A 144,179-nucleotide genomic window follows, 5' to 3' on the forward strand; every position below is an offset into this window, starting at 1 on the left:
CAGTGAATGTGTTGAGTATACTAGTGGCAGCAGTCCTATAGGCCCTCATTCTATTGTCATTGGTAACAAAATTACCTTTCATCTGTTGTATGATTAAATCAGAGTCACCTAAAATGGATACTTTTGCAGCTCCCAGAGCTTTGAGCAGTTTAAGGCCTAAGAGGAGAGCCTCATACTCTGCCATGTTATTAGTGCATTTGAAATTTAGTCTATAGGCATGGCCTTCTGCATGATTGTTATATGTATTGTGAATCCAGACACCTGCCCCTGCTCCTAACTTGTTGATAGAACCATAAAACTCTAAATACCATATGATTTCTTGCTTGTGGTTAGTGTCAAGAGTTTCAGTCATTCTTGCAGCGGACAGATTCAAATTTTCTGTTTGGGGAGGTTCTTCTCGTAAGCTGGTTGCCTTGATTGTTTTGACAGTTTTATCAGTATGGGCAATCGATTCTTCATTGATGTGTGTGTTCATTTCTAAAGCCAACGGCTTGTCATCAATGGGAGGACTTATTTCATCATTAAATAATATAAAAGAATCCATATCATAATGGATTGAGTAAATGGGAAAATTTTCAGGCTTACTCTCACTAGTTACCACATATTTCATCAGTGTTTCTCTATACAGTCTCTTTGGTTTCCCACAGACAGATATAGTGGCATAAGAGAGGTCTAATTGGAGGGATCCTTGGAGTTTTTCTCCCCAAGATCTTGACAATAACATTCCATACTTTGGTGGAATGTCAGCAACTACCACATCCATGAGGATTGTCTTGTTAGGAAATTGGACTAAGGAGACACTGGTGAGCTCCAGTATTGTAGCAATAATGCTACAACTCCTGGGGCTTCCTGTCTCTCATTTTATCAACCCGGTAGTTCGTACAAACTTGGAAGCGACGGTGCTATATGCACAAGTACTAGCTCTTGCCGCAGCTGTCACTTGGTCAGCTGGCACAAGTCCGCTAGGGCTCAAGCCAACTTCTATAGGCTCTCAGAAGAAGCTTGCTAATTGATGGACGAAAGCTATTCTCGAAGGAAAACTACTCTACTTGACAAAATGGACTAAAAGCAAATCAAAGCATGTAAACCTAGGAAACCCTAATTTAACTAGTCTAACCTCTATAATGCAAAGAATGTGAATGAAACCTCTACCAATGCTGCTGTTAATGGATCTAAGCTGCTTGCATCATAAAAGACATGTTTTTGTATTTTTCCTTTAAGTGAATGGAATGATTGTGATTTTGTGCTAACTAGGGTTTGGTTGTGCAGATGGGATGGAGAAGGAAGGAAAGCATGGGACAGGTTGGGGAGGCTAGGAGAGGTCCCTAGGGATCCTTAGCATCCATTCACAGAGGTCCCTCACGTTCAGAATCTCGGCAACCGAGTGAGTGGCCTCCTACAGGATGTCTGCAGGGGATCCTACAGGATACTCTAGTTTCTACAGGATGTCTACAAATGGCTACAGGATGACCTACCGTGAGTGTTTGGCGTGATGGAGGAGTGATGAAATGGTAGGGGGAGATGTGTAAGGTAGGAATGAGGCTGGTGATGGCTGTAGAGGTCGAGGAATGGGGATAGGGAGTGAATGTAGGTAGTAGGTTGGAAGATAGAGGGCTAGGTCAACGAAAGGGCTAGAGAATGGAAGTACGTGAGGAGTGAAAGACTTTGGGAGATAACAGAGTGGAGCAGGGGTCAAAGATGTTTTTGCATGCGTGATCAAGATGGAGGAGAAAGTAATGGAATGAGAGAGAGCAGTGTAAGTGAAACAAATGCTTATGATTGTCACCAAACCAAAAATGCATTAACCTAAACTACCTGTGCTTGTAAATTCAATGAACAGCAATCCAAAACGCGAAGGAGAATGTGCATGAAGCTGTGATGAAGGAGTGTGGTGCAGGTGTGAATCATGTGGAAGCATCTAACGTAACGTGACTGTGTTTGCAGCAATCATGAAATAAAGAAATGCGTATTTTTGTGGCTGGTATAGGCTGCACTCCAATCTCCAAACGGAGATGGCAGTGGAGACCTCCTCAACCTTTTTTGTTGGAGCTCCAATGTATTATCAACCTGCTAATCTAACTAAACAACCGAAAGCAATTCAACCATAAACCAATCCTATCTATGCTCATGAAAAAGACTAATTCAACAACCTGTAATTCAATTTGCATGTGAAAATGAAAACTCAGAGTGCTGAAACGAAATGCAAACAACACTACAGCAGAGGGGATCTATGGCTCTCAGGTTGGGCCCTAACCTGAGAGCTATAGTCTCCTTAAGAAAACTCAGAGCTAGATCAAAAGCTGCCTTCTTTATTCATAATCTGAGGTTATGCCAAAACTGGCTTACAACAAGAACTAACACCGAGTTGTGCTCCAAAATTACAATAGTAATGCGAAATTTTCAACAACCTATCAAAGGCTACGGCCTCTATACTTATGCAAAACAGTGATCCAACAAGTGTCCTTGATTTTAGGAGCTCGGCTGTCCAACTAGAGTTTAACTGCTGATCTTGTAGGATAGTCATAAGTGCTGTTCCTGTAGAACAGTTGTAACTGTTGTTCCTGTAGAACAGCTGGCTGCTTCTAAGCTCGGAGGGGAGATGGATTGGAGCTCGGAGCTCTTGGTGAGAATCACGAGGAATGTCCCCAAGACCGTGGACATCCTCTCCTAAAAACCAGCAATGCCACCTCGTTGTCTCCTTGTCTCCTTTTTCGTTGTCTTTTGCTCCCTTTTAATGCCAAAACCTGGAATCATAATGCATTAGTCATGTAGATAGAGTGCCTACCCTTCTTCCTACAAAAAACATGAACAAACTAAGAAATGCATGCATAAGCAATAAAAAAATGAATGGTTTGAGCAAGTATAATAGGCCAAAATGAGCCCAATTTGTACCAAAATTGGGGCTCATCAGACACACAGGTCTTTGATGAGGCCTAAACACTTGACTTGACTTGAGTCAAAGGAGAATAGATCTTTGTAGGCTCTTGTAACATCGAGTTCAACTTTTCCATTACAGCTTTGGGCATAAGGTTATGTGAGGCACCTGAGTCAAACATGGCGTTGTGCAGGACTTTGTCATGTGTATGTAAACTGACATAAAAGGGCAAGACAGATCCATATGTTGATTTTCCATTAACTTCTGGACCAAACAGCAGCTCAGGTTGATCATCAAGAACATTCACGTCATCCTTTACTTCCGGCATCTGAAGTGACCTTTGAATTTGTTGCCTATACACATCATGTTTGGCCAGTTCGGATAAGGGGATGGATATCTTCAATTTACCTATTTCTGCCTCTAAGTCAAATGATTTTTCACATTGGTTTTTAGTAATGTGAGAGGCAAGTTTCCCTTTTTCCATTGGAGTATCAGCAACTTGGTCTTGTTTATCAGTGTTATGGGAAGTGTTTGATTGCAGTTTTTCTGTTTTAGGAGGGCTTTTTGGAATGTTGTTCAAATTTTATTTCGAGGAAGAAGGTGGCAGAGGCTGGTCAATAGAAGGTTGCATTTGTGTTATGTCCTCTACAGTCACTTGACGCGGGCTTGGGATAGGTATATCAGCTGGTTCTGTTATGACAGCCTTACCTTTAATCTTGTTGGGCTGTTTGCCATCCTTTGGTTTGTTAGGTTCAGGAATGTCAATGGTCCTAGTTCTCAGCTTATATTGTTTGTGGACCTCATACACAGCAGTATCATAGCCTTGTTTAAAATCAAAAGACTCTCTAGACTTAGTCTAAAATTGATTAAAGTCATGCTCATCTTGGTCTTGTTGAGTTAGGAAAATTTGTTTCTCAGCCCTCGAATCCACCAGGTTCATGTGAGTGTCCTCTGGGGGTTCACTAGATGTAGATGCTTCCGCATAATTTTCATGAAAAGGTGGTCTTATATCATGGTCTGGACTAGACCTACCAGCATTTGTGTTCTTCATTTTTCTGAAATTTGGGTTCCTTATGGTATTGGACTGTTGTCCTTCCCATGATCATTTCCTCTCAACACTTTCTACTCTATTTCCCAACCTTTGCATGCCATTGATAATAGCATCAAGTTTTTGATCTAAGGCAGTGGGTTCTTCTTTGAAAATGGTTCTTCTCTCCATTATAGCTCTATTTCTTTTGGCAATTAGGTTGGCCTCTACGCTAACAGCAACATTTTGGATGTCTGCAAGGGTTTGAGGGGCTCTTTATTTTAACTGGTAGGCCATATCTAGGTCGAATCCATCAGGGAATTTATACAAGGCAAGGTCAGGTGGAGGTCTTAGGTTCTGTGGTATTGCATTATAGACATTATTGAATCTTGCACAGTAACCTAGGACAGACTCTTGAGGGCCTCTTTTTATTGTATCATACTCAGCAAGTATGTTCAAGGGGTCTTTCTTTTTCTCCCATCTCTTGGTAAAGGATTGGTAAAGCTCATCCGGAGTGGTTATGGAATTTGCAGCAAGTGATCTAAACCAAGTTCTTACATCACCTGTTAAACTTTGAACAAAAATTTTCATTCTCACACTATCATCATCTATTTCGTAGTTCTCAAAGTAGTCTTGCATCTTCTTTGTATGGGGAAGGGCTGTGCAAGTGCCAGTTCCATCAAAATATGTGATTTTAGTTTGATAATCCTGAGGCATAGCCCCTGGGTTTGCAGGTAATTGCAGGGGTGCATATCTATTGGCCATGTTTACAGGGATGACCGGAACAACAGGGATAAGTGGAACAACTGGGACAATTGGAACAACAGTAGTGGTAATGGTAGTATGTGCAGTGAATGGAGGTGTGGAAGGGGTGCTTTGGGAATTAGATGATGAAAAAGGGGAAGTAGGGGTTGAACGAAATAAGATTTGACAGGGGTTGGAACACTGCTTGGGTGAACTGCTTTCAGGACTGTTATCAGCACAATCTTCTCTTTGTTCTTGCTTCGTAAGGATTTCTGGAATTAAGTTCGGATTTTCAAAAGTAGTTGGTGGATTTGGGTCTGGATTTGACCTAGTATAACGAGAATTCTTTTTGGGAGCCAGATTCTGAATTTTTTTTGGTATTTTCTGCAAATGTTTTTAGAATTAGCAAGGAACTAATCAAATTTCTGGGACAGCTATCTGTAGTTTAAAACTAGCATGAAGATTGACTGAAGTAGAATTTATTTACTCCTGTAACTACAAAGCAAGAATAGTTTCGAAGGCTTCCTGGCCGACATTCAGACTTCATCTATAGTTTTAAGGAATAGACAGCACTGATTTTTGTTCCTATGGAGTTTTCCAACTTGATTTGTGAAAATAACTGAGGATGTCCCTAGTGGAATCGCCATTATGTTATCACTCAGGTTGTCCTTCTGGTCGACTCAAAAGGATACGGCCGAGGTAACCACAGACCAATCTTTGGACTGCAGGTTTTAGCCCACCTGCAATCAGAGAGGGCTCTCTCTTTCTGATTTAGCTTTGTTGATAAGGTTTTTAGGCTAGTTATTGAGTTCAAGGGGTTTTGTTTTGTTTTTTGGTGGGAAGGATGATGCTTTCAAGTAAAGAGGCAGGGATAGCATGAAAGTTTTAGAACCATTGGGCGTGGAGTCAAGGAGTAGGACTGCTGGTGCATTTTCTTGGTCACAAGAAGGAATATGGAGCAAGCTAGCTGCATAGGAAACAATCATTCAAGATAAAAGAGATGGATTAAAAGCTAAGGAATGAGGGGCAATTAAGAATCTCTCATTCAGGTTAGCAGAAAGAAGATAAATGAGCCCTATCTAGGAGCAGTTAAGAATTCCTAGATAACAGTCATCCATATGTGAAATAGGTCAAACATGAGCCATAACAGAATTCATATTTATGCCTAAATCAAGAAGAAAACATTAAGAAGCCACAGAAACTGAGCATAGAGTGTAGCTAAGCAAATTCTAAACCAATCCTTCGTTCTGCAACTTGAGCATAAATGAAATTGAAATAACAAAGGTAAGGAAAACTTATTGATTCATATAGCAGCACAATAATTCCGCATTCAATTCTTCAAACCATTAGACACAGAGCAGAAAATAATTCCTCCAAAGCTTTTTAGCAATCTTTGATTAAGTAAAACATCTCAGATATCCAGTGCGAGTCTCTAATGAGGATTATCAACCAACCAACCCTTTAAACAATACAGAGGGTCGGTATAAATAGGGAAAATTATCCAAAAATTAATCTATTACAGCCGACCTAAACAGGTCTGAAAGAAAATGATTACTTTAACCTAATCTTATCCAGAAATAAATGCATGAAAATATCTTTGAGCTACGCTGAGGGCAGCTGTATCAAAGCTGAGTTAATGTCTGTCCTAGGTGGCTCGGTGCAGTCCTCCCGTAATAACTGTGATTTGTCCTTTATCTCCACATCTAACTTGGTTTTGCTGCTGTTTGCTGGCATTAATGTGCACTAATCCCGACCAGATAGGCTTTTAAATGGCCTTAACTGCTTTGCTGACTTTGATGAAGGTTTTTTTTAATTTTCACCTACTTTGGTGTTGCTGAACTGATACTCTTTGCCGCTTCATCTTCCCTGTGATACTCTTTGGCGCTGATCCTGGAGTCTTTAATAGCTTTTGAGTGGTTTAGACTATCCCATCGATCTTTCATGGCAGTTGTTCGGCCCCTGTTGCTTTAAAAACTGTGTTTGCCTCTTTCTGAATGCTTCGAGAAGAAAATCGAGTCATTCTGCGCCTTTTGGGCTTGCTGGGGGCCGCGCAGTGAGGGGCTTTCCACTTTGGCCTATTTCCCATATCCATGCACGATTAACGCTAGGTGCTAATCGCGCATGAAAAACTGCCTCAAAATCTGATTCCGGGCTTTCTAGGCTGCGATTTACGCCTTTCGCACTTTTTAACGATGACGTCAGCAGTGGGTCCCAGTACGGCGGTGACGTGGCAGGATGACGTCAGCAGATGATGTCAGTAGTACGGCTGGGTGACGTGGCAGTACGGCAGAGGAGGTGACTTGGCAGTACGGTGGCAGCTACGTGGCAAGGACACGGCGGCAGGAGGCCGATGCGGGATGGTGATGTGGCAAGGTGACGTGGTGCTGACGCAGGAGGGGGGAAAGGCGGTTTACGGTTTTAGGCGCACCGCCTATCTGCATAGGTGGTTTCGGCAGAGGGGGCTCCGCCACAGCTGGGAGGGTGACGCGTGGCGGGAGTACGACGGTAAAATCGTCGATCTCCCAGGCATTAACCCTCGGCGGCTTCGGAGATGAGAAGACCTACCCACCGTAGATCTGGGGCGCGGGCGATCGGACAGCTGGCGGAATGGATGAGGCGCCAGAGGGATAAGTGACGGGGTGCGAGAATATTCGAATATTAATATAATGTCGTGGGGGTTCAAAACTTTAGGTAATGTGGGTTTTATGGATTTATGAGCAGGCGGGGATTAAATGTTTACATTTGAGATTTTAGAATAAGGGCGAAACATGGGTTTTGTAGGGTTAGGGTTTAGGGGAAAAGGTTGTTAAATTGATCAGATATTAGACTGACACCAGCTAGGACACGGATGGGCTAAAAACAGCCCCAGATGGACTGTTATTTCCCGGACTTAGGAAAATATGGCTATAATGCCGGGAAGGGGGTACTATTATTTTTTGGGATTTTTTATATATTTTTATGTATTAGGGGATAGGGAAATGATTTAGGGAGCTAAATAATACAATTAGGAGTTAATATGAAAATGACAAGAAAGCACTAAGGTGAGGGACCTTAGGCTATTTGAAGGGGAACATGACTCACAAAGGAAGAATGGAAATCTTTGAGTGAAGCAGATCTTCACCAGACAAATGGTATGGAAAATGATGAAACTAAGAGGAATGAAGCAGATCTTGACCTCTTCAGGGAAATTAGTGAGTGATTTGGGGGAAGAGGAAGAAGGGGAGGTTAGAGATGTCCAGTTTTAGCCCCTCCAAATGAAAACTGCCTTGTAGCTGTGATCTGAAGTACAATATCACTTTAAAACACAAAACTGATCACATATCAACATTCTGCAACCTCAAAAACTACCTACCCAGCCTACTTACCTAGCATTTTTTCTTCTTTTGGTTTGGGTGCACTTAGACTTGCAGACCCTGCTTTACAATTTTTCTTTTGACTGCCCTCCTATCTAAATCTACACTTATTTCTGCCAAGGGCCCCGATTAAGCAGTTGGGCTCCTTTGATTCTCTACCTATCTACAAATCTACCAAGGTTAAGCTGTTTGGACAGATATCATTCTCTATATTCTAAAACAAGAAATTGAAACCTAGGGAAGCCAAGATTAAGCTGTTTGGACTTCCCTTTTACAGAACATTCTTCAAAAATGGTTAAGTCATCAAAATTGGAATACAGCAGTGGCATTTGGACTGGCACATTTTCATGGCCTCTTCTTTGGCCTCTTCTGGAAATATGGAGCATTGCAGGATGCAAAGTATGACATATTCGGCATGTAAAATTGTCAATCATGAAAGATGAACACTTGTTGCAACAGGAGGCTAATAGGACCAATAGAACAATGCCACTGAGCCTGAGAATATTCCAAAGAATATGCTGAGGGAATATATCATAAGAATATACCAAGAATATTCCTTTTGTTGACTGGGTTGTGTGGATGCCCGGTCAGCATCCCTATCACCACTTGTAAAAATTTAACTTGTTTGACAAAGTGAACAGATCGTGTTTCTGTGAACATACGGTGTTCGTTTCACATGGAACAAGTTGCACCAGATTCAAGATGACAAGCACTACGCGGTCATTCAAGTTCCACACCATTCTAACGAATTTTATTTTTTAACATAATTTTGAGCACCTGATCATTCGGGGTGGCTGCATCTTTACAAGAGCGATCAAGAATTGGGCAGCACATACTAGACACTCCTATAAGCTAAGCAAGTTCCAAATTTTCACCTCCAGGATGCACTATTATGCCACCTACGACACATTTGTGTTCCCTCAAGTGAGCACGCCGATATGATTTAGGAGGCACACTACATTCAGGTCGTTGGACATTTTGGAGTAGAGAAAACAGTGGCAATATTGCAGAAGTATTTTTATTGTCCGAACCTTCGTCAAGGTGTTGGGAAGTACATTCGATCATGCACTACCTACACTATTTCCAAACCAACCATCAAGAAGCAAGGCTTATATACTCCTATGCTTTCTCCTAGGTGATCTTTGGAATCCATCTCTATGGATTACATGTCGGGTCTTCCTTCTACTAAGCACATCAATGACTATGTTTTTGTGGTCGTCGATAGATTCTCTAAGATGGCCATTATGGCGACCTACAAGAAGAGTATCACAACAGAGGCCACTGATAAGCTCTTCTTTGAGAAAGTGTGGGTACACTTTGGGATCCCACAATCACAACAAAGGCCACTGATAAGCTCTTCTTTGAGAAAGTGTGGGTACACTTTGGGATCCCACAATCCATTATCTCATATCAGGACAGCAAATTCTTAAGTGCAATTTGATCAAGTCTCTGGTCAATGCTGGATACCAAACTTACTAAGTCCATGGCTTTCCACCCCCAACAGATGGCCAAACAGAGGTCATCAACAGGATGATTGTACACATTCTACACATGTACAACTCAAAGCATCCACGTACATGAGATGAAAATCTCCCCTATGTCTAGCACAACTATAACAGAGCTCTCCATATCTCAACAGGCCACAACCCCTTTCAGGTAGGGCTTGCATTTCAACCATTATGTCCCATTGATGTGGCCATACCATTTACAGCCACTTAGGAAGATTCAGCTCACGTCCAGTCTGAAGCTAACAGGGCTAATAGTTTCATTGAGTGCATTCAACACATCCACCATCATGTCCATGATATATTGTACAAAGCCAATGCTAAGTACAAACAGTGCCATGACCAACATCGGGTGTCACACAAGTTCCAAGTGGGCAAGAAAGTTTGGCTACATTTTCAGAATGCTGCCTCGTTGGACCCCGCCGCAACCTTTGCCTGCTCTGATATGGGCCATCAACATCACCAAGGTTATAGGGGACAATTCCTTTGAACTCAGCATTCTATCTTTCCTTGGTTTTCACCCAATGTTCAATGTAGACCCTCTTCGACCATACTTTCCACCATTGTTGGACACATCCGACATTGCAGAACAACTCACACCAACAGAGCTAAACCCAAACTGCATTGAAAAAGCCAAAAATAATCGGATCATGGACACAGATCAAGAACACTTGCCAGTAGAAGATCCAACTACATCGGGTTGTCAAAGCTGGCTAACTCCTACACCAAGGCAAGTGGCTCACCAAGGACCAAATTCAGCAGAAGTTTCCCCATCTCATGGAGGCACTAGCACAAGGGGACCATTGCTTCCTAAGGGGGGAGGACTAATCCAAGTGGATATTGGTGGCCACCCTCCTATTCCAAATGGACCCCCACCACTGTCTCTTTCATTTTTCAGGTCCTGAACTTCCAGAGCTATTTTGAGGCCCTAAATGACGTTTTTTTCAGAAAACCAGGGAAAACATGAATTATGAGTCTTCAACTCATGTTTTCCATTTGAAAGTTGTATTTCTTGGATAGATATTTCTAATGAGGTATAGTGTGCATCAAACGAAGATCATATGTCAAGTTACGACACCGGGAAGTTGATGTACCAATTTACCCAAACGGGGCCCATAGTTTTGACGCTTCATCTCCCAGGGTTAGGTTTTTCGATTTTTAGGGTTTTCCATTTTTTCTCAATAATAAATAGATCTTCGAGCCTAATTGCAACACATTTCAGAGGCATGTAGCATATTTCATTGTTTAACATTAATGAATGAAGTGTTACTTCTACTACATCTCTATATTTATGGTTATATCCGTAATTTGTTGTGTTCATGTTTAAGTATGGATCAGTGGTATTAGAGAGGTCTGTTATTTCTCTATCTTTTTTCATGTCCCCAACAAAGTCAGGATATAAGGATTTAGGGCTCGAACTGGTCGAACATTTGCAAGACCAACCTCACAAATCCCGACAGCCTCCCATGGCGGAAGAGAAGAAAGACGAGGGGGCAAGATATCCTTTCAAAATTTTGCTCGAAGAAGCCCTCGAGTGATAGAGGAACACGATGATGGATAATTTTGCCCAGATCCTTCAGCAGCAACCCAAAGGTGATGCATCTCCTTCCAACAACTACTCTAGAAGCGCCACACCCTTTAAGGTACAAGTTAACTTTGACATCCCCATATGTGAAGGTCAGGTAGATGCGAACATCGTAGATAAATGGTTAAATATGCTAGCAGGATATTTTTCTGCTCATCACTTTTCAATCCGAGAAAATATTACTCTTGCACTTCTCAAAGCCTCCCCCCACGTCAAGGACTGGTGGGAAACCTACTATGAGAAGAAGGACGAAAGTACACCCTCACTATTTTCAGTTTCACCCACTTGGATTTCATTCTGGGATGTCATCAAGGAGAAGTACTACCATGTCAGGAGCTATGAGGATAAATACATAAAGTGGACCATGTTGCAGCATGGAATGGACCAAGACATCTCAGAGTTTATCAATGTTTTTCATACCCTTCATACCAAGTTGGGTATCAAGGACTCTTAGCAACATTTGGTACTAAAAAACCATGGTTTCCTACACAGGTAGATCCATGATGAGATCGAGTTCCTGGAAATCTCATTGCTTGGCACGGGGTACCGATACGCTGTTTAGAATGACTAGAAGTTTAAACAGAAGAAGTGAGACTTTGGATCTATGAATCAGAAGCAAGGGAAAGGAGCCCCAAAACCACAGAGAAAAGGACAAAGCCAAGGCAAAGCGACCTAGGACAAACCATCAAAGCCAAAAAAAGAAAAACACCATGAATACAAAGAAGGACATGGGAAAATGGTGTTAGTTCCATAAGATCTCCACTCACAACACGAGTGAGTGTCGAGCCAAGCAGTCACTGATGGTAGAGCTGAAGATTTCTGAATCATATGCAAGTTCTGACTATAATTCAGAACCCGAAAAGGGAATGACAAAGGGAAGTAGATCATTGATGCAGAGCCCAGTGCCACCATTGCCACCACCAAGATCTAGAAGAATGAGCCTGACAATCTAGAGGAGGGCAAATGCCTCTCCCACTCACAGATGTTGGTGAAGAGTTCTCCTTTGCAGTTAATTGTCGAAAACGGGAGCCAAAACAACCTCATTTCAGCAAAGGTCGTAAAGCATATGGGCCTACCAATGATAGCACATCCAAACCCATTCACCATCAGGTGGCTTCACCAAGGACGAGATCTCTGCGTCAGCCAGCAACGTCCCTACAGCATCAAGCCTTTCACAGATGAGGTACTGTGTGATGTTGCCCCTCTTTAAGTTTTTTATGTATTACTAGGACAACCATACTTGTGGAAGCGGAATGTTGTATATGAGTCTAGACCTCACTCTGTGATTATTATTTTGGGAAATAAGTTGTAAAGAATATCGGAGGTAGCCCCACCTACCACCATCTCTTTGATTACTGCAAAGAAATGCAGTAAGATCATTTCACATACCAAGAAATTTGTTTTCCTTATGATTCACCCTCAGGGAAAGAACAAGAATGTGGCCACAGATTCCAGATAGGGCTACTCCGCATAGTAAAAGTAGATGGACGAGGTCATGGAGGAGTACAGGGACATTTTCTCCTCACCTACGGGGGTGCCTCTGCACTGTCAGGTAAATCACTCCATCGATATGACCCCGGGCGCATTGCTACCCAATGGATTGATCTATCGATGCTCTGTTCTAGATAACGATGAGATCAAGAGGTATATTCAGGAATTTTTGCATGAATTGTTGATGAGATTCAGAAAGGGCACATCAGGAAAATATCATCACCCTATGGGAGCCCAATTGTATTGGTGCAGATGATCCGGATTTAAACAGGAACGCAACAAATTACAGAGATAACCATATACACAAAGATGCAGCGGAAATAATACTTCATTTCATTAATGGAAAATACTGAAATATGCTTACAACCAGAAATGGAAATAAACCAGCTAGGGCGATGGTAGCTTATCTCTGAGAAGAGATGTGATGGCTACATGCCTCTGAACTGTGTTACAATGAGGCTCGAAGGCCTATTTATTGTTGAGAAACAATGGAAAAACCCTTAACATTCCAAAACCTAACCCTAGGAGATGAAACGCCAAACTGTGGGCCCCTTTTGGGGTAAATTGGTACATCAACTTCCCGGGGTCGTAACTTTGGCATATGATCTCCGTTTGACGCGTACAATAGCTCATTAGAAAGATCTATCCGAGCACTATCATTGCTGGAACAGGCAACATCGGTCCATGGAATGGACCGATGTTGCCCCGGATTCCCCAAAAAACGTCGTTTAGGGCCTCAAAACGGCTCCGGAAGTTCAGGACCCGAAAAACTGCTAAAAATAGTAAGTTGTGCTACAATTAAGGAAACTGAAAATGCTGAGAAAGAAAATGGTGGGGGTCCAGGTGGACTTGGCAGGTGGCCACCAATATCCACCTGGATCATTCCTCCCCCCTTAGGAAGCAATGGTCCCCATTGCGTTGAGCTCCTCCATGAGATGAGGAAACTTCTGCTGAACTTGTTCCCTGGTGAGCCACTTGCCCTGCTGAAGGAGTTGGCCTGCTTTGACAACTCGATACAATTGGATATTCTGTTGGCAAGTGTTCTTGATCTGTGTGTCCATGATTCGATCAGTTGCAGCTTGTTCCATGCAATCTGGATTTAATTCTGTGGGTTTGAGCTGTTCTGCAATGTCGGATGTGTCTAGCAATGGTGGAAAGTATGGCCGAAGGCGGTCCACATTGAACACTGGGTGCAGGCCAAGGAATGGGGGAATGCTGAGCTCAAATGCATTGTCTCCCATAGCCTTAGTAATGGTGTAAGGACCATATCGGAGTGGTCTCAATTTCCGATAGGCTCCAGTAAGGCGTTCCTTTTGCAAATGCAACCAAACTTTGTCGCCCACCTGAAACTTGTGTGGCACCCGATGTTGATCATGTCGCTGCTTGTACTTGGCATTTGATTTCTCAAGAATGTCATGGACCTGCTAGCGAATATGTTGGATGCGCTCAATGAAGCTGGTGGCCTTATCTGTTTCGGACTGGACATGAGTTGAATTCATGTGAGTAGCTGCAAGTGGCATGGCCACATCAATGGGGCATAGTGGCTGGAATCCCAAACCCACCTGAAAAGGGCTATGGCCAGTGGAGCTGTGAAGAGCTCGGTTGTAGCTGTGCTGAACATAGGGGAGGCTCTCGTCCCATGTGCATGGATTCTTTGAGTTATACATGCGCAGAATGTGCACAATCATCCTATTGACAACCTCTGTCTGGCCATCAGTTTGAGGATGGAAGGCTGTGGACTTCGTGAGTTTGGTGTCCAGCATTGACCAGAGACTGGGCCAAAATGTGCTGAAAAACCGACTGTCCCGATCTGAGATGATAGACTGTGGGATCCCAAAGTGCACCCACACTCGTTCAAAGAAGAGTTTAGCAGTGGCTTCTGCTGTGATATTCTTCTTGCAGGCCACCATAATGGCCATCTTCGAGAACCTATCGACGACCACAAAAACACAGTCATTTCCATGCTTAGTGGAAGGAAGGCCTGACATGTAATCCATGGAGATGGATTCCCAAGGCCAACTAGGGGTAGGCAACGGGGTATAGAGGCCTTGCTTCTTAATGGTCGGTTTGGCAATGGCACAGGCAGTACATGATCGGATGTACTTCCCAACATCCTGTCGAAGATTCGGCCAATAGAAATAATTTTGCAGTACTGCCACTGTTTTCTTGACCCAGAAATTCCCAGTAGCCCGACTGTAGTGTGTTTCCCAAATCATCTTGGCACGCTCGCTTGAAGGAACACAAAGGTGACCGAGGTGGCATAATAGGGCACCCTGGAGGTGAAAATATGCAACATGCCGACCCTCCAAGAGTGTCTGGTATGTGTGGCCGAATTCTGGGTCGCTTTTGTAGAGAAGTGGCCAATCAGAAGTCTCGTGCCCACAAGAGTTGAGCACGGTGGTCAGCGCCATGATCGGTGGTCGACTGAGGCAATCTGCAACATTATTGGTGCTGCCCTTTTTATACTTGATATTCAAGTGAAACTGTTGCAGGTATGTAGACCACTTCTGATGGCGATCATTCTGCAATTTCCCTTGGGTCTGTATGAACTGCAGGGGTCAGTGGTCTGTGTGGATGACCGTTTCCTTCCCCAAAATGTAATGCTTCCATTGTCGGCAGGCCTGTACAATGGAATACATCTCTTTATCATAAGTGGGGTACTTTCGGACTGTGTCTGAAAGCGTTTCACTGTGATATGCCACTGGATGTCCATGTTGAGTAAGGACTGCCCCAATAGCATAGTCAGAGGCATCTGTCTCGACCTCAAATGGTTGTTGTAAATCTGGTAACGCGAGCACTGGTGCCATGCAGAGGCGATCCTTCAATTCCCTGAATGCCTCCTGTTGAGATTCAGACCAAAAGAATTTTGCTTTCGCCCCTCCCTTGGTGACTTGACTCAAGGGCCAAGAAATATGAGAAAACCCCAGCACAAACCTGCGGTAGAAGTTGGCAAGACCTAGAAAGCTGCGGAGCTCTGTTAGAGTGGTTGGAGAGGGCCAATCTCGAATGACTTGGACCTTGGCTGGATCGACATGCACCCCCTGTTCATCAATGATGTATCCCAGATACTGAACCTCGGTCATGCCAAAAGTGCATTTCTCCAAATTGGCATATATCTTGTGTTGCCGCACTGTTTGGAGAACCTGTCGAATGTGGTGGAGGTGCTCTTCCCAACTCTGGCTGAAGATCAGAATGTCATCCAAGTATACTACTACGAAGGAGTTGGTGAATGGCCGCAAGATGTCATCCATTAGCCTCATAAAGGTTGCAGGAGCATTCGTCAATCCGAAAGGCATGACCAACCATTCGAAGAGGCCCTCCTTGGATTTGAAGGTAGTCTTCCACACATCTGAGGGTTCGATTGGTACCTGGTGATATCCTGACTTCAGATCGATCTTGCTGAAATATTTCGCCCCCTTTAGTTGGTCTAGGAGGTCATCAATCCGCGGGATTGGGTACCTATTACGGACAATGATCTTGTTCAGTGCCCGATAGTCAATACAGAGTCTCCACGTCCCATCATTCTTCTGTACCAACACGATCGGGCTCCCACAGGGCGATGAACTCGGATGGATGTGACCTTTCTGCAGGAGCTCCTGAATCTGCCTCTTGATTTCATTGTTCTCCAGAACGGAGCGCCGATAAATTGGTCCATTGGGTAGCGGCGCCCCTGGGGTCAGATCGATGGAGTGCTTGACTTGACAATGCAGAGGAACCCCTGCCAGGGAGGTGAAGATGTCTTCGTACTCCTCCACAATCTTTTCCATCTGTAGCTGTCGTGTAGAGGGACCCCGTTTGGAGGTCGCGGCCACTGTCTTCTTCTTCCCTTGAGGGCGTATCATCAGGAAACCAAATTTCCTGGTTTTGGAAATGATCTTACTGCATTGTTTTGCAGTAATCAAAGAGATGGCGGCAGGTGGTGCTACCTCTGGGATCCTGAACAACTTATTTCCCAATGTAATAATAACAGCACGGGGCCTTGATTCATACACAGCATGTCGCTTCCACAAGTGTGGTTGTCCTAGTAATACATCACAAACTTCAAGGGGAGCAATGTCACACAATACCTCATCAGTGAAGGGCTTGATGTTGTATGGAAGGCGATACTGCTGGCTCACGCGAAGATCTCGCCCTTGGTGAAGCCACCCAATGGTGTATGGTTGTGGATGTGTTGTGGTCGGTGGTGGGCTCCAGTATTGTAGCAATAATGCTACAACTCCTGGAGCTTCCTATCTCTAATTTTATCAACCCGGTAGTTCGTACAAACTTGGAAGCGACGGTGTTGTATGCACAAGTACTAGCTCTTGTCGCAGCTGTCACTTGGTCAGCTGGCACAAGTCCGCTAGGGCTCAAGCCAACTTCTATATGTTCTCAGAAGAAGCTTTCTAAATGATGGACGAAGGCTATCTCAGAGGCAATTAATCTACTTTGCAAAAACAAACTGAAAGCCAACCAAAACATGGAAACCCTAGTAAACCCTAATCTGACTAGTTTAACCTCTATGATGCAATAGTGAGAGTGCAAATGTCTAAAAATGATGCCATTCCTTCTAGTGATGTAAAATGCATGAACTCAAACTACTTCCATTGAAAAGAACATTGTTTTTGTATTTTTGCTTAAGTGGATGGAGTGATTATGATTTTGTTTCTTATTAGGGTTTGGCTGTGCAGAGGTGGTGCGAAGGGAGAGAAAGCTTGGGAAAGGTCAGGAGGGCTAGGAGAGGTCCCAGAGGATCCCTAGAATCAGTCCACAGAATTCCACAATGTTCAGGTGCTCGGCAATCGAGTTTGCAGGCTTCTACAGGATGTCTGCAGGGGATTCTACAGGAAACTCAGGAATTCTACAGGATGTTTCGAAATGGGATGTTTGAGGATGGATGGTTGATGGAAGATGCATGGATGGTTATGGAGGTAGGATGGGGGTCTGAAGTGACCCAGGAACTGATGGATGGAGTGGTGAGATGATGTGGAAGGCTGACTTGCATCAACGAAGGTGTAGGCAATGGAAAAGCAAGAAGGTAGGGTTACGTGGCAAAAGAGCAGATGGGAGATGAGGAAATAGACTTGGTGATGGAGGAGCTGATCTGGACGAGGCTCGGATGAACGAGGAGGTGATGAAGGTGATATAGATGCCCTGCACAATGCTCATTCAAACGAATCAATGAATCCTTGCAAACAAACCAAGTCCTAGCTAACTTAATCCAACTGTCAATGAAATGAATAAACAGCAGCTTTGTTTGGAAAGAGAACCATGTACATCACGTGAGTAAGAACATTCAAAAATATCTAAATGCATGACAAACTCCTACCAATCGATTCTAACCATAAAAAGCTACTTTAACCATCAAAAACAACCAAAATAACAAAGCAAGATCTAAAGAGAAGATTTCATTTTGAGAACGCAGCAAACACATAAAGATAAACAAGGGAGGTACTGAGCGCTTGAGATGGGCCCAACCCCAAGAGCTACAGCCTCCCAAGAGAGATTTAGAGCTGGTGCAAAGCTGGATTCATCTTTATTAATCAAGAATGAAGAGTTACATCAAAACTGTCCACAAGGAGAACTTGAAAATGAGCTGACAGCAAAACTAATCTATGGCCTAAAAATTGAACTACAAAATGACTACAACAAGACTATGAAATGACTAACTATTGGCTACAAAAATTACTAACCACTAGCTAACCAAAATGAGGCCCTAAGCCTTCTTATTTATACAATTTGAGGACCCAACAGTCCTCCTAAAATTTAGGGACTTGGCTGCCCAAGACTTGTAGTTAATAGCAGTCCTACTTGACTTGCTTGGCTGCCCTTGTGCTCATTGATTTGGTGGCCTTTGAACTCCGAGCTGATGGTGGAGAATTCGAGGTAAGGGCCCATAAATGAGGGGGACACCTTCCTACAAATCCTCTAGCTTGTTCTCCCACGAATTTGGCTGCCAAGTGCTCATTAAGACCTTCATTTTTGTCTCCAAGTTGACCAAAAAGGCTACACAAAGCACCCATTAGACTTGTTGGCATAATGACTAACCAAATTCACTCTATTAACATAAATATAATCAAAAACATGCAATAAACCGATGAGAATGGTGGATTAAGTCAAATTAGGAGGTTGAATGAGCCCAAATAATTGTACATTTTTGGGGCTCATCATCACCCCCCTACTGAAAGTGTTGCTCATCCTCTGAGCAACCAATCTCTCTCCTCATCTTTGATGGCCCTGGTGGCCTCCTTGGCTAAAACCTCGGCCAATTTCTCCTTCTGCTGCCCTTTCTCCAAACTTCCTGTAGAAACAGTTCGCTGGCTTCTTGTAGAAACAGTCTGCTAGCTTCCTGTAGAAACAGTCTGCTAACTTCCTGTAGAAACAATCTGCTAGCTTCCTGTAGAAACAGTCTACTAACTGTTCTCTGTCTTCCTGTAGAAACAGTCGGCACTGTCTTAGCCTGCTCGGATGAGGGTGCTTTCTCCTTGAACTGCTGCTCATCAGATGTTTCCTTGTCTGCTGGAGGCCCTTCTTTCTGTTGTTGTTCTCCCAAAATGGAGGGCCTATCTTCGTTATGACTTCCCTATAGCTGTAACTACTGTTTCAGCAGCTCATTCTCCTCCTGTACTTTGTCTCTGTCTCTATCTCTGATCCTATCCCTAAAGTGATTTTCTCGAGCAAATGTGGCCCTTGATGACTTACTCTTTACTTCATTCACTCTTACAGTCCTCCCACCAATTGCCTTTCCATCCATGTCATTGATTGCATTAACTGCAGCTCTGGGATTAGTAAAAGTGACAAATCCATAGCATTTACCCCCAAATTCTCGGTCATTCACAATCATCAGGCTCTCCGCATAGAATTTATCACAATCCAAACAGTAATGAGCATAAACAATAAAGCTTGACAATTAGGTCTGCTGCCCAAGTTTTCCTGAAACATTGGCACCTTGATAATTTCTTATAATGCAGTGTATGATGCCTCTGATATTAGGTCTGGCACCAGGGACCACCAGTGGACCTGACCAATATCTAATTAGGTCCAACAATAACACCACTGCACTCTTCAAGCCGAGAATAGAGTCCCAATAATGCACAATTACAACAGTAATGAAGTATACATATATCGATGAAAGCCCAGAAGTACCACGTTTCAAATAAAGATAAGCCATATGTTGCCGGACTAAAAGCGATATTAGAGCAAAAAAACTCTCGTTGATAAGCAATAATCGTTTTGAGAAGAGATGTGTATTGATGTCAAATTCACATGTGTAGAAGCCCAACTATCTTGGATAAGGATGCATGATGAGGCAAATCTGGAATATGAACATCTGGATAGAGCCTTTAATGCAATAATAGTGCCATAAATCTCAAAGGCCCTTTGAATGGAATCTTCAGTAGAATCATATGGAAGGCCACCAACATATACTGAATTTTCATCATCAACCGTCATCTTTCTAATACTTTGGATGCTTGATAACCGGTTTTTCACTTCAAACTTGAAACATCGAAGAACTTAAAGAAGACCAAACACTGGACATCCTTGAATTTTCAGCATCAAAGGTGCAAGAATGCCTTCTTATGAAATAGGAAGTAAAGGAATTGAACTTGTGATATTTTTCTTGAAAAGGAAGTGATAAAGTTCCCAAAATGTTAATAGGCCATTTGTATTTGTTGGTCCTGCTGAAATTAGTCACAACATCTAAAACAAGCCAACAATATGGTGATAGACCCCTTTCTCAAGGTCATCCTCCAATTGATATCAAGGTTCTGCAACCCAAGCTTTCATGCAGACAATCACAGTATCTCGTCTGGAGCTCCAAATTCAACGAAAATTCTGGGTTTTCCTTCCGCAGAGCTGTTCTCTGCCTTTCCTGTAGACGACTTCCTGTAGAAACGCCTGTAGAGTGCGACAGGCGGGAATTTTTTAAGGAACTGAAGAGATCTCGAGAATAAAAGGCAGAAATCGGTAGAGCACCATTGTTTAACTGATCTGGAAATGGTGGACATGCGCTTCAGTTGACCGCAGTTGAACAAAGAGTGGTGAGAGTTTCAGCCGAGCGTCCCTTGAATTACTGCGTGATTTGTGGTGAGGTGGCAAAAAAACATGCGCGCTGGCTTTTTTCGAACTGAAGTGATGTTATGAACTGCATGTCTTCTATTTGTTAATCAACTGATGCCCTGTTCACTGGAGTTCAACACATCTACCATTGCTTGTGTTTCTCAACTTCCACGTGAATGGCTATCCACGCATGCTACGTGATTTTTCATGAGTGCTAGAGGACTGGATGTCGGGTTAAACTTATTCTATTCGTGGCTTAATTCCACCATCCCATCAATTCATGCAGTTTTCAAATTAAATCTATGCAATAGAAGAATGAGATCAGTCACATACCTCGAAGTTGAATGGCTGCCGTGAGCTGTTGTGGGTTGTCATTGCTGCATGCATTTGATTTTATGGTTGCATGATGGCTTGGTTGCTGATTCATGGCCGGTTTCCCTGTGCAGGTGTCCTCTGGCCAGATGCATGCAACAAGAGTTCATTTCCACGTTCAGATCTGCACCCTCAAACTGCTCCCATTGAATTTTCACAGGACCAGAACTTGTTTCCGCCATTTCTCCCAAACGGTGAAGCGGATTGATCTGAAACTCGGTGAGAATGTTCCTATCATCATTATGCATCTCCCATAGCAAAATCGTGATCAATGGATGCACGGATTTCGAGAAAAATGGAAAATGGCTGAATATTTCAGAGCTTGATTTCTCGGAAACCGTGCATCGGAATCGGCTGAAACTGCTTGGGTAGGTTACTATCACCCATGTGCATCTCCCCATGAAACAGATTTTGAAACGGATGCACGGTTACGGAGAAAATGCAAAAATGGCTGATGGTGATGGAGGTTGATTTCTTGGAAACCGTGCACCGGAATTGCATGAAACTGCTCAGGAATGTTGTCATCACCCTTGTACAATTCCCCATAAAACGGTTTTTCAAATGGATGCATGGTTTTCAAGTTATGGCAAAAACAAATTCTGTTCTAGGTATTTTTGCTTCAAGGCCTTTTTGCATTTTGGTTGCATGGGATGACAAAATGAATTTTGGTTGTGATGCAGGTATAGAGATGATGGAGGAGAAGTTGGAAGACTGCAAGAGGACTTCTGAACCCTTGAGGAAGCTACCATGTTCGCCAAACCACTTTTTGAAATGCATGCCTAGTTTCCCACAATTTCTACAGGAAGTTCCTGTAGAAGCACAATGAGAAGCACAAGGAGGTGAAAAAATGATGGATGAAGGCAAGGGATGGACATACAAGTGCTTGTAGGCCTAATAAACAGATTCCCACCATCAGATTCACTTTTGAAATTGGATTTGGCTCGTCCAAAGGTTCTACAGGATGTTTCCTGTAGAAATACAGAGCTTCCTGTAGAAGGCACAAGAAAGAGTCCTTTGACCTTGATTTGAGTGCTCCTCCTGTCATGAAACGTCCTTCTTGCAACCTGCAATGTCATTGCTGCAACATGAAATTATTCAATGGAGATTAGCTTTATTTTTCTTTTCCTTTTTCTTTTTTTCTTTTTTGAAAAAAAAAAAAACAACTAGGGCGCCTCATGGAGGTTTTCACCCTAATTGCCTGCCTTGGGCGCCTCCAAGGGAGGTTTTCACCCAAAGATCTTATTCTCTTTTCTCTTTTTTTTTTTTCTCTTTTTTTTTTCAACCCATTGACCGCCTCATGGAGGTTTTCAATCAATGAGCCAATCTAAGGCGCCTCCGAGGAGGTTTTCACCTTAGATTTCTATTTTCCTCTTTTTTCATTTTTTTTCTTTTTCTTTTTCTTTTCTCTTTTTTTTTCTTTTTTTTCTACCCTACCCTACTTGAAAAACAAAATCATTTTCAAGTATAAGAATACTTCCAATGGAGCCATGTGCACATCGAGATTAGAGAAAAAATGATGTGAAGGCTCGAAATGCATGCTTTGACAGGTATCCGGATCTCAGAGACCAAATGATCTGGCTTTGAAGGGATCAAACATAACTGAGGAAGAAAGTACCGCTGCAACTTAGTGACCTTCTGAAACCATATCTCAATTTAGCTTTGATATCCTTGGTTCCTTTGCTGATCTGGATCATTCTTCATGTCACCTTCTATCATGACCTTCTGATCTTCCTCTTTTTGTTGATCTTTCTCTTGAATACATGGAAGATTTGATGGTAACCATGAGGGAACTCTCTCGATCTCTGATTCTGATCCCTTCTCTTCATCAAGTGCAGCCCATGGTTCTTTGATCTCTTCTTTTGAATCTTCTTTTACTGGATGTGATCCTTCAATGCTTTCAAGATGATCTCTTTTTTGCAATGCTTTTCCTGAGCTATGGTGAAGACCATTGAGATCAAGAGGAGTCATTTGCATATGTTGTGCCTTAGCTTTGCAATTGGGCTGAGCTACTCCATTGCATGGTTTTGGAAATGGTGGCATGGGTGGTTGAGTGGAGGTGTGTAATTGAGATGGAGGTGGATGGCATTGTGATTTGGTAGGCATTTGGGGTTGCCTTGGTGGAGGAGGAGGCGATGGTTGTGGATGAGCAGGTGGTGGAGGAAAATGAGCGGGATGAGAGTTGTACTGGGGCCTCCACTCCTGATAAGGTGCATTCCACTGAGGCTGTGGCTGAGCATAAGAGTGAAATGAATGAGCAACTGGTTGGGCATAATATGGATCTGTGAAGGAACAAGGAGGAGGTGTGAACCAAGAAGGATGAGCAGGGGGACCCCAAGAAGGCATGAAAGTGGCTTGATAGGGGTCATAATAGGTCTCGGATGTCCCTTGCAGTTCCCACTGATGAGATCTAGGTCTATGCGGCCAACTTTGGTTCATGTAATAGAGTGATTCAGTGGCTCCTTTAGCTCTCTGATATGCAGCTTTGAATCTGGGTAAGGAAGGGCACTGATCTGTAGGATGGTATTCTTCACAGACAAAACACACTTCTATGGAGTACAATGGACATTCGTTCCTAGGATGCTTTCTAGTGCACCTAGGACAAAAAATGACCAAAGCCCTCTTGGCTTCTTCTTGCTTCTTTTGGATCCGCAAGGTATCTAGTTGCATGGCAAGAAACTGCCTCATATCACTCTTGAAATCTTCCAGCTGATTTTCAAATTCATCTTTGGACAAGATGTTGCTCCCAACATTTCTACTTGTAGCCATTTGCTCCAGAGGAATGTTTTCTTCTTCTTCTCCCCTAGAGGTTCTTCAGATATGTCTTGATGTCCACCCAGGGGTTCTTCAATCACAGCCATCGAAGAAGAGAGAATCTTGGCTGTGTGAAGTAGTGGGGGTGTTGTGCAATCATTTTTCTAACTTATCTCTACTCCTACAAGACATGAAATGAAATCTTTTTGGTTGATTTTTTTCTTTTTTCTACTTCTACATGCAAAACTGAAATAGATTGAACTGCAACTAACTATCTTGCTAAAATGAAAATGCGGAATTGAAATGAAAGCAGGAAAGGACTAATCTATTTTGCTCAAATGAAATTGCAGGAATGAAAATGCTAGTCTACGCTTGCAGAATTGAAACACTAATCTACGCTTGCAGAAATGAAATGGCAGAATTGAAATGCTAATCTATGAAAGCAGGAAATGCTAATCTATGAAAGTAGGAAATGCTAATCTATGAAAGCAGGAAATGTCTATGCTACTTTTGCAGAATGGAAATGAAATAAACTACTTAGCAGAAGGCAAGAGTAAGAAAGTAGAAGAAAAGCAACAATTACTAATACTCTGACGCTTCCCCGGCAACGGCGCCAAAAAGATGGTGGGCTCCAGTATTGTAGCAATAATGCTACAACTCCTGGAGCTTCCTATCTCTAATTTTATCAACCCGGTAGTTCGTACAAACTTGGAAGCGACGGTGCTGTATGCACAAGTACTAGCTCTTGTCGCAGCTGGCACAAGTCTGCTAGGGCTCAAGCCAACTTCTATATGTTCTCAGAAGAAGCTTTCTAAATGATGGACGAAGGCTATCTCAGAGGCAATTAATCTACTTTGAAAAAACGAACTGAAAGCCAACCAAAACATGGAAACCCTAGTAAACCCTAATCTGACTAGTTTAACCTCTATGATGCAATAGTGAGAGTGCAAATGTCTAAAAATGATGCCATTACTTCTAGTGATGTGAAATGCATGAACTCAAACTACTTCCATTGAAAAGAACATTGTTTTTGTATTTTTGCTTAAGTGGATGGAGTGATTATGATTTTGTTTCTTATTAGGGTTTGGCTGTGCAGAGGTGGTGCGAAGGGAGAGAAAGCTTGGGAAAGGTCAGGAGGGCTAGGAGAGGTCCCAGAGGATCCCTAGCATCAGTCCACAGAAGTCCACAACGTTCAGGTGCTCGGCAACCGAGTTTGCAGGCTTCTACAGGATGTCTGCAGGGGATTCTACAGGAAACTCAGGAATTCTACAGGATGTTTCGAAATGGGATGTTTGAGGATGGATGGTTGATGGAAGATGCATGGATGGTTATGGAGGTAGGATGGGGGTCTGAAGTGACCCAGGAACTGATGGATGGAGTGGTGAGATGATGTGGAAGGCTGACTTGCATCAACGAAGGTGTAGGCAATGGAAAAGCAAGAAGGTAGGGTTACGTGGCAAAAGAGCAGATGGGAGATGAGGAAACAGACTTGGTGATGGAGGAGCTGATCTGGACGAGGCTCAGATGAACGAGGAGGTGATGAAGGTGATAGAGATGCCCTGCACAATGCTCATTCAAACGAATCAATGAATCCTTGCAAACAAACCAAGTCCTAGCTAACTTAATCCAACTGTCAATGAAATGAATAAACAGCAGCTTTGTTTGGAAAGAGAACCATGTACATCACGTGAGTAAGAACATTCAAAAAGATCTAAATGCATGACAAACTCCTACCAATCGATTCTAACCATAAAAAGCTACTTTAACCATCAAAAACAACCAAAATAACAAAGCAAGATATAAAGAGAAGATTTCATTTTGAGAACGCAGCAAACACGTAAAGATAAACAAGGGAGGTACTGAGCGCTTGAGATGGGCCCAACCCCAAGAGCTATAGCCTCCCAAGAGAGATTTAGAGCTGGTGCAAAGCTGGATTCATCTTTATTAATCAAGAATGAAGAGTTACATCAAAACTGTCCACAAGGAGAACTTGAAAATGAGCTAACAGCAAAACTAATCTATGGCCTAAAAATCGAACTACAAAATGACTACAACAAGACTATGAAATGACTAACTATTGGCTACAAAAATTACTAACCACTAGCTAACCAAAATGAGGCCCTAAGCCTTCTTATTTATACAATTTGAGGACCCAACAGTCCTCCTAAAATTTAGGGACTTGGCTGCCCAAGACTTGTAGTTAATAGCAGTCCTACTTGACTTGCTTGGCTGCCCTTGTGCTCATTGATTTGGTGGCCTTTGAACTCCGAGATGATGGTGGAGAATTCGAGGTAAGGGCCCATAAATGAGGGGGACACCTTCCTACAAATCCTCTAGCTTGTTCTCCCACGAATTTGGTTGCCAAGTGCTCATTAAGACCTTCATTTTTGCCTCCAAGTTGACCAAAAAGGCTACACAAAGCACCCATTAGACTTGTTGGCATAATGACTAACCAAATTCACTCTATTAACATAAATATAATCAAAAACATGCAATAAACCGATGAGAATGGTGGATTAAGTCAAATTAGGAGGTTGAATGAGCCCAAATAATTGTACCTCAGACCAACTGTACTAAAGTCACATAATTAGGAGGTAAGTTTCGATAAACACTGATGGGAATGCTTCCCGTGTAGGGAAAACACTCCGGAGGAAACTGATCTTCTTCCTCTTCCAAAGTGTGTGGAGTGGAAACCTCCGAGTGACCCGGAGAGGAGACTGGAAATTCACCTTCAGGTTCCATGGGTGGAAACAAGTGACAACAAACGACCAAAGATGTTCGAGGTGATAATTCCAAAGGAATACCTGGCTAATCATACAGGTTGTACGGACGCTGCGATGATATCACAACAAGGTCGAACAAAGGATTCGAAGGATAAAAAACCAATCCAAGCTGACCATCAGGGGTTGGCTGGCTCTCGGGAGTCTAGATGGGATTATCCGGAGATTCCGGGCCAATATCAAAAAGTGACCTAGTATCTAAGAGAGGTGGAGGATGAGATGAAAAAGGTTGAATGCTCAGAACGATTCACATTTCAACCCATTGGTCCTCAAGTGACTAAGGTAATTCAGGAAATGGCTCCTCAGAAAATCTTTCAAACGGAGGAGAGGAAGAGGAACTAGGTGAACCAAACGGTTCAGCCACGATGGCTTTGCCTCAAATAATAGGAACAAAGAGATAAATTCCAAGGCTTTAAATGTACTTTAAAAAGAATACTCACGATTGGGTCTATAAAAGACTAACAGGGATGTTATGAGATCGTGGGCAACAATTTTTTAAGACTGATAAACAAACTGGTGCTCTTTCATGTTTTAAGAGTCGAGAAAGAAGCAAATGTGACTCTATCACTTTCGATTTGAAGCAAGCTCGAAAGGACAAGCGCTCGAATGATATTTTAAGCTTAAAGATTCAAAAATATCAAATGACTACTCAGGATGATCTACGTAAAAAGGATTACCAAGTAACGGTGAACTACAGAATACCTCCCTACGAACCGAGGAGTATGGGCAGGCAATCTCCCCAAATGTTGTGTTCGGTTATCACATTTACAAGGCAGCAAACTCAGCTTCCTATGGATAAAGGATTGCAGCCTAGTGGGGTCCCCCTTTATATACTTGACGGTACGAGGAGCACATGTCTGTACTAGCGATGTCTAGTGCCGAAGCAAACGACAACTACTAGGTTTAAAGACATTGAAACACATCTCTAGCCTAGACCTTCTAGATGTGATCGTTAGGTTTCAAATGTGCCTTAGGTTAATTGAGTTCATTTTAAGGTTTATCTTGAATTATGTCTCGGTTTTCGGGTCTTAGCAATGTGACTCGAAAAATCATGTATGCAGCGAAATGAGACAAGACTCTTTCAATTTGATGAATTGTTTACACTAGAGAGGGTAGAAAACATAATCAAATGCAAACAACCAAGCAACTGAAAGCAAAATGATTTGTTTCACCGCCTTATCTTTGAAAACAAAATAATGAAAAAACTCTTCCCAATTCCTAGTTTCCTAACAAGTGCGCTTCAAGCAGTCCTTTCAAAGGTAAAGAGAATTCTTTTTCTTTTCAAATGTAATGAAACTCTAGTCTTCAATCATGCTAACTAACGTAACACATTGATGCAGCAAACTAGAATTGTGTACTTTTCATGAAATGACAAAATGAATTTTTTGTAAAAAAATTCAATGAAAAAGTTTTCAAGACAATCAATCCTGAGACAGATGAAAAGACACAAAAAAACTTCTTCCAAACCAATGAGGCAATGACTCTACCAAGAACAAGACAAGCAAACTAATCTATGCCGTAAAAGAGACGTTTAAACAATCAAATGAAACTTTTCAAACTTGAATGATGCATATCAAAGCAATAAGAGAATGACAAATGAAATGTAAGGAGTAAATTCACCAACAACTTGACTCACTGAATTCACAATCAGTGGGATGGATGACAACCTAGATGTCCTAGAGCCACTAACCATCCGACGACTCAAGAAATCAATTAAAAGAAGGAAAACCAACAAGCACATAAACCAAGCCAAATCAAGCTTTCCAGTTAGGGAGAAATAGTCTAAAACAAGCTAAGAGGCACAAAATTAGGAGAGCAAGACACACTGGTTGAGATCTGGGGTAAACCCTAATCTCCATCTATAGGCATCAGCCCGACTGCTTAACTGACAACAAGCGCTAGAAGGGAGTCAACACGGCTTTTTGTGAGAAACTCGATCTGATCGGCGCGACGTTTTAGAAAAAATCACGCCGGCCAAGGATTCAAAGGAAAAAATAAAAATTTCCTCAAGTAAAAACCAGACTTGCTACTGTAAATTTCAGACTCAGAGCAGTAAACCAGGCAAAGTAGAGAACACTAGAGGGAAATGGTGATACTAGAAAATTTCACACAAAACCATGAAATTACAATCAATCAAATAGAAGGATTGGATCCCCAGTGGAGTCGCCAATTTGTGATGCAGGTAAATTCTAAGTGCGGACACAAACAATTCCTCTAGCCTAAGAGAGCAGGTCTAGTCACAAATAGACAATCTATGGAAGATTTCCTTAAGCTAGAATCAATTAATAGGGCCTATCTCTTAGAACGTTATTTCGCTTGATGATGATCCTACTTCCTTGCTCCAGCTATCTTTCGTTTCCTTCTTTCGCACACCTGAAACAAGAAAACAATAGCAAACAACAAACATAATAGCATACAATATTGTATTCGGCCTACTTAACAGGTCAAGAAACATTAAGCCATAAATATGTGAGATGAAATTTCATGTAGGAAATCAATCGATAGTTGCATCTATATTAGTTCAAGAAGAGATTACAATCGATGTCTTGATGTTGTTATTCTCCTCTGACATATCTAAGTTCCCACACTTCTGATATCACTTCATGGACAGCCCCAAAAATAGATACTTTAAGGCCTCTTTCCCTCTAGTCTCAAATCACACCCAAGCACACTATTCTCCCTCAAACATACACTAGAAAACTTCAAACTATAGATGTCTTACTGATTATTCTAACTCCAAACTAAAAACTCAATTAGGACTAGCTTTCGCTTGGGAAAAAGAGAGGTTTATATAGCTTGGATGGATGGGAGATGGTTCATCTTCTCATGGGAGAAGGCCTTATCTCTTGGATTAGTTCCATCCTAATATGGGAAAGGAGCCCAAACTAATCTCCTCGACTCCATCCAGCCTAACCATTTACCAGACTTCCATTACGAAGCTTCTAGGAGCTAGAAGCTTCGGCTCCATATTTAAAAAACTTTCCAAAAGAGGATCGGCGCGACTAAGAAAGGGCCCAGTCGATCCAATCGACACTAGGGACAGTTGTAAACCCTGCATATCGGTGTGAGAAGGACATGGGTCATTAGCACCAGTCTTGTAAATTGGGATAAATAGAATATTTTGCGAAATGATGCAAAAGGGAATTGTTTTGTTCATGAAGAGGGACACAATGGGAGTTTCTTCATGATAGGAAAGCATGTTGGGTACACTGTAAAGGTCCTTCAGGATCATGGAACGTGGAGTACAGGGACAGTGACAAAATTTTGTGTAACACCAATGGACCGATCTATCGACGCTATGTTCTGGAGAACGATGCGATCAAGAGGCAGATTCAGGAGTTGTTACAGAAAGGGCACATCAAGCCAAGCTCATCACCCTGTGGGAGCTCGATTGAATTGGTACAGAAGAAGGATGGGACCTAGAGACTCTGTATTGAATATTAGGCGTTGAACAAGCTCACTGTACGGAATAGGTACCAAATCCCACATATTGATGACCTTCTGGACCAGCTCAAGGGGGCCAAATATTTCAGCAAGATCGATTTGAGACCGGTTATCACCATTTTCCTATCAAACCCCCTAATGTATGGAAGACTACTTTCAAATCCAAAGAGGGTCTTTTAAAATGGTTGGTCATACATTTCAGCTTGACGAATGCCCCCGCAACCTTCATGAGATTGATGGATGACATCTTGCACCCCTTCACCAATGCATTCGCGGTGATGTATCTAGACATATTGATCTTCAACTAGAGTTGGGAAGAGCACCTCCACCATATTCGACAGGTCCTCCAAACACTATGACAACACAAATTGTGTGCCAATTTCAAGAAATTCACTTTTGGCATGACCTAGGTTCAATATCTGAGGTACATCATTGATGAGCAGGGCATGCATGTGGGCCCATCCAAGATACAAGTCATTTGGGATTGGCCAGCCCAAACCACTCTAACAAAGCTCTGCATCTTTCTGGGTCTTGCCAATTTCTACCGTGGGTTCGTGTTGGGGTTCTCTCATATCACTTGGCCTTTAAGTCAAGTCAGCAAGGGTGAAGCAAAAGAAAAGTTCTTTTGGTCTGAAACCCAACATAAGATGTTTGTTGAGTTGAATCATCGCCTCTTCTCTGCACTAGTGCTCACATTACCAGACCTACAACAACCATTTGAGATTGAGACTGATGCCTCTGACTATGTTATTGTTGCAGTTCTTACTCAGCAGGGGCATCCACTGGCTTACCACAGTGAGACACTTTTAGACATAGTCTGAAAGTATCTTACCTATGACAAAAAAATGTATTCCATTATGCAGGTCTGCCTTCAATGGAAGCATTACATTATGGGGAAGCAAAAGGTCATCCACACATAACACCAACCCTTGCAATTCATAAAGACACAATCGAAGTTGCATAACGATCACCATCAGAAATGGTGCACATACCTGCAACAGTTCCATTTGAACATTAAGTACAATAAGGGCAACACAAATAATGTTGCAGACTACCTCAGTCGACCACTAGTCATGGTGCTGATCACTGTGCTCGACTCCTATGGGAATGAGACTTCAGGGTGGCTACATCTTTACAAGAGAAATCTAGAATTCGACAGCACACACCAGACACTCCTACAAGATATAAAAAAAAAAAAAAAAAATTACAAATTTTCACCTCCAGGATCCACTATTATTCCACCTAGGACACATTTGTGTTCCTTCAAGTGAGCGTGCCAAGATGATTTGGGAGGCGCACTACAGTTGGGTCATTGGACATTTCAGAGTAGAGAAAACAATGGCAGTACTGCAGAAATATTTTTATTGGCTGAACCTTCGTCAAAGTGTTGGGAAGTACATTCGATCATGCACTGCCTGTGCATTGCCAAGCCAACCATCAAGAAGAAAGTCTTATATGCTCCTTTACCTAATCCTAGTTGAACTTATGAATCTATCTCCATGGACTACATGTCGAGCCTTCCTTCTACTAAGAATGACAACCACTGCATTTTCATGGTCATTAATAGATTCTCTAATATGGCCATTATGGCGGCCTGCAAGAAGAGTATCATAGTAAATGCCATTGCTAAGATCTTCGTTGAGCGAGTGTGGGTACACTTTGGGATCCCACACTTCCATCATCTTAGATTGGGATAGCAGATTCCTAAGTGTAATTTGGTCAAGTCTCTAGTCGATGCTGGATACCAAACTTACTAAGTCCACGACTTTCCATCCCCAAATTGATGGTCAAACAGAAGTCATCAACACGATGATTGTACACATTCTACGCATTTACAACTCGAAGCATCCACGGACATGAGATGAAATCCTCCCCTATGTCTAGCACAACTACAACAGAGCTCTCTATAGCTCGATAGGTCACAACCCCTTTCAGGTAGGGTTGGGATTTCAGCCATTATGTCTCATTGATCTGGCCATACCATTTGTAGCCACTCAGGCAGATTCGACTCACGTCCAGTGCGAAGTTGACAGGGATAACAGCTTCATTGAGCACATTCAAAAAATCTGCCAGCAATTCCACGATATATTGGACAAATCTAATACTAAGTAAAAATAGTGCCATGATCACCATCGGGGGTTGCACAAGTTCCAGGGGGGCGACAAAGTTTGGCTACATTTGCAGAAGGAGCGCCTCGTTGAACCCCACCGCAAGCTTCACCCGCTCCAATATGGGTCATACACCATCACCAAGGTTGTAGGAGACAATGCCTTCATGCTCATCATTCCACCTTTCCTTGGTTTGCACCCAGTGTTCAATGTAGACCATCTTTGGCCATACTTTCCACTATTGTTGGACACATCCAACATTACAGAACAAGTCACACCAACAAATCTAAACCCATACTGTATGGAACAAGACACAACTGATTAGATCATGGACATACATATCAATAACACTCACCAACAGAAGTTCCAACTATATCGGTTTGTCAAAGCTGGCCAACTCCTGCACTAAGGCAAATGGCTCACCAAGGACCAAGTTCAGTAGAAGTTTCCCCATCTCATAGAGGCACTCAATGCAATGGGGACCATTGCTTCCTAAGGGGGGAGGGCTAATCAAGGTGGATAATGGTGGCCATGCGCCTATTACACTTGGACCCCCACCACTGTCTCTTTCAGTTTTTCAGTTTCCTTAATTGTAGCACAATTTACTCTTTTTGGCAGTTTTTCGGGTCGTGAACTTTTGGATCCGTTTTGAGGCCCTAAGTGATTTATTTTTGGAAAACTGGGGCATTCATAATTGTGATTCAAAATTTTTAGTCCGTGGATAGTTATTTCTAATGAGGTATTGTGCACTTCAAATGGAGATCATATGCCAAAGTTACGACCTTGGGAAGTTGATGTACCAATTTACCCAAAAGGGGCCCATAGTTTTTGCGCTTCATCTCCTAGGGTTAGGGTTTTGGATGTTTAGGGTTTTCCATTATTTCTCAACAATAAATAAGCCTTCGAGCCTCATTGCAACACATTTTAGAGGCATGTAGCTGCCATGACTATCCTCAGAGATAAGCTACCATCGCCCGAGCTAGTTTTATTTCCTTTTTGTTTGTAAGCATATTTCAGTATTTGACAGTAATGAAATGAAGTGTTATTTTTACTGAATCTCTGTATTTATGGTTAGATCTATAATTTTTTGTGCTCCTGTTTAAGTTAAGATCACATTCCCCCATAATGATTAATGTTTCAAGGCAACCCTTTGTTATTCCTTTAAGAAAAAGGATACGCAGGGTTTCTCGATCTAGAGTATTTCGTTTTTTTATTGTAGATCATAAAAAAGCTTTTCCACATTATCCTCTAGACTTTCGTCACCTTCTTGGGAAATTTTGAAGATTTCTTCTTTAATATCCCATATTTTATAATAGTCCTAATATTTCTTCAAAAATGTTTTCTTCATTTCATCCCAAGTTTAGATGGATTTTCCCTCGAGTCCCATTAAATAATGAAGGGTTGCATCCTTCAAATTTGTAGGAAATGATTTCAATTTTTTAGCATCCATTGAATAATCATAGCTATGGCAAAGGACATCAAACTCAAACTAAAAAGTTTTCAAGTCCTCCTGAGACAGGCCATGAAAATTTGGAAGGGAAGAAAGATGAATGTTCTTCATTTGGGGAATCCAAAAGTAATAGGTCCATGTTGTCTAATTCCATTTACTTTTTATCCCCCATATTTTCTTTTCTTAGAGTTTCGGTGATCTGAATTTTATTGGACCCTTCAAAACTTTCTAGTTCCTTGCCCAATGTAATTCCTACCCTCCTTGGTGTTTCTCCCTTCAATGGCTACCACACTCTAGTATTTTGAGCTAAAGTGACCTTTAAAGAATTCCCCTTTTCACTTGCCATAATGTTAGTTCGGGTGGCTCCTACCACACCACATGTCGGGGTATTAGCAAACCATTTCTTCTTTCTACCTATGGTGTTCTAATGCAACTATCATTCTCTAAATGTATGGTTTTTAGGATGTATGTTACTAAAAGGAAATTATTGAAATTTTTCCTTTGGTCACTTCTACTCCTAGTATCATTTTTATTTGACCTAAAGTAGGGAACCTAATACTCTTGAGTTCCTTTGTTAGGTCCCTATACTACTAGTGTAACCCCTTATTGTTATTAGTTCAACCCCCTTATTATATTGTTGTGCCCATGTAGTCCCCATATTGTTATTATTGTGCCCCATAGAAGCTCACTATTGTTATTGTTGTGCCTTTACATTAAAAAAATTATGTCGGCTCTGATTACATTATGACCCCTTAAACTCCTATATATAGAAAGGAGGTCTTGTCATTTGTATGATCCAAGAATTTTTCATTTGTGTAAATGTAAAGAAGGTTGCCCCTCGAAGAGACTGAATTCTAAGGCATTGATCTTTCTTTTCTATCTTTTTGTGAGTTGGTTTCATAACATTTGGTATCAGAGCTTTGGATTTTAGGGTTTCTTTGCTCCAAACAGGTCATCGTGGAATTTTCACTATAACATTTTTTCTATGATGTTTTTGAAGCTAAAAAAAAAACCATTTGAGCTGAAATAGTTCTGAACCTTGGGTCCAAATTCCAAATCTTGTCTTGCTATATTTTCGGAGATATGATCTGAGGAAGTTAGGGTTTTTGCAAGCTCCATAATTCCATCTCAAACAGGTCATCGTGGCATTATCGCTGTAATTTGTTTTCTACGACGGCTCAGACTCTGAAATTAAAACCCATTTGAGTCGAAATCATGGTGAAGCGCGGGTCCAAATTTCAAATCTTGTTTCACTATATTTTCGGAGATACAGTCCAAGAAATTTAGGGTTTTGGCATGCTCCCGAATTACATCCCAAACAAGTGACCTGAGGAAAATCATCATAACTTTCTCTCTGATCATCAGATTGAAATTTCGTAAGAAGCTACAGAACGAGGATGGACTGGACTTTTCTGTGTATTGTTTTCAATTCTGAAGGTTGAAATAGTAACACGTGGAACTTCATACAAGTTCGCTCTACTGAAAACGTATATAAGAAGGTCATCTTGGGAGATTGGGCATAACTCTTTCTTGGAGAATCCAATTTCAATCAGACTGGTGGCATTGGAAAGAGGACGCAAAGGGCTACTACAGCGCGCAATTTCAAACCTTGGAGATCTGAAATTGCATAGTTACAGTCGTTTCAAGATCAAACTCATAAAATCAATAAAAGACAATATGAGGAAGTTTGATGGCAAGGATCTGGTAAATTAGATACTACATATGGAACAATATTTTGATCTACATGATGTACAATTGTTACAAAAGGTACATATTGCATCTTCATATTTAGAACCAAATCACTTGTTATGGTATAAAGGGCTTTGTTCTCGTAAACCACTTGTGACTTGGTCAATTCTCACGGAGGAAATGATAGCACATTATGAGGATATAAAGAGCAACACCTTCTTTAGCCAATTGATAAATCTCAAACAAAAGGGTTCAATGGCAGAGCACATTGAGGACTTCCAAAAATTGAATATAAAGATAAATGATATTCTAGAGAAGCAAAGGATTGATATCTTCATAGGGACTTTAAAGGATAACATTCAACATGAGGTTTGTCTTTGGGAACCTGATTCATTGGAGAAGGCATTCAAGTTGGCAAGAAAAATTGAAAGTGGAATTATGGAAACAAGGAATCCTACCACTCACAACTATAAATATGGAAATGTTTTTTCTCCTATCCTTCCACAACCTACAAGGTTTACACCGCAACAATTGGAAGAAAAAAGAGAAAAAGGGCTTTGTTACATTTGTGACAGGAAATACACTAAAGGTCATAAGTGTGCTCAGAAGAAATTATTTTACATAGATTGTGAAGAGGAAGAAGAAAAGGATCAAGAAACATCAAAAGATATAAGGATGTATCAAGAAGAAAAAGGTTCAAGAAGTGAAAGATCACATCGAGCATCAAGAAATGAATCTGACCATATATTATAATGCATTGGCAAGAATTACCACTCCTCAAACTATCAAGATAGAAGGACATATCAAGAAGAAAAATCTAATAGTGTTGATTGATTAGGGAAATACCCATAATTTTATTCATTGTAAGATATTGAAGGAATTGAATTGCTTCATATATCCAGCACGAGAGTATCAAGTGATGGTTGCAAATGGAAGAACCATAAATTTCTCTAGAAAGTGCCATAATATCAAGCTATCCATTGGAGAATATGTTTTGAATAGTCCAATGCTTTCCATTCCAATGGGTGGTGTTGATGTTGTACTAGGAGTCCAATGGCTACAATCTTTGGGTACAACAACTTTTAATTTTCAAGAACTCTTCTTGAAATTTTTTTCAGAAGGAAAGGAAGTTGAATTAAGGGGTATCGCAGGAAAACTGGGAAAGATAATCATCTCTAACAGCGTGACAAAGCTTCTAAAGGAAGAAAAACGTGGCATAATTACACAGTTGTGTTCGCTAGAGTTTCCCATGTCGAAATCATCTATTTCTCCAGATCTCAAAAAAGTATTGGACGATCATTCCAAGATATTTGAGACTGCCAAAGGCCTCCCACCTATTTGTGATCATGATCATTCTATTCATTTTCCAGGAAGTGTTCCTCCAAACATCAAGCCTTAGAGATATCCCTTTGCACAAAAGAGTGAAATTGAATGTATGGTTACAGAAATGCTAGAGGCTGGTATAATTCAACCTAGTCAAAGTTCTTTCTCTGCTCCAGTAGTATTGGTGCACAAGAAGGATGGATCATGGCGCATGTGTCTGGATTATAGAGAGCTCAACAAGCTCACTATTAAAGATAAATTTCCCATTCCTCTCATTGATGAATTATTGGAGAAATTTACTTTAGCAAGTTGGACCTCCATGCAAGATATCATCAAATCATAATGAAGACTGAAGACATTCTAAAAACAACATTTAGAACTCATGAGGGTCATTATGAATTTTTGGTCATGCCTTTTGGCCTTACCAATGCACCTTCTACATTCCAAGGTTTGATAAATTCCATTTTCAAACCCTTTCTTAGAAAAGTTGTGTTAGTATTTTTTGATGATATTACTAATCTACAGCAAGTCTTGGAAGGATCATTTTCAACATGTTGATAGAGTGCTCAGACTATTGGATGAGAAACAATTATATGCAAAAACCTCCAAATGTTTCTTTGTAGTACAAGAGGTGGAATACTTGGGTCATATTGTATCTCATGAAGGTGTTAAGGAAGACCCTCAACAACAAAAAGTTCTCCGACTCTTAAAGGATAACCTCACTTTGGCACAGAATCGAATGAAACAATAGGAAGATCAACACCGCAGCGAAAGAAGTTTTGATATAGGCAACTGGGTGTTTTTACAAATACAACCATACAAACAAATGTCCCTCAAGCAAGCTAAGAAGGATAATAAATTATCACCAAAGTACTATGGTCCTTACAAGGCGCTGCGAAATATTGGTACTATGGCATACAAATTGGAGCTTCCTGCATCTTCTCGAGTGCCCCCAGTTTTGCATGTTTCATGCTTAAAGAAGTTTATAAGTGACAATCTCCCAATTCAAACAATATTGTCGAAACTTGACAAGGAAGGAAAAATCAATTGGAACCTGAAGAAGTCACGGAAACAAGAACCCGACAGCTACTAAATCAATCAATTTCATAGTATCTCATAAAGTGGAAGAACTTACCCGCTGAAGATTCCACATGGGAGGACAAGAATTTTATACAGGAGCATCCAGAACTACTCAAGTGTTGAGGACAACACTTTTTGAATGAGAGGGGCAGGTTAGGTCCCTATACTACTAGTGTAACCCCTTATTGTTATTAGTGCAACCCTCTTATTATATTGTTGTGCCCATGTAGTCCCCATATTGTTATTATTGTGCCCCATAGAAGCCCATTATTTTTATTGTTGTTCCCTTACATTTTTATTGTTATGTCAGCTCTGATTACATTATGACCCCTTAGACTCCTATATATAGAAAGGAGTTATTGTCATTTGTATGATCCAAGAATTGTTATTTGTGTAATGTAAAGGAGGTTGCCCCCTCGAAGAGGTTGAATTCTAAGGCGTTGATATTTCTTTTCTATCTTTTTGTGAGCTAGTTTCATAACATCCTCCCAACTATGGCACCAAAATTGACAGTGTGAATACTTGATTCCTATACAAGGAAGTATTGATATTCACTTATCATTTAATTTTTCAACCTAGGGTCTAGTGACTTTCAAGGCTCTCAGTACCTATATACTCGAGTGTCAAGGTTCTTACCACTTCTATATGTGGAAAACTGAACTCAAGGAAAACCTATTGGCAATATAGAACCTAAGTCCTAACAGAGCCTAACTCAATACATTTGTTCAGCTATGTGTCACCTCACATATTAAGATCATAGATCAATATTGAGCTCAATGTCATTGTTCCTATTTATGTTAAGCAGTTTTGCAGGGCTACAGTTTCGTAGTAGCTTCCACTGATTTCATAGCAACTAGATTTCGCAGCACAACTATGAAATCACCACCTTACACACTTAAAATTATAACATGGCCCAAATAAATGCATAAAACTAAATTCAAAAAACTGTTTAGAATGAAATTCAACACACCATAAGAAATTAAATCAACACTCTCACACCCAACTAGATAAATTAAACATGATCAATGCTATATACTTTTAAGTAAATAAAATTAAAACTACATTATACAAGAAAAAAACAGGAAATAAATGCAACACAAGGCTTTGCCTCGAGGGAGCCCAACTTAGGGTTTAGCTTCTGCGTGAAGACTGATAAATTCACCAGCACAAATTTAACAAGTAATCTAAAACATCCATGGGCGGGAGATTTATATTATAGAAATCAAAATTACATAGCAAGTCCACATGTTTTCTACCATCTATATCATATTTTTCAGAGTACATATTTATAGAATAAAAATGGAATCTCAATCCTGACAACAGTTTGAGAGATCGTTCACAATATGGTGATGTTAACTTAAAACAACTTGTATAGTTTTTCACGTGATACATCTAACATCTAAATAAAAAGGAGGCTTAACAGATAGATTTCAATTAGAGAAAACTATTATGCTTTTGGCATCGTAACCACTATTACACATTAAAGCATCTTAGACATGCATCAATTAACAATGTAATAGATTATCATACCATCTACTGCCTTCCTCGGACTCAAACTGAATCTACCAAACAAACCAGCTAGAAATGGACCTGTATGCAGCATTCTCACAATGATGTGCAAGTGGTCGTGACCATATGTACCATATTCCTCAAATGCTAAATTCGACATTTTTTCTCCTTATGTGGCATGCATATGAACTTCCTAAATGCCACCTATTCCTTCCTTAAGATACCACCATGTTGTTGATCACATGACACCTAGTAATAAATGGTTGTACTTCTACAATCAATTGAGTTAGCACCCATCTTTTTTTGTAAGCAAACATTTTATTACAGGAATTTTACATAGATTACATCACTGGGGCCTTTAGTTTAGGCATTCACTGGTGTGAGCCAAAATACCAAGAAAACTAAGAGTTGCAAAGCCTAGTACATCATTGAGACTATATAGTGGCTGGTGTGACCCAACAAACCAAAAAACCTAACAATTGTGAGGCCATTAGATCCAGGTAGCTTGGGATTAGCAAAAGGATGGAGCCTTCCTCCTAAATAGGGTTGAAAACAAAGAGAGTTGACATAAGCATTAGAAAAACAAAGAGTATGAAGCAACAAAGGAGTTAAGTTGACTTGGAAAGCCTATTTGGATCAAGGTTCAGCCTGTCATCTTGTTGCTCAAGATCCTCTTCCTGAACAATCGATGTGGGACCATAATAATCATCAGCCTCTAACTCAAGGTGAATCATCGGCGTTGGATGGACAACTGGTAAGGGATGAGTGTTCACATCTTGGTCATTAGTTGGAGTTGTTGAAGTGGTAGCCATGCCTAGAGTTGCTGGAGGGTAGTCCACAATGTCTTGTTGCGGGCGTCCCAGGAGGCTAGGTTGGCCACTTCTGCTGCCATTAGACCTCCTAGTGTTTTGCACAATTGAGTTTGTTGGGCTCTGAGAGGAAGAGTTTTGTGCAGACGTAGTGGGATAGCTATTAATTCCTCCCATGGCCACTTGGTCTTGAAGGTTTTCTCTGACACCTGCATCTAGGGGAGTTAGCACCCATATTATTTCATGCATATATAATATATTAAATTGACTCTTAAAACATTCTTAGTTATAGTCTAAAAACGATATTAAGATAACTAGTTAATAAGCAATTCATACCTTGTGTTTCCTCGAATGCATGTACAACGTTTTATGGTAATTTAAGGTGGAAAAGGGGTGGTTTGATAAAAAATGAAGTAGGGTATTTTCGTAGCAAAACGTACAATTCCATAGCCAATCAAACTCTCATGGACTTTATTTTACAGTAGATATATGGAGAAGGTACCAATAACTAGGATACATGGAATGCCCTTGTTGCAATGTTGAGGTTAGTAATGCAAAAGAACATCTCGAAAATTAAGGCTTTTGGTTATTCTAAATTAGTAATTTATTTGAGTAAAGAGGACTATAGTTATGTGGAATATGATTATATGTCATATATATGATCAGTTAATAAATGCATGCATGTTAATGTTTTATACAAGTGGGTAGTGGAAATGGAAATATGAACTATGGAGTTGATTGAGGAGAAAGATGGAATCACTATGCCAATAACTATCTAATCCATATACGAATGAACTTTGTGTAGTTGAATATTCTATGTTAGAATCAAATACATATGCTACTTAATTCTATGATGTTGCTATACATGTTTTTATTTACGAATATGATATATTTGAGACTATTTGTGATTCTCAAGTTGGGGATTTTTATTTTCTAAAAGCATAAAAATGGATCTAATGTCCATGGACTAAAATTTATTGTATTATATTTTTCTAAGGAAATCCCTCAACAAATTACTATCAAATGACTTTCATGTGTGCCAATGAATATTTTTGGAATGTCATATGTGTGTGTATGTGTGTGTATGTGTGTGCGCGCGTGCTAGGTTATGATTTTTACCTTGGAAAACAAAAATGTGTATCAACCCCAAATACATCAAGATATATATCTATATGAAATCAGAACATATATCACCCTATGAAATTCCTTATTGATTCAAATGTTATCTCAACAAAATGGACATAATCCTCACATAAATACAATGAGCCTATGCTTCACTATGTGACTATCCTTTTCTATTTTAATGTTATAACATAAATTGAAACTCACCATTTATAAATTTAACTATTGTAACATATGAAACGGAGTGCAATAGAAAACCCACAAAATAAAACACAAATATTTACCTTAGAAACCCTAATGCTAAAAACAACATTCAATGAAGGTTTATGCCTTCTATCTTCTTGATATAGATTACAAATTTGGCCAAACTTATTGTGAAGATATGACACACTATGGTATTCTATATTATTTACAATATGATTCTATTTCTTTGTTTTATTATTGTCTCATCCACGCTCCTCCTCTTACCATGGAACAACCTATGGCTAGTGAAAAAGTTAACCCTTTTCCCCCATTTTTCTAGCCTTTTGATAACTAGAAATAGGGTTAGGTTTAGAGTTTTAAAATCCTCTTGGAACTTCCATGATGATTCTAGAAATATTTAGTGAATTCCCATTGTTTCTAACTCCCCATATTCAAATTATATTGTGCTAACATGGCTACCACTTGGACATGTGAGGAATATTTGATGTAACATCCCCATCACTCTTTGTAGCCCTATGGGGCAGGAATGGGCGTGTTTTTATCCTTTTCTTCTTCTTTTCCATTACATATAATCATTTAAAATCACTTATCACATTTTCTCATTTGAATGGCATTAGCTTATTCAAGAGAATGTTTATATATCGAGTCATTATCCCTTGACTCACCCTTTAAAAGTCATACTCATTGGACCACTTTGAAAGATCCAATGGACATATTTCAATATGCCCCAATAAGAAAGCAAGTCTCTTTGAAAGATCAAAGGAACACATCTTTCAATATGTCACAATCAACCATCCAAGCTCTTTGAAATATTGAAAGGAGCACATCTTTGCGATATGCCTAGATGAACCATTTAGACTCTTTGAAAGATTAAAAGGAACACATTTTTTTGCTACAACTTAATTACCCATTCAATATATTCAAAGATTGAAGGAGCACATCTTTCAAGATGCCCCAATAAACCATCTAGGATTTTCAAAATATCTAAGAAACACATCTTTATACAGTCCCTAATGAACCACCAGCAACGCTCTAAAGAATTAAAGGAAAGTATCATCTGATATGCCCCAATGAATCTTTGAGGCTCATAGAAATATCAATAGGAACACATCTTTAATATGACTTGATGATACATCAAGGCTCTTCAAAATATGAAATTTTTTGAAAGGCAATGTCAATACACCTCTTTGAAATTACTTCTTCGAGACTTAAACATCAAATACTAAGTTGGCCACCATTCAAAATTATCACTTCAAATTAAAATAGGTTTACACACAATGTTGGACCCACAAGCTTTGGATGCCCTTCATAGATTTGAATGCCCTACTTCATATTGGCACTTAAAATGTAGCCATGCCAATATGAATAACGATTCAAACTAGCATATGGCCATCACCATCTAGTGTTAAATGCAAAACATAAAGTTGTAATCATAACATAGATTCATATATGAATGCATCATGTTCATAATTAGGAAAGAGTAACCTTTTCATGATGATTAACTTGAGCATTCGATTTGAAGCATCTTTAATATGGAAAATCTACATATAGGTAATCCTAAGTAAATATGTTCAAACAATTACAAAATTACACACACACACATCCATGGTATAATAATAGTCCCTATAAATTTTGTGGCATATTCATTCATGCTTTCTTATCCAATCATGAGTGGAAACACATGCCCATGTTTATTTGTAAGAAAAGTAATACGCATAATGTATGGCACAATTTGTCATCATAACACAATAAATAGTCAAAATACAAATATATAAAATATATAATGAGAATTTATCTTTTAACAGAATATGGTTTAGGAAATAAGAATGATTCACCACCTAGCCACAGAGATCCAATGTAGATTCCAACACTAAATGATCTAAATTGGATAATTATATTATTTTTCATCCATCTTGATGTTTTCATAGTGGAACAAGTGGAGGAATCAACTCACAGGGCCATTTTTGTCGATGGAACTCAATTCGGAAAATTGGGCTCTGAAACCTTTCGAGAGTGGTTCGAAGCATTAAATGGTGTTTTTTAGGGGGTAAAATTTTTCCACTTAAGCTCCATATCTTTTTGCTCTATTATACATATAGATAGCTATCTAAGAGCACAAGAATATCAAAGTATGTATCCAAAGTTATGCCGCTCAAAATTTTATCTTCATGTTTGACCACCATAATTCGAGAGGATGCCATGTCAACCCCCATTACTCATGTAAAATGGGTTAGCCACATGACCATGATGAAGAAGAATCTAGAGGAGTCCATATTGTAGCTTTAACTAAGAGTTGAAGGAGTCAAACTTAACCACTAATACGATATCGAGTTGTGTCACAACTAGGCTACTAGGAAAAAAAGGAGTTTTATTTTATTTGAGTGCATTTTGTTCCATAGGTGAGTAAAGTACCTAAGAGTGGATAGGGAGAAAGAAAAAAGAGAGGATTTGTGCACTGTAGCAACCCATAGGCCACAAGCCTCACTTCTTTGTATTTGCATCCACTTTCCATTTAGAAAAAGAGAGCATAGCAACATCACCTTCCAACCAGGTTTACCCCCAAAAGGTTTTCTCTGGTTATATCATGTGCTAATTTGTGGTTTGTGAGTTTATTTTGTTGTTCTCTACTTTTTTGTATAATTATAATTTACATGCATATGCAATGAATAGTGATTAACAGATATATAAATCTAAGGATAAATAAACCCTCATAGTGTAGATTTCATATTTTCTGATATATTTTAGTAGATATATTGTGAATAATTAACCAATGGAATATCCATGGCAGTTTCAGATCATCAAGGTGAAGAAACTAGCTATAAAGTTACAATGCAATCAATTCGATACATTGCTGTCATATAACATGACCAATCATCTCACTACATGCACTTGATCCATTGATCAAATAATCATGAAACTCTCTTCCCACTACCATGCACAAAACAAGGAAAGGTCTTTCCTTCATGAATCTTTTCTAACTAGTGCTCTAGTGCAAGGAAAAAGAGTTTAATGGTTGATGACCTTCTAGGAGAGCTTCGTAGAGTAATACCTTGGCTTGAAAATAGTTTAGGCACAACAATATCAAGTGGGTAAAGGTTCCCTAATCTTCCCAACAACTATTCTCATCTACAACCCATTTCCCCTTCAAAGGTTGCCAATCACTCTAATTCTCAATTTAGATAGTTTTTTATATCTAATAATATAGATATACTACGGAGAATGTATGACAGTTATAAGAATGACGGATAAACAATAATGAAAGCCATTAGTAAATTCCTATGAGGTAGAAGAATTGAATGAAGGACTTTCACATTTCCACAACATGATTATACTTTCCCTTACAAATTTCTCAAACTTCTCATTAACGAGAGTTGATTTTCCTTCATCCACTTCTTCGTGCATTTATATTAGGATTTTTTTAAGTCAAAGGTGGTGTAAATTCCATTGAAGGTGCACGATGGAAGATATGTAAGTTTATGTAATGATAGTTAGCAATAGATGGTTTCATTCCCATGTACCCCGTTTCATCTTCCCTTGTGAATTCATAGCCTCGCAGTGCTAGTTATGCAAACATATTAGACCATTATATTATATTTCAAATATTATCAATTTTCAACATAACATAGAGTGCACTATGGTGATGCTCTGACATAGCGCATTGAAAGTACATTGGCAACATCAATATGCATAGTCATTCTCTTGTTAATCAGTGGTCTTAAACTCCATACTATGAATTAATACAAATCATATTTATGACTTTACATTACAAGGTCATTTACATAAGCTTGCATAGCTCGAGAACTATCATTAAAACCACACATTTACAATTTATAGATAATCTAATATAATCATCTTCTAAAACTAGAATTAGCACCCTTCAAATCTCTCCAACCATCCCCTATCTATAATTAGTCATGAGCTCTAGACGTTTAAAGTATACGAGAGATTTTTCGGCGTAAATCGCATGATATATCATTTGTCGACGCGTTTCAAACCAACCAATGTGGTTCATCGTCGGGACAAGTTGAAGAATCAGATCCAGCTTTGCATGTTAAATAGTTTGAGCAAAGCCTCCAACGGCTAACCTGACCAACGGCTAAATTTGACTAAGGACCAAGGTCAAAAAATAATTTAATAAATTAAATGGAAGTTGGTTATATTAAGTGATCTAACCTTTATATATATATATATATATATAAATTAGTTGTTAAGTTGATAGTTAGTTAAAAAGGTAATAACTATTTAATAAATATATATATATATATATATATATATATATATATATATATATATATATATAAATAAATATATATATATATATATTAGAATGAGAAAATAATATTAAGTTAATTGAATATCTAATTGCTATTAAAAAAAATTAAATTAAATTATTCAAATTTAAATTAATTGAATATATGAATATACCTAAAGAATTAAACAGCCTTATAAAAATTATATATATATATATATATTAATTTAATTAAGATAATAGTTAGTTATAAAAGGTACTAACAGTATAAACATATAAAAATAAGCCAAGGGGAAGAATAAAAATATTTTAAATAATCAGAAAAACTAATTAAATTAACTTAATATTATAATTACTAACATATCACAAAAACCAAACAAAAAAAAATGAGGGGGGGGGCGAAGAATAAAAATATTTTAAATAATCAGAAAAACTAATTAAATTAACTTAATATTATAATTATCTAACGGATCACAAAAACCAAACAAAAAAAACAATGAGGGGACGGGAGGGGAGCAGAGGGGAGGGAGAGGGGTGCGGAAAGAAAGAAAGCGACTAGGAAGAGAGTACAGGGACCCAACACCTACTGAATTTCCAGCCATCCTCTCTATTGAGATTGCTCGGCCTCTTTTCAATCTCAAGAGCTTCCCTAAATTTCCGATGATGGAACTGCGAAACTCTAGCAATAACACTAGCCTCTTCAATACAAACATGATGCTTGGTTTTTTCCGCATGCTCAGCTAAAGCGGAAGACTTTGTTCTCCTATGCTTGAGGTCAGCTGCGTGCTCACTAATCCTTTGATTAATGGAGCGACCAGTCTCACCAACATAGGGGGTCCCACAGGAACAAGAGATAATATATACCCCTTTCATATCTTTAGGGTCGATAGGATCCTTCGCTGATCTGAGGGACATACGAATGGTGTTAAGGGATCTAAAGGTCACGGGGACACTATGCATCTTGAGAATCCTTGCAATCTTCTCAGTGGTCCCCTGATCAAATGGAAGATGGACACCTAGAATCCGTTCCTTCGCTTCCCTTTTAGCAAGAGAATTCTTGGCAGGAACTGAAGGAACGGATTCCAGGTGTCCATCTTCCGTTTGTTCAAGGGACCACTGATATGGTTGCAAGGATTCTCAAGAGGCATAGTGTCCCCGTGACCTTTAGACCCCTTAACACCATTCGTATGTCCCTCAGATCAGCGAAGGATCCTATCGACCCTAAAGATATGAAAGGGGTATATATTATCCCTTGTTCCTGTGGGACCCCCTATGTTGGTGAGACTGGTCGCTCCATTAATCAAAGGATTAGTGAGCACGCAGCTGACCTCAAGCATAGGAGAACAAAGTCTTCCGCTTTAGCTCAGCATGCAGAAAAAACCAAGCATCATGTTTGTGTTGAAGAGGCTAGTGTTATTGCTAGAGTTTCGCAGTTCCATCATCAGGAATTTAGGGAAGCTCTTGAGATTGAAAAGAGGCCGAGCAATCTCAATAGAGAGGATGGCTGGAAAGTCAGTAGGTGTTGGGTCCCTGTACTCTCTTCCTAGTCGCTTTCTTTCTTTCCGCCCCGCCTCGCCTCTCCCCTCCACCCCCGTCCCCTCCCCTCCCCTCATTTTTTTTTTTGTGATCTGTTAGATAATTATAATATTAAGTAGTTTTTCTGACTATTAAAAATATTTTTATTTTTCCTCCTTGGCTTATTTTTATATGTTTATACTATTAGTACCTTTTATAACTAACTACTATCTTAATTAAATTTATTTATTTTATTTTATATATATATATAGATATAGAAATTTAATTTTTATAAGGTTATTTAATCCTTTAGGTATATTCATATATTCAATTAATTTAAATTTAGATCATTTAAAAAATTTAATTTTTTTTTTTATTTTTTATTTTTTTTAGCAATTAGATATTCAATTAACTTAATATATTTTCTCATTCTAATATATATATATTTTTATGTATTTATTAAATAGTTATTACCTTTTTAACTAACTATCAGCTTAACAACTAATTTAAATTACTTTATATATATATATATAAAGGTTAGGTCACTTAATATAACCAACTTCCATTTAATTTATTAAATTATTTTTTGACCCTAGTCCTTAGTCAAATTTAGCCATTGGTTAGATTAGCCATTGGAGACTCTGCTCAAACTATTTAACATGCAAAGCTGGATCTAATTCTTCAACTTGTCCTGACGATGAACCACACTGGTTGGTTCGAAACACATCGACAAATGATATATCATGTGATTTACGCCGAAAAATCTCTCGTAAACTTGATATGGATCACAGAAGCCTCAATTCAACGTTTAAAGTAGTTAGCTAATTCGGCCTACCCTACCAACATTCTTAATTGAAGGAAATTATATTACAAAATTATGATTTTAAGCTTATTAACTTAATCCAAATTAAATAGTTATTTTTATGTATTTATTAAATAGTTATTACCTTTTCAACTAACTATCAACTTAACAACTAATTTAAATTATATATATATATATATATATATATTTAAAGGTTAGGTCACTTAATATAACCAATTTCCATTTAATTTATTAAATTATTTTTGACCCTGGTCCTTAGTCAAATTTAGCCGTTGGAGGCTCTGCTCAAACTATTTAACATGCAAAGCTGGATCTAATTCTTTAACTTGTCCTAACGATGAACCACACTAGTTGGTTCGAAAGATATATCATGTGATTTATGCCAAAAAATCTCTCGTAAACTTGATATGAAACACAAAAGCCTCAATTCAACGTTTAAAGTAGTTAGCTAGTTCAACTACCCTACCAATCATTCTCCATTCAAAGGAATTATATTACAAAATTATGATTTTAAGCTTATTAACTTAATCCAAATTAAATGTTAGACATTCAAAAAAATAATAACTAACCAAAATCACTAATTATGCTTTCACATGTTTTTCAAAACTAATTATCAACCCAATATAACTTTAATCTATTTAATATCACTTATTTTTTTAAACATTTTATCATAAAACTAACAAATTCCTTATAAAAAAAATTAAAGACATCTGTATTTTCTTATAAATAGATAGGAAATAAAAAGCAAAAACATTTACATGGTTTAAAAAAACGGTGTAACACATCTAAATAAATTCATCCTTGAATGTGAAAATTTAATTAATGTTAGTTAACATGGTTGTGGGAGTGATCCTATCTAGCAGCCCATTTTTTTCCAATAGATTTTTTTTAAATAAATTTATTGTAATATTGTAAATACTTGTACAAAATTGTATTTTTTATTTTCGAAAATATGTTGTAATATATTCTTTTCGCAGTTGTCTATAACGCGACTTTTTGAAAGTCTTTCTGACGGGTTTTTTCGGTCGAAATCCGGTAGGAATTTATTGGAATCGCAAGTTTGATAGCTAGTTTCTGCACAATGAAAGCGTCCCAGGGGTTTTTCAGGGTGCTGAATCCAAATATGCAGTTAAAAAACCATTTTAACTGCAACAAATCAAGATTTAACCTCAATTTCTTCCGCTGGATTCCGTCACCGGAATCTCCAAAAAGTCGCATTATAGACAACTCCATTCTTTTCACATTAATTAATTAATATATATATGAATTTAAAAGTTTGTTTTTTAATTATGTTTTATATGTGAAATTAAAGTTTTACATTAAAATGAAAAAACGGGCGGGAGGAAAAACCAGGCCTGGTATCGATTACAGAGGCTGTCAGCCATGAAAGGACGTACAGGGGGGAGCGCCACTCCCTCCTTTAAGCAGGCGGTGGTTGGCAGGGGAAAAAACCCATGGAAAATGAAAGAGAGTTTTCAAAAGGGAAAGAGAGAAGAAACGAAGAAGAGCAAGAGGAAACCAAAGCAAGGGAGCATGATGAAGCAGTGGAAAACGTGGAAGACATTAGGGAGTAAAGTACTAAAGATAAAGCACACATGGGACCCTACAAACCCAACGCGGCGGTTATTCCCAGAATTATTTTAACTAACCCAGGGCTGCAGGAGCACAGGGAGCACATGCAAACATATGCAATCATTTGTAAATTCATGGGGCTATGGCCCACTGAAAAAGCTTTACAAATGTGGATCAAATACCACTGGAAACCAAAAGGCAGCATTGACCTACATCTTGGATCCAAGGGTTTTTTCACTGCAGTTTTTGCTAACATTGAAGACAAAGACAGAGTGTTTGAAGGAGGCCCATACTTCTTTGCGGCTGCAGGGCTCTATATGAGGCCGTGGATCATGAACTTTGTTCCGGAACACGAAATGTTCACCTCAGTCCCAGTCTGGGTTAGATTCTATTCCTTACCCCTCAATCACTGGTAAATGGAATCACTATCAGCAATAGGAAACAAGTTAGGCCGCTTTGTCAAAGTTTCAGAGGCCACAAGAAAGGGAAAGTATACCTCCTTTGCAAGAATATGTGTCGAGATGGATCTCTCTGGAGCGTTGTCCAATGAGGTTATTCTGGAAGTGTTTGATGAGGAATGGATACAAACGGTAGATTACGAACATATTCCTTTCAGATGCCGCAAATGTCACGAGCATGGACATCTGGTTAGAGAATGCCCCCTCAATAAGGTAGAGGAGAAAAGTAAAGCTAATGCAACGAAGGATCCAGAGAGCTTCTTCAAGGTAGTAAACAAAAGCAAAGGGAACAAAAGAGGACTAAGAACAAGCAAAGCTAAAGGGCAGCCTGATAACCAGAACAGATTCCAAACCCTTGAAACAAAAGAAGATCCTACAGATACTGATAAAACAGAAGCGGGAAACACAGTGGAGGAGGAGAAAGAAAAAGAAAAGGAGCAAATACAAGAGAATGACAATATGAAAGAACTTATTATGAGTAATGTTGAACAGGCGATGGATTTTGACATGACCCAAAGTGAGACAGAAATGGAGGACCATTATCTGCAGGAAATCCTTGAGAAAGAAACCCTAGATTTGGAAAGTTTTTTGAATCAAGGAACCAAAGAAGGGCTAGACTCATTACCTGCAGAGGAGTTCAACAGAGTTCAGCAGCTGCTTTTATGGAGGACCCAAACGAAAGGGGTGAACAGACTCAATCACAAAGAAAGACAAGGCAATGAAGGAGTCAAGACGATGAAAAATATGGCAGTACTAGCACCCAAAACCCCTAGCAAGAAAAGGGGTAGGAAGAAGCAGAATGAACTGTTGATGGAATGCAGGAAGCTGATGATAAATTCAGGTAAGATGAAAGACCTATCCAGTTACTCCTTTACTAATCTTTAATTATGAAGTTCACTTCTTGGAATATCAAAGGTCTAGGTAGCAGAAGAAAACAAAGGTTGTTGAGTAATAGAATGAAACAAGCATCTCTAGATGTGATTTTCATACAGGAGACCAAATGTTCCATTCAGAAGATAAGAGATATGCATATTAAATGGCTCAATAAATTTGAGTTTCTGGAAGTCAAGGCAGAGAATATGGCAGGAGGGATTCTTACTCTATGGAATCCACAAAAGATTGACCTAATAAATGCGGAGGCATCAAGAGATTACCTATCTGCAATCTTTCAACCAGTGGGAGTTAAGGAACCCTATCTAGTCACTAATTTCTATGGCCCACAGAGAATGGAGGCTAAACTAAATCTTCTTAATTCTCTGGAGACTCTCAGAAATAGACATGCAGGTATACCCTGGATCTTAGGGGGAGACTTCAACATGATTAGATCAATCATGGACAAAAAAGGGGGAACCAGAGTTCTAGGCAAAGACTCTGTGGCTTTTCAGACCTTTATTGATGAAATGAAACTAGGGGACATTGAAATGCACAATGGCATCTTTACTTGGAACAACAAAAGAGGAGGAGAGTCTCAAGTAGCCTCCAAATTAGACAGATTCATAATCTCAGAAGATCTTATGCTTAATGACAAGGAAATAATGGCTGGAGTGCTACCCTATGGGGGTTCTGATCATTGGCTGATACAAATGGAGTTGCAGGGTTTTGGTAAACCCAGAAACAGACCTTTTAGATTCGAAAAAATTTGGCTTTCCCACCCAGATTTCATCAGCAATGTAACCAAGTGGTGGGAAGAAGATTTAAATATTCAAGGTTCCAAAATGTTCATCCTTCAGAAAAGATTAAAACATATCAAGCTAAAGCTCAAGGACTGGAACAAAACTGTATTCGGCAACATCTTTGAGGAAAAAATGATGATTGAGAGTAAACCGCAGGAACTTAACCAAGGCCTTATTAAAGAAGGCCATGACAAAGCTAGACAGGATCAAGCTACCAAATATCAGCAACAATGGGAGCAATTATGTTGTCAAGAGGAAATTTTTTGGAAACAAAAATCTAGAATTCAGTGGCTAAAGGAAGGATAACGCAATACACGATTTTTTCACAAATCCAGCATGGCCAATCGAGCACATAATAGAATTGCTCTGCTTAAGGATGAAAGAGGAAACAATCTCAACTCTCATGAAGAAATAGAGGCAGTGTTTCTCCAACCCTTCAGAAACATAGCTCAGGAAACCTGTTATGACAGAGATCAATATATCCAGAAAATCACCAAGAACATTCCCACGATAGTCTCTAGAGAGGACAATGTTAACCTTTACAGGCCTGTGACAGAAGAGGAGGTTAGTGGGGTTCTCAAAGAAATGCAAATGGGTAAAGCACCGGGCCCGGACGGTTTCAATGTCGATTTCTTTAAAGCGTGCTGGGATATTGTCAAACTGGATATTCTGCAGGTAGTTGAAGACTCAAGGCAACATAGAACCATTTTGAAAGCTATAAATGCCTCCTTCATAACCCTGATCCCTAAACAGGAGCAGGCTCAAACCCCAGATAGGTTCAGGCCAATAGCCCTATGCAATGTAATTTACAAGATAATATCAAAGGTGGGAGCAAACAGGGTCAAACCCCTCCTACCTGCTTTAGTTTGGGGGGAGCAAGCAGGATATGTGGAAGGTAGGCAAATTCTTAATAATATTATCCAGGCTCATGAAGTGGTGCACTCACTAACTAGTAAGAAAAAAGCAGGTATGATCATGCAACTTGACATCACCAAAGCTTATGATAAACTGAACTGGAACTATATCAGGAAGGTTCTTATCGCTTTGGGTTTGATCACAATTGGGTAAGATGGATCCTGGCTTTGATTGTTGGCATTACGGCACAGGGGTGACGCTATGGTACAGGTGTTGTCCTTGATGGCAACTCTCTCTGATGACAGATCTTAGTTCAGACTACAAGAATGAAGAGAAAATTCACATACGCGGGTTCATTAAGATCAAGTCGTGTATACACGCAGGTTGGACTTTATAAAAGTGCGTATGTGTATACACGCACTTTCTTGCAAGGAAAAGCACGTATATGCTGGAAAACTTACCTTTGGTCCATGGCAGTTAGTCCTTGGAATTTGAACCTATGGTTTTGGACCATGGTATCTCGACAGACGTGTTGATCCCTAGTATTGAGTTGATGGTATTGTGTTACTATGGTTTTGGACCGTGGTATTGTGAAGGGTCTAAGGCTATAAAAGGAGAAGAAGATCATTAGGCAAGAGCATTGAAAAAGTCTTGAATATCTGATGAAGAAAGAGATCTAGTATTGGGTTTCTGGGTTGATGATGCATTGCTTGATCTGAGCTAAGAAGGGATCTCACCGGTCGATGGAAGACAAGATCTAAGGATAGATCGAGATCAAATGGTTTGAAATGAACTATCTTTATATGGTTGATTATGCTTATTCTAGATCTGCATACTGACGCATGTTATGTTCTGAGTATCACTGATGTCTGATACAGCTGCAAAGTTATAAGAAAATATTTTTAGATCTGTACGCAGGTTGGCCTTGGAAAAAGTGCGTATGTACGCGGGTTTGATTCATTGTAGTAGCGTATACCTTTTGAAGTTGCAGTTGGGTCTGATTGTTATTGCAGAGTTCTGTTGTCTGCTCAGTGTTCTGGTGACTGGGTTGTTGACTGGGTTTCAGTGTTTCAGAGATTCAAAGATTGATGATGCTAGTATTGATTGTTTTTTTGCTTCAATGATCTTTATGGGTCCAGTATGAAAATTGGATGAATCGTGGTCTTCAGATTGTAGTGTTGTGCTTCAGGAGTATCCAGTCTGAAAATGTATGAAACGTGGTACCTGGAGGAGAAAAGATTGTAGGCCGGCGCCTACGTACTAGTATCTTAGCTAGTACAAGAGCAAAGGGGGTTGGAGCTCCCTTCCAGGAGAGTCTGGAAAACGAGAGAAGGTTGTAGCCTTCTGCAGGTTGTAGCCTGCGTACTGGTATAAGGCTGCACCAGTACAAAAGATTGTAAACTGAAGTTTCTTATTAAGGAAAGATAGAGACGACTTGCAGCAGGTGGTTTTCACCCACATTGGGTTTCCACCTTATATCATGGTGTTCATGTGTGCTTCTTGTGTGTGATGATCTATTCTGTTTACTGCACTTGCTTACTGTTCATATGGTTAATGAAGATCTGATGCCTAACTAAAGACTCACATTTAATGGATTAACTGAATCATAATTATTCTGGATATACGCTAGTTTCTTTAGACACAGTAGCGTATACACGCGGGTTCACTTAATTTAAGTAGCGTATATGTATCTAAGTATGGAAATGAAAAGTTTTATTGATTAACATTGATTCACCCCCCCCCCTCTCAGTATTATTTCCAACACACCTCTTCTAGTTTTTCAATTCTTGTCAATGGCTCTCCCTCGGAGACTTTCACCCCGTCCAGAGGACTCAGGCAGGGCGATCCCCTTTCTCCCTTTCTTTTCATTCTAATGATGGAAGGTCTAGGCAGAGCCATAAAGGAAGCAAAGGATGCGGGTAAGGTCAGGGGCTTACAACTCTCTGACAATGGTCAAGCCTTAACCCATCAACAATTTGTCGATGATACCATGCTGCAAGGAATACCTACTGTTAAAGAAGCTCTCGCCTACAAACAAATCCTCAAGGACTTTGCCAAGGCTTCTGGCTTGGAAGTTAATCTTTCCAAATCTAAAATCTTTTTCTTCAATACTCATATTGCTATTCAGAGGAACATTTCCAGAATTTTGGGCTTCCAAAGAGATTCTCTCCCCTCGAAATACCTGGGGGTGCCTTTAACTGCTAAACCACTTCATAAAAGTATTTGGGAACCGGTCATCAGCAAGCTGCATGACAAAACCAAGAAATGGACCATAAGATCTTTAAATTTGGCCGGCAAATTAATCCTCGCAAAGGTTGTGCTTCAATCAATCCCAGTCTTTATGCTTTCGGCCATCCCTGCTCCCAAAGGTATTCTGGATCAAATGAGAAATATACAAAGAGACTTCATTTGGGGCAAAGGGGAGGACAAGAAGAAATGGGCCTTGGTTGCTTGGGACAAAATTTGCAAACCCAAAAACCACGGGGGCCTTGGATTAGATGATCCCGAGATTCTTGGTAAGGTTCTAGGGGCTAAACTTTGATGGAGATGGATAAAGGAACCAGAAGCACAATGGGCCGTCACATGGAAAGAAAAATATGCAAGCACTTGGACTATCAATGAACGCATACGGATGGATGGGAACATAAGAGGATCTCATATGTGGAACAAAGCTTGGGATAACAGAAGATTGATTCAAGACCACAGCGTCTGGGAAATTAGAGAGGGAGACTTGGCCTTATTCTGGGAGGACAGGTGGCAACAAGAACCCATTCTCTTACAGGAGGACTTGAAAGACCTCAAGGCAGACACTGATGCTAAGGGGCTCACCCAAGTCAGGGATTTTTGGGATCCAATCAACAATGCAGGGAAGTGGAGAAATTGGCGAAATTTAAACCTCCAAGAGGACAAGCATCTTTCTACCAACGCTGAAACACTGAGGAAAATGTTGGAGCAAAGGAAAATCTTGGTTTCTAGTGGGCATGACCAACTGAGGTGGGGCAGCAACAATGAAGGGAACTTCAATCTTAAAGAGGCTAAACTCATTCTCCTTGAGCTCAATCCCCATGCTCCTAATAGGCTCTGGAAAAACCTTTGGAAGCATCTGGGCTAGATGAAAACTAAACTCCTTTTATGGCTGGTTCTTCAAAGGAAAATCCTAACCTGGGATAATATTAGGAAAAGGGGATTTCTAGGGCCTTCCAGATGCCAACTCTGTGAAGCCCAACAGGAGACCATTGAGAATCTTCTCAACAATTGCTCTTTCACCTCTGGATTATGGGATTCTTTTGCAGCCATCTTCCAACACTCTGACAGAGATATGGGAAGCCTTTTCAATACCCTCACCAAATGGAGAAAGAAATTTTCAGATAATGCAGTGCTCGGGTCTGCTTGGGCTCTTACTCCAGGTTTTATTATCTGGAATGTCTAGAAAGAAAGGAACAACAGGATATTCCAGAATGTTAAGAACTCTTCCCATATCATCTTTGATAGAATCCTAAAATAGATTAAGGAAACGGTTAGTATCAACATCAGAAATCTTCCCTCAAGCCCTCCCTCGGCCTCAGTTTGGAGAATTCTCTGCAGGCTAGACTTGCAGGGACTGGTTCCTCAGGGCTCTGTTAGGATTGGGTCAATGGGGGACCCAGAACTTGATTTTTGGCATCCTCCACCAAAGGGCTTTCTCAAATTCAACATCGATGGGGCCTCCAAAGGTAATCCGGGCAAGGCAGGCCATGGAGGGGTGTTAAGAGACAACAAAGGAGAGATTCTTTTCATCTTTTATGGCAACTTAGGAAAAACTACCAACAACATGGCAGAGGTAATGGCCATGGAGCAAAGTCTCAAATTCCTAGTTTAGGAAAATCGGCAAAACACTATCATTGAAGTGGACTCCGAAATCGTCATCAACTCTGTCAGGAGGATAAGCTGGGGAACAAGACCGGAAAAAGCCTCTTCAAGTTGGAGACTTATTCAAGTCTTCCAACGAATTCACAATCATCTACAGAGCCTGAGAACAGTCATATTTGCACATGTGAAAAGAAGGTCCAACAAGCTAGCAGATTTGCTAGCTAACCAAGGAGTTGTCTGCACAGATAACAGGGTTGTAATGAATTGGTGCGATCTCCCTAACAACAGGCTAAAAACGGAATGTCAGAACCAAGCTATTGAAGACAATACTCTGTTCCTTAAGAGAGCAATGGAGACGGGTATGGTCAACCAGCAGGGATCAGCTCAACAGCATGCTCACAAAGGGGTTTATTAATTCTGGTCCGGATAAGATCACCGGGTTTCCCGTTGTTCTACAGTGGTTTTGACAAGGAGGATTGTGCTTCAAGGGAAGCCGACAGGCGGGAGCTGTATGCCCAACGCTTCGGATCTTGATAAGTCTGAGCGGCATTCATCGGGGAGCAGGGGATCCCTGTCAACTATGAAACCAGTGTTGTCGTTTCCCGGTCTTTCTTTCCGCAACTGGCGTGGTTTCCCGTTGTTCGCGGCCTGTGCAAGTGGTAAGTGGTTTCTTCTTTTTGGGAGCGATCCCACTCAGATGGTGCCACGGGGCGTTGGGGTCGGGAGGATTACCACTGTGATCGCTCGCTATCTTCCGCGCAGGATGGTGGGTGCGATATTGTGCTCCACCGTCATATCTCGTTATGGTGTTTCAACGTTGTGGATTGATCGGTTATGTGCGAGCCGTTTTCCTTTTCCAGGCGTGGTTTTCCGTGGATCGTGACTCGCTCGAGTGGTAAGCGGTTTCAGATTTTTGGGTGCAATCCCACACAGGGGGTGACACGTGGCGTTGGGGTCGGGTGGTATAACACCGTGATCACACGCTATCTTCCGCGCATTTTGGTTGGTGTGATATTTTGCTCCACCATCAGATCTCATCGGGGTGTTTCAACGGCGCAGATGGAACAGCTTTTGACGGGTTGTTTGCTCCGGCGACTTGGTTCTTTCATCGTTTGTTGGTTTGGTATCATCCCTTGGTTGATTCTTTTAGTGGACGAGACTGTCTTTAGGTGTCGGTGTTCTTCAGAGGATCCGAGGTTCTCTTATCGGTCCTCAGAACCCATTTCTTTGCTTTTGGGCAAGTTTCTGGCCATTTCTGATGCTTTTTTAGGGGTTTATTCTCGATCCTTCTCCATTTCTTCCTTCCTTCTTTGGAAGTTCGTGTTGTATTAGGCCTGGGAAGTTGCAATGTTGTCTAGCAGTCGTCCTTATTCTCAGACTCTGAGAATTTTGTACTACTCACTGTATTATATTTGTTATTAATGAATAGTAGGTCCGACTCTTGCATTAGCAAAAAAAAGTTTTACATTAAAATAACATATTATGATAATTCAAATAATTGAATTAGTTTTTTTATTATTATAATAAATAAATTGCAAGGGAAACGATACATTGAATGAAAATAATTAAATAGATACCTTTTTAAATGTCATTTTTTATGTATAATGTTTTGTTTAAAGATAATTAAATTAGTTTTCTTCTGGCTTGGTATAATTAACATTTTTCAAATAAGAGATTATGAATAAAATGAAATTAGATGTTTTTTCAATATACAATGTTTTGTCTTAGCACATTTATAAAATGTTAAATGGAATTATAGTTGAAAAATACACTTTAAATCTATGATGTTGCTAAATTTTTCATTCAAAAACTAGCAAAGGTAATATAGCTTTACATTAAAAACCCTCATAACAATTGTGCCATGCTCTATTAGAGGTCACTTCCTCATATGACAAGTAATGAACTTGCAATGATTCAACCTCATCCTCTATGATATGTGATCTACTATTATGATGAGATATTGTGATATTTGGTGAAGACAAGGTTACAAATGTTTCTTTGTCATCCTTCAAGATCACATCCCCATTCTTTATGATTTGTGATTTAATAGTATGATGCGCTATCATGATACTATGGGGAAGGTAAGGTTGTTTCCTTCTCATCTTTGAAGACCACATCATTTTCACCCCCACAAAAATATATGTTCTTACACACTCTTGATTCCCATGGCTTAAATATGGTGGACCTTCATAATATAGAAATGCATAAAAAGGTAGATTTGTTTCGCCCTTCCCATCCATTGTAAAGCACCATTTAGTAAAAAGGCCCACCCTAATCTATTTCAACACATTAACAATGAAGTATTAACCACTTAAATTTATAAAAAATAATTAATATAATGAAGTATTAACCACTAAAATTTATAAAAGATAATAATATAGATTGAAAAGTTGACTTTAAAATTTATAATAAATAGCTCATTTAAAAACTAACTCATTATTCCCTATTTATACTTTTATTTGCGAATAATATTACATGTAAACATTTGCAATTCACCCATTTATTTAATTGCATTAAAAATGTAGTTAAAAAGCTAAAATAATATTTTTTCAGTAAAAACTCATAATAATAGATAATTAATACATTAACCTAAAATGTTATGTTTATTTAAAATATCCGATTTTTTATCTTTTTCATTTACTTACTTATTATTCATTTCTTTAACTCAATTTTTATTATTCTTTTATAATCCTGAACCTAATTTGAATTATTATTATTATTGTAATTCATATTTCAATTTATCTTCTATATCATCATTAAAAAAAACATCAATTATTTTGAATATAAAAATAAATATTTCTTTATTTATTAAAAATTTCATATTTGAATTATTACTATGATTCATATTTCAATTTATCTTTTACATCATTTAAAAAAAACATTTATTTCCAATATGAAAATAAATATTTATTTATTTATAATCTCTTTTTTCCATTCTATTAAAAGATTTCTTCTTTCAAAATGAATAACACTAATTTGAAGTTTTCCACGTTCATTATATGAAGCCTACAGTCAAGTTCACTAGGTTTTTCCTCTATAATCACCATAGGTTAGCTGAAGAATCAATTTTCCATATGGTTCAAAAGTTCAGAAGAGAGTTAATCCTTCTAGACTTCAAAAATCCAAATAGGAATTTAATCTTTACCTTTTGCACTCCCAATGATTACAATTTTCTAGAATTAGTAGGGTGAGCTGATTGGTAATTGATTTGCCATAAATTTCCATCGAGAAAAGATAAAAGTTTGGTTTTATAAGAGGAAATAAATATTCATAATTACATTTAAAAGAAGCAATAACAATGTCACTTACATTTGAAGCAGCTTAACTACAGAGAGCAGCCTTGGCCATCCACTGTTAAGTCACAGACAACATTCTTTAAGCTCCCTTCCTTTCACAGAAACTTCTCCTCCTTGTCATCTAACAGTGACAAACTGGTCCCTGGTCTCTTCCTATAATGGGCGTCCATATTTACATCTTCAAATGTTCCTCAAGCTAGTCATTGAAATAGTGCAGTTGCAAGTGCAGAACTAATGAGGAGAAATGGCATAGTTATCACGGGGGGAAGTAAAGGACCCACGTTGATACATCTCAGACTCCATATCAATGGCCTGCTCGGATGGCCTTTCTCCATTATTAACAAAGAAGTTATCACTGGGGGAGGTAACAAACCCACGTTGATACATCTCAGACTCCATATCAATGTTATGCTCGGATCGCTTTTCTCCATGATTAACAGAGAAGTTATCACTTGGGGAGGTTAAGGATCCACGTTGATACATCTCAGACTCCACATCAATGTTCTTCCCGGATCGCTTTTTCTTGAGCCTCCCATTTTTTGCACTATCCTCCTTCTCATCAACAAAACTGGCAAATGATTTCACAATCTTTGCACTTTTTGAGCTCAAGGAATGGGAGCCATCATTGGAATCCTCCATATATCTGTCAGCATGACGAGTGAACAGGAAAATCATGCGACAGAAAAATACAAGCAACGCTATAAAACATATGATTCCCATCACTAAGAAAAGGCCCCAGAATCTGTTCAGGCCAAACTTATTGGAGTTGGCTTGACTGCTCTGTGTGCCGCATGTACCATTTTTCAACCACTTATCAGTAATTTTCTGAAGCTGGCCATTCTCAGAGAGATTCAGGATTGCTGTGGACATGTCACCTGTGAGCGGGGAGTCCTTTGGAAAAGCCTGATAATATAAGCATAGTTCTTATCATGATTTTCATATTTCAGTAAAGAAGAATAAAATGATAAAACAAACGTTAGAGGAAGGCTACTTACAAATCCCCATCCATTTTTGGAAAATTGTCCACCCACAGTGGTAAATCCACATCTTTTGGATAAAAACAATTGAATATAGGGATACTCGTCCACAATTGCTGCTACGCCTCCTGGTCTGTTTGGTCCCAGGGATAATGCTCTAGCATAGTGCTCGATTGAATCCAAAGGAACTAGTCTGGATTTGGCTATATTGAACGTTTCTGATAAATAGTTTTGAACAAATGATCCTGTTTGATATCCTATTGGAAAATTGCTTGAAACTAAGCCATCGATTCCTTGAATTGTTGTTGAAAGCTGCTGCACTGTGAGGATTGATGTAAGACTTGCAGTGTAACTTTGACTGATGATTAAGACCACGAATAGCCATATGATGAGCACTGCTCGTCCAAGCGTGCTTTTAGTGTTTTCCTCTGCATCAATGCCATGGATATACATTATATTTGATTGCTTTTCAACAAACTTGTTTTGACACTTGCAAAAAGATGGTCTCCTAAATTTAATTCAACATATACCTTTTCTTTATTGCTAACCTAGTGCAGCTTCATTATTCTCACTAAAATTCATACATTTTAAGCAGATCACAAAAAGCAACCCAACGTGTTCTCAAGGGAACCTAAAAGCCCTCACAAACAGAAATGAGAAGAATGATTACTCACTCTGTGAAAAGAACATCGTTGAGAAAGAAAACCTGCACAAAACAGTATTGCATTGTAGTAAGCCATTTCATCAATATATGAAAAGATGTGGCATATTTTCCAATTCTTGATAAAGAAAGTATATTATGCGGTTTGACTGATTAAGATTGCCAATTTTCCATTTGAATTTCTAACATATCCTTCTCAAGTGACTTAATCCTGTACATCTCTAAGAACCTCATAGATAACTAGATTTTCCCATTTGAAGGGCATTCTGGGCATTCCTGCATAAATTCAAGAACAACAAACTTAATGCAATATAGACCATAATACAGTGAGCACGAAAGGATATCTAGAAAGCCTGAGATTTCCAACTCCTTTTCTAGTTGCATAGATTATTACAGGCTAAATGCTGCAAAATTATGGTTGCCTAAGACTTGTAGTATAATATATTCTGTTCAATCCAATGTTACCAGAATGGGACCAGTCATCAAACCGGTAGAACCCCCGGACCAGGAACCGGTCAGAACCAGACCGAAACCAGTCAACCAAAAACACAAAATATTCAAATTTTAAAGAAAACCACATATATTCATATGCATTCATATGAATCCAAACCATTTATACACAAATAAGCAAAAGCTCTCATTTATAGAGCATGTAAGGGTGAACATAACCAAAATAACAGAGTGCAATCCATCTTTGAATTGAAAATACATCAAAAAAACAAGACCCAGATGACCTTTAGCATCCAAAAATATTCATGCTACAACAAATACCTACATATCATCAAAAGCTTTGCCTATATTGGGATCTTCGTCATCAATATCATCCTCTAAACATTAAAATAAGATAAAAAAATTCTTGAAATGTCAATTCAAGATTTTGTTTGAGTGATGGGTATATTTTTAGTAGGATCACGATAGAGGAGTTCAACAATCAATGCCACTAACATCAAGGTACATAGAGGGATGGGTGCCATTGACTAAATGCTAGATTGACACCCTCATACATGACAAAATCCAATGAAAACATTGCAATCCCCCCAACCCTGAAATCTTGAAAAACTGTCAAGTCTGCTGGATTTTAAGTGAAATGTAAAATTCTACTTTCTCTATATGAAATCGAGTAAGGTGGGAACCACTATCAAACATACGGAATCATTTCATGGTAATGTTAAAAATTTAAGTAAAAGGATGAAAATGTCACTTTTACTCTTAGTCACCAGATTCGGCGAATTTCAACCATTAAATTCGAAATTCGGCGAATTTTAATGAGAAACGAATATATTCGTTCGAGTTCGCCGAATTTTATGGCGAACTCGAATTTCAAGCCGAATTCGAATTTTTCTCGAACAAAATCGTTTGACATTCGATTAAATTCGCCTGACGTTCGATTAAATTCATTTTTTTTTCACGCGTTTTAGGCTTTAGGCTGCGGGTTTTATTGCTCGCCGGTTTCATTGTTGCATTGTTTGGTTGTGCGAAGGGCGAAGGGTTTCATACTCACCAGTCACAGCAAACGACTCTACACTCTACAGCTGCAGCCTGCTCCGGTTTCATAACTTTCATTTCAGTGACCAGTCCACTACCAGTCTGCCCGACGCGTCTCGACTCTCAGCTGCAGCCTGCCGACGCGTATCACTGTGAAGTTCACAAGGCCTCAACGTTCACGGTTCAGGTAGGAGTTCAAACTTTATGGCGAACTGTACACTGAAGTCTGACTGTGTATATATATTAATATAAATAAACCGAGACAGAGTATACTATTTTCTGGCAGACAATACCCATGATCGATTGGAATAAGTTGGATTGATGATTGATCCTCTCGTTTGCAAACTAAGATATTCCCACCATGCCTATCTGCATTTGCCAAACGCATGTCCAACACAGTAATCCTGTGCACTTCCTCCATAGGAAATGCAGCTGGATGAGGACCCATGTCTTCACAGTTGCTGTAGCTTTCCACAAACTTTTGTAGAGAACCCACCGTTGGCTCTTGACTGAACTTACCAAAACCTGCTGAAACGTGAAATGCACTATGCGAGCACTTAATCATCATTGTAGGAGGAACCCCTGCAAAGCCAACTTCATCACCAACCAATGATTGAGGACCATCAATTGGATGATCTAATATGTAGGTTGCAACCTCCCTGTAAGCACCCTCACTGTATCTCAGCCATTAAGTCTGAAACTTGACCTCTGCTTGGGCAAAACAAACACTGAGGAATAACGAGAATTTGTGGCACCTGGAAGATAATTTCGGATCTGAGATCAATGCTGGGATATCAGTCCTTAAGACAGTGAATTTCGGCCCTCTAAATGTGATGAATTTGACCTCCTTATTTCTTCAGACTGTGGAGAAGCTTTCATTATATTTCTTCAACACCTCCGCATTCTGGCATGTCCCTACTTTACACAGTAAAAGTTTCTTTCTTCCACACCTTAGAGCGAAATTGATTATGGCCCAACCAGTTACTAACTTACTGCATGATGCATCCAAATTCCAATTGCCAGTAAAACTGTAAATTAAAAGAATATTTATGTATAAATGTAATAAAATTATAAAACAACAGTTTGAACCATTATTGCGTTAGTGACATGTTAAAACCAATTGTTAGATCATATAACTTATAAGTTATAATGTGCATGAACTGCACTTCAAAAATCAGCCATATAGTGGGTCGTGGCTTGGTCCAAAAAACCTGTCTGGAAAAAATGACTGTTAAGTCCTGTGAGCAACCAGTTATGTAACTGTTCAAAAAATAAAATACATCCGAATAAAACTGGTATATATAAATAGTATATTAGTATCCATCCATAGTACATGCCAATAAAGAAAAAAGTGCTGATAAGAACATTTAGCAGTATAACTGTGCCATCAAAACAGCAGCCAATATAACACCTGTTCAGGAATCAAGGTTCTGTGTGTACGCCAGCCTGTAACAAATGCTGGACTTGGAATTTGCCCAGAAAACAATTCACTGCATTATATTTACATAGATCTATATATTCGTGTAATAGCTACAGCCTACAGGCCTGTGAGCCTAAATCTTGAAACATACTGATACATATGCATAAATATGTGTGCAAACTGCAAACTGTTTTGAATCACTTTTCCTTTTTCTAAATTCTAACTAACGAAAATGTAATTTCAAAAAAAATTGCAGACATTTCAGACATTGCAGTGCCAGACATTTCAGACTTCTAAATTCCAATGGCACCCCCAAAATCAACTGTTGTAGCTTGGAATTTTGTCCAAAAAGATGGTTTTAATCTTTCATGTCAGCTGTGTGGACATAATTTCACTGGCACTTTGACTAGAGCAGTGGATCACCTTCTCGGTATTAGCAATGGAAGTGGAGGTGGTGTTGAAGCCTGCACTAAGATCACCGATGAACAAAAAGCCACAGTGGAGAAAGACCATTCCAATTCACAGATGCAAAAGCAGAAAAGGGTAAATAAGAGGCAGCGAATTGAGAGGGAGATTGCCATGTCTTCCTCCAACACCATTAATTCAGTTTCAAACATTGGTGGATCAAGTTCTACAGCTCCTCAAGCAAAAACAGGTGGACCGAAAACATTAAATCAATTCTGGAAACCTGTTGAGAAACAGGAAGTTGATGATGCTGTTGCTGAGTATTTTTATGCATGTGCAATTCCCTTTAATGTGGTGAGGAGTCCATATTTTAAAAATGTAATTAAAAAGGCCATTGATTTTGGGAAGGGCTATGTTCCTCCTGGATCTGAAGCTTTAAGGACAACTTTGCTAAAGAGAGCGAAAGACAGAGTGACAAGAAAGTTGGCTGATATTAAAGAGTCCTGGAAGCTTACAGGATGCACAATTTTGAGTGATGGTTGGTCAGATTTGTGTCATCGCCCATTGATCAATGTGCTTGTTTATTGTCCTCAAGGGGTACTTTTCTTGAAGGCAGTAAATGCAATGGATCGAGTGAAGACATCAGGTTCCCTGAAAGGAATTGGAGTTCCTTTGACCACATTCATTCCAAAAAAAGAAATAGATTGTCATCTGGAAGATTAGAAGATCTTGTTTATGTTCGTAGTAACTTGCAGTTGGCATTGAAGAATGTGGCTAAAGAGTCATCCAATTCTTCTACTCCGTGGATCGATCCTGTTCCAAATGCAACAATGGATGATGTTGATTTGTACATTGATAGTGACATAAACACTGACAGGGAATTCACTGATGAATCTGGTGCTGAAGCATCTAGCGGATTCACATCTCATACTGCTCTTGATGACATAGAACTTTTTGATATAACAAGTGGGCAACAGGAACATCAAGAATAAAACTTGTGTTCCTGTTTTAGATTTCTAGTTTAGTTTTTGCATGAACAATTTTCTAAAACTGCCAAGCTACTTTAAAGTTTAAACTTTAAACCGTCTTTTGCATGTGAAATAGAGTTACCTTTATGCAGTTCTGTTTGGTTTTTTCTGCTTCTGATTTTGCTGCTATCAAGCTATTTCACTGCTTTATTTTTCATGTCAGCACAAAAGCTTTTTCTTGGGAAATGCACAGTGAGGAAAGCATACATCTGTCAGACGGTTTTGTATCTTATAAATTATAATGCAGAGTTTTTCATTGAACTGCCAAAAGAATATCTATTTGTATGTGTTAGTGGATGTATCATGTGTCATATTTAAACCAATATAAGTGAATTTTTTTGGCCTTTGCTGTCTTGTACTTGTTCCAGCATAAGAACAATAACTCCATCTTTAGTCAACAGGGGTTTGAAAGGACAATGAAAATGCTTTAAAACTGTTTTTGTATTTTTTATGCCAATCTATCTTTAAAAGATTGAAGTATTTTAAGATTCAGATGTATTTTATTTTTTGAACAGTTATGAATGGTTGCTCACAGGACTTGCTGCCATACCATTTCTCATATGCATATCTATCTTTAATATACATTTTTTTTCGAATTTCTATATGTCGAATTTTATCGACAAAATTTTAGTTGCCGAACTTTATTCGAATTTCATGGTCGCCGAACTCGAACCTGGTGACTAAGCTTTTACTTTAAGAATTTAACATTACCATGAATTGCATATTAATAGTAGGGCCATAGACTTGAATTTTAGACACCCATTGTGGGCTAGTGCCCAGCTAAGACAAAAAATAAAGAAAAGAAGCAAAGCAGGCCCCACTTGCTGCATTTTACGCAGCTTTATGAACTGGCCAGTGAAAATAGTCGGTTCACAAAAACGGTTCAAGTCACTGGTCCAAACTGGTTTTTGTCTCAAAACGGTTGGACTGGCCAGTTCAATCTGGTCCTATAACACTGGTTCAATCTAGTCCTAATAACACTGGTTCAATCTTAGCTATATAAAGTAAGGAACATAGGGCACTTCACAACAAGAAATTAAATTTAAGTTACACACAGATACATAACACTGCACTTACCAGAGAACATTACTAACTTGCCGCTTTGGATGCCCACGAAATTCTTGGTTTATTCTATGCTCTAGAATCCATACAACAGCTCCTACGATTAGAAAAAAGGCACCAGTTGTACACCACATCTCTGCTGAAAATGGACGCAGGAAATCCCATGCACTAGACTTTGCCTCTTTTACAGGAACCACCACAGCTAGGCCCGTTTCTATATAAGGCTGTGTTAAGTCCACAATCTTGGACCGATTTGTTGTGATTGAAATGTCTCCTACAACTGCATCAAACTTCTGCAGGAGTTCAGCTATGAATAGCTGCACTGTAATGTGCTTATACTTATTTTCAGAATGCATGATAAATCATCCAAGGTTCTCCAAGAATATTTTTGAGCTTATACCTAGGGGAAACACAGTTCTACATCAATAATTGTGCTATCAACCAATTTAGGCATATAAGTTTAACAGATACCAACCTTTAAAGTGATCTGGTTCACAAGCTCATTATAACTGGGCGTCGAAACGACTGATCCATAAGGCCTAAATGTGTACAGAAGTTTATAAGGAAGCAAGTCCACTGCAGCATTAAACACATCAATACAAAACCCTTTCACTGGGCTGCTACCATTTACTGTTACAAATTCTTTGAAGCCTGACTTTCTAGGCACACCAATCACAAGTGTCTTGCCAGTCACCCAACCATGTGGCACTGTTTTGCTTTTACCAGGCCATATAATACGAGAGAGTTTTGGCTTTATAGAAGATTGATTGACACTACTGGCAACTGTATTTTCTGGAGGGTTAACTGATAAGCCTGTTCGATTTGACCAGTAACCAATGCTGCGGAGGCCTGTACCAGCTACATTGATAATCTCAAAATTAGAACTCATCAAGTCCCTATTCATGTCTAACTGTACAGGACCTGCAATGCCCTTGAAAGTTGTTTGTAGTATTATCTTTCGTAACTGGGCTCCTCCATTAAAGACCTTCAGTGCTGCTAATTCTGAATCACTTCCACCTGCACTTGATGGAATAGATCGTTCTGCAAAAGAGATATTCCCTCCTTGGTTCAAGAAGGTATTGATAGAATGAGCAATCATTAGTATACTGTCATAGGCATACAGTCCAAATGCATTCAGGGAGACATTAACCATATTATCTGTTTGTAATTTTTTCCACCTTTGCCTGAATACACGCTGCTGTCCTGAATTTGGAGTATGTGGACGCAGGCTGATTAACCCTTGAAGTGAGTTCATGCTGTCTGCTCCAACCAGACCAGAATCTAAAACAGAAGATAGCCAATCGGTGGTTATCCAGACATAGCCAGTGCTCAACATTCCTGAGTCCTTAGCTTCAGAGAAAAATTTAAGACCAAAATCTGAATACATATGGACTACAAAAACTCGCGTATCCATTAACTTCAAGTTTGCCAAGACTTCATTTATCTCGCTTCTGCTGGCTCCAGGAGATATAGCTGCCTTATTGGTAATCCTAGCTCCCAGATTTGACAGAGCATCCCCTAATGTAGAAACACCATTTCTCCCATAGTCATTATCCATATACACAGCCACAACTTCTCTCCAGCGACAAAAATCCACAAAAGCCGCAATTGCTTCCATCTCAGACGCATCATTGTGGGCCATACGGATAAAATAAGGGAATTCAGATGATGTGAGAGTTGGATCAGTGGCTGCAAAGGACAAAAGTGGTATTTGAAGGTCATTTGCTATAAGAGATACTACATGAGCAAGGTCGGAGAATTGTAGGCCCACCATTGCCACCAGTTCTTTTTTCATTAATTCCAAAGCTGCATTGAGGCCAACCTTTTATTAGAAACTATATTTTTCAATTATGAAGGGATTAAAAATACATAAAGTACACACATTAAAAGCTTGCCAAGTTTAGTAAATTGAATGTAAAAGCCAGTTGTGGCAGCTGCATAGCTCGGGAACATGTAGCTACCAGCTGCAACAGTCCACTAAATTTATAAGAAAGATTGTTAAAAACATGATATTTACTAGTCAACCAAGAAACAAGACAACTTCAAAACAGAGATGAAAGGCATGGATTATCACTCATAAAATTTCCTTAACACAGGATGCTTCACATGTCCTATTTCTTCTCCAAGACAGCAATATTACAACCGCATTCATGAAGAAATTTAACATCATAGAGTTATATGTACTTCAGAAAGTAGACAAAATGTAATAAGGGCACTATTCTGAGATCTAGTATTGAAGATAAACAAACAAACCGTTAAGATTTAATGGGCCATATAAATTATTACAGGTGCATCAGCTACATAGGTTTGTGCTCAAAGAAAAATAACTTTGAAATGCAGACCCTTTAAGGTCCGTACACCTGGCTGTCCATTTCCACTTTTTGGTAAAGAAGTGATTATCACCTCCTAGAGTTTTCTACTGGCAGCATGACCATATAGGAATCTAAGATTTCATATGCTTTTATCAATTTAGGTTATTTCATCACAAAATGATCAAATTTTCAATTTCATATGCTTTTCTCATACAAAAAATTAAAACATCCTCACAAAATGATCAATATCAGCTAAGTGAATTCACTGCCAGTGGTAGGAAAAAAAATTGTTTATCTTAATCTTCAGCTACTGGAAAGTACTAAAACAAGCAAAAGTCATCGAACAAGTAAATAAATTGATCTTGACATATAAGGAAGGTTGTTTTCGTACATCCAAAAGCATTTAAGGTTAATGGCATGTTTATTTATTTTGTTTTTCATTTTCTCGTTTAAATCATATACCGTCCACTTAAGATCGCATTTCCTTCATTTTTCTCCATACAAATCAATGTATTAACAAATTTTATAAGTTTCTAGATTCAACGTTTATGATGGTCATTTCATTACAGGCAAAAGGTGTCAATGTTGCTCAAGTTCCAATTAAAATCTCTAGTATGCATCAAGAGAGGTCCTTTTCCTTTACAGATAAAATTTCAAATCTGTAATGCCTTCGACTTCACTATCTAGAGCTCTAATACCTTGAAGAAGATTTGAAAGTACCGTGGCCTCTTTAACTAAGGCGGAATTTTCGTGGGCTTAGACATAGCTCGTACCTTGGTAGTAGCAGTGTTTGGTGGCCGTGGGGTTGTTTTGCCAAGCTTGATGATAAATTTCTTTCCAAAACAATGAATAAGCAAATGGAAGGATTTCTAAGACGAAGAACACCATAATTGGTTTACATGGAGGCCCACTTCCAATAGGTTCACCCTCAATAACAAGAGTAAGCCAGCGTACCTGATATAGTTAATGTTATTGAATCAGCCGATGTGGGAAGATGATACTCAGCCCACTGGTAACATAAGCCTTTGATTTGAGTCTTGTTTCTTATATGAACCAATCAAGCCCAAGCCCAATATTACTGTGAAACGGAACTCTATATGGTTGACTGGATATAATGAAGAGCACTAAGGAATGCAGGATTGTGCCATTTGGTCAAGTTATTGTGCCTCTAAATACAGGGTGCTTGGATGGCAAGCTTTGTTCGAAGGATTGGCTAGTAAACAGAGACTCACTAGATCCAATCTGACTGACGGAATGTGCATCCTAATGTGGCAAGAAATAAATATTATGGGCATATTTTGTAATTGCAAGTTCAGGAGATAACATTGGTCTTAGCCGTTGGAGTTTCTGCTCTATCTATTTAATATGGAAAGCGAGATCTGTTCATTCAACTTGTCCTGATGATGAACCACACTTGTTGGTTCGAAACGCGTCGACAAAAGAATCCTAATGTGATTTTCGCCAAAGAATCTTCTCTCAACATTGGTCTTATGCAGGGTAGCGGTTTCAAGATTTTTCTATAAACCCCATACGTTGAAGGGCAACTCTAAAGTGATCCTTAGCCAGGTAAGAAGATAAGCCCCGTGGGTTTGGCAATTCCTCTGGCTCAGTACTCTATCTAGTTTATGGAGAGAAAAATGTAGCACTATTTTTGAGAATTTCACAAAGAATATCAATAGAATGGATTTCATAATTTTTTGGGTAAAAGTTTAAACAAACTCAAATTTGTGTTGAACCCTTTCTGCTTAGAGAGCAACTCCAGTGGGATATGCTTTCCTTCTTTGGTGGGAAGAGGAAATTGCCTCCAAAAATGTTACCCTGTTCTTTAAAATGTTGCCCTATAACTAAACATTTTGCGAAAAAGAAGTATTCACTGGTTCCAGCAAAACCTCGTCACTCAAGATATAGGTAGCAGAGGCTTTCAGACTCGAGCATTTAGAGAGATCAGTGACAGAAGCCAATGATCATACATGAGTCGTTGACTGGTGAATAAAACAAGTCAACCACCGGAATATCTATGACATCCACATTGACAATGTGAAAAAACTTCCTCGGAAAAAGAGCGAGCTAGTATAGTGTGAGAGTCTCCCGAGTAAGATATTATTTCCTACTTCAATATAATAATTCCTTTTTATAAATGTTGACAATTTTAACATTCGACACATATTATGGTAATGGGATTTCTACTATCTAGTATGATGTTCCTATACCTCTTATAATGCTTGTATTTTTTATCCATAAAATCATTTTGTTATTAATCAATACAGAGGTTTACCTTACTTGTTTTCCCTCTCTTTAGTCTGATTAATTTATCCCTAAAACAATAAACTCTTTTTGATGGAAGATTTAGGATTCATAGTGTTGATACTTCTTTTTTTGTGACGGGCAGAATCAGCAACTGGGCCTGGCTCGTATTCACGTAACATAGGGTTGATTCCAAGTTCCAACCACTACCACTATAACCTCCAAGTGTATCCACACAGCCCCACACATGGTACATGCACTAGTCGAGGTTTGAACCAGTGACATTGCGAGTGCCTTGCCAACTGATCTACACCCCAAGGACAGTGTTGGTTCTTTAATTAAGAATAATTTAACAAATTTTGAAGCCACACTGGAAATCCAAGGACTGGTTTGCACAAATTTTAAGTTATCAAAAAAGAGAAATGCAAAATGAAATGAAATAGAAAATTGGTACCATATGAGAAAAGGAAATTCTTATGTTTTGTACTTCTACCCCACACACACACACACACACACATGCCAGTGTGATATCATTGACTACCATCAGTGTTTGGGTCTGCAATTCCCTCCAACAGGATTTTAGGTTTTTCTTTGTCATCTTGAATATTTCTTGCTTTTTTTCTTGGCCATCTTCAGTACTATTTCTTGCTGTCCTAATCTCATGCAAATAGGAACTCGCAACACTAATTTGTAATTTTCTTAAGTATATATCACACTGGCCCCATGGTTATCTCATGTGAAAAAGCCTATATGAAAACCCGGCAAAGGGAAAGTTGTGATCTCGTTTAAAAAACCTATATGGAAACACAGTAGAGAGGAAGCAATTACTGAAAACCAGCACAAAATAAGTCTTCACAAAAGATGATGCACAAGAGGGTATCAAAAAGATGGCATAGGGATGGTATATGGGCTGCAAGCAGAATATCTGAAATGAGGAAAGGATTCCCTCAACCTGTTGAAGGAAATGTAACTAGGTTCGGTCTTCATAAATGTACTTTTGATATTTGTATTTATCCAAGAAAAGAAATATTATTTTTATGATATATGTCAATGAGTTTCTTGCTCATTGAAGTAGGTCTAACACATGTTAAAGTGCTATAGGTAAGTCAAAAGGTCAAAAGAATTATGCTAAAGACCTTAAGGGTATGTTACATTGTGTATAAGAGTCAAAGAAGTCACCTCCAAGCAAAGTCAAGTCTCCTAGCAAAGACACCATCAAAAGAAGCAATGACACCATTAAAAGCACCCATCGAAGCAAAGGAAGTCAAGTCGGCCTCAAGGCAGCAAGTCGGCCTAAAGGAGGGACAGTCCTCTATATATAGAGGCTGTCCACTCCTCCAAAGATAACGCAATCATCTCTGAAATTAGCGAAGGAAGAAGCCGAGATAAAGTGAAAGGAAATAAATTTAAAAGGGTCTACAAAGTGCAGCGAAGTAAGGAGGAAGAAAAGCGAAGGTAGAGGACTGTTTCTAGGGCTAGAAACAGTCACACGTGCGAAGAAAAGGAAGACAAATCTGCGGGTATGACAGCAGGGACAAACAGTCCATGAACTAGTGTTGTTTGGGTTTGAAACTAGGCCTACAAGGCCTCCCAAGTCAAGCAAAGAAGCCTATCTCTCTAGCAAAGGAAAAGGACCGTAATTCTCTAAGGTACCTCTCACACGTGCGAGAATTAGGGCTGCAGTGCTGTCACACTAAGCCTACCACTATACATCAAGAAGGAGCTCAAATGATCAAGAGAAGGAAGGAGTATCCTTAGGTGAAGGATATCACTAAGTACAAAAGATAAAGTATATATTCTAGAAGATCTACTAACAGTGGAAGGAAGAACGAAGAGCTGGAAGAAGGATGAAGTGCCGGAAGAAGGACGAAGTACCGAGGAACAAAGTGTCGGAAGGAGGTGGACAAAGTGTTGGAGAAACATAGTGCAGAGAAAAGGAAGGACTTGACTTGTGCTTGAAGGATCTTCTAGTCAAGGGTCTAGGGTTTGGCATTGATCAAGAAAGAAGCTTCAATAAGAGAAAACTTACCGAAGGGTTTTCCTCTCAAGAGAAGAGAGGTTTTGGCCCTGGCAGAGAGCCAACATCTTGTGTTCTTGTTCTATGTTTAAATAGCAGTTTGATGAAGCACACACACATGTATTAATAAGAGAAGAAGATGATTAAGCTAACAAAGACAAATTGTAAAAAGACCTCATAAATTGTTATCTAGTCCCGAAGAATCATTCTACACCTAATTGCCCTAGATTCTTCAACACAACCAACACATCACAACTTTAATACAATGATCAAACAGGGGTTCCCTCGTAGCAAGGCAACAAACCTCAGTTTTCTCATATCCAAAGGGGGAGACAAAAACAACCCTAGGAACTACATAACCATCATAATCAATCCAGTCTTTGCCAAGCTCATAAAAGGGATTGTGCAGGAAAAAATGACCAAATTGGCAAAGGAAAAGAACAAAAGAGCCAAAGGACAAGCTGGTTTCCGACCAAAACACTCCAACATTAACCATTCCTCACACAGGCACATAATGGAAAAGATCAAGGACAACAAAGACAAAGAACAATGGAGTCATTTTGTCAATTTCAAAAATCTTATTGACACCATCCTACATGAGAAACTATGGGAGAGGTTGATGGAAATTGAGGTCTCGAATGATTGAAGGGCAACAATACACAAGTTATAGGAGCAGGTAAAGGCTAAAATTAGCAATGCAAAGGGTCTTTCAAAGAACTTCAACAATGTCATTAGGTGAAACAGGGAGGCAATCTGTAATGCCCTAGCCTTGAATGGCTTTGAGCAACTCCATCACATGATGACCTCGATGGTCATTAACCAACACAAACAGAGATTATGAAAGGTTGATGGTTAGAAGAGTTGGTTTTGGGCACCCTTTCACAATGGCAAGGTGCACTTTGGACATGTTAGGTGCCCTTGCTCAACCTAGGCACACCACAAACCTTGGCAACTCACACTAGTTAGACACACTAAGAGAAGCTTGAGAGAGAAATTTGCAAGGGAAGGCAAAGAGGGGGTCATCCCACGTAAGATACATGATGGACAAGATTGGCATAGAGAACTTGACTGACATTTGTAGACTTGGGTGCTTGGGATAAATGTGAACCCAAAGAGTTGTGCGGTCCACAATTGGGGATTGAGACAAACGTCAGAAGTTCCCTTGGGCAATAACATCCGTAAAGCACAATCGTGGGATGCACTCATTGGGTGCACATTGACTAAGCACTCATCCATCAAGGACACATCCATTGAACGCACATGGGTGCACTACTAGGGACTATTGCCCACCAAAAGTGGGTGACCCCATAGGAGAAATTTTTCTCCTAGATATCTCTTTAGCCAGTAGCGCCTAACAATCATCGATGTAGTCGATATATTGTGCCATTTGATCTCAGCTCCCTGCATCAATCATATGTCCCCTCACCCATCTGTCAAAAGCATATGTTAGAAGGTGGGCAATCCAACCTAAAAGGTATGTTTTTTAATGTGCAATTGGGTGCTTATGCTTGTTTTTCCTAGGCATTTTGGGCATCGATTATTGGGTGACTTGGAAGAAGGAAGGGTTTTGATCGTGGTTTTGTTCCCTCACCTTCAATGGGGGGTTAATCCTCAATCCTACTCCTGTGGGATCTCCCTTATTCACTTATGGTTTCATGAAGGCCACCAATTAGGAATCCCCGATTTTGGTAGCATTGTTTCATTTTCTCGTTCCACATTTTTCACTCCCCTTCGCACATTACAAGCCCTATTTCATCATTTTCCTTCTTTGGGTCCACGTGACCACTGGGTCCACAAGGCATTAGCACTTTTCCTCCCCTTGTCCACAATGTCTAGGTCAAGCCTAGAAATGTTGCCCCAGAGGTTGATGCATCATATCATGGCCATAAGCAAGAAACAAAGAAAAAGAATATTATAAAATGCTAAAGATGGTTGGGACATCAATTAGCACATGGGAAAAAGCAAAACATGAGTTCTACCCCTTATTATGGCTATCACTCTGGTTCCTAAGGCCCATGAGTGCCCCCACATCATTAAGGAACCCATGCACATCACAACCCGTGGTGGGTGGTGAACTACGCCAGCTTAACAGGGTACTAATTGCTTTATATCTTACACAGCACACTCTCATTTCCTAGAGCCCCTGAGCAGTAATACAAAGAAGAATCAAGAAAAGATAAAAGGCAAAGAAAGAGGGGTGGAAAAACAAAGGCCAGGGTAACTCATGTATCCACAATTACTCCCTCCTACATCTATATACCCAATACAAGGACATCCCTCATCATTGCCATCCTTGTACCCATGGCATCTAGCCCTAAGACTCCCATGTCCCCATCCATCCATCATCATTCATATGCCACCAATCACTTGAAGGATTTACCAAGGACCTGTCTTTCCCCTTAGGGTTAGGAACACCTAATAGGGTCATTTATTAACCTTCCTACCTAGGGAGGTAACTCTACCTTGAGATCAAAACCCCAAATTTGGAAGGGAAGCCTCATATGAAGTCTCAATGTGCCCTTGATAAACAAGTTTGGTTCACTTAGATGCATTAAAGAACTATTGTACCTAATGGTGAGGATGCAACACTGGAATATATATGTGATTGGCAGGTGGTTTCAACATGGGTTGGGCAACTTAATTAGGACCCAAGTCCACCAGAGGATCATAATGACATCCTCGGGTGAAGTGTTGAGAGCCATGGGACTCCCATCTTGTGCAAAGCGTCATTTCACGCCATAACCCTCAATAGTCTGCTCATTGCCCCACATTATTCGTCAAATGGTGCACTTGGACCAGTGTGCCCTAGTCGGCTTAGCATTTACCACGTAGTGTGGCAGCTGATCCAAGGCCCAGAGGAGGTTTGTCTCATCCATTGAGACATGGGAAGACAAGCACCATTTTCAAATCCCTCAGTATTGGAGCATTACAGGCTATTCCATTACCAAGAGACCCATGAGACCAGTGTTGTGCCCCAAATACAAAATTGGGGCCATGCCTTAGTTTAAGATTTATGGAGCCCTCTCACACGTTTTGGCACTAAGAGGACTCAACGTTGCCTTCCAAAAACCCTACATCAACATGGTGTCATCATTCTGACTTGCATTTGGATGGCTAATTCATAATTTTGTAAAGCTACTTGGTCGGCTTGTGACCAAGGGATGTATCTTGCCCATTTTTATAATGTTAAGGGGCTACTAGGCATAATTCGACTTAGTAGGACACATAAATAGAACATCACTCCATTTGTATTAATCATCATCACTTGGAAGTTTCGACCTCTTTGGCAAATTCACACTAGTTCCTGGATTGGCTATTGGAGTATCTTCAATGCATTTCTATATTTGGAGCTAATTTTGATCTTCTTTTGGAGCTATCTCTTGATTGTGGATAGATATATTGCATGTCATCTTGTAAGTTCCTTTTGTTGAAATTTTGCTCTTGAAATATGTTTAACGTATGGAATTGCTATAACTAGATTAACGCTATATATTGTGCCCTGATTTTGGGAAGATAAATTTTGAAAGCTATTTGGTTGACAATTGCATATATTAATCATAGTATGACATGTGATGAATGTTCCTAGTGGTGAAATATTGTTTTTCTCCATAAAACTCCATAATTATTGAGTGGGTAATTATTGAGGGTTGGTACCTAGAGCATCAATTCTTAACCTCCTTAAAGACAACTTTGGCAAATCTAAAGCATCTAGTACTCCATATGCCCAAAGGACAAGGCACTAGTCCAAGCCTTTGGTGATCAAACTCAATTTCTCTCCATAAATTTCCTTTCCAAAATTTTGGTCCCCTAATGTAGGACAGCTAAGCTAGCACATAGAGTGAATTGCATTAGAGAGTGATTTGGTGGATTCCAAGAGCATAGACACCAAGCCTAGGGTCTTATCTACAAGATCTCAAAGTTTGGTAAGCATCCAATTGTTTTCACCTATGTTGCATGAGTTTTTGGAATGTGGGAACATTGGGAACTTGGGTACGGGTGTCAGGAAAAGCTAGAGGTTTCCCCAAAATCTACAGGAAATGGCTCCTCGGGAGCGGTAATATTATATAATTAAAAAATAAAAATATAAAATATTTGGTTAGTTATCTAATTTATATAATAATCAAAATTAATATTGAATCAAAATATTCAAATATTAAAATCAATTTAGATATATAAATAATAAATATATAATCTCTCTTATATATAAATATATTCTCTGGGTGTCTTTCTCTCCGAGTCTCTCCCTTTTATATATATAAAATGTCAAGTTCATTATCAGTGCTCTGACACCTGACCATTTTTTTAAACAATCTGGCTTAAAAATACAAAGGAACAGTTTTACATATGTTTCTCTAATTATTCTTAAGAGAAAAAGCAAAGCAACTCTAATTTTTAAGCATTGACTGCCACATACAATATGCACACACAATCTTCTGCGATATATATATATATATATATATATAATATAGCAGCAAAAGAAATACTCATCAACGTGACATCCCAGATATCGCCCTTATGTCGAGGTGCCACACGCTTCCTTAACCCATCAAGAGATTGCTCCAGTTTCTTAATTAAGGATATCAATGTTAAGGATGTCTTTGGCCTTTCTTCCTACTAAGGTTTCAACATAGGCTCATGTTTTGTGGGCAGTTCAACATATTTTTCCATAGGTTTTGTATTCCCCAACCTGAAGGAATGTCGAAACTCTAAAAAAACAGTCTTCAAAGCTCCCGCAACTTTCCCCAACTCGCATTGCAACTCTCGCTGAAAAAGTAACATTCTCATACATTTTGTAAGCTCCCGGGAGCATTGGAACCATTGGAACGGGCTTCCCACCTCTCGGGAGTGGTTCCAGTGTAACAGAGGTTTTCACCCATAGAATCTCTTGCCCTAGGTGTGCCCTAAGAGGGAAACCCTAGTTTGTATTTCCTTAACTTGGGGACTGCTTTGAGGGTTGTATGACCATAGTACTCGGTGAACTAAATCATAATAAGTCCTTTCTTCTCCTTGCCTTGACCTCAGAAGTGCCTTTATCCACAATTATCTATAAAACCCTAGGTCTTGCACAAGTCTTTTCTAGGTCTCTTAGAGGGAGCAAAGAACCTTTAGAAGTGTTATATTATCGCATAAAGCTTCCCTTGAGAGGTCCTACCTTATCACCTAGCACCATAAAACCTAGAATATCTATCAGAGGTGATTATCCATCTTACCGGGACTCCTCCCATCAGTGAAAGTCCATAAAGAGCAGGGGGCATTTGGCTATGGTGATAGTGGGCCATTGTCACATTGTTATCACTTAGTTTAGTTCTTATTCTTGTAGGGTTTTCTTCTTCAAGGCATGCTAGATTTTGTGGTAACAGGCACAATGGATGTGGTTGGGTACACTCGTTCGACACATGGCACTTTTTGTATAGCACCATTGGACGTTGGACAATTGACTAACAAGTCATAAAAATGGTCAAAGGCACCACCTGGCAAAGCCAAAGTTTGTAATGTGTACACTTGAGTCCACTTAGGCTTGGAGGGGCTTGCAATTGCAAAATAAATCTTGCATACATAGTGGATGCCTCAAAGGTGCTATGTCATGAATCAATCGTTCATCATCATTCACAAAGAGTGTGAAGGAACTTTGTGGTTTGTGCTAAGTTCAAGGTTGGCATAGTAGCACGAATTACACTAACTAATGACAAGAAGAAAAGGATAGGAGTTGTAGGAGGCAAACATATGATTGGTTTAGGGATTGGATTATGCCAGTCTATTGGGAAATAGGCAAAAGGAAAAACTGCTTTTGACTCATTGTACATCTCTAATAGGGTTGTAAGCAAAAGGTTACAACTCCCTTGTATATCTGTAACATTCTTCATCTAAATAAAGTTAAGGCACTTGCCTTGGGTGTTGCCTATACATGTGTTGTGGACTTTGTGTATGTTGGATGTTAATATTCTTTGCTATACTTATGTTGGCTAAGCATTGAAATATTGGCTAGAGATTAAAGTGTTGTTGGGGTGTTTTAAACGTTGCAGTTGGATGCGTGCCAATTATTGAATGAACTTGGTTCGATAGGACTTGGTTGCAGTTGACATATTGTAGTTAAAGGAAAATTCATGGGAAGACTTTAATTAAAGAGGTGTAATCTAGTTGTAGTAAGCATACATTGGTCAAGCCCCTGCAATCAAGGCAAGGCAGTGCCACACAACCTTAGGTGCTAGAACTAATTTGGGAGAAACTCAAGTTTGCATACTCTCCATCATTTTCTAAAGGAAAGGTGATGCCAAAGTTGATTTTGAGATAATGGTGCTCTTCACCATTGTAACTATTGTAACAAGTGATATCAAAGCATTCTTCATCATGTCTGAGAAAACTTGAGGCAAAGCAACATTTTTTGGGACAAGTTGCCAAGCAACTGGAAGAATGACTTGAAGATTTGGAAACACGAACTTAGTGCCTTAGTGCAGCAAGCAACTAAGACAATGTATCTGCACGAACCTTAAATACTTCAGCCACTTTTCACCATGACTTGGAAGGGAGCAGTAAGCGCCAATGATAGGTTGAGCTAGTGCACAAGAGCAACCTTATGGTAGCAAGGCATATTAAGTCTTTAAGACTTGGGGCATGTTGTTTGGCCACACCCCTGTGCACCATGGATAATGTAGAAGAAGTCTTGAAGACAAGGAAGCAATTGACATTGCCTAATTCTAGAGGTAAGCATGTTGTTTGTTTCCTTTATTATCAAAATAATTTTTCCATTGATTGTCCTCTGAAGAAGTTAGAAGACTTGGAAGAAGTTCAAGCGCAACCAATTTTAAAGAAAAAAACTAGTAACCATGGTAGGATCCCAAGTGTGACAAAATTCAAAGGCAGCATTGGAGCTTCTCGGTGCCTTGATGATATCTTCAGGCAAGTTTGAGGTAAAAAGTCGGGAACAAAATCTTGCTAAGGAGAATCCCATAGTGAATTTTGGAAAGAGAATGTTGCAATTGTTTGAGGCGGTCTTAGCATCCACTTTCCACCTCCCATTCACTAATCAAAGCCACACGTGGCTTACTACCTAACAGTTGATAGTGGAGCCTAGTGCCATCATTAGAGAAAGGATAAAAAGATGATTTGTCTTTTCTGAAGGATGAAGCTTACAATAGTAGCAGGCCATCCTCTTCTCCACATCGATGTTATATTGAACCATTATATTATTTTACATCTATTGCGATGCTTTCATAGTGAAAAAATGAAGGAATCATCTTGTAAGATCATTTTTACTGACGAGTCCCAGTTTGAAGAATTAGGGTATGAAAACTTCCAAAGCCAGTTTTAGGCACTAAATGACATTTTTTGGGGTTGAAACTTTCCCACTTTAGCGTTGGACCCAAGAAAACTGATATACACTTTGAGACCTTTCCAACAGTGCAAAAACTGCATCAGTCGGAGTTCATATGCAAAAGTTATTCCTTCCACTAGTTGACCTGCCATGTTGACCACCATGGTACAAGTGGATGCCACATCATCTCCCATTACTCATGCATGTGGGGCTAGCCACATGTTGGCTTTGAAGAAGACTCTTGAAGGTTCAAAACCATAACTCTAAGTGAGGGTTGAGAGAGTCACACCTTGCCCCTAGTTGGCAATCAGGCTTTGTTAAATATTGGGCCACTAGGAGTAGGGGTTCCATTCTATGCTATTGTATTTTGTTCCATAGTTGTGTAGAGCAATTAAGAGTGGGAAGTTAGAGAGAAAAATAGAGAGGCTTTCATTTTTGTAGTAGCCTTATTGGCTATATCTCTCAGGTAAATCCATAGAGAGTACCTCTTCCCCTCTTCCTTTGTACTTGCATATTTCCATATCAGAGAAAAAAGAGAGCAGAGAAGCCTCACATTCTAGTTGGGTTTTCTCCTGTAAGGGTTTTGCAAAGCAAAATTTGTGTCTATTATGAATGGTGTGAGTGTCCATTTTATTCTTTATTTGTCACATTTCAATTATTTCATTTATTCAAGTAAAACATTAGCTATTGAAGAATATGAAATCTAAAGGAAAAATTAACCTACACAGTGTAGATTTCATTAAGTTTATCGAATATGTTGTGACGAATCGTTCTAGTGTTATATCCACCACAACATATCATATTGATATCATAGAAGGTTTTTTTGGAGTATTTTGTGCAAAGTTGCAGGGATTCAAGAATCAGTTTAAGCAAAAAGTCATAGAACCCTAGCCCTGACTAACAAGTCTATTTAGAATAACCCTCATGATCTAGCAAACAAGAGATTTGCGAAGTTTGAGACTTAACCACTTTTTTGGTGTAGACAGTATTGTCAAGATGATACCTAGAAAAGCCAGTATCTAAAAGAAAGCTATCCATTTTGGCATACCAAGCCCAAGGGGCTTGCTTGAGACGATAAAGGGATTTCTTAAGCTGACATACAAGGTTGGAGTTTGTTTGTATAAAGTCAGGAGGTTGTTCCATATAGATTTCTTCATGCAAGTCCCCATGCAAGAAGGCGGATTTAACATCCATCTGATGGACTTCCCATTTGAAAGAGCCAGCAAGGGAAAGAACAAGGTGGATAGAGTTCATTTTGGCAATAGGGGAGAAGGTTTCAGTATAGTCAATGCCTTCAACTTGTGAAAAACCCTTAGCAACAAGACGAGCTTTATGTTTATCAACTTTTCCATCTAATCCAAACTTGGTTCTGTAAATCCATTTGCATCTAACAAGTTTTCGTCCCTTTGGAAGAGGAACAAGATCCCATGTATCATTTGCCAATAATGAACGATATTCTTCATTCATAGTTGCGTCCCAATCTAGATGACCTGAAGCTTCAGCAAAGGTGTCAGGATCATAATTTGCTGAAGCTTGAGCCAGTAAAGAAGAGGCTCTATCGAATAGTAGTTTTGTGAATTGAAATTTCTCTCATATAATTTAACTCTCAAGTCTTCTTGGGTCCTATGTTGCTTGCATGCACATCAAGGACAACTACTAACCACAAATTCTCTTAAGTATTGACTATAGATGAACACTAGGGATACCCCCCTATGATTGGAGAAGCACCAGTCTAAATAGAGTAAGTAATTTGCAGTAACCTAGGCTAATTACTCAGTTGTTTCCTAGGTTTTCCAATAGCAGATATAAAGAACATGTAAATAGAGAAAATGGCAGCCATGGACAGCAATAGTGTTTCGGTTAAAATCAGCTAAGATGAGCTAAAATGGAGGAAGAAAACATGCAACCAGTAGTTTAGAAAATGGTTTGAAGAGTCAGATATAGAAGGAGAAAGGTGCCCAACTGATAAAAAGGGAGTAGCAAATAACGTAAATAAATGTTACAGGAAGGGAAGATGGAAAAGGCATGTTTCCCTACACTGTGCAGCATACTCATAAATCAAGGAAAGATCAAATTGGCACATCACGACACACTCACAAATCAAGAAGAGGTCAGATATGAATGGAAGAAGAAAAAGTTAAGTCAAGTCCATGATTTGTTCTTGCCCCAGTTTCTTTCAAAAATAATATATAAAATATTAACTTTGTTATGACATACAACCATTTAATATCATAAAATATATCTATCTATCCCTTATTTATCATGATATTAAGTAAAATTCAAATATTACATTACGTAAAATCAATATAATTACTCCCTTTATATACTGGAAATATCAATATAATTGCTCTCTTGGTTTACAAGAAATCAATGAATATCAGTACAATTCCTTTCTTTGTTTACCAATATTATCTTGACACATATACAGAGTCAACAGCTGCATGTGCTGGTGCTCTTAAAAATGGAAAGGATAGGTTGAAAAACCCTACTCCAACAATTTACCTCCTCCATGGCAGCCGGTCAAAAGAAGAAGCCCCCGGATTTCACCCAACATAAAAATCCTGTCATTGCAACCGACTTCGTCCAATCATGTATATTTTCTCAGGGGACGGTTATTCCTGGGGATGGATTCTTTTTATTTTAATGGAACGGATGAGGGGTTTCCTACAGGTAGAAATGAAGGCAAACAAAGCAGACAGACCTACAGGACAAAACACAAAGTGAGAAAAGGTCCTGACAGACCCGCACAGATCACAGATCTTACTGCCAGTCACATCAACCTCGTTAGTAAAGAAACTTGACAACCATGAAGACGTCTCAGCAGAACAACCAGAGCAGACCCGACTGTTAGATGGTGAGAAAGAAAGTACTTGCTGCACAGTTCACAGTTGCAAAGACAAGAAACAACATACATCTGACTGCCAGTTACAGATATCCGGTTACCAGAGAAACCCAACACCAGAGTTGGAATTTGACGAACTGATTTCATTTTTACTCTGCTATAAATAATATCCTTATTTGATGGCAAAATGCCGCATGATGGGCACTGTCCGACACCTACGAAGACATCCCAGCATAACAATTTCATATGTTATTAGTGTAGCAAAAGACCCTATTTTCTAGTGGATTTTCTATACAAATGCGATAGGATTTTTTATAACTGTTATTACTACAAACCCGACTAAGAAATGGCAAGAAAGAAAAATGATTTGCTGCAGAGCTCCCAGTTGTAAACTGAATGCGCTGATGGAGAAAAACAAGGACTGTTTCTTCATGAAACGAATGCGTTTCTCTTGAAACGTAGGCGGTTTCTGCCGAAATTTGTTTCCAAAACGGCAAACGTCTATAAGAAATTGCGTTTCTAAATCCAGTGCCGTACTAGCAGCCAACTCACTCATAGGGTTCTCAAATCATTTCGGATCCATTCCAAATGCCAGAATACTGTGTATGCGTCTAACTTATTCTCCAGGATAAGTTTCCGATACATCGTCTATATAAATTTGAGAACAAGCTGTACCTGTACCCCTTCTCACACTGACGTTTCTGATAAGTTTATTGAAAATAAATTTCTGAAATAGTGCATCTCACATCTTGTCTAATATGCAATAGAGGTTTGTGCCCTTTGTACAGAGATCCTAATGCCTAATATTCAAACAGTGACTGATACTCTAATCATTTATTCAAAGATAATAAGCCAAAGAGTCATCCAGAGTTGTCAAAAGCCTTTTTTGTAAATACAACGAGAGCAAAGGTCAGCCGCAAAGAAACGTTTAGTTTGCAAACCTTCTGCCGTTCCTAAGAAGACGTTGCAATTAGAATCCACCATAGTAAGGTTCAGCTTTGTCCCGTTAAGCAGAGTCTCATTGCTGTTCACATCTTTCACCGCCAATTCTAGAGCCGGCTTTGCAACTCTTCCAATCATAGAATTGAATGCAAAAAGAGCGGCAACATTGACAACAGAAGGCCTTGTATTACCAGCAGTGCTAATATTTCCGTCAGTGTTTGTGCAATTGCTCGGAATCAACACGGAGAATATTACTACCAGAATGACCAAATAATCCTGGCAGTGCGGTAAGCGGCACATGTTTAAGTATCCCGTTCACTTGGAAATGAACTCCAAAAATAAAAACCGAAAGTTTACACAGCATAAATATGAATGACCAATTTTGGAGAGTTTCTCATGATGATGAGAATTTGCATCAATGCATCTGGAAGTTAAAGAGATTTAAAAAGAAATTGTCAAATTCCAAAACAGTGTGTAAAAGAAAATCAGAACAAAAGTTCAACGCATCCGGAGGTTAAAGAAATTGAAACAGAAAATTTCAATTTCAAAACAGTGTCCAAAAGAAAAATCAAAACAAAATTCGCAGTGGTTTAGATGCCATTAATTCGAAGAAGAAAGGATGAGGGAAAAAGATTTCAAGTTGTGAATTTCCAGAAGTTGACCCCTAGAGCTTCAAAGGACTTCAAAAGAAAGCAGGTTCATGAATATGAAATGTGAAACAGATCATGACGCTATACGAGGATTGAACATGAGATATCCATTCCTATAGCTTCAGAAAATTATTTAGATGCAGGGATTACACATCAAAATAAAGATTCATGACTCCGGGTCGAAGCGCACAGGCCTTCACACGGCAAAGTTGAGATGGTAGCCGTTAGAGCTCATGACCTGAAAAACAGACCAGCAATGCCAAACATTTTTGATAAACTGTATCGTACCGTATTTGAAGCACACTGGGTTTTAAAGGATATATATTTAAAGCTTAAGCGTCATTCTTTCACAGAAAATCATTAAAAAAGTCCGACTTAAAGCTTGTCAAACCTGTTCCGAACAAGACATGTCCAAGAACAATAGGACAAAGAGATCGAAACGAATAAAGCTCACACTTGGAGGGCATGAAAATACAGGGCAATGCATCCATTTTACAATCAATCAAAGCCCAAAATCAATCAACCAAAATGATGAGGGAAAAGTCCAAGTCGCCATATCAAAGTCCGTTGATTCAAAGGAACAAACCAACGCTCCGTTCGGCGAAAGTACAAAGCCTTGCAGTCCGCCAATATATTTATTTGTGCAGCCTTTTGGAAACCTCTACCGAAGCTTCAAAATTTAGGGTGGCATCCGAACAATGGAGAATTACTTTCCTTATCAAAATTCCGGACCACTAAAATTTCTGCCACTAAAGTACGGCCGATATTCTCTTCGTTTCCGACGGAGCCGCTTCTCTTTCGGTCTGCGTCGGATTCGAACCTTGGCTTATGCGTTTACTTTGCTTTAGCATTTAATATTTAGGACAGTTTAGAGTCGGCTCATTTTACCCGAGCGGTCGCTAAGCAACATTAAATGCTGGCGGCTTGGCCGAAATGGGAGTGGCAAAGTTTGGAACAAGCAGTAGTCACGCTGCCACGTGGAAAAGAAAATGATGGTCAGACTACCAATAGAAAAACGATGTCCCCCGATGACCCTACACATTGGAAAATGCGTTCTATAACGAGATCGCCGCTCCTTAACATTCACACGTTTCAGAAAGATTTTTTTATAAAATTATAAAAATCAAAGTCGTTATATTATTCGACTTTTCCATTCAATCATCTTTTCAATGTGGTTACATAAATTTTCATAAATTACAATTTTTTATTATGGAAATTGTTATTTTTAAGGCGTTTTCAAAAATATTATGGTCTTTAAATTATATAGTTTCAACCATTAATATTTATAATTTTTATTTATATATATATACAAAAATTTAAAAGAAAAAATTAAAATTTATCTAAAAAATAATGAATATAAGAAAAGATTTTTATGTTCCCCACTTAGGGTGTCAATATCTTAGATAAAATCTTACACCAAGATTGACTTGACATTCAAGGTTTTGACAAGTGAGGTAGTTAATGAAGATTATGGTACTTGGTCAGGAATGGTTGAGGCACATCATTTCACCTCCACCCTACGTTGAGTAATGAATATCACAGCGCTCTAGTATCATTTCGAGACTTAACCAGCGTACTAACATTTACAATGTCACATATTACATAATCATGCAGTGCATGCAATGGGTACCAACAATCGAAAAATATCATTTCTCCGGGAGCATGAAATGGGTAAGTTGCTAATTCCATTTGTGGTTCACTAATGTTTTAAGTTGGTTTTTCACTCCCTCTTGTGTGCTTTTGCCTCCCCGTGTTGTCTTCCCCTCTCCAATTCAAGTGCTTCACCTCTTCATGCTCTATTTCCTTTATCCTTGGGGCCCCTCTTGCATTGTGTCACCCTGTACCTCTCCTGCATTGTGAAAACACCCCTTTGTCAGCTTGCTCACAAGTAGTTTGTCGCAACCAGGCTACTTGCCAAGGTTCCCCTCTCACATTCCCAAATTCCCAATGTTAGTCTTGTCCACCCTGCTCATTATCACAATGCCAAGGAGAAGTCACTCTTCCTCTAGTTGTGGAAACTACAACCAAGTTCCATCGTTCCACCCTAGGGCCTAAGCCAATGCTGTAATCACAACGCTTAGATTTTGGGAGTGCCCTACACAGTTATCTCGAGAGGAAATTGAAGCAATAGAATGTGAGACCAAGGTTGAGCATCTTTTTTGTTAAGAAGTGTAGCAAGAAAGTCTCAATTTGACTTTGCCTTGGTGAAATTGAGAAAATTTGAATTTCCACATTAACAGACAACTTGGAGGTAGTTAACTGAGACGACATGGCTCTTGTCACTCAGTTAGCTCAGTAAATTCAAATTAGAGGGATTGGAGTTCAATTATGCATGTGTTATTGGTAATTTGTAGCAAGCTAGATCAATTATTTCTAGTTGTATTCAGTTAAACTAGTTATAATTGTTGATAGAACTAGTTGGAGGTCAGTTGTGCAGTGGGACAATAGTCTAACTCAGTGATCATCCAGTTAACTGATCAATCAACCAAAAATAGCTAATGCATGCAGAGAATTCGAGTTCCCCAACTATGGTGGAGATTCCAAGGCAGTGTAATATTAGTTGTAGACTAGTCTTGAGTGTACGGGTGTTGCATGTAATTGGAGATCAATCCTTGGGAATTGCGCAATCAATTGGAGGAAAATTCCTAAAAAATAGGGATCTAATTCCTCAGGATTTGCGCAAGGAAATATGGGCTCAAGCAGAGGCAGAAATTGACTAAGTTTGGGTCAGAGCTTCTCACTAAGCAGAGAGAAAGGTTATTCACTTGCAAGTTGAGCTCATAGCGAGCAAGCAATTGTAATACATTCTATTCATTTGATTAATGCAAGCGGGCTTAAGGGGTTTTAACCGGTTGGTTTCCCCTGGATAAATTTGTGTACTTGTGTATGTGATTGATGCATGTTTGTTAATGTTGTTCTAAATTGTGAATTAATTTCCATGTCTTAGTAGAGTAGAATTGTGTCTCTTGATTTAGATTAAATTTCTTGAGCAATTGCAGATTTATCACCATATTTCTACATGGTATAAGAGCAAGGTTCACATTAGAACAAGAATTTCGAAGTTGTTCCTCGGGAAGTTTGAATTTGTAGCTTTAATGTAGCAGGATTTCTTCAGAGTTAGGAGAATGACCTTCAACGGACTGAGATTATAGTATGCCTTGGAAGGCAGCTCGAATTTCATTCCCTGGAAGGATTGCATGGAGCCAGTGCTTGATGACAATGGATTGTTGGAATATGTCAAGATAAACATTCCAAAACCAAGATCAGTTGATGCCCGGAACCTAGCCGAGTGGAAGAAAGATGTAGCCAAGGCAAGGAGAATAATCTTGGAGGGAGTGCGAGACCACATTGTCTCAAATCTTCATGGAAAAGAAACTTCTTTCACAATGTGGAAGGCACTGACTAAGCTTTTCAAAAATAGAAGTGACGATAGAAAACTGGCCCTCAAAGACAAACTTCGAAACATTAAGATGCAGAAGAATGATACTATTCTGCAATATGTCACCAGGTTGACACAAGTTTGGGATGAGCTTGGAGGGGTTGCTTTGAATGTTGTAGAAGATGACTTGGTGAGCCTAGCACTTCTAGGCCTTCCCAAAAGATGGCATAGCTATCAGGACTTGGTGAACAGGAGGGCGAAATTACTAAATTGGGAAGGCTTATGATCCAATTTGGTACAAGAAGAGATCAAGTGAAATACCAAAGATGGAAGTTCATGCAAGGGAGAGGATGAAGAAAAATTTACATTGGTTGGAAAGGGTAAGAAGGGAAAAGGAAATAAATCTCAAACCAAACCAGGATCTAGTCAAAGGGGCAAGAAGAAAGACTTATCCAAAATAAAATTCTTCAATTGTCATGAATTCGGGCACTATGCTACAAAGTGTCCACAAAAAAAGTCTAACAAGAAGAACTCAAGAGGAGCAGCAGGTGAAGCATTGAATTCATAGTTCAAGCTAGACTTCACTTGTATCACATGCGTGGCCAACACTGTGAAGGGGAGTGTGTGGTACTTGGACTCAGGTGCCTTGTTCCTTGTGATAGGGTGTAGAAAATTTTTTAGTGACCTGGAGGAGAAAGATCTCCAAATGCATATTGAGCTTGGGGACGATGGAAGGCACAGTGCTACCGAGATTGGTACAATAACCTTTAAGAGGGAGTTGTCATCCCCTCTTCGCCACAAAGATGCCATGTTTGTTCCAGGCCTAAAGAAGAACCTCATCTCTGTATCAATTTTGGAAGACTGCGACTATGATGTAATCTTTAGTAAAGCTAAAGCCTTTCTGAGGCACATAGCTACTAGACAGGTGAAGCAAATCAGGGTTTGTGTGAAGAACCTGGATAAACTTGATGTGGAAGATTGTGTTGCATTAAGCAGTAAGGAAAAAAAAAAGTGTAGAGTCGTGATGTCAGTGAGCTTTGGAACTGGAGATTGGGCCATTTGCATCATGGCGCCTTAAAAATTATGCAACAAAGAACCAATGGTCTCCCTAAAGGATCACTTGAGCAGCAAGATGTCTGCAAGGGTGGTAGCTTAGGGAAGTATGTGAAATCCGCATTCCATGATCGAGACAACAAAGCACATGTAGTCTCAGAGAGAGTCCACTCTAATGTTTGTGGACCCTTCTCGACAGCCTCCACTGCCAGACATAAGTACTATGTTATTTTTATTGATGATTTCTCAAAGAAGTGTTGGATCTTCTTCATGCAGAAGAAAAATGAGTCATTCTTAAGTTTTGTAGAATTCAAGGCACTAGTTGAGAAAGGGACCAAAAAGAAGGTGAAGGCTCTCAGAAGTGACAATGGAGATGGGTATTGTTGAAATGTGGCAACAAGAATATTCCAATTTTAATCTGTCCTGGAATTAAAATTGTGAATTAAAATTCGAATTTAGTCTTAGCAACTGTTTGGAAATAATTAATTAATTCATTATGGATTAATTAGTTGGAGAAATTCAAGTTAGAATTCTTTCTGCAGTCATGCAACGATTATCCCTTAAATTAAAGAGATTATCCCTTAATTAAGGAGATAAGATTGAGTTATATTTGAGTTGTAATTAGTTAACTTAGTTTACTGAGTTAAGTCCAGTTAAATTAGTTCCAAACTGTTTGAGGAACTAATTGTGAGTTATCAGTCAGTTGATGCATGCATGCATCCAACTAGTGCTACTCCAGATAACTGAAGATTCACTCATCAGTGACTCATGCATGTCTATTCTAAGAAAGACCCAGTTGAGATTAAAGTCAAGGACAATGTACTATTAGTTGCATGTGTTTTTCTATAAAGGAAACTAATGCATGCAGTCGAGGTAAGGTTCCTTGAGGATTGCGCAGTTCTGACAGGGTGTGAGATCAGTGTTCCACTTGGTTGAGAGCCTTCCACTTGGTAATAGGAGGATCACCCAGGAGAAACAGCGCAAGGAAATAAGAGCTTGGAGAGCAGAGGAGAAGGCTTGTGAGAAGCCTTGATTGCCTGTGAGCATCTAGGAGGATTGTATTGAGAGCTGGCTAGTTGTGAGAGCTAAGGCTTTGTATACTTTTGATGTATTTCCACCTTGTAAGATAATACAGATAGTGGGGTTTTTAGCTGAGGCTTTCCCCTAAGTATTTTCATGTCTATTGTGCATTGATTCTTCTTCTTCTTGTTATATGTGTTCAGCTCGATTTTTCTCGATCTTTAAGCTTCCACAAGTTGATAGTAGAAGTAGGTTATAGTATTCTGCTTTAGTTATATGGCATTATTGGGTTAATCTACAATCAGATTTTCTACATAGGTCTTAGAGTGAGGTTTGTAGAGAATTTTCAGAATTTCTACATGGTATCGGAGCTAAGTTTATCGGAGTTGTGAACAATATACGGAGAAGAGAATTCGAAGTTTGAATTTCAAGGTTGTAGGTGAAAATCGAATTCATATCGTACTTCAATTGAGATGGGACATTATGCGACTAATTTCCCATCAAAGAAATCCATGAAGGGATCCTCGGATGGATCGGAAGGTGAGGCATTAGCCTCTCAGTTCAAAATGGACTTTACCCTCATCGCATGCATGGTGTCATCAATGATGGGTTGTGTCTGGTATATTAACAGTGGAGCCTCATTCCACATGACCGGTGATAAAAGTTTATTCAGTACCTTGGAGGAGAAAGACCTCAAGATGCGCATAGAGATGGGTGACGACGGAAAGTATAATGTTTCAGGAGTGGGCACGGTTACTTTTCAGAGGGAGCATGGAGCTCTTATCACCTTGACAGATGTGAAGTATGTGCCTGGACTGAAGAAGAACTTGGTATTGGTCGCGATGTTGGAGGACAAAGGCTACGATGTTGTCTTCAGTAAAGGAAAGGTGTTCCTAAGACACATAGCCACGGGTTAGACCAAGAGGATAGGGATTCGGATGAAGAATCTCTATAAACTATAGGTAGATGATTATGTAGCATTGAGTACGAAAGCAGAATTGATGCAAAGCCAAGACATTGGCGAGTTGTGGCATACGGTTGGGCCATTTGCATCATGGGGCTTTGAAGATAATGCAGCAGATATCTACAGGACTTCCCAAAGGTAAACTTGAGCAAGTTGACATATGCAAAGGTTGTACCTTGGGAAAGTACACCAAGTCTTCCTTTCATGATCAAGACAGTCGAGCAAAGGCGATCTTAGAGCGAGTTCATATTGATGTGTGTGGACCATTCTCAACAGCATCCACTGTGAAGCAAAGGTATTATGTGATTTTCATTAATGATTTTTCTCATAAATTCTAGATTTATTTCATGCAGAAGAAGGACCAAACCTTCTCAAAGTTTTGTGATTTCAAAGCTTTGGTCGAGAAAGAGTCAGGGAAGAAAATCAAGGCCTTGAGAAGCGACAACGGTGGAGAATATGTCTCTCAAGAGTTTAAGAACTTCTGTGCAGTGGAAGGAATTAAACGGGAGTTGACGGCACCTCTTAACCCATAGCAGAATGGGGTGGCCGAGAGGAAGAACAAAACTATTATAGGGGTAGCACAGGCGATGCTACATGACTAAGGCCTACCACTTCACTTGTGGGCTGAGGCATGCAACACAACGGTCTATTTGCAGAATAGAAGCCCACATCACATACTTGGGATGAAGACACCAGAGGAAGCTTTCTCCGGTAAGAGACCAGATGTGGGTCCCTTCATGATCTTTGGCTCATCAATATATTGCCATGTGACAAAGGATGCACGAAAGAAGCTTGAGCTGACAACAGAGTTGGGGATTCTTGTGGGGTACACTGATACACCTCACAACTATCAAGTGTACTTGCCTACCAGTCGGAGGACAGTGGTTCGCAAATATCTAAAGTTTGATGAGAAGAAGGCCATGCGAATTTCCCTTGAGAGGGAGCTCCAACTACATGCTATGGAGGAACTGTTGGTTCCTAAGGAGGAGGAGCCTCAGACTGATGCGGAGAATCGCATGTAGAGGATCCAGGAGTGGAGACATCCACTCAAGCAGAGTCTTCCAGAGATGAATGGAAGTGCACAAGAGAAGTTGACAGATTGTTGCAGGATGCAAGAGAGAATGTGGGAGCACCATTTTCTCAGCGAAGACAGAGGAGGTCACTTGAGAGGTACACTGGATACATGGCCCTTGCTAGGGAATGTGTTGAGACTGAGCCATCTTCCTTTGAGGAAGCAGTGCAACAGTCGATTTGGGTTGATGCTATGGTGGAGGAGTATGACTCCATAGTTCGTAACAGTGTTTGGGACGTGGTTCCGAGACCAAAGAACAAGTCAGTTGTGAGTTCCCATTGGCTTTATAAGGTAAAGCAAGCTGTTGATGGTAGTGTGGAGAAGCATAAGGCAAGATTTGTTGCCCGTGGCTTTTCACAGGTCGAGGGGATTGACTATGATAAGACTTTTGCACCTATTGCAAAGTGCTCATCTATTAGATCTATGTTGGTACTATCAGCATAGATGGGTTGGAAGATCCATCAGATGGATGTGAAGACTGCATTCCTCAATAGCGATATTGAGGAAGAGGTGTACATAGAGCAACCGAAAGGTTTTGAGACCTTTGATCGTGAGTCACATGTATGTCGACTCAAAAGAGCATTATACGGGCTGAAGCAAGCACCTCGTGCTTAGTACACCAGGATAGACAACTACTTTATCGGGTTGGGCTTCACAAAGAGTGAAGTGGATTCGAACCTGTAAAACATCGTGGTGGAAGGTAAGCTGTTGATCATCATTCTCTATGTTGATGATCTCATATCGACTGGTGATGATATGTTGATCATGTCTTCCAAGGAGGACCTTGCAAGAGAATTCGAGATGAAAGACATGGGTCTCGTGCATTACTTCCTTGGCATGGAAGTGTGGCAGAAGGATGGGGAGTTGCTTATGTCTCAGGGCAAGTATGCCAATGAGATAATCAGGAGATTTCACATGGAGAAGTGAAAGCCCATGCAAACTCCTCTAGCAGGTAACTAGAGGAAGAAGGATTCTACTTCAAGAGAAGTAGTGGAGGCTACTGTGTACAGGCAACTTGTGGGTTCACTGATGTACTTAGTGAACACACGACCAGATTTGTGCTATGCGGTGAACCAGCTGAGTCAAGTGATGGTTCAGCCTACCAAGATGTTTTGGAAGGCGGTAAAGCATGTATTGAGATACCTCAGAGGCACATCTCAGTATGGATTATGGTACAAACGGACAAAGGGAGTGAAGCTACAGGGTTTCACTGATGCAGATTAGGCAGGGAGTCCATCATATCGAAAGAGCACATCAGGAGGGATTTTCAACCTTGGGTCAGCGGTAATTTCTTTGTATAGCAGGAAACAGAGGTCGGTTTCACTCAGCTCGGCAGAGGCTAAATACATGGCTGCAAGTTAGGCAGCCTATGAGGCCATCTGGATGCAAAAAATCCTAGTTGGTTTGTTTGATCAGAGGATGGATCCAACTGTGATCTATTGTGATAATTAGAGTTGTATCAAACTCTCTGAGAATCCAGTATTTCATGATAGGTCCAAGCACATCAACATCCGATATCATCATCTCAAAGACTGTGTAGTGAGGAGCATCATGTTACTGCAGCATATTTCGATAGAGGAGCAAGATGCTGACATTTTGACAAAAGCATTGTCAAAGTGTAAATTCGAGTTCCATAGAGATAGGATCGGGGTGGCAGATAATCCCTTTCTTGTTGAGAGGGAGTGTTGAAATGTGGCAACAAGAATATTCCAATTTTAATTTGTCCTTGAATTAAAATTCGAATTTAGTCTCACCAACTGCTTGGAAATAATTATTTAATTCATTATGGATTAATTAGTTGGAGAAATTCAAGTTAGAATTCTTTCTGCAATCATGCAATAGTTATCCCTTAAATTAAGGAGATTATCCCTCAATTAAGGAGATAAGATTGAGTCATATTTGATTTGTAATTAGTTAACTCAGTTTACTGAGTTAAGTCCAGTTAAATTAGTTCCACACTGTTTGAGGAACTAATTGTGAGTTATCAGTTAGTTGATGCATGCATGCATCCAACTAGTGCTACTCCAAATATCTAAAGATTCACTCATCAATAACTCATGCATGTCTATTATGAGAAAGACCCAGTTGAGATTAAAGTCAAGGACAGTGTACTATCAATTGCATGTGTTTTCCTATAAAGGAAACTAATGCATGCAGTCAAGGTAAGTTTCCTTGAGGATTACGCAGTTCTAACAGCGTGTGAGATCAGTGTGAGAGATCAGTGTTCCACTTGGTTGACAGTCTTCCACTTGGTAACAGGAGGATCACCCAGGAGAAACAGCGCAAGGAAATAAGAGCTTGGAGGGAATAGGAGAAGGCTTGTAAGAAGCCTTGTTTGCTTGTGAGCATCCAGGAGGATTATACTGAGAGCTGGCTAGTTGTGAGAGATAAGGCTTTGTATAATTTTGATGTATTTCCACCTTGTATGATAACACAGATAGTGGGGTTTTTAACTGAGGCTTTCCCCTAAGTATTTTCATGTGTATTGTGCATTGATTCTTCTTCTTTTGGTTAGATGTGTTCAACTCAATTTTGCTCGATCTTTAAGCTTCCACAAATTGATAGTAGAAGTAGGTTATAGTATTATGCTTTAGTTATATTGCATTATCGGGTTAATCTACAGTCAGATTTTCTACATAGGTCTCAGAGCGAGATTTGTAGAGAATTTGAAAAATTTCTACATGTATGTTTTGAATGACTTCAAGGATTTTTGTGCGAAATAAGGCATTCAAAGAGAGCTCACAACACCCCACAACTCATAGCAGAATGGGGTAGCTGAGAGGAAGAACCAGAGCATTGTGGGAGCTGTGAGAGTTATGCTACATGACCAAGGCCTGCCACTGCATTTGTGGGCAGAGGCATGTAACACAACAGCCTATTTGTAGAACCGGAGTACTCATCAGATTCTTGGTATAATTACACTGGAGGAGGCTTTATCGGGGAGAAAGTCGGATATGTCTCATTTCAAAAATTTTGGAGCCGTTGTTTACTGCCATGTATCTAAAGATTCGAGGAAGAAACTTGAGTCGACAACGGAGTTGGGAGTTTTTGTGGGTTACACCAAAAATCCACACAACTACCAGGTGTGCTTAACTTCCCTAAAAATGACAGTTGTGTGAAGGGATGTAAATTTTATTGAGGAGAAATCAATGAGATTCTCTCTTGACAGGGAGTTGTAAATCCCACTAGAAGAGGAGATTTTAGCTCCAAAGGAGGAGGTTCAGAAATTTGTGGAGCAGCCACAAATGGAGGATCAAAGAGGAGGAAGATGAAGACATCCACTCAAGCAGAACCATCCAAAGAAGGTAGAAAAATAACCAAGGAAGTTGATAGATTAGTGCAGGATGTGAGGGAGAATGTGGGAGCTCCTTCAAATTTGCACAGGCAAAGGAGGTCACCTGAGAGGTACACTGGCTACATGGCTCTAATGACTGAGCTTGTAGAGACTGAGCCATCCTCTTTTGAGGAATTAGTTGAGCAACTAGTTTGGGTTGATGCAATGGTGGAAGAATAAGAATCCATCACAAAGAACAATGTTTGGGAAGGGGTCCCAAGACCGAAAGATAAATCAGTTGTGGGTTTTAGATGGATCTTCAAGGTTAAGAATGCAACAGACGGAAGCATAGAGAAGTACAAGGCCAAATTTGTGGCCAAAGGATTCTCTCAAGTTGAGGGAATTGACTATGAGGAAACCTTTGCTCATGTAGCAAGGTATTCATCCATTAAATCAATTATTGCACTAGTTGCACAGATGGGGTGGAACATCCACCATATGGATGTAAAAGTAACATTTCTCAATGGTGTTATTGAGGAGGAAGTGTGCGTCGAGCAACAAGAAGTTTTTGAGACATTTGATCGAGAGTCTTGTATGTGCGGACTCAGGTGAGCATTGTACGGTCTCAAACAAGCACCCCGAGCTTGGTACACTCAGATCGAAAATTATCTCACTAGATTGGGCTTCACCAAAAGTGAAGCAAATGTGAACTTCTATCTTTTATCCCAAGGAAAAATCGTAATTTTATTCATATTGAGCAAAATTACATGTTGTAGATGATAAATTAGCATATGATGTATAAACTTGTCCTGATGCACATGATCTAAAAAACAATAAATTATAAACTATCTATGCTTTCCTACCTTTCTTTTTTTCCACTTCCAACATCCAGTGTTGGGAGTGGATGTTACAATGGACATTTCTGCCTCTTTGGTAGTAGTTGGGGTTTCTTTGTCGGAATCTGAGCTTTTTGTTGAGTGTATTTGCTTGTTGCCACCGATTTCTTTCACTAGAATGAGTTGCTCACTTTTCTGTTGTGGGTCGGTTGTTCTTGGAACTAAAGCGGGGCAGTTCTGGTTCTCATCATTTTGTTAGTTAAATTGGGTTTTTCTTTCATTGAAAGCTGAGATATTTCCTAGGTGTTCTGCTTCTGGGTGTTCTTCTTCTTGGAATGTGGTGTTTGTGGTAGTTTCTGCATTTTCTTCTTCCTCTATATCATCTGCAGGAGAGGCTAAAAAATGTCGTCCTTTTGGCTTTGGTGGTTGTCTTCTTTTCCTGTCCATTTTATTTTGTGGGCGAGCACTTTGTAGATGACCAGTTTGATGACAAATGCGACATCTGAAGGCAGTGTTTTCATAATTAAGAGGCTAAGACCATTGCTTTTCATTCTGGAATAAGAGGATGTGGTCTGGTAACCCTTGACTGAGATCAACCTCCACGTAGATTCTGGCGAAGGTGTAGATGTCCTTGGTAAGACGCTTACTGTCTACTTTTAAAATTTTCTCGAGAGCATTGCCAATGCCTACTAATACTTTGATGTGCCAAAAATGTAGAGGTGGGTTATATAGTTTTACCCACACAGGAATTTTGGAGACCACCATGATGTTTGGATCAAATTCTGAAAACCATGATGTCAAGAAAAGGTGAGCATTACCCCAGAACCATGGTCCCTCGTTTAATGCATATTCCTTGTCATTGCCTGTGTAGAATTTGACAATGAAAAAACCTCTTGAGCATAGGTGTATATCATAGTTTTCTATCCATATGGAGTAAATCCATTGACTTAGGGCTTCCGGTTTGTGCCAAAACCCGTTAAATCTGCATATCATTGCTTTTGATAAATAATCATCATGTATTTGATTTACCTCAGGTATAACGATCAATAGAGCAGGGTTCTAAGTTGTCTGCTCGACAATGTAGGCACCAGAAGTCGTGGCTTGCTATTTTGATTGTATTTGAGACCCCATATTCCCTTTTATTGCATCTTTGAAAGAAATAGGTCCTTTGGAGCTTGTACCAGAGCAACCACCACGGAGTCTTGTGTTGAGGTAGATAGTTGAGTCTCTGCCTATGTCATATTCTTTTAGCTTGTGTTCCTCCTGCAATACTTTTCTTGCGTGGATCAAGAGTTGTTTGCAAGGTGAAATGCCCATCCTTTCTTGTATCCTCTATTTCAGGGTTTTGATCTCCTCCCAGCTCCCTATTTTTATGCATACTGTGTTTCCTTCTATAGATCTGATAAAAAGGGTAATTTGTTTATCTTCGAGTGACTCTGCTACTGGGTCTTCAAGATCTAGTGATGGGATGATCACCTCTTCCTGTTGTTCATGTTCAATTGCCAAAGCTTGTTGTAGATCTGGGCTGATTTGTTTGTAGGCTCGCGGTATTCCTGCATGATCCGGTAAAACTTGGAGAAAAACCAGATCTATCCTCGTGTAGAGTTGATCTCTCAATATGGGGTAGTGATCAGTTATTAAATGCCCATAAGCATGAAGCAAAAGATCGAGAAGTAAGCTGCCAGACTTTTCATGCATCCCTCTGTCTCCATTTAACTTAGTGTCAGCGGAACAGTATTGGGCATTGCTGGTTCGGGTAGATCCTTCCGGATCTCGCTAGATCGAGGGTAGATCTGTCTTCTGGTTGATCAGATCTGATGGGATGTGTCTCCATCCATGGATAAAATTCTGATCCGGCTCAAGAGCGATCAATCCTTGCCCATGAATGGGTTTGTCCATTTTTGAATGATGGTTGTTTCGGATCAGCATTTGTATGGCGTATTCTGCATGGCCGCCTTTGGTTCTATTGCCTGGGGAGTGAAATCCCTGTCCGGGGCTGCCATAGCTTCCTAGGCCGCCAAGCGGAGAAGCTACTTCAGCGTGAGAAGGTGTTCCGGCAGCCCACACCCTCAGATCTCTCGCTCCTGGATTACGCAACGGTGATGTCCTGCCTCTCGGCGTTGGGCTTTTCCTGAGCAGCGTAGGGCTACGTCTCCTGAGCCTGTGTCTGCGGGAAGTGAAAGATGAGCTGAGGGGCCTTGATTGAGCACGTGGGCATGAGCATGAACCTGAAGCGGATGAAAATCATGGATGTGGTGAGGGGCCTGACTTCGACCCTGATGGGTTTGTCCGTCGCGGCCTGCCAGATCTCGCCATGCCTCTGCCGCTGGTGAAGAACTTTAAACCCTCAGAGTGCATGTTTTTTCCCCACCGGATGTGAACTTCTATCATATTTTGGTAGAAGGTAAATTGCTTATCATTGTTTTATATGTTGATGATTTAATATTGACAGGTGATGAGCAGTTGATCAACTCTTGCAAGGAGGACCTTACAAGGTAATTTGAGATGAAAGACATGGGTCTCATGCACTACTTCCTCGGGCTGGAAGTATGGAAAGGTGATGGGGAATTGTTTGTGTCTCAAGGCAAGTATGCCATTGAGATACTGCAAAGATTTCACATGGAGAGTTGTAAGCCCATGGAGACACCTCTAGCGACCAACTAGAGGAAGGAGAATGCCACTTCAGGTGAAGAGGTTGATGCTACCATTTACTGACAGCTAGTGGGTTCACTAATGTATCTTGTGAACACACGACCAGATATGTGCTATGTAGTCAACCAACTGAGCCAAGTTATGGTTAGGCCGACCAAATTGTATTGGAAGGCAACAAAGCATGTCTTACAATACCTCAAAAGCACTACCCAATATGGATTATGGTACAAACGGACAGAGGGAGTGAAGTTGTGTGGCTTCACAAATGCAAATTAGGCAGGGAGTCCATCCGACCGAAATAGTACATCAGGTGGAATTTTCAGTGTTGGGTCTGCAAAAATTTCCTGGTACAACAGAAAGCAGAGGTATGTGGCGCTTAGCTCGGCAAAAGTTGAATACATGGTTGCAAGTCAAGCAACATGTGAGGCGATCTGGATGAGAAAGATACTTGTGGGACTATTTGGTCAGGAGATGGATCCAACTGTGATCTATTGTGATAATCAAAGTTGCATTAAGCTCTCTGAGAATTTGGTATTTCACGATCGATCCAAGCATATAGATATTTGGTATCATCATTTATGGGACTGTGTGCAAAGGAGGATAATGTTGCTATAATACATTCCGATAGAGGAACAAGATGTTGACATCTTGACAAAGGATTTGTCAAGAGGGAAGTTTGAATTCCACAGGTGCAAGATAGGGGTGGTTGAAAATCCCTTTCTTTCTAAGAGGGAGTGTTGATATTGGTAGCAAGAAAGTCTCAATTTGACTTTGCCTTGGTCAAATTGAGAAAATTTGAATTTCCACATCAGCAAACAACTTAGAGGTAGTTAACTGAGGTGACATGGCTCTTGTCACTCAGTTAGCTCAGAAAATTCGAGCTAGAGGGCTTGGAGTTCAGTTATGCATGTGTGATTGCTAATTTGTAGCAATCCAGTTTAATAGCTTCTAGCTGTATTTAGTTAGAATAGTTCTAACAATTGATAGAACTAGTTGGAGGTCAGTTGTGTAGTGGGACAACAATCTAACTCAGTCATCATCCAGTTAACTGATCGATCAACCAAAAATAGCTAGTGCATGCATAGAATTTGAGTTCCCCAGTTGTGGTGGACATTCCAAGGCAATGTCACATCAGTTGCAGACTAATCTTGAGTGTACATGTGTTGCATGTAATCGAAGATCAATCGTTGGGAATTACTCAATCAATTGGAGGAAAATTCCTAACAAACCGGGGCCTAATTCCTTGGGATTTGCGCAAGGAAATAAGGGCTCAAGTAGAGGCAAAAATTGACTAAGTTTGGTTCAAAGCTTCTCATTGAGCAGAGAGAAAGGTTATTCACTTGCAGGTTGAGCTCAGAACGAGCAAGAAATTGTAGGACATTCTCTATTCATCTAATTAATGCAAGCATGCTTAAGGGGTTTTTACGAGTTGGTTTCCTCTAGAATAATTTGTGTACTCGTGTATGTGATTGATGCATGTTTGCGAATATTGTTCTAAATTGTGAAATAATTCACACAAATCAGTAGAGTAGAACCGTGTCTCTTGATTTCGATTAAATTTCTTGAACAATTGCAATTCTATCACCATATTTATACAATTTTCTTTTGGATATAGAGGTGGTAGATAATGTCACTCTTTAGACATCGGATTTAGGTAGCACGAGGTTTAGATAGACATAGTCTATGTGGACCATGGACTTATACTGGCAAGTAAAAACATAATGAGGAAGGAAGGTTTTGGTTGAACATAATGAAGCCCAAGAAGAAATACTCCTCTGTATGGACGCTTTGTGGCAACAAGTTAATATAAGTTGGATGCAAAGGTCTTAGTTTTGGGCAAGAAACTCACCAACTTAGACGTCAACATTGCCGAAGAGGAAGACGAGGTTTTTGTTCCCACTTAAGTGACTCTTCCACAAGCTAAAGATGGTGCACATTATAGTTTTTTGTTTTAAAACATTATATAATCTTGTTTTTATTTTTTTTATCTCTATGGTTATTTACTAGAAATATATTTCATACTATTAGACTTATGGAGTCTTTTTCAGGACATTAAACTTATTTCGATGTTAATGATTTGGTTTTCCTAAAAATATAGTAATATTATACATATATAGTGTTATTTTGTGTTTGACATTAATAAAAAAGTCATCTAATTAAACAAAATAATAATAATAATAGTAAGATTATGATAAATATAATATAAAATTAAAAAAATAAACACACGTTTAATTAGGAACACAATAATCAGGAGAAAATTTATTGTTAGAGATTTTTAATCAGTCCAGTTACTCTATCCATCTTCACGACCAAAGAGCTTCAACTTCAATTCAATCCCATCCAATCAAATAATAATGATTTAAAATGATGTTTCTCTCTCTCTCTCTCTATATATATATATATATTTATATTTATATATTACCCGAATTCACTAAAATTAGACAATACAATTTTAAGTTTTTTGGTTATTTAAAATATAATTTTGAATGCATAAATGGATTTAGCATCCTTACCTTGTGGTTCTTGAATTATGCAAATTAAACAATTTAAAGTCAAGTTTTTAAAAAATTATTTTGGATTTTGATTAAAATTAATGAGAAAAAATGGTCATGAGAATGGTCATTTCGAACATTTCATTTTAGAATGTGAGGCCTTCAAAGACTATAGGGAAAGTTATGCAGATATGCTAGCAGCTAGCTCTTGGGATAATCTATTTGGCGAGGGGTTTGTTGAGAAGCTGGGAGGATTTATTTTGAATCTTCACAGGAAAAGGGCTGAATACATTAAGTAGATGAAGAAGCAATCTGTCCCATAGACTCTATGGGGTTTTTTACTTGAATTTTGAATGCATAAATGTTGTCAGCACCCACCGTGGGACACTCGAATTATACAAATTAAACAATTTGAACTCAAGTTTTTTAAAAATCTTCGTCATATTTTGATTAAAATTAACCAAAAAAATATGATCGTGAAAAAAACTATTTCATCTCTAAATTAAACAACTGACATATATATAAGAAGGCAAAAAGTTCATAGTTTTTTAATCATTAAAAAATTGATGAGTAAATATTTTAAATTAAAATATATATGATGAACTAGACAAAAAGTTCATATTTTTTTTAACTAGAAGTTCATAATTTTTTAATCATTAAAATATTAATGATTAAATATAAAAGTTATTTATTAAATTTAAAAAAAAAAGTAAGTTTGAAAATAAGAGTTTTTTTCGCATTCATTAAAATATAAATTTATAAAATTTCCAAAAATATCCTACCAACAATTCCTTCCCCCTCAAACTATAACTAACCTGAATATAAACTCCACCTAACCCATTTAAAATAATTAAATAAATAAGTACATTACATAGAAATTATGTAAAAACTACATTATCCATGGTTACACTTTGAACGGGACAGAGACTTCGTAATAATTTAGTTCATGAAAGGTACTGCGGTTTCCTAAAGTTTGACATGATGGATAAGATTCCGTGCCAATTCCAGCGGGTTCACATTAAATTGGATGGACCAATTCAACAAATGGGACCGGCTGCTGGCGACTGTTTACCGGTTGACCCCTTAGCGTTTACCGGTTTTCTCACCTAGTGGGAATTAATAACATGCGAATTAATTGAAAAGAAACCACCACACAAGTTGGGCACTAATTCCAAACTTTATTGACTAAATAATGTGCAATTAATTTTCACCGGTGCAGATTTTGTAAATTAAATTGGTCTAAAATCCGTAGTTAATGTTTGTAGAGGAAATACTCTTTTCCACAGAATCTCATATATCAATTTTATATTTTGTTGGATTACAAGTTGAATTATATTATTATTATAAATAAAAAATTATATATCAATTTTATATTTGGTTGGTTTATAAGTTTAAATTATATTATTATTATAAAATAAAATAGGGATAGTAGAGACAAAATAAGTATAACTCATTTAATAAAAAATGTGGTTGGAATTAGGAACATGTACAAATTTTTCAATGATATATTTTGTTGGATTACAAGTTTAAATTATATTATTATTATAAAATAACATATGGATAGTAGAGACAAAATAAGGACAAGTCAATTAATAAAAAATGTAGTTGGAATTAGCAACATTTATAAAATTTTCAATGAATTTGTTTTTTTAAAGTTTAACTCTTTGTGCTTCTCCTTTGGGATCACGACAAAGTTTATATGACTTAGATGCAACTATATCTTCTCACAAAATTCTTATTAGATTTGAGGAAAAATAATTATCTTTATTAATATATATATATATATATATTTTAATTTACTTCCTAAATAATGTAATTCATATATAGTATTTGCTAATAGTGTTAGCCATACATACAGTACCAATATTGCATTATACCTTAAAGTCATGTTATAGCAGGTAGCATTATTTTTTTCATTCTTGTTATTAATATTATGTTATGTTTATTTGGAAATTTGGTGGCTAATGTGAGCACTAACTGGAGAAGCATGGGTGATGTGACTAAATTCCCCCAAAGTGTCAATCATGAGAGGTTGCAATAAAACAATATAAAAGATGAATTATGCCTCCACTGCATGGACTCTACTTATTTGTTGTGACATGTTGCAATTGAAGGCACTAGGTAGTAATTCCTATTCCCTACAACATATTGGTGTTGAATCTGATGGGTGGTCCTTCAACCATAACATTAACAACAATAGGAGGCAGGATAACTCTACTAGTGTTAGAGCTCCCATAATCAAATCTCGCACACTTAACAACATCTTGAACAATAAAAGTGTGGAGTGGAGAAGGAGAAGTAACAACTTGGAGATGTTATATAATGATAATTTATACACCTTCCTAGCTCCTCAACACTTGACCCCCTTGCCACAAAGAGGAACAAGCAACGCCCTTGTCTTGCAAGGTCTGATTTTTGAATCAAACCTTCATAACCACACTCCTTGCTAACACCCACTTGGGTGGCATGGACTTTGATACTCATCTTGGGAAACCCACCTATGAAAAGTTGTCTCTAAGTCATTGAACCCCATATTGCTATTAATGTTGTTTTTCTTCTAATAAAGACTTGGGCCCAAGTTGAACTCTACATCTCTTGTGTTTCTGTTAAACTCCTAGGTCTACAACTAATGAATGTTTGCTATTTTTAGTAGTAGTAGTCATGGTATACTCATGGGTGTGGGAGGATGAAGATACCTCTTAGAGCTCAATTCATTCATGTTTTGTTACACTAGTGTCGTGTTGAGATAGTGGCTTCCCAAAACCTCTTTCAAGAACTAGTGTGTCATGGTGTTCATGTATACCTGGGTTTTGTTTGTAACATTTACTTATTCACATCGTTTTAGATTAACCCTAAATTCTTTGTGATATTCTCTTCCATTACTTAGTAAGGCCAAATGGGATGATCACTTTACTATAGCTAAACATATGCAATTTTCACGGCCAAAAACATTGTTTTCCCTTCTTTCTTTGGTTCTAAATGAGTATGAGTTGTGATTTGCATGCAATTGTTTACCACGACTTCATTTCATCTTGTATTCATTGTACTTCATGGTGTTTTTAGTGAACATAATGGTCATGGTAATAATGAGGTGAATCAACATTGCAAAAATTGTTAAGAGTTTTGCAATGTGCTTAACCTTATTGTTCATTCAACTTTACTTCAATCATTAATTGATGCATGTATAGTGTCCATTTCAAATCTTCTTAGATGCAATTTTTTCTCTGCATTAAAAAATTATCCTCTCCATAAGCAAAGAAAATTTTGTGCTTTTTGTATTGTCAAAGGTTGTGCTATAATGTCACTTAAGTTTTTGCATTTGGAGGGTTATCACTTGTTTTGCTAGATATATCATATTACCTGTTGTGAGAAACATTCATGGGATTCTATAGGTTATTTTCATCCTTTATTGTTTATTATGCTTTCCATAAGCCTTAGAATATCATTTTCCATAAGTCTTAAAAGATTGTCAAAGTTACCCATTATTAATCATTTTGGTTTATATGGTAGTTGTTTGTATATTGATGTCTTTAGCATAATTATGAGATAAAGTGACGGGATATTTTGGTTTTATGAGTAATCTAGTTTAGATGTGTTATTTTCATATGTTGCGGAATACTATGCTACAAAGTACACATGATTTTATGATAGGTTACCTCTATGTTAAAGATGCAAGTGTTGTAGAATTCATAATGATTGAAAGATGCTTTAAGGAATTGATTAGTGTTGCAGAATACTTGTTAAATATTCTTCTCAAAATCCCATAATATAAAATCAAATGGGTAGATAGCACACCTCTCACCACATGGCATAGTAAATATGTTGTGATATAGCTCAAGGAAACCACATAAATGGAGAAGTACATAAGTAAATTGGCCACTTCTCAAAGAATTTATAATGCCTAGAAACATATTATTGATATGTAGGAATTATGTTGAAGAAAAACAAAAATTACTTGGGATATGTTCTAGGGAATCATTGAAATCATTTTGTATAGAATAAATTAGGATGGCCTAGTATAAATTAAATAGTGGAGCCAACAAGATATAGATTTGGTGTTCTTTCAATTGGTACATTATAATTTTGAATTTATAACAATGTCATATCAATGTTTTGTTTCTTGTTGTGCATAGTGTTTCATCTTTTTGAGAGATTCAACACCTTGCCTTCTTTGGAGTAAAGACCCTCTCTAGAGCTATACCGGTGATTAAATCCCCCATGTTCACATATAAGATTCCTTGTTATTTGTTTGCTTAATGGTTGTAGCCTTCTTTCAATGTTTTGTTATATATTGTTTGTTATTTATCTAGTTGCATTTGTTTATGAATCCATGAATTCTATTGCTATATGTTCCATGGTTAAAGAATTCATTGTCATTCGTTTCCCACATGTCATCAAATGTGGTTGGTTAAGGATTCAATGTGTTTGGTTTGATAATGTATTGTAGAGTAGATTTTCTACTTTGAGTTGCGTGTAATTCCTCTTTCTATATGTCACAATCACATGGATGGCTAGGGAGTAAATTTACTTGCTTTCATTTATATTAGCTTTAATTTATGAAAGTGTTTGATTTACTTTTTAGTAGTTAGTGGTATTTCCACGACATTCATAAATGAAGAGAAAACATATTTCAATAGCACTTGAATCTTTGCACATACATTACACAACACCTCACAAACTTACACTCCCTAGTCAATAATTTAATTATAACTTAGGAAGTTAGCAATGCAAAATTACTGTAATTCTTTAGTTCACTATTTTTTGGTGTCATCATTAGGGATATGCTAAAAACTAAAAAGGGTAAAAGTGGCTCTAATATCAATATTTCATTATGAATGGGAGGAGGAACTAGAGTTCCCAAGTTTCTATCTTTGTCTTATCTCTTTTTGGACTCGGATAAGATTTTCCACTATGAAAGGGAGAAAGAACTAGAGTTTCCAAGTGTTCCTCTTTGTAGTGGTCTTATTTAATGATTTCATTAGCTTTTTTTTACTGCAATTGCACTAAATAGTTTATTTTAATTAAGTTGCATGTCTCCATGTAGCAATAAGCTAGATCCATTTCATGCGAATAATTTGCAAAATAGTGTAAGGTAGATAGAGATAATTCACAGAATGATATGACAAATAAGAAGAAAAGCTTGGAAGAACCTCTCTTTCATTATTTTAGTCTTACATTAATATTAATACCTTAAATAACCTTAAATGTTCAACGTGTTTTATGTGTGATTTATCTCCCTTATACTCATCAAATCATTATCCATGTCATTCACATTTTGTTCCTATGCCCAATCTAGAGCATGCAAATTCCAACTTTTGGTTTAGGGGCAGTGGTTCACTCCACATCATTCTATGTCACTTTGTATTCTTGATTGGAAACCATTGCTTTGTTGTGTTTTTATGATTTAGTGATAATATGAAAAAAAATATTAGGCTTAATTGGCCTTACATGCATTTCACTTACCCAATAGTGAAAAAACTCTTCACCTCCTAATTTAGTTCTTATGTTGTATTAAATGCACTTATATGTAAGAAGAACATGGTTCTATTTTAGAATGGTTTCTATTGTTTTTTTTGTTTTTGTTTTTGTTTTTTTTTTTTTTTTTCTAAGTAAAGTTAATCTATTAATATGTAACAAAATATGAGTATAATGAGGCTCAGGCCTCAGCAGTGCTGAACATTGTTTATTAGAGAATACCTTGACTGCCCCATCGTTGGGGAAACCAGTCTGCAAAGGCAAAAAATACCCAGATATGGGATATCAGTCTTTAAGACAAGAAAAAACAAAACGAGAGAAGTTCCAACGGGACAAACATAAACCCAGAAAAGTTCCAGCAGAACAAACATATCAGAAAAAGACCAGTCAGCAAAGGAGACCTCAGCTGGCGACACCTGGCTGCCACGCTTGTCATTTGAACTCGTCTGGGACATGTATCTCTTCAACTGGACACGCATACTAATCCCAATCATCCTCCTCCTCTGACACACTGTTGTGTGGCCCACACGCAGGTTGAACACCACCAGAGCTGCCAGTAGCTACATGCGGAGCCAACGCGTCAGTCATGCTGCCTCCTGGTAGTCGCGTGGCTCCAAAACCTCCTCCCGCTGCATGCTGACTGCCACCCATGGCCTGGCCATGCAAAGCACCCCTTTCCTCGATCTGCAGATGCTTTCCAGTATCTCAACCATTCCTGTGTCTGTGAGCCTCATCTTCCTGCGCTTCAGTGCTTCCCGCTTGGGTGGCTTGCGGCTCATTTTCTTCAGTGAAAACAATGGTGATGGTGGCAGTAATCACCGGTCTGTTTAGGTTGCTGCGGAATCTGAATTGGGTCGAGTGGGGAGCTAGGTGAGGGGGCAAAGGGAAGTTGGCAGTGTGAACCGCGACATCGCTTTAGCGACCACCTGGAAACTAAGCGCATCCCCTACCACTGCGGGTATTAGGATACATGTCCAAATTAGAGCTATGGGGGTAAGGAAGTTCAGGGGAAGGAGAGGGGGCAGCGGATTCAGGAGTCGGCGTCGCCTGATGGCGGGCACTACCACCCCGAGTACCCCCTCTGCGGCTCCTCATGTAATGACGAACCATGACGGAATGCCTGGCCAAGTTTTCAGTGGGAGAAATGACAGAGGAATTGAGTCGAGGATGAACAAGGGACGGCTGGGCGAAGGTTAAACAACAAAGCCTAGAATGGGAATAGTGATGCCCATTGCCAAGATCAACACAACTCACTAACCAACAACGACTCCCGGTGACAGTGCGAGAGCAGGGATTAACATCATGGGGCGGGCAATTGCAATTGAGCAGGGGAGGAGGGAAAACAGTATGGCGAGGGGAGTCCATTTCTAGGCACATAATGACCAATTCTAGGCCCAAGCATTCATTAAATGCTGCTTGCAGGCGACCATGAATTCAGATTGGTGTGGGGTGGAACGCCGATGACCATGTGCCTCGTCCTCTCGTCGCCTTCCGGTCTATTTTGCATTAATTACCTTGATTGTCACCCACATCTGGGTAATGGTTTCTATTGTTACCTTATGATGGTATAATTTTTAAGTCACCAAAGTCAGTCCTTTGTTGCTTCCATATGATTGTTGAATTTCAAGTTGCCAAGGAATCATGTGTATTTTTATTTCTATGTGGTTTGCGGTCCCTAGAGATCGGTGACTGCTACATTCACAAAATAATTGGACCAAGCAAATCTTCCCAAAAGGATCACTTCTTGTCGGCTCAACCACAAAGCCTGACCTCGAAGGTGTCAAGAGAATTGAGCCCGTGACCTCTCAATATCATAGGTGCTTTAACAACGGGGACTAAACCAACCGAGCTAACCCTCAGGTATAAGGAATCATGTGTATTGTAAAGCTATTATATATGTTCTAACCTATATGTAACAACTATAAACTATGCCATGCTTTGTTGTTAGAAAATCACTTTGATTACCCTAATTATATTTACCACCACTTATATTGCAAGCTTCTATTCAATACTAGGTATAATAACACACTTAGTCTCTCCTCCCTTAAAGATCTATTTTGGTTGGGATGAAGTGCATATTAGATCGATGTATTGATGTTCAAATTGTTGTTAGTTGCATGAATAGATTCAGAAGGATCATGAGATAGGAAATTGACCAATGCCACATAAGTAGATGGAAATGAGGAATAAGTATGTTTCATAAGCTAGACAAGTTCATAATAGTCACATCAATAACCTCTAAGTATGTCTTATGAACATCTTCAACATTTCAATTATTGAGAGGGGTAATAAATGAACCAACAACAGTCCCTGCCACAACCTCATATGCTACAACTCCTCAACAATGGCTAATACAAGCTCTATATCCATGACCATGGAAATATCTAACCTCTTAGGAAAAACAATATCATTCTTTCATTACCAACATCAAGAATGTTATGAAACCAGCTCAAGAAAAGATAGAAAAGATAGATCAACGCCTTAGAATTCAGCCTCTTCGAGGGGGCTACCTCCTTTACATTACATAAATGAACAATTCTTGGATGATACAAATGAAAAGACCTCCTTTCTATATATAGGAGTCTAAGGTGTCATAACATAATCAGAGCCGACATAACAATAATAATGTAAGGGCACAATAATAACAATAGTGGGCTTCTATGGGGCACAATAGTAACAATATGGGCACTACATGGGTACATCAACATAATAAGTGGGTTGCACTAATAACAATAAGGGGTTACACTAGTAGTATAGGGGTCTAACATGCCCCTCTCCTTCAAAAAGCGTTGTCCTCAACGCTTCAGTAGTTCTTGATGCTTCTGTATAAAATTCTTGTCCTCCCATGTGGAATCTTCAGCAGGTAAGTTCTTCCACTTGATGAGATACTCTGAAATTGATTGATTTCATAGTTGTCGGGTTCTTTTTTCTGTGACTGCTCCAGATTCCAATATGATTTTTCCTTCCTCTTCAATTTCTGGCAATATTGTTTGAATTGGGATCTTTTGAAACTTTTGAATAAGTGGCCATACTTCTTCGTCCTTCTTCCATTCATCCCTTGCTTCGTTTATCCAATCTAGTTGGATAATAGAAATAGCACAAAGCAATGCTTCCACATCCTTATCCTTGAAGAGTCTTCCCATTCGGTAAAGTTGCCATTTTTTAAGTGCATGTATTATTGCCAATATTTCTTTCTCATAAATAGCTTGCTTGAGATGTAGCAGTAAAAATACCCAATCACCTACATCAAAACATTTTTCACTACGATGTTTATCTACCTGTTGTTTCATTTGATTTTGCACGGAAGTGGCCTTATCCTTTAAAAGTTGGAGAACTTGTTGTTGATGCTTGATGTGATCTTTCACTTCTTGAACCTTTTTCTTCTTGATATGTCCTTCTATCTCTAGAGTTTGAGGAGTGGTAATTTCTTCCAATCCTTTACAAGATATGGTCGGATTCATTTCTTGATGCTCGATGTGATCTTTCACTTCTTGAACATTTTTCTTCTTGATATGTCCTTCTATCTTGATAGTTTGAGGAGTGGTAATTCCGACCAATGAATTAGAAGATATGGTTGGATTCATTTCTTCTTTCTTGATGTGATCTTTCACTTCTTGCACCTTTTTTTTCTTGATATGTCCTTCTATCTTGAGAGTTTGAGGAGTGGTCATTATGTCCTTCTATCTTGAGAGTTTGAGGAGTGGTCATTCTTGCCAATAGTTTACAAGATATGGTCTGATTCATTTCTTCTTTCTCTGGGGTTGGGTCCTGGCATATATCCTCTTCTTTTGATGTTTCTTTATCCTTTTCTTCCTCCTCTTCATACTCTATGTAAAATAATTTATTCTTAGCACACTTATGACCTTTAGTGCATTTGCTATCACAATTGTAACAAAGCCCTTTTTCTCTTTTTTCTTCCAATTGTTGTGGTGTAACCCTTGTAGGTTGTGGAAGGCTAGGAGAAACAACACTTCCCTCTTTATAGTTGTGAGGGGTAGACTTCCTTGTTGCCATAATTTTACTTTCCAATATGTCACAAAGCCCTTTTACTCTTTCCAATTGTTGTGGTGTTGCTCTAAAGAAGGTGTTGCTCTTTGTATCCTCATAATGTGCTATCATTTCCTTCGTGAGAATTGACCACGTAACAAGTTTTTTACGAGAACAAAGCCCTTTATACCATAAAAATTGATCCGGTTCTAAATATGAAGATGCAATACATACCTTTTGTAACAGTGGTACACCATGTAGATCAAAATATTGCTCCATCTAAAGTATCCAATTTACCGGATCTTTGCCATCAAACTTCCTCATCTTGCTTTTTCTTGGTTTTAGGACCTCGATCTTGAAATGACTGTAACTCTATACTTTTGGATATTTAAGTTCTGAAATTACTACCTGTAGTAGCCCTCTGTGTCCTCTTTCCAATGCCACTAGTCTGATCCAAATTGGATTCTCCAAGAAATAGTTATGCACAATCTCCCAAGATGACCTGATTATAGACCTTTCCAGAAGAGCGAAATTGTATGAAGTGCCACGTGTCAAATTTTTGACCTTTGGCTCTGAAAAAGATATACAAGAAACTACTGTCCGTCCTCTTTCTGTGCCTTTTTACGAAATTTCAATCCGATGCTCAGAGAGAAAGTTATGAAAATTTTCCCTAGGTCACTTGTTTTGAATGTAATTCAGGAGTCTGCAAAAAGACCAACTTCCTCAGATCATATCTCCGCAAATATCGCGCAAAAATCTCTGAAATTCGGACCCAAGGTTTAGCGCGATTTCTTCTCAAATGGGTTTTTTTTGCGACTTCTGAAACGTCACAGAAAAAAAGTTATAGCGAAAATACCACGATGACCTGTTTGGAGCAGCGAAACCCTAGAATCCGAAGCTCTGATACCAAATGTTATGAAACCAGCTCAAGAAAAGATAGAAAAGATAGATCAACGCGTTAGAATTCAGCCTCTTCGAGGGGGCTACCTCCTTTACATTACATAAATGAACAATTCTTGGATGATACAAATGAAAAGACCTCCTTTCTATATATAGGAGTCTAAGGTGTCATAACATAATCAGAGCCGACATAACAATAATAATGTAAGGGCACAATAATAACAATAGTGGGCTTCTATGGGGCACAATAGTAACAATATGGGCACTACATGGGTACATCAACATAATAAGTGGGTTGTACTAATAACAATAAGGGGTTACACTAGTAGTATAGGGGCCTAAAAAAGAATGACCACAATGGCCTATTCCTTAGAAAAATTTAAGAGCTTAGCAATTCTAACCACAACAACAACTAGCATTGTTTATCTCTCAACAAAATAAAGTAGAATGGCCCTTTTGTCATCTCCTCAACATAATAACCAACCCCCTTCCCATCCTACACAAACTCCAAATATAAATAAATATAGTCAATAAAATAATGATATGGTAGAAATAAATATATTCTTCCAACTTTTTTGGAAACCACATACTTTGTATCTCCATATAAAATTGAGTCTAACTTTTTCAACAACATTTTGAGTTGATGAAATTGCTAAAAACTTATCCAAATTTATGAAGGGAACAAAATGATAAATAGATTTATAACCAATACACAGAGATACAATGAAACTTGACTTCTATTAATAAATGGAAAAGGTTGAATTGGTACATATGCAGAATGGAAACAAACTAGCTCGAGTGACCGTAGCTTATCTCTAAGAAGAGATGTGATGGTGTTATATACCTAGGGGGGTAATATGGGGTACCAAGGGAGGTACCCAAGGTAATAATGTAATAATGGTATGGGTCATAATAATAAATAAGGTGGTTAACCCACGTCATGTAAGGGACCACAAGTAGTTAATAATAATGTAATGGGCCCATGGTATTAGTTGATGGTATGAGGAAACCATGGTAATGATGCATGGTATTGTATGTATGAGGCCTATATAGAGGCTAGAGACTCCACATGGAGGGAATGAAGTGAAGAATTATTGTATGAACAAGCATATGGTTTGTGGAGTGTTCTCCTTCTTTAAGGAGTGAATGTATGGTGTTGCCCTACCATAAGGGTTTTGATAATAATAAAGAAGCATTTCTATCTATTTCTATCTTGTTATTTCTTGGGTTATTTCTATTATCATATATTTTTGGATCAGATCTACAACAAGTGGTATCAGAGCACTTTCTTGGGCACAAAAGTGGAGATTTTTTTATTTTTTATTTTTTGTAGGGATTTTTGGGCGGCGAGTTTGCAGATCAGATCTGGACGTCCTGGCACAAGATCTGCAAAATCTAATTATATATCTGTATTCTTTGGTAAAAAACACCCGATTTCAAAAAAAAATCGGTTGAATCGGAGTCCGGATGGAGAAGATATCGCTGATTTAAAAATCAGTGGGGTTGCAGACAATTTTCAGGGCAGCGAGTTTGCGGCGCAGATATAGAAGTCCTGGTGCAAGATCTACAAGATCTAATTGTAGATCTGGAATCTTTGTGAAAAAACACCTAATTTCAAAAAAAATATCAGTCGAATCGGAGTCCGGATGAGGGAGATATCGCTGATTTAAAATCAGCTCTTTTTTCAGAAATTTTAGGTGACGGCGGGAGAGTAGTAGCGCAGATCTGAAATTCCAGTGTCTGAATCAGGATTTCTATCCCATGGGCAGATGCAGAATGGTTGTTCCATTTCCAAAAACAGGTTATAATAGAGATTCTGAGCAATATTGACGAAACTGTGACATTTTTAAATTTTCACCAAGTAAGTGTTTTTTTTCAAAACTCTCTTCATGGCTCTATTATTTACAGGAAAAGATAATGGTCTTACTATTGAAGAATACATAAAAAGAACGAAGTGGTTATGGGACAACAATTGGAAATGGTGGGTAGTGCAGAAATTTAGAGATGAGGCAACCACATGGTGGGGATTACTTAACCAAAAGAAGTGTTCCAACCTGCCCGATGAAGAATTTGAAAAATTACTTTTAGACAGATGGTCTCATGCTAGAAAACAAGATAATGAGAAACATATGGGGTTATTTCCTACTGGTATATCTTTATTACAGGTTCATGGATTGATTCAGAAGGAGAAAATCATTGTGTCTATAAATCCGAGTTGCAAGCAAAATCTCATAAATGTCAACTTGGCAAAAAAATTGCAAGTCCTAGCAAAACAAATTGAAAATACACAGGTTGATGATAAGGATGTTCACATTTATAAGGATTTGAAGCTTTCTATGGATAAGTATGTGTTTCATGGTGATTTTTATGCTTTAGATATGGATAACATGGATATTGTTTTGGGATACCCTTGGATGGAATTAGTGGGTACTATCAATATTAATATGCAGAAGAAATTCCTGAAGCTATGGTATAAAAAGAAGAAAATTACATTACAGGATATTTCCATTAATAAGCAGGTAGAGTCCAAGGAGGTTAACGCAGAAGATGTTCCAGGGACTAACATATCAGATGATGAGCAGTTGATGGTCGACAATCAAACACAAACAGAGGCTGAAGCAGAAAAGGTTACAGGTGCTGATACATCTGATGACGGTTCAGTGGTTGAAGTCATATTGAAAAAGAAGCCACCACAACAGGCACCACAGCAGGGTGAAGTCAAGAAAAAGCCATCGTGGATTAAAAGTTAAACATATCATCCCCCACATCACCCCGCAAGACAACCATCAAGATGGAAACCAAGTAGTCACATGAAGGATAGCGAGGAGAGGAGATCCACCTACTACACACAGAAGAGCTGCCACGGTCAACTTCCATCTCAAGCGAGCGAGGCACCAGCGAGATCGAGGGTTCACCTTTCTCTTGGATGGCTAGATGCACGTGCATGGTATCAGTGGACTACTCTTTTGAGTAGATCTTATTATTTGTGTTATTCCCATGTTTCGGGGACGAAACATGCTTAGGGGGGTGGAATGTTATATACCTAGGGGGGTAATATGGGGCACCAAGGGAGGTACCCAAGGTAATAATGTAATAATGGTATGGGCCATAGTAATAAATAAGGTGGTTAACCCACGTCATGTAAGGGACCACAAGTAGTTAATAATAATGTAATGGGCCCATGGTATTAGTTGATGGTATGAGGAAACCATGGTAATGATGCATGGTATTGTATGTATGAGGCCTATATAGAGGCTAGAGATTCCACATGGAGGGAATGAAGTGAAGAATTATTGTATGAACAGGCATATGGTTTGTGGAGTGTTCTCCTTCCTTAAGGAGTGAATGTATGGTGTTGCCCTACCATAAGGGTTTTGATAATAATAAAGAAGCATTTCTATCTATTTCTATCTTGTTATTTCTTGGGTTATTTCTATTATCATATATTTTTGGATCAGATCTACAACAGATGGATATGCACCTTCACAAAACTCTCTCACTATGGGGCTCAAAGGCCTTTTTATCATAAATAATTAATAAAAAATCATAAACATCCAAAAATGTACCCTATGAGATGAAGCGCCAAAGGATTTTGGGCACCAATGGGGTAAGTTGGAATGTCAACTTCATGAGGTCGTAGTTTTAGCATATGATCTCCCTTTGGTGCACACAACAACCCATTGGAAAGGTCTATATGAGAAGTACATTTTCCGTTGGCCCATTTCCAAAAAACATTATTTAGGGCCTCAAAACAGCTCTGGAAATTCATGACCTAAAAACTGCCAAAAATAAAAAAATTGCTAAAATAGAAAAATCACACTGTGAGCCAGTGGAAGAGGTGGGTGGCCACCGATATCCACCTAGATAAAAAACACAGTAAAAAAAGTTCCATTTTGAGGACAAAATTGGACACAATTTGAAAACATGTTTCTTGGGAATATGCTCCCTAGAATCTAGTTTCCAACCCAATTCGAATTACTTTAGTTAGATATTGTACACATTTTTTTATGATCAAAACATTGTTGAATAGTGTAGTCTAGTTATCACTATGTAGCATGTTCTAAAACAACTACTACGTGATGAATTATTTTTCAATTTATTTTACATGCATTACTTGCTATCATTTTTAAAATTTATTGGAGGAATAACATATACTCATATATTTATCCATAATCTAACCTTATAATGTAGAACAAGTCCTAGTTTTTAAAGATCATCAAAGGATCAACCATGTCAATTTTATTGTATTAGAATCAAAGAAGTGATTGTTGAAACAATTCCATGAGTTTCTACAAAAACAATTTGTTTTACATGCATTGATTGCTATAATTTGTGAAATTTATTGGAAGAGTAAAGTACTCATATATGTATCCATAACCTTACCTTATAGTGTAGAACAAGGGCTAGTTTTTAAAGATCATCGAAGGCTCAACAATGTCAATTTCATCGTATTAGAATCAAAGAAGTGATTATTGAAATAGGTCCATGAGTTTCTACAAAATGGGAAAGTCATTAAAGAATCCAAGAAGTGAAAAAGCATATGCTACTTAATCCTTAAAAGAACAATGTCTAAACTTGAAGTGAAAGTTCTTAACAACATGTTGTAAAATTGGTCAAGCTATTGCACCAACTAAATGAATCATTTCCATAAAGGTCGATATCCACAGAGTGACATGTATAATGCAAAGATATGAAGAGTTGGTTTTGGAAAAAAATAATTAAAGCACATCATGTTGAGAAAGTAAAGTATTCACAATGGGCCTTGTGACAAGGACATTACTACATAAGATGAACTTTAAGGAAATTCAATGTCCTCTATTGCCACATAAAATAGTATGCCAACTTGATTTTTGATGATAACAACAAATTTTATGATGCCTTGGTTCAAATAGAAAAATAAATAAAAGAGAATGTATACATTTGTGAAGAGGCCTTTGGCATTCTAAAACACATACACAACTGAATGTGATTGAGAGCACATTTGCCTTCAATATTGAAAAAATCACCATATCAAACAAAAAAGACAATGATGAAAACCCATTGGTGCATCCTAAGATAGAGGATTTCTTAAAAACCGCTGTGCTTCCAAGTTCTTCTTTGAAGAAAAAGAAGAATAATTTTGTAATGAAAACCTTTTTGGCGTGCCACAAAATAATAGAAGTTTGTAAACGAGCTCTCTAGCAAGTTCTATTGAGAAACAATAAAAGAGAAGTGAAAATAAAGAAGAGACTGATACAAAAATCTTCAACATTATTTTTGGCACAATATAACATATTTGTGAACTCTACAACACTATCTAGAACTATCTTTAGTTCTCTACAACAACCATTATTTCAAAATTTATCATGCTAAAGATTAAAAAAATTGATGATGTATTCTTTTCAAAATAACACAAAACCTTAATTGGTACATGATACTATCATATTTATCATCTTGAAGATTCTAATCAATTATCTTTGCTATAAAATCATAGCTGTTACAATATATTATCATATTTATCATCCTATTCATTCATAGTTTTGATAATAACTTTTATGAGAACTAATGTTGGGTCCTCAATTGATCCTAATCAATGGATTATGATGCCTTATAATGACTCCAACATTACAAAAACATTGATTAAGAATGAATATTCCAACCAAGCCTCAAGAAATAATATTCTACCCTACTTAAGAATGAATATTCCAACTACTGACAAAATAAAGATTCTATCTTAGTCAAGATGTCCACTTTCTGACACTTTAGTGTTGGGAAAAATACTGAGAGGGGAGTTGGGGTGGGGGGGGGGTGGGGGTTGTGAATTAGTATTTTAAAACTCACTATAACCTTTCAATTTCTTATTTAGATTTTTGTACGCGACTATAATGAAGTAAACTAGCATATATCGAGTTAATTAACTTTTCAGTTAATTCATCTTCTGTTTAACTTTAACCAGTGTATCAATATTTCATTAGGCATTAATTGAACATTAACCATGTGGAGTAAAAACAGAATAAACCATCACACAGAAGCAACACATCAACACATGAACACCAATATTTTTAGGTGGAAACAAAATTTGGGAGAAAAGCATCGTTGTTGTCGTATTTGTCTTCATCTTTTATTATAATGAAAAAATTCTTACAATCTTGTACTGGTGCAAACTCATAACAACATGCAGGCACCCACCTGCAGAAGGCTACAACCTTCTCTCATGCTCCAACACCCATTGGAAGGGAGCTGCAACCCCCTGATCTTGTGTACCAGGACCCACCGAAAGGGAGCTTCTACCCCCTAATCTGATTTACCAGCTACCATTAGAAGGAAGCTTTGACTCATTTATTGAAGGCTCCAACCCTCAGTACTTCCGTGGACCATGTTTCCTAATTTTCATACTAGATCCACTTGATTCAAACCATAAAAACCTATAGGCCACTTTTCATCAATTTTTCAGACTGGACCCACTACCATCATTTAAGCTCAATATCAAATAATAAAACTAAAACCAATCATCATATCAAATCACTTAATCACTGTACCAACTGAGACCCAAATCAATCTCAAACAACCAAAGTAGTTAGATCACTGTAAATCCATTCACCAGAATACCAATCCACATATTGTTCATCATAGAAACTAGATTCTATCATTGCAAACCCTGATCAACCATATATAAAAATATATACGCTATTGTTCTTAAGCATATCCGCGCTTTCCATGAAGCATACCCGCGTACAAATCTCAAAACATTGAACCCTGAAATTGAATCATTGTCATACTGAAATACTCACTGAATCACTTACAGAACCAATCATGGATATCTGAACCACATACGAATCGCAACATCATTACTATTTAATAAGTCATTCCACAAATCATTCAACCGCAACCATCACTGCTAAACCCAGATCATCATGAAAGACTTCATTGAAAAACAACAACAAACACAACAAGAACTGATCAAGCTGATCAGACATCATATTCAGCAAAACCCTAGCATATGTATGCGACCCTTACAAAACACTTCTGTGTATGTATGTGCCTTTTAATTAGCATACCCACATATAGATCTGTCCATAGTGCATAATCGATACGTGACTCCCCAGAAGCAGATCTGCGTATATATGTGATCTTTTATAAGAAAAATTGCATATATATTTGTAACTACTGAATCATACCTTCGCTGCACAACAGAACATCATTCAAACCCTAGATCTCGACATATACTATAAAAGACACACATCATAACACTATCTTATGAATCTATCAAACCATAAGCAAAACATAAGCATATTATTCAATGTGTAGTCATTTCAGATCTATAAGATCTGATCCATCATCACATTCCCGGGTGCACACTTATTTTAGATCAAACAATTCATCAATAAACCAAATCATGCGCACTTAGCACTTTGATCTCCATACCCTTATATAGCTTAGGCCTTAGCTAATACCTTAGGTCAATTCCGTAGTTATGCCGATGGTATTCTTTGATGGGATCAAATATCCGTTGTTGCGCTCATTACTATGGGCCAATACTATGGTAAAGACCCCCTAGTATTGAGAATACTATGGTGCGGAAACAACACGCTACTTTGCTTCACAAAACCTGCGTATACACGACTTTGCTTCACAAAACTTGAGTATACGAGACTTTGCTTCACTATGCATGCGTATGTATGTGACTTTTCTTCATAGAACCTGCATATACGCGACTTTGCTTCACCATACCTATGTATGTACGCGACTTTACTTCAAAGAACATGCGTATACTTCTTCAAACTTCATCTTTATCATTCCTTTGTCCAATATTTCTGTCACATTTGTACTGGCCTGAATACTCATCCTGTTACCATCATGTTGACATGTTTATTAAATAGGTTGCCATCGAGGAAAACACATTTGTCATAATGCCAACAATCTCCCCCTTTGGACTTGATGGCTTTGTCCAATCTTTTTGTCACATCTGTACTGACCTGAATACTCATCCTGCTACCATCATGTTCCCCCTTTGGACTTGATGGCTTTGTCCAATCTTTCTGTCACATATGTACTGGCATGAATACTCATCCTGCTACCGTCATGTTGACATGTTTATTAAGTAGGTTGCCATCAAGGACAACACATTTGTCATAATGGCAACATTTACCATTAATTATTGTCAACTCAGCCACATCTACCCTTTTCGCACAACCTAGTCAAATATTTTTTCAAGCACACATTAAATTAATATATAATGGCTATATTTTATATTATCCCCAACCATTATGTTCATTTTGATAATTCCATCAACCAATTCCACCATTTCCAAATCCCATACCCCATTTCATCAATGTAGGTTCTCAATTACAATTGTGTGGGCCAAAGATACTATCTCAAGAGTAATTGTTTCATGCTTATGATTATGAGCCTATTTGAATTACAAAGGGGGCACATAGGGAATTGTTTACTATAAAAATATAGACAATCATTCAAACACATGCTTTCAAGCAGAAGAAAAAAAAAATCTCCAAAAGGAAAGGCTATAGAAATAACTAAAGAAAAATATTTCAACTGATAATGTGCTTTCAAGATTCCACAACATGAAGAAATCAAAACTTATGATGCATACATTACTCATGTGTTGGTTTAGTTTTTTTATTCCCTTGTTGCATAACTTTATAAATAGAAATGAAGAAGATGAAGAGCACCATCTCATAGCCTTTGAAAGTAAAGACGGAAATTAAACTAGTTCATATGCCAATTAGGGAGATAAAGGAGTTGTTTGATTGTATTATTAGAAGCAAAGAGTATGAAGTAGAAAAACATTGTAGAAACAAACGATAGAGGAGAAATGGTTCAAGTTTCTATTGGAGAGGATTGCTTCCCATTATCCATTTGAATCATAAGAGAAATAGAGAATTTGAGAAGTCTATTTCAATTGCACTCTAAAGAAACAAAAATTGTAATGAGAAAAGTGGATTTGATGAGTTAGAAACATGTAGTGTTGAGGAAATGGAAGCTATTTTATGGGTAAGATCAAGGAGTACAAGATCATGTGCATTTGAAAATATATAAAATTACAAAACTTATGCCCAATATTGCATTGAGAATGAAACCAATAAATATTCAAACTACCACACTAAGTTATTCATAAAAAAATTGAATGCTTTGCATATTTAGGACATGTTTAGAGTGGAAGGTAGTCTAGTTGGCCAAATACTTGGTAGGAGAATACTTATGGTAGTGGTTGACATGATTATTGAATTGACATCGAAATAAAAATACATGAAGACATAAGCATAGTCCATATACTTATAATGAAAATGGAAGATGATGAAGAAAATGAAGGTCGATTTGCTCAAATCTAATGCTATCCAGAGTTTGCGATAGGTCGCAAATTAGATGAAAGTGATGAATGGAATTGAATTTAGAGCATCTTAAAGATTGTGGTTATGAGGGTTGGTTTCCACAAAGTTAGTATTATATTGGCTAGCTATAGAGTTACTATCCCATAATTTTGCTACATAATTACCATTCTATAGGACCGTGGAAGAGTTAGTGTGCTACAAGACTATTACGGAGTTATGTGCTATGGGCATTGTTGAAAATATCATGTGCTATCGTGCCCATGGATGATCCTTAATATAGAATACTATTAGAACCATAACCACAAAAAAAACATCATTTATCGCACACTAAATCCACTGAAGATTTAGTTTCTATGAAATTGTAGAAGGATTTCTAAAGGCATGTTAAAGTGTTTCATTTATTTGATGTTTTGTAAGTTACAAGTTCAAAGCGAACATTGAGATAGAGGAATCTAAGGCAAGGGTGTTTAGACACCTGATATATTATTTCCAGTTGACCAATACTAATTAAAATTATCAAACAAGTTTGTTACCGATTTTTACTTTTTGGTCAATCGGTTGAACTCCAATTAGGAGAGATGAATTTAGGACAACTAGATGCAAATGAATGAAGAAAACTATAAGATTTTCATAGTTTTATATCATTTTAATGCCTCATAGATTAGAGGGTTGTTGAGATGGGTATAGGATAACAAGGGAAAGTACATCATCTCATTAATAGGAAAGTAGTAGTAAAAAACATTATTCACATTCATATTAATATACAAAAGAACCAAAATAAATAGAGATATAAAAAAAGAAATAGAGACAAAGCTCAGATAAAAAATAAAGGTAGAAACAAAGAAAAATGTAGAGGTGTACCTACAAAATGCAACCACAACTATGGAACCATAGTTAGTCTATGGTGAAGGAAACATTCCATAGTATAGGGGATAGTAAAATGAATTCCACTGGTACTCCTACCCATTCCCTTATTTTTTTTTTTTTTATTGTAGAAGGGATGTGCAACCCTTTGGTGTAAGGGTATGATGGCCCCTTACATTTTCTAGTTTTGATAATCCTTTCTTGTTTATTTTGTCTTCCATGAGCCCCAAAATATTCCTTTCCATATGTAAAAGATTGCCAAAGTTATGAATTATTAGTAGCCATTTCAATTTATCTAATATTTTCTTGTATATCATGACTAAATTTGGGCTAAAAATGATGATTATTATGATGTTTATTCAACAACAAAAAAACCTTCGTACCAGTTTTGGCATCATAATTGGCTATAAGTCCCAAGAAAAGGGTCATGGTTGTCGATATATTGATGCCTAAAAATAACATATATTTGTGATGGTATGTGCCAACACATACAAATGTCATTATAGAAATATTTAAACATGATCATATTAAGAGGTGTCTTATCAACATTATGTTGTTTTAGTGATTGTGATGGTATGTATCAACACTTGCAAATGTCACATAGCAATATTTAGATGTGATCACATTGAGAGTTGTTTTATCAACATCATGATGTTTAGCGACACTCAAATGAATGTATGTAAACATCCTAACACCAATTCAGTTATATCTACATCAATATACAAGTGCCTTGTAGGAACCAACAAAATGATGTTTTCTTGTAGATGAAAAGGGTAAAATTAGTATCCAATTATGAAAAAGAGAACAATAAAATAAAATTCTTTGGTTAAAAAGAGAAAATGAAATATCATAGACATAGTATATAGGTTCAAATATTAGTAATTCAAACATAAAACTTGTAAGCAATTGAACACTGAATGTAGCATGTAAATGATGGAATATGAAGAAAAAATAAGGTTGGAAGAGAAAATCCATAACTATGTGGGAAGAAAAGTTGAGGGATAGTGTAAGGAGTACCATATATTTGTAACTATTTTTCCAGCTTAGATATCCACCCCTAGAATGACACTCTAGTAATTATTAATGTGGTACTCTAACAATTATTAATGTAAAATGAAATCTCACAAGAGGGGTATGATATTATTAATGTCGTGTGGCCATATAATTTCCTATATTTTTAAGATTTGAGAGTGGCATGATATTCTAAGCGTTTGGTACCTTAAGCTTCATATGGATATTAAGGGTTTTCACTTTCTTATTTAAGTTACAATGAGATTTGGGAATATTTATTAGGACTATTGAAGTCTTGTTCATGGTATCCCTTCTTCTTATCCTTTCTTAGCATCATCATCCTCATTATATCCCCCATCTCATGTAACTATGTTGCCTATTCCATGTAAGAAGAAGTGTGATTTTACTCACAGATGCAACTCTAATTTCCTCCCTTATTTTGATGGGTATTCTTGGTGTTTGGATGTGTGGATAGGCTAAAAAGGAAACATGGTAGTTTGGTTAAAAAGGGAAGCATCGTAGTCTTATTACAAATAAAAAAATTGCAATCAATTAAACACTAAGTGTGACATGTAAATGATAGACTATGAAGAACAACAAAGTTGGTAGAGAAAAGTCATGATTATGTTAGAAGAAAATCAAGCAATAACAACATCAAAGTTAGAAGCGAAAGTAGAGGCAACTGACACCATACAAATTTCCTTCCCATTCTTATACCTATGTATGTGCTTGAATGAGATAATCATTGTTAGATTATCCCAGTAGCTCCCAACACTACAAAGAAGGGATAGGAAACAATGGGAATCCCATCATTAGTATATGTTGATTTCCCAAGAAATGTTATCTTGCACCTCATTGTAAAGGGTTTACCTTATTTCTCTAACCAATACAAGGGAACAGAAACCACATGTCATATTTCATGTTCCCTATGCCATATAGTTGAGTTGATAGGTGTAATGAGTACCATAATTTTGTAACTATTTATGTTAATTAATCTTAACCTCTTGAATGTCGTTCTAGTAATTATTAACATGGCACTCCACTTATTCTTAGTGATTATTAATGTGGAATGAAATATCATAAGAGGAATATGTCATTATTATTATTATTGTGTGGCCATATATCTTTTAGCTTTAGCGTATTAGCTGTGTCTAAAATTCTGCACTAGTAAAAAATTTAATGAAGTTCTCCAAATTTTTAAAACATAAAAACAAATTTCTAGAAAATTTTAGTGGCATTATTCAATTAAAAATGAAGATGTCTTTTTGTTTTTGTTTTGTTTTTTTGTTTTTTGTTTTGTTTGTTTGTTTGTTTGTTTGTTTTTGTTTTTTCATGTAATTAGTTGCTTCTCGATACACTAAAAACAAATAAAGGTTTTGTAACCTCATTTGCAATATTGTTTACTTGACTTGTATTTTGAGGATTGTGTCCCCCATTCAAAATATCACAGTCATTTTCTTCCTGATCTCATAGATTTGTAAGAGTTGAAAATGGGATGGTCTTCTATTTATTTAGGACCTTAAGATTCTTATAGCTCTAAATTCTTTTATCTTTCTTATTTAAGTTAGAATGAGTTTTAGGAATATTAGGACTATGGGAGTCTTGTTCATGGTCTCCCTTCCTCTTACCCTCCTTCTAGGCATCATCCTCCCCATCATATCCTATATCTCATGTAACTATGTTACCTATTCCATGTGGGAAGAAGTATGATTTGACCCACAAAAGATATTATAATTTCATACCTTGCTTTCTTGGGCATTCTCGATGTTTGTGTGTGTTGTAACTCTCGGAGACAGTTCCTGGTGTGGGGGAACCAGTGCCCGAGACATCTTAGAATTGATACAAAGTTTTTTTTTTAAATTAGTGGCCGGAGTGACAGGCCATGAGGGCTTGCAAACAAAACTTCTAGTTCTGAAACCCTAGCCTTCCAAAACAAAATGGTCAGAAAAACTCTGAGAGTTGCAGAGTGTTGGACTAAAGGAGTGGTTTGAAGAAAATAAAGATGAAAGATTTTACACATAGGCAATTAAGAATATGAGCATAACTACTGTAGAAAGAATACTAAAAGGTTGAGAAGATATGTATGAATTTATAATGTGCTTCTTTAATTAAGTTTTGTAGGTACTCTCTGCTGAAAGACAACATTAGTAAATCTCCTTAATAAAATAAACCAACAACTTCATTGAACTCACACTGACAAAGGAAAAATATTCATGAGGGATAGCAACAAGAGAAAGAAAACATAACTACAACTCCCAAAGTTGGAATCAAAATGTAATGTAATCTTCAGATTTCAGAGAGATTTTTTCTCATTACAATATCGATCATGGAGAGTTGGGCTCTCAACCTCTGAACCCCTCCAAAGTCTAATTCTCCCAATTTTCTTTCTTGCTCAACCTTAACTCTCGATTAGTTATAAAACCAATTTTACAGTTATGAAATTGTTTCTCTTTTAAATTTACATTCAAATATTATATATATAATAACATATATATAATATTTATTTTCTCCTCATACAAAAATAATCCCGCCTCTATATCTATATATATATGAAACACAATGCTTTTGATATTATATATGTATACACATATATAATCGTTAAACTTATATTGTGTCCAAGTGAGACTCTGTTTTCAAAAGTTCAAAATTGCACTTTAAACTCTTTTAAAAACAAGCTCAGGCATATACATATATATATATATATATATATCGTAATAATGCTACTTAATGGACTAGTGGGACCCCACGATCATCACATGCATGCCGATGAAACTAATTTGGTGGAAACCATGAACTGCCTCCCGGGATCACTTTTAGTAGCTTAAGGAAGTTGAGGGGGGTGATGCCGTATTTAATTAAGACCATTGATTTGTTTGATGAGTAGTTTGAATATATTTTCCCTGGGATCACTCCATTGTTTATCCTTCGTGCATTTTGTGCCACCGAGAAACCTTTAATTTGTGGCATGTATGTTATGGACCAATGATTAAGCTGGAACCTGCAAGACATATACCTTCATGTTTCAACCAGTGGTTTCTGGTTGTAAACCATGTGTGCTATGGATAGCCTAACAGAAGTACCATAATGAGCAAGCACACGGCTTCGACCAAACACTACCTTCATCCATGAACCCACATTTTTCTGCTTGTGATATGAATCTTGAATTTCCAATTTATCATAACAACTTTACCAAAATCGATTTTAATTTTCGATAAATAGAATTCATATCCAAAGGATTTATCCTAAAGACCTTTGCCTCATTAATTTGAGTCGAAACTTCAAATGCATGCTCAGGATTATGGAATGGATGGCATGCTTTTTAAATATTTCATTATGATCTTTAAACTTGTCATAGACCATATATAGATCACAAGTCATATTAAATATATTTTCAACATCAGGGTTGGGGGGGCCTCGTGAAAGGGAGTCTTCTCACCCATTTCCAACTTTAATTTTTTGAGAATGATTATCAAAATCCATTTCATTTCCATTGCATTTGTTTTATAAAATCATAGGAAACTCTGCAAATTAACTGTGCAATGATAAGCCCCATTGAAAATGTTTTTCTTGTAATGTTCCTAAGTAGGAATGTGAGTGATATTTAAACAAATAGACAATGTAACAACATAAAATTAAAAAAAAGCATTGCATATTCATGGAAACACTGTAAATCTGGAACTGCTAAGCCATATATTATAAAATCTAAGAGCAATGTGTACAATATAAATGAAGTGGTGCACCTGGGCTTGTCTCAAGGACAAGCTGGACTAAACCCAGGTGATGGAATAACTGAGATGATGGTCGTTCAGTTGCTCCACCACTTGCACTGCGCTCTCCCAGCAAAAATATTGATCTGCTGAGTTTGACCTGCTGGAATGTGCCCAAAAAACACCCAGAAAATTCTATCCTTCCAACCTTAGACTCCTTGGACAAAACCCAAAAAAAACCAGAAGGGAATTTCTTTGATTTTGACTTTGGATTTTCAGCCTCCTTGGAGCCTCTCCCTAGCTACTACAACCGAATTCAACTTGTAGGAAACAACCTGCAAGTCCCTCTGAAAATACCCCTAGAACGTTGGGTTCACCTGTATTGACTAACTCCTTGCTCCTTGGATGACCCTTGGCCCAGATGAATGCTCTCCCAACACCACGAGTTTGCTGCTACAGTGGCCTCTGCGCAACACCTCTGTCCAGAACTTCGACTGACTACTGCGCTAGTTTGGCTGGTTGCTACTCCAAAAAAATGGCCTTTTCTATGCTACCTCCTTAACCCTTGGCTCTCCCAGCAAGCTGTGAACCCCCCTTGTTGATTTTTCAACCCCTCCTGCATGTTCTCTGGTTGCCCCAGAATATGTAGTTCCTCCCTACGTTGATGGCTGAAGTGTGTGTCTATATCGGACTCCCCGGAAACTCCTATGTAACAGCCTCCCTAGGGTGGGCACGAATGGTCCTCCGAAGAAGAGGTTGAATCTCTCACGTGAGATATTCGTGGCTAAACAACTAGTAGACTCACTGAACCGCAGAGCATACAAAAGTGAGTTTGTTTGTCAAATAATCAGAATGCTGCAAAATGAGAGCTCCATCCCCTTTTATCACCGTGGGTCCCCTTAGCCCCTTGTGGGCCCCTCCTTCCACTAGCTCAAATTCCCTCCAACGTATTCCTTGGCCAAATTCAAATTATGCATGTGGTGGCCCCCACATTCCACAAGCTGCCAGAAATAATTCGAATTGCCTATAGTTCCTAAGTTTCTACGTGTGGGGTCCTCCTAAACCAAAAATTCTGCCAAAATTATGTTGCTGCATCCTGTGACTAATTCATTTGAGAAGGGACATGACATTTCTTTCCTGAAAAATTTAGCCACAACATTCAACATGAACCCCAATTAGGAGTGTTTTCCTCCTTGGCAAGATTTAGCTACAACAGTTTGTTTGCAAGCGTCAAAACCCTTAATACATTCATGAATTACATAAGAAACAAATCAATGAATGGGAATTGAAGTAACTATATTGATAATAGAAGTAATTGGGTGTTATATGGTTAGGGATCCTAAGACAATATATTTGTAATATTTCATGTCTTCCTTTATAACACTATGTTGACCTAGTCCTAAATTTACCAACATGAACCTTGCTTCTTCCTCATCTTATTACTTATGGTATTTTCCTTGATATGAATCTCACATTTGAGGAGGATACAAGTAGGAACCAAAAGCAATGATGAATCAATTTAGGGGAGGGAAACAAATTATAATAGGAGGTGACTAGACATCAACAAAGGTGATCCAATTTTGACATTTAAGGCACTTTTTAGCACTACATACAAGAGGAGAGGAAAGGATAGGTTTACTTCAATGGGGAAAGGTTCCTTAATTGGGTTATGGAATGTCAAACTAAACCTATCATTTGTGCATCTTGGTTGAGGGAACTAGTTGGTCTTGGATCCCGGTGAAGATTTGTGGGGGGGGGGTGGAAATATAGTAAATCTAGTCAATATGGACGAGCCTACATAGTGGTGATGAATGATCTTACATATAATCCATTTGAGATGGACACACCAATATAAATAATCCATAATGCCAAATATCTAATGGGAAACTCATTTTTTTTAAGGTCATATAATTTGGGTCCTTTTAAAATGGGTTAAAGACCTAAAGGGCAAAGTTCCATGGTTAAAGTTCCCATCAATAATGTGGAACTATCAACTTTTGAAGAGATTCTTACTAGATTTTGGGAATAATTTTAACCATAAAGGTTGAGTTTGGCCACTTGTTAACTTACTCATATATAAATAACATAGTGTAATATAATATAATTAATAATATTATAAAATTAAAAAACATATAAAAATATAAAGTGATTAAAATAATATCTGAGTTTAAACTCAATTATTTCAATATGATGATATGGTTTCTAAATCAAAAACCTCAAAATAAAATATTTCATCGAAGTGAATATTGTAGTATATCATTGGATTGTCACAATTATGTCACAATGAGAGAGACATGGAATTGAAAGGTAATATTGGTGGGTTTCATCCCATCAACACAATCGTTTTAAACATTCCATATAAAAGATTAGCACACGCCCCAAGCATTACATTGCAATAAAAAAGAAGTGAGAACATACATACTTGAATTCCCTGTCTGCATTTTAGATAGGTATAACCTCATTAATGAGTCAATCAATAGCTAAGGGAATCAATGTTTGTTGCACATATGCTTCTCAGAAAAGAGGGAAATTTCATATGATCATCTTCATGGGTGAGCTTCTTCATAATACATTTTCATGCATGGTGGATGGTGAGATGAATATATAACACCCCAATCGAAAGTGGAGAAAGGCCTAAGGAAATTTTCCTAATCCCATTGTTTACCTATGGGTGTTGGATGTGGTTGATTCCTCCCTTATAAATGGTTAATTGAGCAATAGCTCAACTTAAAGGATATCTAATTACTCTCCTTAAGAATCTAGGAAAACATATTTATCTAACATGCAAGAAATCTATCAATATTAGATTCTATGGGAGCATTGCTCATGAAATCTACCACAACAAATAACTAGGAAAAGGAAGAAACCATATTTTAAGAAGCAAAAGTTGCTAATGTGTCCCATCATTCATTTGATATTCTCATTTCTCACTATTCTACCTTCTACCTATAGTGAATGAAATAATAAGAGACAAATATTCTCAATCATTGAAATGATGATTAAAATGAGCTTACTTTAATGAGATGATATACTTAGTATGGAAATTAGTTGACTAATATAATAGATAAATAAGAAAAATAAAATATAAATTATAACATATGTAATTACAACATTGTTAAAATATATGTTACAACATATATTGTAATAACATATGTTATATTATATGTAAAACTCATATTTGATAAACATAAATACCATTTGAGCCTGCCATCCTGACTATTAATTGACCTCATGACTCTATTGATAGTTGAGTGCAGAGACTAGTGAAAGAGATTGCTAGAAGGAGGGAGAAGGCCATAAGGAGGAGGAAAGAGGGTCTAAGACATAGAAATGATGTGGAGCTCATCTATGCCCTATGATGAGGAGCACACCATCATTCTTATTTGAAAGTGAGAAAGGAAATAGAGGAGTTATAGGAGAGGATTTGGAGCCCACCTTGACAACTATGGCACCTAAATGTGTAAGTAAATTACTAAGAAATTTAGTTTATGGTAAATTTTAGAGTTCGTTTCAGGGTTTATTAAAATAATTAGTTTTTGGATTTATTAAAATAAGGGGTTCATGAAAAGACAAAATGAAATTTGTAATGTCCTTTCAATTTTGAAATATGATGTATGAGACTATCATGAAGAGCATAGTTCATATTTGTATAACTACATTACTTATTGTAGTGGTCATCATGTTGAATATGAGCCCTAGCTAATTGAGACTAGATCAAACTATGCTATTATTTTCTACTCTATTGTAGTGGTCATCATGTTGAATATGAGCCCTAGCTAATTGAGACTAGATCAAACTATGCTATTATTTTCTACTCTAGACAATATCATACATATGGTTAAGAAATTGCTATTATATTAGGTTAAGATTCATTATTAGTGTTTATATGGTTTTGAAAAAGAGTAAACATTATTGCTTCGAATATAGTGTTAACCTTCATTAAATAAGTAATTATCTAGCATATATTTTAAATGCATTCTTAGAAATGCTCATTTGGTACACTTAAAGGCAACGGTTTAAATCTACCCACAAAAACACCATTTGTAGTTGTTTGGTTTCTTTAAATAACATTAACCTTGACCTAGGATCATACACATAAATTCCTCACAATCACACAACATCCAAGAATATTATAGACAATTAATTCAAATATTTGTTATAATGCATAATCCACAATAACATTACGAACACCCCTCTTGTAAAAAAATGTGTTCCAAGAGAGCTCCTTATGGGTTGATAGTTTATCCTTGTTAATTATAAAAGGTTAATCAATATCATGTAAAGTGAAGGATAGTCTTACAGGATTAGCTTGCATAATACAAATGCAAAAATAAGGACAAAGATATGCAAGTGTAAATCGATAACCATAAGGGCAGAATTTCATTGAGTTTGTATAGGTTGATTGATCATTGGGGTTTCCTAAGTATTAAGACTTCTTTTGTATTTGATCTTGTTTTATAAGAAATTTTCCAAATATTTTGTTCTGGGTGACTTCACATGATTACTTTGACATAATATTTTAAACTTGGTATTTAAAAGATTTTTTTTGAAGCCATTCTTCTTCTCACAATTTTAACAACACTATTTTTTGAAACCCTATATGGGCCACTCTATAAATCTTTATATGTTGTAATACAACATTGCCTGATTAAAGAAAATTAAGGAACATTTGGAGATAATAAGCACTAAAATACTTTCTTTATTTTAACAACTTGTCTAGGATTAAATTTTATTTCTTTCAAGTGAGAAAGATTTTTCACGTGGACTTGTTTATTTTAGGATATATTTTAGGAAACTAATGATCTCCATGTTTATTATAAAATTTCATTATTGTCAAGGTTTCAAGATGAGTTGATTAAAATTAATACCCTTGTACCCACAAAAAACCCCTAGTTTCCTATTGGAAATATTACCAATATTAAGAGGGGGTGAACCAATATTGTACAATATTAACAATTGTTTAAAATTTCAAAGAAAACATGCAAATAATACTTATCAACAACACATTAATTTATGCACAAAAATGATCTTAAATAGTTTCAATGTTTACAAGTACCAACTTGAAGGAGGCAACAACCCCTTAGTTTACCAACACCTATTGGAAGGAGGCACCAACCCCCTAATTTACAGGCTTCAACCTGAAGGAAGCTACAACTCCCTTGCCTTGCTCCACCTTGCCACCCTTGCTTTAATAAAGAGAAATAAGGACTCTCGTACCAGGGATATTGACCCTCTCACATACACTACACAAGAGAGTGAACTACAATAGTACCCATTGTCCAAGGTGTAGGCCTGTAATAGCTTTCTAACCAAAACTGGAAACCTTCAAAAAGTGTGCCAAATAAAAATGCACCAATAAGAACTTCAAAAATTGTGCCAAAATCCATTCCATAAATAGCCTCTCTAATCCGACCTCTCCTCACTTCTGGTTCATAAGATATGAACCCCAAAAACCCTTATTTTCTTAAATAGATTCGAATTTTCCTTGAGCGAATTACTAAATTCCTCCTCACCACGCCGATATATAGTGCTCTTTGGGTTCCAAACTATCATTGTGGGGACAACTTGTCATTGGATGGGGCTGACTTGTCAAAGTTAACATAGTTAATAAACTTAAAAAATTCATACCTTCTCAACCATGAGAAGTTAAAGGGAGTGCCATATACTGTTGGAAAGGTCTCGGAATAATATTTTCAGCCATCTATGTTATGCTTCCATTTGAGCGTAAATGGAGTAAAAATGAATTCAAAGAAAGGGTATCAAATTCTCTTTTCTTTTTTTGGACATCGTTTGATATCAATGACAACTTCTTTCAACAATCTCCCCCTTTGTCATTGATGGAAACCAACATACTCCCCCTATGATCATGATCCCCTTGTCTTCATGTTTCCTTGTATTTCTCCCCCCCTTTGACATCAATGAAAAAGGGCGATTCTTCTCCTGGGGCTACTCCTTCTAAACTTATGGCACTCAATAATACTTCACCTTTCTTTTCCGTTTCTTACCGTACTTCTATATCGGGCAAGGGGCCTTTAAGTCAGGACCTGCTATTACCTGAGCTAGCTCTGTTATTCATGCATGCTCGTAAGTAATATGCCTGGCTGGTAAGCCACCTACCTAGCTACCTACAGACGCACGTGCTGCCATGCCTACCCTCTGAGACTTACATGCTTACCCACCCATAGGCCCTATATATGCTCGCTCCCTCTGGAGGTACTCATTACATGCCTTCCTTCCCTCTGGTATAAGCACCCCACACCTACCATCCATGCTACAGGCTAGGCATACCACCTACCCGGAATATTACGCAGACAAAGCCTACCTTATAATATGACTTTTGATGCCTACCCTAGTCAGGCTAAGGTTCCCTTCTAAATGGACACCACAGTTAACGACGAGACTCCCATCACGAAAAAACTTCTCTTTATATTGAAAGTAAGAAAGTTGTCTACTTTTTGAGAAATGTAGACTTATTGGTGAATCAATTCGGAAACATATGAATGGGAATGAAAACCTCTCGCTCAATATCCCATTCCTTATTCGGAACTAACTACTGATTCTGTTGATTGTGCGCCTGATTCCTTCCTTATTATCCTTGGAGCTATTTTATGTGGCTTCAATCTTCTCTCTCCCCCTTTTATTTAGGATGTATATGTTACTTGATATTCTTGTTGTTGTTGCAACCATTCTTCGTGATTCTTCTTCTTTGATTTCAAATCTTTGGGAATCAAACATGAGATTGTATCCCTGATCACATATTTTGTTAACACTAAGGATATTCTGCTTCAAATATTCAACTAGTAAGATATTTTCTTATTTTACATTTTCACTTCCAAGACTTACTACACCCTTTCTAAGTATCTTGATAGAGGAATCATTTCCAAATTTAACATTGTCGCTTTTTCTTTTCTCCAAACCAATGAAATTGTTTTGGTCGCCAATCATGTGTGTCAAGCACCCATTATCTATGTACCATTCATTTTCTTTATTTTCAGCAAGCAACGATAGTCTACAATCTTCCTTCTTTTTCTTTTCCCATATTGTAGCTATTTTCTCTTTCTTTATGATAGAAACATCTTCTTTTATATTTTTGCAATCGTGTGCCTTGTGACCAATGTTAATACATTTGTAGCATACAATGTTTTGATCCATTAGTGGATCAAATGGATTGTAATTCTGTTAAAAAATCCATGAGCATTTCTAGGTCCATGGTCATCCTTTGTATACACATAATCATTTTTATTTATTGTATAGTTGTTTCTTTCATTGATTTTGATGCAGGAGCATTAGACCAAGCTCGTGATGAAGAAATGGAGGGGGCTTGACAATGTGGTGGATTGGCCACATGTTGAGTTGGAAAATCGATTTTGTCACCTTTGATGAGATTTTAAATACTTAATGTAAATACAAAATTCAAATAAGTTGAAGAGTCTAGGAATGCAAGAGTCATTTATGTTGTTGTATTTTCGACTTCCCTTAATTAGAGAGGAAGGGAAGCGAACTGGTTGCAAAGATTTTGCATAAAAGGAGTCATCGATTGGAGAGGAGGAGAGATTTTTCTCCTGCCTTCGAGTTTGTACATGTGAAATAAATAAATAATTTTTTTGTGCAACACATTTATTCATAAACCTATGTTATTATCTTTGATTCGAATTTTGTGTATCTTTGATTAAATTCTAGAATTCGTGTGGCCAAAACCGATAGTGTTATGTGCTTGTAAACATTTGATTTTTGAGTTGTGCTTGCTATGTGTGCTTGTTAATGTGACCCCCAAACCATATTTCATGACGTCTCTATTTTGTAGGCAGTGACACATTTTTTATTGTTGGAGGGTGACCCATTAATTCAATAAGGGAGAACTCGTGACGAGGAGAGGCAGGAGGAGATCATTCCTGAGCATGGGACACAATTAATATGGTGGAGAGTCGATTTGTAGAGAGAGAGTAAGTCGTTTTTCCTTTTAAAAGCCAAAAACAAAGTTTCTAGGAGCGGTACAAAAATATTTCGCAGCACCTACAGGTTTTTTAAAAAGTGCGCTACGAAAGTATTTCGCAATGCCTACAACAAGCTTTATTTGGGCAATGTTTGAGCCAGTTTCACCTTTCAGTCTACCCATTCCCATAAATTTTTGGTATTAGAGGGGGTTTGAGGTGGAGTTGCATTTGACGTTGGTGGTGTTGTCTATGAAAAAGGGAGATGGAAACATAAGCAAGAAGAACACAAGGTTGTGGAGGGAGACCCGTAGCTAATACAAAACTCCAAGAAGGGATACAAAGGTTGCAAGCTCATTTAGAAGCCATGGAGACTAGTAGGTAGTGAGACCCTGAGGATGGAGATGAAAACAGATCAGAGGAAGAAGCTACAGTAGAAAGAGCAACACCTATGGATGAAGCTCAAGAAGTTAAACTTTTGAGGTCAGTGTCAAGCTCAAGTTCGAGACCAAAACCTGAGTTATATACCTTTGATGGCAATCTGGTAGTCGAGAATTTGACAGATTAGATTAGTGAGCTAGATAAGTATTTCGAGTATAAGGAGATTGAAGAAGATAAGACGGTAAAATTTGTTGTAACTAGGTTGAAAAGCCATGTTGCATTTTGGAGGGATGTGTAGGTTGAAAGAAGAAAATACAAGAAACCATCAATAAAAAGTTGGGACAACATCATAACAAAAATGAAGGGGATTTTTCTACCAAAAATGCTATCATCTATCCCTCTACAGGCAGGTGCATAACCTCAAGAAAAGTCTGATGACAATAAAAGAGTATACTGATTAGTTTTATAGGGTGAATTTGAGGGCAGGTTAGGTAGAAGACACCCTAGTGAAGACAATAAGGTATATCAATGGATTGAAGCTAGAGATTCAAGATGAAAAAAACATGCTCTCTCCCAGGACGATGAAAGAAGCATACTAGTTTGCCTTGAAGGTAGAATATAAGATAAAGAGGAAGCATAATTCAAGCAGATGCCTTAGTTTTTCTAAAGGAAAAAGACAAACAATTGGAAGAGGGAAGACTTTAGCTCAAAATAATGATGCTAATAACCCAAAACAACAAGGAAAATAAGAGAAAGAAGGTGAATCAAGAGGAGGAAGACCTTACAAGAGAGGTAGAGATAGAGGTAGAGGTAGAGAGATTGTTTATTAGTGCTATAAATGTAGGTAGTTGGGTCATAGATTTTTTTAGTGCCCTGAGAATGAAAAGGGAGGACAAAGATATGCATATGTAGCTCAACCGGAAGTAGCAGAATCATAAGCACTTGTGGCAAAAAATGCACTAGAGATGAGAGAAGATTTAAGGATGAATAAGGTCTTATTGAAACCAACCAAGGAGACTGTTGAATTAGAACAGAGAAAATCCTTGTTTAGGACTGTTTACAAGATTGGAGGAAAATTTTGCAAAGTGGTGATTGATAGTGGAATCACTGACAATCTAGTTTCCATAGAAATGGTGGAAAAACTTAGATTGAAAAGGCTGAAGCACCCAACACCATATAAAGTGTCATGGTTGCAGAAAGGTCACCAACTGTTGGTAAGTGAGCGGAGAGAAGTGGAGTTCCAAATAGGTTGATACAAGGGTAAGATAGTGATGAGCCTATGTATTGCAGCAAGAATGCTGCAACTCCCAAGGCTACCAGCGTTACTTATCAACCTGGGGTTCGTACAAATTTGGAGGTGACTGTGCGATATACACAAGTAGGAATGAAGGTACTACCTGTTGTCACTGCTCATCTGGCAAGAGACCCCAGGGGTTCCAAGCCAGACTTCTATAGGATTCGAAGAAGCTTGATTTTGATGGAAGGAGAGAAAACCTAGTGTAGGGGAGAGCTAATCTACTGTAGAAATAAAGAAAACAACATGCAACCCTAAATCACACCACAACCTGATTAACCATGGAAACAAATATGCCTGAATAGAATAGGAAATTAACACTAACCTACTACTGCTATCTAGGTTGCAGAAGCAAAAATCACCAAAACTAGGCTAAGGGGTCAGAAATGGAATTAAGCTAAGTCTGGGTTGAAGTGGAAGAAGTGGTTAGAGGTCAAAATGGTGGAAAGAGAACATAATGGGCAACAACGCATGAGGACTGTTGGATCAGGCGAGTAAAGGGTAAATGAATGGTTGAGATTGGGCAGTAGAAGGGTATGTAGGTGAATGGGCGGACATGGTGGACTAACATGATGGACGGTTGGGATTATATTGTGGAGGCGATCGACAGATGAATGGTAGAGATCGGCTAAGCCAGTTGGAAATCGGGGAAGCAATAGTCATAGGATCAAGAGACAGATTGACAGTGGAGAGTTCCAGGCAATAAAGTGATCGGGTGATGCGACAACCGTCAGATATGGCAGGGCAGATCGACAGTGGAGGTTGGAGCGCAAAAAGAAATGTGCGGAAAGGACGAGCGGGTTTGGAGGGCAGTAAGATGTATCTCACGCACCCTCAAAACCATAAGTTGTATTTTGAAAATTCACGCGATTAGCCTCCCTGGCCGACACATAGCACGGGGAAATCACCCATATCACATGCTCTAAGCCCAATAACCGTCGGAAGGAAATCCACGTGATATGGCGCGAGGGCTGTCGGATTTGGTAAGGCAGATCTACGGTGGAGATGTGATCGAGCAAGTTGGTGAGTGGGTGTGTGATAATCGTTGGATCTGATAATGCAGATCGATGGTGGGGATTTAAAGGGTGAAAATTCAAACTTGAAAAATGGATTTGAGCGGTGATTGGACGATTTGGCTTGTGAAAGGCGATTGACAGTTAAAAACCATTTGAACGTGGATTAACAGCTCTCGTTGAGCGTTTCAGGTTAAAAGAGAAAGACATGGGAACGTGAGTGAGGCCTGAGAGACAGGAGGAGAGTGAACAAGCTAATGACCATTAAAGGGCAGAGTACTCTGAAATGACTTCAGTGATTCTACTAAATGACAAAACTCCATGAAAATCAAAACCCTGTGTTTTTGGGGTTGTTGCAGGGTTTCTTCCTCACACCATAGTCCCAGCGGGAGGAGGTGAGGCCGAGACACCTGTAAACAACCTTGTGGACCTTTTCTTTGCCAACCTACTGATTAAATGAAAGCATAAATGGAACAAACTGAAACACAACTACTCTGTTCTACCCTGTTGTAATGAAACTGCAACCACTCAGCAAATGAACAGGAAAGCCATGAATCTATGTTGAACCACTGTAATGTACATGCATCTACTTAACCAAATGAATAATCAAACCATGCATATATGCAAGTGCTGTAACGGAAATGAACTGCTTTAAGTGAATGAACAAAAAGTATGAATCTATGTTGCTGCTATAATGAGAATGCATTTGATTTAGCAAATGAACAGAAAGAAGGAAGCTATGCTAGAATACAATACAAGAAAGAGGAGCTTTGGCTGTTAGGGTTGGGCCCTAACCCAAGAGCTTCAACCCTTTGAGTTAACTCAGTGCTGGCTCAAATCAAAACCCATCTTCATTATCAGATAATTGTATTACATCAAAACTGTTACAAAGTAAAAGTTCGAATCCTTGCTATTGACTAACTGACTATTGGTTAACTGCCTAGCTGACTAACTGACTGACTAAACAAACTGAGGTCCTACGCCTCTCTATTTATACATCTGAATTCTCAATGACTTCCCTCAAAATTAGGGAGTTACAACTCCCAACTTAATGGTAACTTGTCCTTTCACTTTCACTAGCTCCGCTGCCTTCTAGTAGGGAAGCTGCTTGTACTTCCACTTGCTTGGATGTCTTTTAGTACTTCAGATTAGTCTGTTTGTACTTTCAACTGATGGAGGGATATTCGAATGGATGGGCAGTAAATGAGGAGGATTTACCTCCTGTAATTCCTCTCCCTTGTCCCATTTGAGTTTTTACCAAGGTCTTTTACCATCGTTCCTTGCTTTTACCCTTTTATCCCTGCATTTCCTTTGCTTTTATCCTTTGCATTACATGCACATTAGACCACAAAGCAAAATATCCAACTCTAACTCATCTCATAAGCAAAATATAATCAAAAGTATGCAATAGGTTGTGAGAATAGTTGGTTTGACTAAGCTAGGAGGTGAATTAAGGCCAATTAAGGCCCATATAATTACTCAATGATGAGACTCATCATCACCCCCCTACTGAAAGTGTTGCTCATCCTCTAAGCAACTTAGTGGCTCTGGTAGCCTCTCTGGCATCTCATGCTTCTGCTGTGGTCTTTTATTCTTGTTTATAACAACCTGCTTTCCTTTCTTCTTCTTCCCACTGATATTCTCTGATCTTCAAGCTATGTGGCAGTGTGTTATTTGTTTTAGCAGGCATGTATATTATCATTTCTTTAGCAGCCTAAATAGATCCTCATAATGTGTACTTTCTTGCCCTTGGACAACAAGATATCTAAGTGTTAGCTGAGGATTACTTGAAATTAGATGCTGATTAGGGCCATGGGGTTTGATTGTTCAACTGCTTCTCTGTCCCTGAGGCCACTTAGCTCTTTTGTTTCTTGCTGCTCTTTTTTTTTTTGTTTTTTTGTTTCAATGCCTTCTTTCTCTTTTGTTTCAGCATCATGTTTCTTTGTGTTCTCTTTTATCCATCTCATCCCCATCTAGCTCTGTATTGTTGTTTCTTGTTTTGTCTTCTCCTTAATGACAAAAGCGTTAACACCATAGATGAAGGTTTTGATGTCGTCCTCTACTAGTAAGTCATTGAACACTGCCCATGTTATAGGGGTCCTGAGGTTTTGGAGGGCATAGCCTTTTTAGAGGAAACTAGCCACTTTTTTGCTTACAAACCTACTACCTCTTAACCTTTACAACTTTTGATCATATGATGCAGATGAGTGAGTGAGTAGGATACTTACCGGTGGTCTTAATTCCGCGCTGCAAGTGTCAAGGATCAAAGTTGCTGCTGATGGTCATTCTTCTTCCTCTGCTATCTACTGATGGTGTCTGTGACTGCAGATCAGATGCTGCTGCTACTGTATGGTAATTCTTCTTCCTCCTTTGATGTCTGTGACTGCAGATAAGATGCTGCTGCATGTACAAAGGGAGTGGGAGTGGGAGTGTGTGTGAAGGCAGGGTTGATGGTAATGGATGAGGTGATGTTGTGGAAAACATAATCTTCTCTTGAGTTGAAGTAGTGAAGTAAAAAAACAATGGAATTTATGGAGGGATGCATGGTAAGGAGTGGGGGAGATGAACAGATGCGAGGTAGGGCCCCCTTTGAATCTTCCCTTTGCTCTTTGATTGTCTGTTTCATCCTCTTGCAAGCAACAATTTTTTTTTTTTTTTATTATATTTTTTTCAAAAACACTTAGGTTTTTTTTTTTTTTTTAGTGACCTGATGAAGGAGGAGTTGAAACTTGATCCACCATCATCATTGTCTTATTGATGCTCTCAATGAACTCTTGTTTAGATGAAGGCCTCTCATATAATTTCAATCTGTGTCTATAGATGAAGAAGCAATGGAATGGCTTCTTCATCTATAGTCCTGATTTGCACTGAACCATTGTCATGGCATCTTTCCACCACATATGGTCCGAGCCATCTTGTTCTAAGCTTGACCTTGAAGTATTTGTACCTTGAATCATATAATAAGGCCCAGTCTCCCTCTTGAAACAACTTCTCCTTGATATGCTTGTCATGCTAGATCTTCCTCTGAAGTTGAACTATCTTTGTATGGAGGACGACCTACATTCTGAATTCATCTAGGCCATTCAAATGGAACAAACTTTCTTTTTGTGCATGACTGAGATCTAAATCTAGTCGGGCTGCCATCCTCAATGCGTTATATTCAAACTCAATGGACAACAAAGCCTTTTTCCCATAGACTAGCTCATAGGGTGTAAACCCAATGGTGGTCTTCCATGTTGTATTATAGGCCCATGTGGCCTCAACTAGTCTCTCAGCCCAGTGTTTTCTGCTATTGTTCACTAATTTGGTGAGGATGTTCTCCAGTGCTCTATTGGTCACCTCCACTTGCCCATTATCTTGTGGATGATAAGGAGTGGAGGTCCTATGTTTGATTTTGTGATGCTTGAGTAGTTCTTCGATCATGTTGGAGGTGAACTGGCTGCCTTGGTCCGTGACTAGTTCTATAGGTTACCCAAATTTGTAGAATATGTTCTCCCTTAGGAACTCAGCCACCTTTTCTTCTATTGCTGCCTTGATTGCTTTGGTTTCTGCCCACTTAGTCAAATAATCAGCGCACACAATGATATGCTATTTTTACTTGGAAGGAGGGTTGATAGGCCCAATGAAGTCAATGCCCCACTTTTCAAATGGCTTCAAAGTCACTTGAGGCTGCAGGGGCATTTCATCCCTTGGAGTAGGCTTTCCCATCCTCTGGCACCAATCACACTGACTAACATACTTCTTCACATCCCAATGAAGTGTAGGCCAATAATAGCCTGCTTGCAATACCTTGAATGCTGCCCTTTTTGCTGCAAAGTGACCTCCACAAGGCCCATCTTGACATGTCAGAAGGATGTCAAAGACCTCTTCTTCCCTTACACATATTCTCAAGATTTGATCTGGGCCAAGTTTGAACAGATTGCCCCCAATCCAAGTGAAGGGGGCACTTTTCATGATTATCTTTTTTTTTTCTCTGGAGGGTAGGTTTGGTGGGAACTGTGCTGACACCAGATAGTTTGCTATATCAAAAAACCATGGGGAGAGCACTGAAATAGAAAACAAATGCTCATCTGGGAACTAATCATCCACCATTCCTTCTTCACCTGTAGGCAAATTCATTCTAGACAGAAAGTCAGCAACAACATTTTCTTTACCAGGCTTATCAACAATAGTTAAATCAAACTGCTGCAATAAAAGTAACCATCTGATGATTCTAGCATTTACATCTGGTTTGTTCATTAAATATTTAATTGCAGCATGATCAGTATGCACAAATGTCTGATAGCTTGTAAAGTAGTGCCTAAACTTGTTCAATGAATGCACAATAGGTAGGAGTTCTTTTTCTGTCACAGTATAGTTTAGTTCAGCCTTTGATAGGTTTTTATTGGTAAAGTAGATGGCATAAGGCAATTTCTCTTCTACCTGTCCTAAGGCTGATCTTATGGCTCTATGTGAGGCATCATAATGAATGTGAAAAGGGAGGGCCCAGTTTGGCCCTATAAGGATTGGTGCAGTGGTTACCTTACCCTTTAGAATGTCCAGGGCCTCTTGACAACTCTTTGACCATATAAATTTAGAATCTTTAGCCAATAATCCAAACAAAGGAGAGGCTAGCTTGCTGAAGTCTTTTATGAATCTTATGTAATATCCATCTAACCCAAAAAAACTCCTAACATCTTTCTGCTTTTGTGGTGGTGGGACCCTTTGGATGATGGCTACCTTGTTTGGGTCCACCTGCAGTCCTTGCTGAGATATGGAATGACCTAGCACAGTCCCTTCTGTCATTAAGAATTCACATTTTGCTAGACTGAGGGATAGGTTCATCTCAATGTATTTACGTAATACTTTGCCTAAGTTAGTCAGGGCCTCTTGGAAATCACAACCATAAGGTGTAAAATCATCCATGTAGATCTCCACAGCGTCATGAACTAATTCAAGAAAAATATTTAGGACTGCTCTCTCAAAAGTGGAAGGAGCATTGCATAGGCTGAAAGGAAGGACTCTATAGGCAAAAGTACCCCATGGACAGGTGAAAGTGGTCTTATCTTGGTCTTTTGGGTAGATTTGGATTTAGCTGTACCCACAAAATCCATCTAGGAAAGAAAAAAACTTCTTCCTTGCCAGGCCATCTAACACTTGGTCAATGAAGGGTAAGGGGAAATGATCCTTCTTGGTGGCTTTGTTCAGCTCCCTATAATTGACACAAATCCTCCACTTCCCATTTTTCTTGGGAACTAGCACTAAAGGAGAGACTCACTCAATGTCAGACATAGGGTAAATGAACCCTGCATCAAACAGTTTCTGCAGTTCTTCTTTGAATATGTCTTTGAGGGTTGGATTCATTCTCCTTTGTGGTTGCCTGACTGGCTTGCAACCTTCCTTGATGTATATGTGGTGAGTACACACTGAGGGGTGTACTCCCTTCATTTCCCTGTAGTCCCAAGCAAAGGCTTCTAGGTTCTCCCTCAACAAATTGCATAGTTGTTCCTCCTATGAAGTAGAGAGAGATGGATTAATATTCAAGGTTTTCTCTGGCCCAAATTCTATGGTTTTGACTCGGAGTGGGTTGGAATTGGCCAAGCATAAATAAATTTGATGGTTGTTCAGTGTTTCTTTTACTTCTTCTTCTAGTGATAATGGGCTAGAAGTTGGACTTTGGAGTAGGTGTTCAATTAAATCATCCTCATCTTGTTTCCTCCCCCTATGATGGCTTCCAGAGTATACAGTTCAACATAATAAAGCTCATATTCTTCCTCCTCCTCCAACCATAAAAGTAAGTCATGTTCTAGGGAGGGTTGAGCAGGAGGGTATAAGACTGGACATATGCCCATTCTTGATGGTCATATTCCAAGCTCTGCAGCTAATGTAGGCATCAGCTGTGGCCAACCATGGCCTCCCAATGATGAGAGGGTAACCGGTAAGCTTAGCCTTAGGCTGGAGAACTAGGAAATCTACTGGGTACTCCCAGGAATCAATGGAGACCATCACGTCCTCCATAATTCCCTCATGGGTGATTGTGGAATGGTCTGCAATTTGCAGCATTGTTGTGGTATTTCTTAATGACCCTTGGAGTTTAATCTTGAGCATGGTGTCCATGGTCATCACATTAATGGCAGCCCCAAGATCAATCAGGGTGTGTGGGACAATGGTGCCATTGATGTGGACATCGACTACAGGGCTTCCAGTGTCTAAGTATTCTAGACATATTGCCTGCCCCAGCATTAAATCAGATAACTGCCTGATGACATTAATGGAAGGGGCATCCATTTTTCTTCTTCCTGGATGCTTAAAGCACTTCTCCTTAATCAATTTATTATAAATAGGCACATCTTTGATTGCCTAAAGAAGGGGATTATTTACACATAGGTTTTCCAATTCTCCCAGAAGTTCAGTTTCTTCTAGGGTAGACTGGTGTGGTTGCGCTAATCTTTCAGGAAAGGGTGGATTTGCTTTAAGGTTGCTTTCCTTTTTTTCTTCCTCAACCTCCTTATGTGGAGAGGGAGGTCGGTTATCTGGGAGAATTCTCCCAGATCTCAGGTTGAGCTCCTAAATTTCAACAACATAAGCTGGGTATGATGTCTCTCCACCGTATGTTTGTTCGGCTTGCCTATTGTTTGGGTTTGGATTTGGCTGGGCA

At 38.5% G+C, this 144,179-nt stretch overlaps 2 protein-coding genes across 4 annotated transcripts; both read right to left on the reverse strand.

Annotated features, from left to right (window-relative positions):
* Positions 1-19,154: 19,154 nt before the first annotated feature.
* LOC149219896 (uncharacterized) lies at positions 19,155-20,360 on the reverse strand. Its single transcript, XM_089386947.1, has 2 exons — positions 19,910-20,360; positions 19,155-19,409 (listed from the first exon to the last, which is right to left on the reverse strand). Exons 1-2 carry the CDS (start codon positions 20,009-20,011, stop codon positions 19,155-19,157), a joined length of 357 nt encoding a protein of 118 aa, XP_089243073.1. The 5' UTR covers positions 20,012-20,360.
* Positions 20,361-59,487: 39,127 nt separating this feature from the next.
* Positions 59,488-85,737, reverse strand: LOC149219897 (glutamate receptor 3.3-like). Of its 3 annotated transcripts, XM_089384533.1 has the most exons (7): positions 85,300-85,736; positions 84,258-85,146; positions 67,065-68,395; positions 66,605-66,882; positions 61,203-61,234; positions 60,547-60,956; positions 59,488-60,454 (listed from the first exon to the last, which is right to left on the reverse strand). In XM_089384533.1, exons 2-7 carry the CDS (start codon positions 84,556-84,558, stop codon positions 59,783-59,785), a joined length of 3,024 nt encoding a protein of 1,007 aa, XP_089240659.1. In that variant the 5' UTR covers positions 84,559-85,146; positions 85,300-85,736; the 3' UTR covers positions 59,488-59,782. The 3 variants fall into 3 exon arrangements, with proteins under 3 accessions (XP_089240659.1, XP_089240660.1, XP_089240658.1); XM_089384534.1 differs by having other exon boundaries at positions 66,605-66,879; positions 84,258-85,737; XM_089384532.1 differs by having other exon boundaries at positions 84,258-85,736.
* Positions 85,738-144,179: the final 58,442 nt, after the last annotated feature.

This window comes from Pinus tabuliformis, chromosome Q (assembly GCF_031772625.1).
Source record: "Pinus tabuliformis cultivar Carrire ecotype Pingquan chromosome Q, CPIR1, whole genome shotgun sequence".
NCBI lineage: Eukaryota > Viridiplantae > Streptophyta > Pinopsida > Pinales > Pinaceae > Pinus > Pinus tabuliformis.

Bases quoted from the DNA above. Each gene is read 5' to 3' on its own strand.
- LOC149219896 (XM_089386947.1), bottom strand. From the start codon at position 20,011: ATGACGGTTGATGATGAAAATTCAGTATATGTTGGTGGCCTTCCATAT. The intron at 19,410-19,909 runs GCATTAAAGGCT...TTCTATGCGGAG, and splicing joins AGATTTATGGCACTATTATT to AGCCTGATGATTGTGAATGA.
- LOC149219897 (XM_089384533.1), bottom strand. From the start codon at position 84,558: ATGTGCCGCTTACCGCACTGCCAGGATTATTTGGTCATTCTGGTAGTA. The intron at 66,883-67,064 runs GTTGGTATCTGT...GAACTCCTGCAG, and splicing joins TGAACCAGATCACTTTAAAG to AAGTTTGATGCAGTTGTAGG. The intron at 60,957-61,202 runs GTGAGTAATCAT...GCATTGATGCAG, and splicing joins AACGATGTTCTTTTCACAGA to AGGAAAACACTAAAAGCACG.